Source organism: Vitis vinifera, chromosome 5, assembly GCF_030704535.1.
Source record: "Vitis vinifera cultivar Pinot Noir 40024 chromosome 5, ASM3070453v1".
In the NCBI taxonomy this organism is placed as follows: domain Eukaryota; kingdom Viridiplantae; phylum Streptophyta; class Magnoliopsida; order Vitales; family Vitaceae; genus Vitis; species Vitis vinifera.
This window is the reverse complement of record NC_081809.1, coordinates 19,320,411-19,464,589: the sequence shown is the minus strand read 5'-3', so window position 1 is coordinate 19,464,589 and position 144,179 is coordinate 19,320,411. Positions and strand designations below refer to the sequence as shown.

Genomic DNA, 144,179 nt, shown 5'->3' with positions numbered 1-144,179 from the left:
GATTCCGAGACCCACATTTCAAAATGGATGGTCCATAATTTCATTTAGAAACCCATAACAAAGTGATTGGGGGTCGATCCCCACTTCGAAAAGCATTTTTGGACCCGTGGTACATCATTCACAAAATTTGGTACATCCTTCACAAAATTTGGTATATCCTTCATTAAATTTGGTACATCCGATCCGACAGATTCCGAGACCCCCATTTCAACATGGATGGTCTGTAATTTCTTTAAGAAACCCATAACAAAGCTATTGGGGGTCGATCCCCACTTCGGAACGCATTTTCGGACCCTTGGTACATCCTTCACAAAATTTGGTACATCTGATCCTAGTGATTCCGGGACCCTCTTCTGACCGTGGATGAGCCACTATTTCATTTAAAAACCCATAACAAAGTGATTTGGGGCCGATCCCCGCTTCGGAAAGCATTTTTGGGCCCTTGGTACATCATTCACAAAATTTGGTACATCCTTCACAAAATTTGGTACATCGTTCATTAAATTTCATACATCCGATCCGACAGATTCCGAGACCCCCATTTCAACATGGATGGTCCATAATTTCTTTAGGAAACCCATAACAATGTGATTGGGGGTCGATCCCCACTTTGGAACGCATTTTCGGACCCTTGGTACATCCTTCACAAAATTTGATATATCCGATCCTAGTGATTCCGGGACCCTCTTCTGACCCTTGATGAGCCTCTTTTTCATTTAAAAACCCAAAACAAAGTGATTTGGGGCCAATCCCCCCTTCGGAAAGCATTTTTGGACCCCTGATACATCATTCACAAAATTTGGTACATCCTTCACAAAATTTGGTACATCCTTCATTAAATTTGGTACATCCGATTCGACAGATTCCGAGACCCCCATTTCAACATGGATGATCCATAATTTCATTTAGAAACCCATAACAAAGTGATTGGGGGTCGATCCCCACTTCGAAAAGCATTTTTGGACCCTTGGTACATCCTTCAGAAAATTTGGTACATCCTTCACAAAATTTGGTACATCCTTCATTAAATTTGGTACATCCGATCCGACAGATTCCGAGACCCCCATTTCAACATGGATGGTCCATAATTTCTTTAGAAACCCATAACAAAGTGATTGGGGGTCGATCCCCACTTCGGTACGCATTTTCGGACCATTGGTACATCCTTCACAAAATTTGGTACATCCTTCATTAAATTTGGTACATCTGACCCTAGTGATTCCGGTACTGATTACTACCAAAAAGTGCTATTTTGTAGACCTAATTATAATGGTTTTAAGCACCTTTGAGTAGTAATCATATTCATTTAACCCAATTAATTCATTAAGGTCCTTAGTAATTGGTTTTAACCATTTTGTGGCAAGTTTACATGTTTTTATCAGCTTATGAATCAATTCAAGCATGCCAAATGATTGAGGAGAGTTATTTGGAATCCATGGCAAAGCAATGAAGAGCTCAAATTCATGAAGAAACTAAGCTTTGGAGCCTCATAGTCCTTTGCCTTAGTCGTTCAAAGTATGCAAGGAAAGAGCACTGGAGAGAGGAAAAACAGAGTGAAGAAAACAGAGGACAGCAGCTGCAGTCTTCTTGTGCACTTTTGGAGCACTTCCCGAAGTCCATTTTCTACATCCTATATACCATTTCAAAGCTCAGGAAGTCAAGAATCCAACGCTTCAAACCGTGTACAATTTGGAGCTGAAATGAGGAAGTTATAGCCTTTGGAAGATGACTGCTCCAAGCTGAAGGAAGGATTCAGCAAAGTGTTGCGAAATTAGCCTTTTGTTGCGAGAATTTCGCAGCCTTTTTGCACAGTGCTTTGGATTTCCCTTGAAGTTTCACGCCGCGATGGAAGCCAAACACCACAAGATGAAAGCCAACTTCGCAGCGGTGCGAGTTCAGCTTGTTGATGCGAAAATATTTCGCAACCCTCTTGAGTGTCTGCGAAATCTCGCAGACACCATTTTTCACCTGCGAAATGTTCCTGGAGCTTCTCGATATTTGCCACCGACTCTTTTGGATATTTTTCTTCAGATATTTTTGTATAAATTTCCATTTTCTCCTTGTATTCAGCCACTCATGTAATTCCTTAACTAGGAAGTATCCAAGGAAGGCTAAATTACCTTCCTATATAAACTCTCAGATCATGTAATCCATCAATCAATATATAGAATATACAGAGCCTTGCTCTGTTTTTCCTTCTCTTTCATTTTTCATTTCTTTTTATTTCTAGCCAACCAAACTTTGAGGATTTTTCCTCAAAGGATGAGAGGCTAAGCTTTTTGTCTCTTGGAGTGAGGAAAGCCGGGTAAGTTTCCACATGCATAATTTGGAAGTTTTGTTGTTTTAGTTTTTAATGAAGAGAAAGTGTAACCCGTTAGTGATTTCTATGTTTTTAGTTAACTTAAAACACCTTAGAGTCATCTGGGCCAACACTTGGTAAGGCAAGTGATTTCCAACCATGGAAATGCACTAGTTTACCCCTTGTGAGCCTTTGGGAGGTGACTTAAAGGTAGGATTTTTTAGAATAGCCAACACTTGGTAAGCTTTTGGACTCCAAGGAGACATCCATTAGTTATCTCTTGCGAGCTTTTGACGGGAAGTCCAAGGTTAAAGATCATCTTGAATGGCAAGTGCTAGGTGAGAGGTATGAGCCATTGCAAGATGCATCAGTGAGAGGGATTTAGTGTTTGAACCCATTAATGGGAAGCATCTGTACAACACCGGTTAGAGAATTAACTATATGTTAATTCTCTAATGCGAGGAAAAGAAACAAGTGACCGGAACTCCCTTTTTGTATGAGGAATCTGAGCCTAGTGATCTGAACTCCAAGAAACATCTTTTCTTTATAAGTAAAATCAGTTACTATTTTTGGTTAGTTTAAAACCAAACCTTTTTCATTCAAACATCTCTATGTTTTCTTTTAAAGCTAACCTTGAAATGAAAAGGCACCAATTCAACTTTGAATTAACATCATTTGTGAAGTGAAAACTCATCCCAGTGAACGATCCTAGAGCCACTATGCTATAGTAGCTTTGTCTTTGCTACCCTAGTATATGGTGTAATAGGTTATAAATTTTGTTGATTAATCCCTCAATCAAGGAGCACCAGCTGGACACAAATCAGCTGAGACACCAATTGGGCACGAATCAGGTACCCCCTTAGTGCCATGGATGGACCATAATTTAATTTGGCAACCCATAAGTGATTTATTTCAAAATTTAAAAAATACTTTTATTAAAACATATTTTATTACATTTTAAATAAAAAGTAAATTGATTTATATCAAATATTTGATTTGAGATATGATTTCTAAAAATATATTACAAATATGTGGTGACAATTTTTCAATTAAAATTCATGTATTTAAATAATTAAAATTATTAATCATTTATCTAATCAAATTAATTTTAAGTTATAAAATATTAGGACTTCATCATTTTTTTTGTAGCAAATTCTGAGTACAACTATTTTTGTAATATTTAAAAATACAAAATTTTGAAATTAAATAAAATTAAACGGGTAAATAAAAAAAGTAGTTAAAAAAATAAAGATAATGTAAAATAGAATGATAATATAATTTTGAAATAAAGTATTAGGTAATGACAACGTTTTTTTTGTAGGAATGAGCATGAAGGAAAACTATGGCCACCGCCTTCATGTCATACACATCCCCAATGGTATTATAAACTTTGGAATCTTATGTTATATGCAATACACAAAATAAGGGCCCACCCTTTATTTCACAGGCATGCCTATGTGTCGAAGATGCCATGTGCAGTAGCCAAATTAGGGGCAGACCTTTCATATGACATGCATGCAAGTGGGTGAAAACCTAATCGTAGTTATTATTTGTGCACTATCAAAAAGATAAGCATGCCCTTGTGCAGGTGGCATGCCTTCATAGTGACTTTATCTTACTTGTTGATTGGACAGTGTGGTCATGGGAGGCAGACCCAACACATGAAGGGTTGGCCCTACACATTCACATTGAAATAAAATGTATGGATAATTGATTCATATGTGTTAAAGCCTAAAATATAGAGTCAATACATACTAAGATTGGAAAATAGGCAAAATGTCATTCAGACATTCAAAATAACTTAAACCAACCTCATAACTAGCATCACATTTACACATAAATATTGCATAGAGTGTTGACAATTGGTGCAAGAGAGTATAAAGTTTACTGATGATTAATGAAAGCATGCATATTGATAAGCATTGGAAAGCGTTAAAGTAAAAGGAGTTAAGAAGTTGTTTGAGAACGAGATTTTATAAACTTATTACAAAATCCATGAAAATGTTGTGCGCACACATACGCATTCGATTGTAAGACGGATAGAAAGTAAGGTTACTCCTCTTCATTAGTCGGTGCATCTTCGTCTTCTTCATCTCCACCATCATCATCACCATCTTCCTCGTCATCTGTCTGTGATGGCGTAGGAGGTAGAGCATCAGGGTGCAATGCTTTCCATGCTGCAATGGAACGATCGCATTGTTGACGCACAATCTTCAATTGATTGTTCATTGATTTGCACATTGGGTAAATATCCCCAAGCTGAGAACTTTTAGTTGACCTACGCGACGAAGAGGATGATGTTTGTTTGTCTATCGACATTTTCATGCGCATAGGTTGCATGCGCGGGATTGACTCATAAGGTAGTGTCTTGAAATCCAACCCTGCATTTTGTAAAAGCAAGCAAACAGTTGAACCATATGGTAATGCACGTGTGCTCACATTACTACGCCGTGCCTCTATCATGTTATGGCAAATAAGTGCGGGCAAATTAATTTTACTGCGACGTGCCATGTGAAACAGAATATGCAGAACATATAGTGTAAGCTCATTAAGATGACCCTTCTTATTCAAGACAGTATGAAACAATATCAGACTTAGAATCCTGTATTTTGGAAGTAGAGATCTATGTTCAACGCTTGTACCCAACTGAAAACAATGGCCGCATAATTCCTTTGTTATTGTGTCTGACATTGCCTTGATATCAATCTCTGGAATACAAAAGTTAATAGCTTTCTTGGGTGTTTCCAAAGAGAAGGTGCGTCCAATAAGGGATGGGGAAACCCGCACAGCAACTCCCTTGAATGAAGTGTGAAATGAATATTTCTCCTCGTCAACATTTCTGATATTGTTGTAGAATGCTCGCACAGGAGTTGGATAACATTCTTGCGTTAGCTGTATAAATGGTCTCAATTTGTAAAAATCTAGTAACTCAGCAACGCCATGTTCTTCAAACCCAGCAATTAGTATGACACGCTCAATGGCAATTGGTCGTTTTGCTATGAGCTTATCACATTCGTGCTCATCAGGTGGGTGGCGAGGCATGAAAGGGTCATGTTGGACTTCCTCAGGTACAGTTGACGTTGAGCCATGTCTAACCTTCTTTTTAGGCGGCATGATGTTTGGTCCTTGTAATGGCACTACATATTGTTAAAAATTCAGTGATGGAAGTTAGAGATGAAAAGTTTCAATTCATTGCATCCAAGCCAACCACAAATAGCTTAAAAAGGAATTCAAGCAACTCCCAAAAGAGTGGTTGCCACAACCAAGAGAAAATATGTGCAGAAAACAATGAAAAACAAACCTTATTGTTGTTGTTATTGTAGCAAATTGTTGACGATTATGCCAGTGAAAATCTTACAGTGAAATGGTAGAGTAGCTAAAATGGAGGAATGGGTGGGTGGAAGAGGGAGGTTGTGATGTGCAACGTGTATAGTAGAAAATGAGGTGTAAATGGGAATGAATATGAGTTGTTGAGGATGTGATGTCAACCAAACTGAGTAAATGGTTGAAGTTGGAATGGAGGTCCGCCTATGCACGAGATGTGGCTAGTACATACATGCATTTAATGTTCCATAATGAGTGCATAGTTACAAGTCACTAAAATTGGATGGGATGAAACAACGTGAATGAAGTCTTCTACAAGCCTACAATTGGAGACTATCATTATGTGGAGTGAATGTGAAGTTATTATGTGGTAGGTGCATCATAAATATTGGTAATATGAAGTCTTCTACAAGCCTACAATTGAAGACTATCATTATGTGGAGTGAATGTGAAGTTATTATGTGGTAGGTGCATCATAAATATTGGTAATATGTTGACCTCTAGTTATTAAATGTCCACTGTGGTACAATCAAATCAAATGCAACAAAAGTTTTTCAAGTTTTTGTTCTCGTTGACATAAAATGGCCAAATATTTATCGAATAAGTGTAATGTAGTTGATACAAGTATGAATAAATATAATATTTATTAAATTTTTATAAGAAAAGTAGCATTAATTGATTTAATATATTTAAGAGATTTATTTTTAAATTAAAAAATACGTATATTAAAACATATTTTATGACATTCTAAATACTTTAAAAAATGTATCATTAAATTATTAAAAATGCTAAAAAAAACTTTCACAATTGACAAAAAATGCGCATGGACTCCAATTTTTTCCCACAAAAACAGTAGTAGAAGTTTATTTAATTCAATTTGGAAAAAAATGACCCATATCATTAAAAATAATTATTTTTAAAAATCATCCGTAAATATAAAATTCTATGACTTTATTAATCTGATAGCTACACATAGAAGCTAATCACCTTGCTAAACAAAGATTTATTACCAGTATGATATTTTCCATCATGCCAAACGCTGCACGAGTATGCAATTTCGTTTTGTAAATGCTTATTGATTCGACTCATGGTAGCTTAGCTTTAAAGGCGTATCAACAAAATTTATACCTTAAATACTATTACTAAAGTAGCCAAGCTACTATAGCATAGTGGTTCTAGGATCGTTCACTGGGAAGGGTTTTCGCAAACACTAGTGATATTCAAATTAGGAAAATAGGTGATTTTCTTATGGATGTTAGCTTTAAAAGAAGATGTAAATGTTTTAGAAAGATTTAAACTAATCTAAGCTAACATTAAAGACTAAAATGAAAGGGTGTAAAAACAAGTTTCTCAAAGATAGGATAGCTATGCTCTGGCTCTTATGCAAATTGGAAATCTCATGATAGGCTCCTCGAGTTGGGGTTGCAACTATGGTGATGCTTGCTTCCCGAACCGGTATGGATTTAGCAAATCAAGTTTTAATCCTTTAAAATGGCAAAACAGATGGTAGTGAATTTCATCAATGGTTATTCACCTTAGACTTCCTTTGAATGGCTCGTAAGAGATAACTAATGGTCTAAAGCCAAAAGCTTACCAAATATTGGCAACTCAAAGTCATTCCAGGTGATAAACTCACCTTTCAATGACCATTGAAATTGGTTCTAACGAATTAATGCAAAACTTGGAATTGAAAACCTCACCTTCCAATAGCTCGTAGGAGATAACTAATGGATAGAAATCCAAAAGCTTATCAAGTATTGGCCGTTGGAAGTTGTCCAAAGGAAATAAAAACCAAACTTTGCATTAATGAACCATTAATGAAAAACGACTACCTTACCTTCCAAGTGCGAGAAATTTCCATGGGATTGCATCCAAGCCATCACATAACATCCATACTTTGAGAAACTAAAAGTTTTAGCCAATCATCCTTTGAGGAAAAGCCCTCAGAGGCTGTTTAGCTTCCAAGAAAATAAAATAGTAAAGAGACAAGAGAGACGAGAGAGCTCTGTATATATTTTAAGTGTCAAAACGTCACCTATGTTATATATTCCAAGAGGTGATTTCCACCCCTTATATAGTCTTTACAAAAGCAAAAGCTTGTGATTGGTTAGTTACAAGGATAAGAAAGGAAATTACATCAAAAAATACAAAGGAAAATATCTAAAGTGGAGTCGGCAAAAACAGAGGAAAATTCGCACCACGCATGGGTTATGCGAATTTTGAAGGTGTTATGCGAATTTCGCAAAACACCTTGTGTCGTGCGAAATTTTCGCACAACCTGGAGCAGTTGGCTTCCAAAGGCCATATCTTCCTCATTTCAGCTCCAAATCGTACACGGTTTGAAGCTTTGGATTCTTGACTTCCAGAGCTTTGAAATGGTATATAGCATGTAAAAAATGGACTTCAGGAAGTGCTCTAAAAGTGCGAAAGAAAACTACAGCTGCTGTCCTCTTTGCTTCTCTTCACTTTGCTTGCTTTTCCTCTTTGCTTCTCTTTCCTTGCATACTTTGAACGACTTTGGAAAAGGGCTATGGAGCTCCAAAGCTTGGTTCTTCATGAATTTGAGCTTCCAAAAGCTTTGCCATAACTTGTCCAAGTAGCTCCTCCATCATTTGGCATGCTTGAATTGATTCATAAGCTGATAAAAACATGTAAACTTGCCACAAAATGGTTAAAACCAATTACTAAGGACCTTAATGAATTAATTGGGTTAAATGAATATGATTACTACTCAAAGGTGCTTAAAACCATTATAATTAGGTCTACAAAATAGCACTTTTTGGTAGTAATCACTTATATCATCCACAATCATTTAAACCTCCATAAATGATCAATAACTATTTGTATTTCATGGCATTGGCAGAATTGAACCTTTTGGGAATACAAGAAATAATGTTGATGGGACAAAATTAGAACTTCTAACAAAGTACATAAATTGGAAAGGTAAGACAAATTGAGAAACCAAGAAAGAACCACTAGATTTAGCACACATTTAGGGTTCCATTATGAACTTTCATCATGAAACATTTCCTAGAATCAATAGCTAACTATAGTCCCCAATGCAACCCAATTGGCATCTTTTGCAATAGAAATACTGGTGGTTGATGAGCCCAATCACAGAACTTCATGAGCTTTCCCATAATACCTGTTTATAAACGGTGCCTGAAAGGCATTCCAAACAACAATAATTACTATTTAAAGATTAATGAGTCATACTTATTTCCTGAAAAAAAATGTAGAGAGGGCACAAATAAGATAATGCAATTAGCATTCATTAACAAGTGTCTGCTCTAATAGAAGAGGCCAAATTCATTGATATGCTACAACCAATCAACTATTTTTTGTACTTATTCACAGAATGGATGGCAAAACATACCCTCAATAAACCATGGCCAAGTGAAAACAAGGTGACTAAACAGAAAAAACTCAACTTAATTAGCTAAGTAAAAGTCAAACCATTTAGAAATAGTGTCATATTGATCCATTTGGATACCAAGGAAAAAAAATGGCCACATAATGACAAAGCTTTTGGGCGATCAGTTAGTTGATATTAAAAATAGCAGACATGTTATGTTAGCATGGAACAGATAAATAAATTAAACATATATTCCATCAAGAGATTATTTTTTGACTATTTATGTAGGGAACGACTTATAGCAATACACCATGATCTTGAATATCGCATTAAGGCCAGCTTCAAAATGCACAAGATTCATAGGCTATCAATAGTCTCATATGGAGAAACAAAAATAGTGGTGTCGAAGATATTCTGTTCTTTCAATAGAAGAAATGTTCAAAATTGTACCTTAACATTTTAGAGTTTTTGTCAATGAAGAATAATCGGAACAAACTCTAACAAATTCTATCTTATGCTCTCTCTAGCTTTTAACATGACTGTCCATATTAGATTGTGTTGATTGGTTGGGCTCTTGATGATTATAGAGAGGTGTTTTTGTTAATCTCTCAATCTAATTGCCTTTATGTCTTATTTCTAAACTTCTTGTGTACATTTGTGCACCTTCTTTTAATTAGGTGGTGTTAATAATATTATCTTTTGCAAAAGAAAAAATAAATTGTACCTTAACATTTGATATGCCAGGATTATCATCGGTCTGGACTGAGTAGAACTTGTTAAACTTCATGTTTTCAAATGCTGCTTTAGTCTATTAACTCATTTCTGCAAGGCCTTTTTCTAGGCTTCTCTAGCCTACAAGAAAAGGAATTGACAAGTACTCAACATATTTGAAATTTATGTGCAAGACCAAAACTATTGTAACGATTGGTATCTGTTATAAAATACCTGTCTATTGGCTTTTTTTGCCTCTCGGACATTGTCTTTGACAAAATTATGAGCAACCAAAACAATTTAAGTTCATGGTATGGTTAATTACATGCAAGAGCAATCAATTACATGCATATCATCAATTACAGATCACCTTAAATGCATCCTTTTGATCTGCATCAAATTCATTCTCCTCAATTAGCTTATCAGTGACCTCCTAAAGATAAGAGAAGTACAGTTAACCACAAGATGTAAATAAAACATAATAAAAACCTATAAAGCTTATGAGTAATGAAGGAACTTATTCTTTTAGAGGGTTCCTTCCACAACACTCCCCTAGGAAATATTAAAGCAGGAACAAGTCGTCCTTTGTCTTATTAAATGTCTAACCATCAAAAATCACTCTAAACTAAGTTTAGTATCAATTGATTTATAGATGCGAGACAGCTAAACCCACAATAAGATGGTAACAAGGATTCTTTCAGCTAAACAGAAAATACAGCCATTTGACTAAATTGGTTTACAGGGTTGTTGAATTATCTAATAATTAGCTCATGATTATACATAAACATAGAAAATTGGGGATAAGTTTAAGCAACCAGACCATGTCATTACAATATTATCAACTGATTTAAACAGGTTATATGGAATAGCACAAACGATTTATGGAAGCATTAAGAAATTGTCAATAATATAACCTTAAAAAATAAAAATGTCATTTACTAGAGTTTTATATATATAGGGAGGAGATAGCACCTAACCTGGTAGTCAAATGAACCATGCATGCATTGGAAGTAGTCTTGATAACTTATCCCTTCTATTGTACCATAAAAAAGACATGACATAGCCTCAAAATCTATTATTCACTATCAATGACCAAGTTGAAGTTTAAATTTGAATGTATAGTTAAAAAATTGAATGAAATAAAACCAAAGAAATTAATTGTGAAGGTTACCCAATACTATTCTGCATCGTTGGTTGACCAAATATTGGCTGTAACCATTTCACCAATTTCGTTTTCGCTATCAAGAACCATATGAGTTGCAAATTTCAATCTTTCAAGGCTCATGCGTTCCTACACATTAAACTTATGTTAGACCCTACATCTCGGTAACATTTAACATGTACATTTGAAAATAAAACCATAACATCATATTTAACAACTTACAGAATTAATGGTTCTATTAAGACCACTTCCATCCCAATGTTGCATATAGAGAATAGCATACATCCCAGTATGACATTTGCAATAACAAGTATGATTTGTGACATGTTATTAACATAGGACCCAATTAGGATTGAAAATGAATACATGAAAAAAAAAATATGTAACTAACAATTTTGGATCGCCATCGATATCTGCATACTGTGGATGTAAATTATTTATATTCACATCATTCCGTTTGAAGGAATTTTTTAATAACTGCGACATAAATCCAACTACTTTGAAAGCTTCATTAACAAAGTGAACACGTTGAATGCTATTATATGATGAAAGTAGATCCACCCTTTTAGCCTCCAAATTGATTACCATGATGACCCATTCATTAAATTGGAATAAGGGGATATAAAACTACAAAACAGACAATCATCATAACAACAATGAAGGCTTAAATATTTGAAATATAAATTCAAAATTATTAAAAAATTGTCATCAATCTATGTAATCAATACAATAGTCAAGCATTACCTGGTTGCAAAATTCAAGATTAACACAATAGCTACCTAATCTTTTCTTGAGTGTTGATTTTGAGGTAGACTTGCTCATTGAACCACATATTTCTTGTAAAAAGTTGTTGAGAGCATAGTAACAATGTATGACTAAAGCTATACATGCATCTTATATTAGGGACAAGATTTGGTGTACTCGAGGAAAAAACCTCACCCCAAAGTATGGATTAAAAAAGTGTCTGCAATAAGGATTCTCTTCTTTTGCATTCATGTATCGGCAAAACATGGAAATCACCTACATAATGCCTCTTCATTAGTTAAAATGATCAATGGAAAGATGAAGGTATTTTTTTCTTATTTATCATAAACCTTACCGGAATATCAATGAAGCTCTCCCCTACTAAGCATTAAAATTGTTCCCGTGTCACGCCATAGCCACCATATGCACAAAGCATCTCACTATTAATCACATGAAACACAAGACGTGAGTAATTTTTTTTGTTTTCTAGATAAATCCATAATCATAGTCTTTTAAGAACAATACTTGTTAAACGTGTGATTTGGGACTAACCTTGGATCTTTTGACTCATCAAATACATAGTCGGCAACATGTGTCTCTTCCTCCGTCAACCTTTTATATTTTGATACACATAATTGTACAAAAGGTGACTTACACGCAGCTGCTCGTTGCCTATGACGACGTACTTTCATTTTTACTCTTTGTGGTCGTATTTCTTCTGAGGCTTGTGGTGCTACATCCACATTGTTGTTCATGCACGATTGCACTAACACCAACATATTGTGTGGCCCAGGGTGAAGGGGATCCTCGTTTGAAAAGAACACACCATCTTCTATGTTGGGTCTTTCTGACACCCCTTCATTTGTACATCCAACGTCATCTTCAAAAGATCTTCTTTGACCACCAGAATGAACAGGTGAATGTTGTGGATTATTTTTATAAAATGGTGCACCACTTTCATTAACATGTTCATGAAAATTTGACGGTTGGCCTTCATCTGTGCGATAATGTGAAGAGGTGAAACGAGTCCTCAACACTTTCACGTCACGGTTGTATGATGCAATAAGACTATTAAGATGACTTTGTGCATCGGTGATTTGACGTTGTGTTGCCTCCATGCGAGCACAAATAACCTAAGTCAAACATAATGAAGGACCATTAAATGACATATATTTAAACTAAGCCTTAATATAAGTTACTATTCATAGTCATTAGGTATGAAGGATTACATCAAAGTCTTCATTCTCATCTGGGTCAACTGGGTCATCAACTGTAGGAGCCTTATTTTTTTCTGTTTCATCTTGCTCCGCCGATGTGCTAACCAACTATCATTGCAAAACATGTAAATTGTCATCCCAATAATCTAATTACAATGGTAATCAACTATCTTAATATAACTAAAAGCTAATTATACCTCAACTTTGCCAAATCCTCCAAGCATTTCTAACTCCAACTTGATGCGTTGCTTGACCAAAAAATCATTCCATGCAGCAATGCGAGGAGTGGTAAGTTCCACATACATGGCTGGAAAATTAGATATTGAAAAGTAGAATATCTGTTGCATTATATAAGACATAATTAGTGGTAACATCATGGCCAACATAGTGTATAACCATTATTGAATATCTAATACATGGACATATACTTATAAATAAGACAAAAAGTTACCTGTAGAAACATCAAACACCCTTTAATCCAAACACTTTCCTTCCTCCTATGTTCATGTATAGCTTGAATCAAAAATTCTAAGACATTCTCCCCAATTTATGTTCCCAAGTAACTGCTCTCGGGGTGTATACCATAACGAGTGACTACCTTCCAAACGAGAAGTGGGTGCCAATAAGGTTGCACAAGCGAAAATCAAGAAGACCCGCTTAAATTCCTCCATATCATCGATGCCAACCATCATTGACTCTATATCTTGCAAACTCGGCATTTGACTAGCTTTAACACTTCCCTTCTCAACAATTAACTTTCTTCCACTATGTGGAATGCCCATCGTCATCCCAACATCATGACATGTCAAAGAAACCTTCTTACCCCCAAATAACTCGAGTTGGGAATAAGCAATGTTTGTGTTTTTTATCAACCAAAAACATAAATCTAAATTAACCTCCTTACAACCTAATTGCAATAGCCCACCAAAACCAAGTTCTCGTATTACATCCTTCTTCACTTCTGAGAGCAAATGGATTCCAGAGAGGAATCTACGGCTAGAACAACGACACCGTATGTTCATATTATCACTGCATTAAACAACTATAATTCATTAATAAATTAATCAAATGTTAAAGACATGTGAACGTGAATATAGTGTTCCTATATACATTCATCATAATTATTACACAAATATAACATATATTAACAAAGAAATGGGAAACATTTTGTTACATCATGTAAATGATAATCATTGAGATCGGTTTCCTCTAGCCTTTCAATAATATGGTTATCAATAAGGGTGAAATTGTTATATATAGGGTCACCCACTATGATACCCACTGCAAAAAAAAAAAAAAAAAAACAGACAATGTGCATTTTAGTGGGTCAGCCAATAAAAACAAATGGTACGCCTCAAAGTTACATACTCATCTAACCATATCAATATAGTTTAGGGAAAAGTGGGATTTGATTCACTAATAAGAAAATATATGATAAAAAGAATCCCAAATATTTTAAATTAGTATTATCTTCATCTATTTAAAAATAATTTGAAATACATGCAATGAGTTATCCAATTATTCCAAAAAATGTCATTTTATTTTTTATGTTATTCAAATCAATTGAAAACTACACTCCTCCATATAAATGTTTCCTTATTATTTTAGATTTTTTTATTATTATTTTATTATTTAAGATTTTTTTTCCTCTAGAAACAAACACCTTATAGGATTCTTATTTTAGTTTTCTAAAAGTTTAGGAAATATTGTCAAACAAATCATATTTAATCATAATTACGAATTCAAAAAGTAATAAGATTTTTTATTAAATAATAAAGAATAAACTCGTAATATATAATTCTTTTAATATTATAACAAATTTATTATTAAAAAACTTTAATAACAAATTTTATTCATTATTATATTAAACAATTATTAATATTATATAATAAATAGAAATTTATTATTGGTTTATTTATTATCAAGAATATGAATCTATTTTTAACTTATTAATACTATAATAAATTCTGTTTTTTTTTTCAAATTATTACTTTATAATGTTTCTAGAGAAAAAAAATTCCCAAATAATAAAATAATAAAATAATAAAATAATAAAGTAATAATAATAATAATAATAATAATAATAATAATAATAATAATAATAATAATTTAAGATTATTGACAACTACACTCCTCCATATAAATGTTTCCTTATTATTTTAGATTTTTATTTTATTTTATTATTTTATTATTTAAGATTTTTTTTCCTCTAGAAACAAACACCTTATAAGATTCTTATTTTAGTTTTCTAAAAGTTTAGGAAATATTGTCAAACAAATCATATTTAATCATAATTACGAATTCAAAAAGTAATAAGATTTTTTATTAAATAATAAAGAATAAACTTCGTAATATATAATTATTTTAATATTATAACAAATTTATTATTGAAAAACTCTAATAACAAATTTTATTCATTATTATATTAAACAATTATTAATATTATATAATAAATAGAAATTTATTATTGGTTTATTTATTATCAAGAATACGAATCTATTTTTAACTTATTAATACTATAATAAATTCTGTTTTTTTTTTTCAAATTATTACTTTATAATGTTTTTAGAGAAAAAAAATTCCCAAATAATAAAATAATAAAATAATAAAGTAATAATAATAATAATAATAATAATAATTTAAGATTATTGACAACTACACTCCTCCATATAAATGTTTCCTTATTATTTTAGATTTTTATTTTATTTTATTATTTTATTATTTAAGATTTTGTTTCCTCTAGAAACAAACACCTTATAGGATTCTTATTTTAGTTTTCTAAAAGTTTAGGAAATATTGTCAAACAAATCATATTTAATCATAATTACGAATTCAAAAAGTAATAAGATTTTTTATTAAATAATAAAGAATAAACTCGTAATATATAATTCTTTTAATATTATAACAAATTTATTATTAAAAAACTTTAATAACAAATTTTATTCATTATTATATTAAACAATTATTAATATTATATAATAAATAGAAATTTATTATTGGTTTATTTATTATCAAGAATATGAATCTATTTTTAACTTATTAATACTATAATAAATTCTGTTTTTTTTTTCAAATTATTACTTTATAATGTTTCTAGAGAAAAAAAATTCCCAAATAATAAAATAATAAAATAATAAAATAATAAAGTAATAATAATAATAATAATAATAATAATAATAATAATAATAATAATAATTTAAGATTATTGACAACTACACTCCTCCATATAAATGTTTCCTTATTATTTTAGATTTTTATTTTATTTTATTATTTTATTATTTAAGATTTTTTTTCCTCTAGAAACAAACACCTTATAAGATTCTTATTTTAGTTTTCTAAAAGTTTAGGAAATATTGTCAAACAAATCATATTTAATCATAATTACAAATTCAAAAAGTAATAAGATTGTTTATTAAATAATAAAGAATAAACTTCGTAATATATAATTCTTTTAATATTATAACAAATTTATTATTGAAAAACACTAATAACAAATTTTATTCATTATTAAATTAAACAATTATTAATATTATATAATAAATAGAAATTTATTATTGGTTTATTTATTATCAAGAATACGAATCTATTTTTAACTTATTAATACTATAATAAATTCTGTATTTTTTTTCTTCAAATTCTTACTTTATAATGTTTCTAGAGAAAAAAAATTCCCAAATAATAAAATAATAAAATAATAAAGTAATAATAATAATAATAATAATAATAATAATAATAATTTAAGATTATTGACAACTACACTCCTCCATATAAATGTTTCCTTATTATTTTAGATTTTTATTTTATTTTATTATTTTATTATTTAAGATTTTTTTTCCTCTAGAAACAAACACCTTATAGGATTCTTATTTTAGTTTTCTAAAAGTTTAGGAAATATTGTCAAACAAATCATATTTAATCATAATTACGAATTCAAAAAGTAATAAGATTGTTTATTAAATAATAAAGAATAAAATTCGTAATATATAATTATTTTAATATTATAACAAATTTATTATTGAAAAACTCTAATAACAAATTTTATTCATTATTATATTAAACAATTATTAATATTATATAATAAATAGAAATTTATTATTGGTTTATTTATTATCAAGAATACGAATCTATTTTTAACTTATTAATACTATAATAAATTCTGTATTTTTTTTTTCAAATTCTTACTTTATAATGTTTCTAGAGAAAAAAAATTCCCAAATAATAAAATAATAAAATAATAAAGTAATAATAATAATAAAATATCTAAAAAGAATGGAAATATTTATACAATGGATTCTAATTGTCAATGGATTAGGATGACATGACAAGTAAAGGGCTATTTTTGGGAATAATTAAATCATAAATTAAAAAGTGCATGCATTTTAAATTATTTTTAAATAAATGAAGATAATATTGGAATTTTCTTTGTCAACCAATCAGTTTTGAGAAAAAATGTTCTTGTAACGGATAAGCTCCAAGAGGTTAGTTTTTGTATATATATATATATATATATATATATATAATGTATATATATAACAGTTCATGTAAATTTTGATTTTTTTGTAAATTAAAATATAATATTTTTTTATATTGATAAATAAAAGTCATATTGTTTTAAACTACTTTATTCAACAAACAACAAGATCGGTGGCCCCAACATTGATATGGTTACAAAAATAGCTATAAAAGAAAATATGACATCAAAATCCAATTCAATAAAAATCATAGTCCTCAAACCTCTGTTTCATTAAAAGGTACATAATCCTACAATTCACTTCATATGACTCATGAAGTTAGCGCCATCAAGATGAATTGTCATAATTGAAACAAATCTACATAAACAAATAGAGACCATTTCACATTTTAAACTACAATATCCATCAAACAACAACAAGACCAATGTTTACAAAATTAATGAAGTTACAAAACTACTGAAAGAAAAGAGTAACCTACCATTTAAAAATTTTCTACATTTGTATTAAAAATATATGGTAACAAAATTTTCTATTAACATTAATTTATTTAAATAATTAATATTATTAATAATTTATCTTATCAAATTAATTTTAATTTATAAAATATTACTGATAAAAACTGAAATTTTGATTTAACCAAAATAAAGATGGATAATTAATTATTTATAATTAATAATTAATAATTTTGATTTATAATATTGTTCTTGTGATTTGTTTCCTTTTTATTTCTATACTATATCTAAAAAACAAACATGCTCGTTGCCATTCGTTGAGGCATTATGGGAAGGTGAAGGACCCAACGGTGGAGAATTTGTTGCCGGAGATTGATTTTGAGCACACTGTTGGGAGGAGATTGGTTTCAACCTCTGGAACTCGGTCTGTGGTTCTAATGGTGGTTGATGCTTCAGATTTTGATGGGTCCGGCCACCACGCGTGAGGCATCAAGAAACCCCTTTGTTGAATTCTTCTCCAGGCAAGCATCATGCCTTATTTTCCTCTGCCACTCTCAATCCTCGCAGGTGCTAATCTAATCATGTTATTAATATTTATTTTCAACCCCAATTTGCTTCCCAAGAAAATCCATCCCTCATTCGATTTCCGGGAAAATTCATCCTCGTTTAATTTCCGAGAGAAATCCATCAAAACTCCCAAGGAAAACCAAAAAAAAAAAATGCTTTTATTTTGTTGCTCCCCGTGTTTTCTGGATCTGTTCTAAGGTTTTATTTGTTTTTGTGCCATTGGATTTAAATTCTACAAACCCTAAATCCACGATTTTTGAGCCACGCTGAAAACCACAACCTTTGCCCTCAAATTGTGGATCTGTGTGCGTGTGTGGCGGGTTGGATTTAAATTCTACAAACCCTAAATCCATGATTTTTTTGCCACGCTGAAAACCACAACCTTTGCCCTCAAATTGTGGATCTGTGTGCGTGTGTGATATTTTTAAAAAATTACCCAATTTTCTGTCAAAGATCTCAACAAGCATTAATACCAACCCAAATTAACTCATAAATCCATTACATTTGTACCTGGGAAAGCTCCTCTCAGCTCGGACCACTTCTCTCTATTTTCACTGCAAGCTTCCCTCGCGAATTGTGGCTGTGAAAGAAAGTGAAAAAATATGGGTTTTTGGAGTTAGGGTTTGGTTCAGGAGAGAAGAAGGGATTTGGGGGGTTTGGTTGAAAGAGAGAAGAAGGGATTTAGGGTTTTGATTCAACACAGAAGAAATGATTTCGGGTAAATCTCACTATTATATTTTAGTAAATATTTTTTAAAAAATATTGCCACATGGAGTGTCTACATGTCATATGAGCCATGTCACTGGCTTAAGTGGAACATGACTTTGCTGAGTAATTGATTATGTCAAAGTGTATGAGGGTATTTTTGGAAGGCTCCTCAATATCACTATTACAGTGTATGAAAGGTGATTTATTTTTCACAAAATCCATTGAATTTGAAAAGTAAAAAGTTAAGTTTCCAAAAGGCAAAATTTTGCCCCTTGGTGTATGGTTACATAAATTCCCCTAAAATAAAGTGGGTAAAGTAAGTAACGGACTTTGACAATTAATTTAATGAATTTTTTTGGTTCCCTTAAAAACTTTTTCTGTTAAAAAATGAAAAACTTCACTAAATTTGAATTAAAAATTCCATATAGTTTTTAAAATGACCACAACCTATAATTTGCATAGACTAAGGGCAAGGAGATATTTTATACCCATACTTTAATGACGCTTCTCTGAAGCGCCAAGTTATAGAATTAACATTATCACACTTTGAATATGCACCATTATATACCCAATAATACCTAAATAAGCCTTATCAAACGATGATGCTTCTAATAAGCATCATGGATTGAAAAATACTACACTAAACAATGATGCTTTTATTGGGTTTTTCCTCATATGGAAGGCCCAAATTAAGAGCCCAAAATTTAAGCTCTCTTAGGCCTTTATATAAAAGGGTTAAAAGAAAAATCCTTCTTCTTCTTCTTCTTCCAATTTTTTTTTGCAGCCACTAGAGATAGAAGAAAAAAATATTAGAAGGAGAAAAGAGAGAGAGAAGGGGAAAACCACCATTTTTTGAAACTAGAGAGAAAAAAACTCAATTTTTCTTCACTGTCCAGATTTCATCAAAGGTTTGATCCCGCTTCATCTGTGGGCCAATCGACTTGATATTTGAAGGAGAGGTTCGTGACTCATTGATCTTCAATCTGAACGGTAAAGATCGGATTTGGAGTTCCGTACGGTCTTCTTTCAGTCCGAGAATAGAGCCTCTGTTTTAGTGAGTTTTCTATCCGAACAGTTTTGATCATGAGCTTCGATCAAGTTTAATCCGTGGTTCGATTGAGTTGATTTTTGGTAAGCACGTTTAGAACTTGTTGATCTTCATTCTGAACGGTGAAAATTGGATTTGGAGTTCGAAACAGTTATATTTCAGTCTGAGAACAATGATTGTGTTTGGTGAGATTTCTCCATTGTCTTTTATGCAAAGTTGTTGAAATTGCCAAGATTAATTTGTTTTGAGATATGACTGATGTATGCCTCTAGTTTTATCTAGAGAGAATTGTGTAACCCATTGATTATATCAGTGGAGTTTTTAAGTGGCCTAAGGGTCCCGTGGTTTTTACTTCTCACATTAGAGAAGGTTTTCCACGCTAAAAATTGTTAGTGTTCATATATTTGTTGATTGGGTGAATTATTATTGCTCTATTTGATTGATTCCTATTAGGTTCTCACAAGAAGGGATAAAACCTGGTTGCGCATTGTTTGTGTTTATTCCATCAAAGTGGTATCAGAGCATTGGTTTAAGATAATTTGTGCCTTGTGTAGAACAATGAAAACTAATACAAGTAGAATGATTACTCTGAATGGCTCCAATTATCATGTTTGGAAAGGAAAGATGGAAGACTTATTGTATGTGAAGGATTATTATTTTCTTGTGTTTGCTTCTGGAAAGCCAAAAAATAAAACTGATGCAGAATGAAATTTACTTCATCGGCAGGCTTGTGGTTATATCAAACAGTGGGTAGATGATAATGTTCTCAATCATGTTAGTGAAGAGAAACATGCATGGAGTTTATGGAACAAACTCGAACAGTTATATGCTAAAAAGACTGGTAACAATAAATTATTTCTGATCAAGAATATGATTAGCTTGAAGTATTAAGATGGAACTCCTATGACAGATCACTTGAATACATTCCAAGGTATTATTAATCAGTTGGCTGGAATGAATATCAAGTTTTAGGAAGAGGTGCAAGGGTTGTGGCTTCTTAGTACATTGACGAACTCGTAGGAGACATTTAGAACTTCTTTGTCTAACTCAGCTCTAGATGGTACTATGAATATAGATTTGGTTAAGAGTTGTGTTCTGAATGAAGAGATGAAAAGAAAGTCATAGGGTTCCCCTTCACAGTCAGATGTCCTAGTTACTGAAAAAATGGGGAGGAGTAAGAGTAGAGGTTCAAAGAACAAAGATAGAAGCAAAAGCAAGACTAACAAGTTTGCCAATGTTGAGTGTCACTATTTCCTTTTGAAAGGGCATATAATAAAGTATTGTCGCCAATTGAAGAGAGATATGAAACAAGGGAAAGTGAAGAACAAGAAGAATGATAATGGTGGTGAAGATGATCGAGTTACCACTACTACTTCAGATTTCCTTATTGTTTATGATAGTGATGTTGTTAATTTTGCTTGCTAGGAGACTAGTTGGGTGATTGATAGCGGTGCCTCAATCCATGCTACACCTCGGAAAGATTTCTTTACATCTTACATATTCGGTGATTTGGAAGTGTTAGAGTGGGTAATGATGGCTCAGCTAAAGCCCTTGGTATGGGAGATGTGCGTTTGAGACTAGTAATGATACTATGTTGATTTTGAAGAATGTCAAACATATTTCGGATATCCGCATGAATTTAATCTCTATAGGTAAGCTTGATGATAAAGGGTTTTACAACACCTTTCGTGATAGTCAGTGAAAGCTCACTAGAGGTTCTATAGTGGTAGCAAAAGGAAAGAAGTGTTCCTCATTGTATTTGATGTAGGCAAGGGTAATTGATTCCAGTATCAATGCAGTGGATGATGATAGCATAGTTGAGCTTTGGCACAACAGACTCAGTCACATGAGTGAGAAGGGCTTGATGATTTTGGCTAAGAAGAATCTTCTTTCTGGTATGAAGAAAGGATCTTTGAAAAGGTGTGCTCATTGCTTAGTAGGAAAGTAGACCAGAGTTGCATTCAAAACACACCACCATACAAGGAAGTCAGGTATGCTTGATTTAGTGTATTCTGATGTGTGTGGTCCTATGAAAACAAAAACACTTAGTGGATCTCTATATTTTGTGACTTTTATAGATGATCATTCAAGAAATATTTGGGTGTATGCCTTGAAAACAAAAGACCAAGTATTAGAGGTGTTTAAGCAGTTTCATGCTCTTGTTGAGAGACAATCTGGTGAAAAATTGAAATGCATCTGGACTGATAATGAGGGTGAGTATTCTAGTCCTTTTGATGAGTATTGTAGACAACATGGTATTCGACATCAAAAGACACCTCCTAAGACTCCTCAGTTGAATGGGTTGGCTAAGAGAATGAATAAGACACTGGTTGAAAGGGTGAGATGTTTACTTTCGCAGTCACAGTTTCCAAGATCCTTTTGGGGTGAGGCTTTGAATACTGTTATACATGTTCTTAATCTTACACTATGTGTTCCTTTAGAATTTGATGTTCCGGATAGAATTTGGTCAGATAATGAAATCTCTTATGATCACTTGCGTGTCTTTGGATGCAAGACTTTTGTGCACATTCCGAAAGATGAGAGGTCTAAGCTTGATGCTAAGACAAGACCTTGTGTATTCATTGGCTATGGTCAGGATGAGCATGGTTACAAGTTTTATGATCCGGTGCAGAAAAAGCTTGTAAGAAGCCGAGATGCTATGTTTATGGAAATCATACCATACAAGACATTGAGATGACTGATGCAACAGAGTTTCAGTATAGTGATAATCTGATTGACTTAGATCCAGTTCCTTTGACACATCTTCCTACATAGGTTGAAGATGAAACACATGAGGACCAACCTAACATTGGTGGTGTTGAAACTCCCACACAGGTTGAGATGGATAATGATGTTCATGAGCAGTCACCAGTAGCAGAGGCTCCACCAGATATTCCACTCAGGAGGTCTACTAGAGACCGACATCCTCCCACATGGTATTCTGTTGATGATTATGTATTACTAACTGATGGGGGAGAACCTAAAATTTATGAGGAAGCCATGGGAGATGAAAATAAGATGAAGTGGGTTGATACTATGCAAGATGAGATGAAGTCATTGCATGAGAATCGTTCTTTTGAGCTTGTCAAGTTGCCAAAGGGAAAAAGAGCTTTGAAGAACAAGTAGGTTTATAGAGTGAAGCAAGAAGAACACACTTCACAACCACGTTACAAAGCTAGATTGGTTGTCAAAGGATTCAGTCAAAAGAAAGATATTGATTTTGATAAGATTTTTTCTCCTGTTGTTAAGATGTCATCTATTCATGTAGTTTTGGGCTTGACAACTAGTCTTGATTTGGAGATTGAGCAAATGGATGTTAATACTGCATTTCTCCATGGTGATTTAGACAAAGAAATTTATATGGAACAACTAGAGGGTTTCACAATAAAAGGAAAAGAGGATTATGTGTGTAAGTTGAAGAAAAGTCTTTATGGCTTGAAGCAGGCACCGAGGCAGTGGTATAAGAAGTTTGAATCAGTTATGGGGAAGCAAGGCTACCGAAAAACTTCTTCTGACCATAGCGTATTTGTGCAGAAATTCTCTGATGATGATTTTGTTATATTGTTGCTCTATGTTGATGATATTTTGATTTGATAGAAATGTTTCAAGAATTGATAAGTTGAAGAAGCAATTAAGCAAATCCTTTTCCATGAAGGATTTGGGGTCAGCAAAGAAAATTCTAGGTATTAGAATTGAGCGAGATAGAGTATCCAAGAAGCTGTATATGTCACAGGAGCAATATATTGAAAAGGTGCTTGAAAGATTAAACATGAGCAAAGCTAAAGTAGTTAGTTCTCTTCTAGCTAGTCACTTTAAGCTAAGCAGCAGACATAGCCCTTTTACAGATAAGGAGAAGGAAGACATGAGAAGAGTTCCATATGCCTCAATAGTAAGAAGTTTGATATATGCCATGGTATGTACTAGACCAGACATAGCTTATGCCATTGGTGTTGTTAGCTGCTTTCTATCTAATCCAAGAAGACTACATTGGGAGGCAATTAAGTGGATTATGAGATCTTTGCTAGACACTTCCAAGTTGAAACTCACTTTTGGAAGTAGGAAACTAATACTTGTTGGAATCAACCTTCATGGTATGACCTCCAAATATAGGTGCCCCAACTTTTGGTCAATTTTTGAAGTATTGGGAATTCCAATTGCACTTACATTTGATAAGTACTTTGTATAAAACTCGATGTTTTCCTTTGCAATATAGCATTTGGCAATGCAACCTTTGGGTTGTTTACTGTTTCGTACATAGCCTTTTAACACTTTCTTGAACCTTTCAAATGGGTACATCTACCTAAGGTAAACCAGTCCACAAAGTCTCACCTCTTTTATAAGATGCACCATAAGATGTACCATGATATCAAAGAATGAAGGTGGGAAATACTTTTCAAACAAGCACAATGTCGCCACAACCTCATTTTGTAACTCATCTAATGTAGACCTCAACCACTTTATTACAGAGAGCATTGAAAAAGGAACTCAATCTACAGATGGCATTCCTCACAAGCTTTGGAAAAATAGTTTGTAATGAAACTGCCAATAACTGTTGCATTAATGTATGATAGTCATGGGATTTCAAGCCATAAAGCTTCAAGTCTTCCATTAACACAATGTTTCGAAGGTTAGAGCAATATCCAGAAGGAACCTTCAATTGTGAAAGAGTTTGGAAAAATACCTTCCTTTCCATTTTGGAAAGTGTATAACATGTAGGAGGGAGATATGTTCTCTTTGATTCAAACCTTGGTGCCAATTCACTTCTTAAGCCCATGTCTACGAGATCTAAACGATAGTTGAGTTCATCCTTTGTCTTACCTGGAATGTTGAGTAAGATACTAATGATGTTTTCACAAACATTTTTCTCAATATGCATTACATCCAAATTATGACGAACATGAAGATATTTTCAATACTCATGATCAAAGAATATGAACTTCTTCTTCCAACAATTTGCATTGATAACTTTGGATTTACCACGATTAACTTTTTTTTCCTCCATGAATTACAAATGAAATTAATTTTCCTGAGAATTTCCTTTCCACTTAATATTTGTGGAGGTGACCTAAACTCTTGTTCACCATCGAATGTTTTTTTTTTTTGTTTCCTAAATGGATGGTTGCATGGAAGAAATTGTCTATGTCCTGTATATGAGTTATTTTTTTACATGTTTCAATCTATGAGAATATGTTTCTTCCCTGTATATTGGACAACCAAAATATCCTTTAACTGTGCACTCAGACAAGTTTCCATATACAGAGAAGTCACTGATTGTCCATAATGGAACAAATCTTAATGTAAAGAACTCTCGTTGATGTTCATTGTAAGCTTGGACTCCGACCTCTCATAATGTTTTAAGATCTTCTATCAACGATGTTAAATAGATGTTAAGGTCATTACTAGGTTTTCGTGGACCTAAAATTAACAAAGATAACATCATAAATTTTATCTTCATGCACAACCATGGAGGAAGGTTATAAATTATCATGAGAATAGACCAAAAACTATGTTTGCTACTTAATGAACTGTGAGGATTTATGTCATCTGCTGAGATGACAAGTCTTAGGTTTCTAGGTTCTAAGGAAAACTCGGGCCGTCTATGGTCAACTAGCTTCCATGATGGTGAGTCTGATGGATGACACATTTTCCCATCAAAATCTCTTTCTTTGGCATGCCATATGAGGTATTTTGCGATTTTTGATGATTGAAACATTCTTCTAAATCTTGGAACTGGAGGAAAATACCACATTACTTTTGCAAGAACTCCCTTCCTCTTTTTAGTTTCTGTCATGTTTGTCTTCCACCTTGAAGTTCCACAAGAAGGACATGAGGATGCATCTTTCAACTCATTCCTATAAAGTATACAATCATTAGGACATGCATGTATTTTCTCATATTCAATTCCCAATGTATTCAATGTCTTTTTTTGCTTCATACATAGACAAAGGCAACTCATTATTTACAAGCAACATATTTCCAAGCATTTCTAAAAGCTTTGAAAAGCTTTTAGCAAACTGCCCAAAGCATGCTTTTAGGTTGTACAATTCAATCAATGTAGACAATTTTGTAAAAATTCTACAACTAGGATATAAAGGTTTTTTTACATCTTTCAATAATATTTGAAATGATTCTAGGTCATTTTTACAATCCTCCTGTGCAACTTGAACCATTTCTATTGTATTATGCACATCATCAAATTAAACTCTATCATAATGTTTTGCTCTTGTAGTTGGTGGTCCAATTGGAGTTGCCTCTCCATGCCAATACCATGTATTATGGTAACTTTGATCAATTTCGTGGAAAAACATATGCTCTCTAATCTTTTGAGGAGTATGGAATATCATATTACCACACTATAAGTATGGACATTTAATGGAGTTTTTATTTTCAGAATTTTGTATTGCAAATGTGATAAAATGTGATAAAATGTTCTACCCCATCCTTGTACTCCTTCGATCTTCTATCCTTTGAAATCTATGAACGATCCATTTTTTAATAACAAACTTCCAATAGTGATCAAACTTCAAATTGAAGAAAATATCAACATTTTCTATGTCATTCATTTAGCAACCTCTCTTTCCTCTGTTCAAAGAATAATCAGGAATCAATTTAATACAACATTTGCTTAAGATGCTAGATTTAAGAGAAAAAGTGTGAGCATTAATGTCCTAACCATTTTGAATTGTGTACATAGATTTACACTATTGGAATAACACGCTAATTATTGACAATTTTAAAAAGTGCTAAGGAAAAAAAAGGTCATTGTATATATTATATATAGTAGTGATTAAGAAGCTATAAATGTTATTGACCTTGAATACTTGCATTAAAGAGGATGTACAATCTCAATTAAACAAGTGCATATTAATATTATTAACATGTACAATTCAAGTTGTGTTGCATTTTTTTTATGGCATTTAACATCTCCAACTTTGTAAATTAGGGAATGGTTCCTATCCCATATAAGAATACATAATCTCTATGAGTCAACTGCCAATATGCTCAATTTAATTTAAAAAGATTTCAGCAACATTTCCTTATGATTCTCCAAGTACACAAAATGGATAAGGCATAATATGTAACCTTGTCCAAGTATGTACCCAAAGAACAAGAAGAAAGAGTACCAAAATTTATTTAAAATGAATTAAGAATAAGCAATTAATTTCATTGATATTATGTTTTCCTACACTGTCCAGTCAAACAATTCAAACATCATTTGTAGAGAAAAAATCTTTATCACATGGTAGACAATTTAAAAGTTGTCAACGTGAAACTAGTATAGATAAAACCATTTTCACCTTTTGACAACTAAAATGTCTTTACTATGTAATAACAAAAACTTTTGTTTGACAATGATACTTGAACGGGAACTCTAAGGTTGTATGCAAGCATAGTTGATTAAAATTAAAACACAATTACTTACTAAAATATTACAACAAAACAACATAACTCTCATTCTATTACGTTTATCTTAAATATATAACATTTAACATGGAGACCCAAAAACCTTTTCACAACTTAGAGAGAAACATCTTCTACAAAAAGGTCCACACCAAATTTAATCAAATTAATCTAAATTGGCAATTTTAAATAAACATCAAGTAATTATCCTTCAAAACAAATAATAAGACAATCAAAATTTTACAACTAATTTTTTTGTCCAAATTTTAGCCTATAATGGTATTTTGTGAACTAAATAATTTTAACTTGTCTCTATGCAGTGCTTTTATATTTGGTGTTTTTTAGAAGAATTGACAAGCATTATAGGGATAATATATGGTTTAACATATATTTTTTTTCATTTAAAATAAAAATTATGAAAACATTAAGTATTAAGATGACAATATTTTTGGTTTGATTACAATTTTAATCTCTTTATTATAAAACTAATATAATATACATCTAAATAATGTGTAAAGAAATTCTAGATGCCTATGTAAATAAATAAATAGTGCATCCTAATGAAAAAACTGAGAATTAATTTCATATTTTGGAACATTCTATACAATCAATGATATGAATAAATTAGATTAAACAATATAATCAATTAAATCAATTAACATTTCATCACTTAAAATTAATACATGCAAACCTAGGTGTTAGTGTGTGAAGCATGACTCGCTTTGTAAACCATATATCATAATATAGGAGCACACGGTAATGAATAGGGAACATGGTTTTCATAATTTTAAAAAATTAATACATAAATTTTGAAATTATAATTTTAACCTTTTAAATATCTAAACTAAGTAATCATCATAATAGGAAATTTATCCCAAATACCCTTTTGAACCAAATATCCTAAAATTGTTTTTAGGTTATAATTAAATTTTGTGTTATCAATTTTAATTTAATTTTTACTATTTTCTGTTTTCAAATGGTTTGGTAAATCATTTTAATATATTTATAATCAATCAAGTAAATTAATTTAATATAAAATATATTTATTTAAAATAATTTTTAGTTTAATAAATAAAATATTCATATTATACTTTTACGATCATATTTTATCCATATAAATAATATTCACCCATGATAATATTTATATTTCTTTTATATCATATTTCCTACAAGATCTCATATTTGATTTTATTTCATGTCATTTTGAACCTTTTAAAAAGTTCTTAAGAAAACTTTGAAACATAGAATTGGTTTATTCCCTTTTTCGTTTTTCTGTTATTTTTATATAAAATAAAAATAGAGAAAATACCCATATTTGAACAATATACCTATAAATTTGGAATTCTTTTATGAAAAAATCAATTAAAATGAATGAGATAATATTTCTATTTTCATCCTTGAACTATTTAATCGAAAAGATAAGGATTAAAAAATTGTAGAAGGCATTTTTTTCTTCTTATTTTTAAAAGATAAAGATCATTGTTTTGAATTTTGTGTTTCAATATACCTTAACCAAATAACCGTTTCTTTATTAAATATTCATTTTATTTTATTTTTATCAAATTGATAATATTAATATACGACAATAATAAATGATTAAGAAGAAAATAGTAATAAAAGCAACAGAGAAAATGATGACGAATAGAATGAAGAAAGAAGAAATCTTTTGCCTGGACAATGCCACATCAAAGCAAAATGAGACCAAGGGAGGAAGTGCTCTGGAGGCTTCAAGCCTTGAATGGATGCCAACAAGGCGTAGTGGAGCCATCCCCTTGACTCACGCCTGAGCAAAGCCTGAGCCATGGTAACAAATATCTTTGAATAAAGAATATTTTTCTTACATACCCCAATTATTGTTATATCTAATTGACACCATAGTACGTGCTAATATGCCTAAAAAACTTGTTAGATGCAAAGAAGCTTGTCCAACATAAATACCATCGGGATTGTACTTCATCATAAGCTTTACCCTTCTACTCTAGTTCTTGATAATCATAGACTTTTGAGTTATCCCTCTACACCTCCTTTTTGTAGGTGGTTTTTCTCCTTGCTCTAGATCCCTACTTGTAATAAAAATAGTTATAAAGTTTAAAAGTAAGTTTATAAAATATCCATAAATCCATACAAAATTTGTATGAAATATCTAACTAAAATTTTAAGTATCAAAACTTCAATTGAGCTATATAGAACACAATATTGAAAATAGATCTGTCAATGTTTTTTTGAAGCCAATCTGACATTAACTAAAATTGAAACCATACCAATTATCTAATAGTATAGACAAATGAACCAATAAGCATAAGGTTTACCTTCTAGAAAACTATACTAGCATATCAATTCACCACATAAAAAATGAACAACAACTACTTAGACAAATACATGTTGCAATAAAAACTAAAATGCATTTTGAAATAAAATAAAATTTTGATCACATCATTATAACAAGCCTTCAATTCATTTACATATAAGATTTGTTCTTAACCCAAATCCCCTCACCATCACGTCACATACAAATTGCATCAAAGTCTTCCATAGCATCAAATGATTCAACTTGTGGCAAAGAAAAAATGACTGGATGGTGTTCAATAGAGTTGTCCATGAGATCATCACCCTCGTCCCTTTCCAAGAAGTCTTGTTGAGAAGTTGATAAAACAATTGACCATCTTGGATCAAGTTCATCTTGTACGTATAAAACTTGCTTAGCCTAAGAAGCTAAAATGAAAAGATTTGATTTATGAGCCATTTTGTTGAAGTCAGCTAAGGTTAACCTAAGATCATCAACTCTAATTCTGTTCTTATTATCAACCCAATCACAATTGAAGATTGGAATCCTAAACATGGTAAAATCAAGGTTCCAAATCTCAGTAATAACCCCATAGAAACAAACCTCACCAAATACTGGATTTTTATCCTTGGCACTAGCAATTTGCATTGTTGTTGCTACAATATTGACTCCACTGTTTTGGGTAGCTCGTAAATCATCATGCCCCTTGGTATGGTAGTGGCACCCATAATGACACAACCTTGATACTTAAACACATAATGGCTAGGACCATGAGCTATCCATTTAAGGGTTTTAGATTAGGTTCTTCATTACTAATGGCAACTTCAACTTGTATAGATAAGTTATAGTTATTATTAACATAGATAACCATGAGTGTAAAGAATACGATAAATTTTACTACCACTCTAGTACCTTATGTCGCAACCAATAAGTAAAAGTACGCATAGGCTCATCTTGTAGCCATTTTTGTCTTTTAGCTTGACATGGATATTTCATTTTCAACCATTTCATGTGATCTTTATGAAGTCATGTATAATAATTTTATAGTTAGTATCCTATATTTATTATAAGTATGATAAACAAAGAAACAAAAGTGTGTCCCACTTACTTGACATAAGGTTGGATGATTGTTGTATTCTCCAACACATAATGATGTGCTTGTAACCATAAATTGGAATCAACCTTCATGGTATGACCTCCAAATATAGGTGCCCCAACTTTTGGTCAATTTTTGAAGTATTGGGAATTCCAATTGCACTTACATTTGATAAGTACTTTGTATAAAACTCGATGCTTTCCTTTGCAATATAACATTTAGCAATGCAACCTTTGGGTTGTTTACGATTTCGTACATAGCCTTTTAACACTTTCTTAAACCTTTCAAATGGGTACATCTACCTAAGGTAAATCGGTCCACAAAGGCTCACCTCTTTTACAAGATGCACCGTAAAAGATGTACCAAGATATCAAAGAATGAAGGTGGGAAATACTTTTCAAACAAGCACAATGTCACCACAACCTCATTTTGTAACTCATCTAATGTAGACCTCAACCACTTTTACTATAGAGAGCATTGAAAAATGAACTCAATCTACAAATGCCATTCCTCACATGCTTTGGAAAAATAGTTTGTAATGAAACTGTCAATAACTATTACATTAATGTATGATAGTCATGGGATTTCAAGCCATAAAGCTTCAAGTCTTCCATTGACACAATGCTTCGAAGGTTAGAGCAATATCCAGAAGGAACCTTCAATTGTGAAAGAGTTTGGCAAAATACCTTCCTTTCCATTTTGGAAAGTGTATAACATGTAGGAGGGAGATATGTTCTCTTTGATTCAAACCTTGGTGCCAATTCACTTCTTAAGCCCATGTCTACGAGATTTAAATGATAGTTGAGTTCATCCTTTGTCTTACCTGGAATGTTGTGTAAGATACTAATGATGCTTTCACAAACATTTTTCTCAATATGCATTACATTCAAATTATGATGAACATGAAGATATTTTCAATACTCAAGATCAAAGAATATGAACTTCTTCTTCCAACAATTTGCATTGATAACTTTGGATTTACCACGATTAACTTTTTTTTCCTCCATGAATTACAAATGAAATTAATTTTCTTGAGAATTTCCTTTCCACTTAATATTTGTGGAGGTGGCTTAAACTCTTATTCACCATTGAATGTTTTTTTTTTCCCTAAATGGATGGTTACATGGAAGAAACCATCTATGTCCTGTATATGAGTTATTTTTTTCCCTGTTTCAATCTACGAGAATATGTTTATTTATTGCATATTGAATAACCAAAATATCCTTTAACTGTGCACCCAAACAAGTTTTCATATACAGGAAAGTCACTGATTGTCCATAATAGAACAACTCTTAATGTAAAGAACTCTTGTTGATGTGCATCATAAGCTTGGACTCTGATCTCCCACAATGTTTTAAGATCTTCTATCAACGATGCTAAATAGATGTAAATGTCATTCCCAAGTTTTCGTGGACTTGAAATTAACAAATATAACATCATAAATTTTTTCTTCATGCACAACCATGGAGGAAAGTTATAAATTATCATGAGAATAGGCCAACAGCTATGTTTGCTACTTAATGAACTGTGAGGATTTCTACCATCTGCTGAGATGACAAGTCTCAGGTTTCTAGGTTCTGAGGAAAACTCAGGCCATCTATGGTCAACTAGCTTCCATGATGGTGAGTCTAATGGATGACGCATTTTCCCATCAAAATCTCTTTCTTTGGCATGCCATATGAGCTTTTTTGTGATTTTTGATGATTGAAACATTCTTCTAAATCTTGGAACTGAAGGAAAATACCACATTACTTTTGCAGGAACTCCCTTCCTCTTTTTAGTTCTTGTCCTATTTGTCTTCCACCTTGAAGTTCCACGAGTATGACATGAGGATGCATCTTTCAACTCATTCCTATAAAGTATACAATCATTGGGACATGCATGTATTTTCTCATATTCCATTCCCAATGCATTCAATGTCTTTTTTGCTTCATACATAGACAAAGGCAACTCATTATTTACAAGCAACATATTTCCAAGCATTTCTAAAAGCTCTGAAAAGCTTTTATCAAACTACCCAAAGCGTGCTTTTATTTTTATAATTTAATCAATGTAGACAATTTTGTAAAGTTTCTACAACTAGGATATAAAGGTTTTCTACATCTTTCAATAACCATTTCTATTGTATTATGCACATCATCAAATTGAACTCTATCATAATATTTTGCTCTTATAGTTGGTGGTCCAATTGGAGTTGCCTCTCCATGCCAATACCATGTATGGTAACTTTGATCAATTCCATGGAAAAACATATGCTTTCTAATCTTTTGAGGAGTATGGAATATCATATTACCACATTGTAAGTATGGACATTTAATGGAGTTTTTATTTACAGAATTTTGTATTGTAAATGTGATAAAATGTTCAACCCCATCCTTATACTTCTTCGATCTTCTATCCTTTGAAATCTATGAACGATCCATTTTTTAATAACAAACTTCCAATAGTGATCAAACTTCAAATTGAAGAAAATATCAATATTTTCTATATCATTCATTTAGCAACCTTTCTTTCCTCTGTTCAAAGAATAATCAAGAATCAATTTAATACAACATTTGATTAAAAGGCTAGATTTAAGAGAAAAAGGGGTGAGCATTAATGTCCTAACCATTTTGAATTTTGTATATAGATTTACACTATTGGAATAACACACTAATTATTGACAATTTTAAAAAGTGCCAAGGAAAAAAAAGGTCATTGTATATGTTATACATAGTAGTGATTAAGAAGCTATAAATGTTATTGACCTTGAATACTTGCATTAAAGATGATGTACAACCTCAATTAAACAAGTGCATATTAATATTATTGACATATACAATTCAAGTTGTGTTGCATTTTTTATGGCATTTAACATCTCCAACTTCGTAAATTAGGGAGTGGTTCCTATCCCATATAAGAATACATAATCTTTATGTGTCAACTGCCAATGTGCTCAATTTAATTTTAAAAAAAAAAAAAAAAATGGCAGCATTTCCCTATGGTTCTCCAAGTACACAAAATGAACAAGACATAATATGTGACCTTGTCCAAGTATGTACCCAGAGAACAAGAAGAAAGAGTACCAAAATTTCTTTAAAATGAATTAAGAATAAGCAATTAACTTCATAGCTATTATGTTTTCCTACACTATCCAATCAAACAATTCAAACATCATTTGTAGAGAAAAGATCTTTATCACATGGTAGACAATTTAAAAGTTGTCATCGTGAAACTAGTATAGATAAAACCATTTTCACCTTTTGACAACTAAAATGTCTTTACTATCTAATAACAAAAATTTGTCTCACAATGATACTTGAACGAGAACTCTAAGATTGCATGCAAGCATAGTTGATTAAAATTAAAACACAATTACTTACTAAAATATTACAAAAAAAAAAAACATAACTCTCATTCTATCATGTTTATCTTAAATATATAACATTTAACATGGAGACCTAAAAACCTTTTCGCAACTTAGAGAGAAACATCTTTTACAAAAAGGTCTACACCAAATCTAATCAAATTAATCTAAATTGACAATTTTAAATATACATCAAGTAATTATCCTACAAAACAAATAATAAGGCAATCAAAATTTTATAATTAATTTTTTGGTCCAAATTTTAGCCTATAATGGTATTTTGTGAACTATATAATTTTAACTTGTCTCTATGTAGTGCTTTTATATTTGGTGTTTTTGAGAAGAATTCACAAGCATTATAGGGATAATATATGGCTTAACATACATTTTTTTTTCATTTAAAATAAAAATTATGAAAACATTAAGTATTAAGATGGCAATATTTTTGGTTTGATTAAAATTTTAATCTCTTTATTATAAAACTAATATAATATACATCTAAATAATATGTAAAGAAATTCTAGATGCCTATGTAAAAAAATAAATAGTGCATCCTAATGGAAAAACTAAGAATTAATTTCATATTTTGGAACATTCTATATAGTCAATGATACAAATAAATTAGATTAAACAATATATTCAATTAACATTTCATCACTTAAAATTAACACATGCAAACCCTACGTGTTAGTGTGTAAAGCATGACTCGCTTTGTAAACCATATATCATAATATAGGAGCACACGGTAATGAACAGGGAACATGGTTTTCATAATCTTAAGAAATTAATAAATAAATTTTGAAATTATAATTTTAACCTTTTAAATATCTAAACTAAGCAATCATCGTAATAGGAAATTTATCCTAAATACCCCTTTGAACCAAATATCCTAAAATTGTTTTTAGGTTATAATTAAATTTTTGTGTTATCAATTTTTATTTAATTTTTACTATTTTCTATTTTCAAATGGTTTGGTAAATTAGTTTAATATATTTATAATCAATCAAGTAAATTAATTTAATATAAAGTATATTTATGTAAAATAATTTTTAGTTTAATAAATAAAAATTTATATTATACTTTTACGGTAATATTTTATCCATATAAATAATATTCACCCATCATAATATTTGTATTCCTTTTATATCATATTACCTACAAGATCTCATATTTGATTTTATTTCCTGTCATTTTTAACCTTTTAAAAAATTCTTAAGAAAATTTTGAAACATAGAATTGGTTTATTCCCTTTTTCGTTTTTCTGTTATTTTTATATAAAATAAAAATAGAGAAAATACCCATATTTGAAAAATATACCTATATATTTGGAATTCTTTTATAAAAAAATCAATTAAAATGAATGAGATAATATTTCTATTTTCATCCTTGAACTATTTAATCGAAAAGGTAAGGATTAAAAAATTGTAGAAGACATTTTTTTCTTCTTATTTTTAAAAGATAAAGATCATTGTTTTGAATTTACTGTTTCAATATACCTTAACCAAAAAACCGTTTCTTTATTAAATGTTCATTTTATTTTTTTATCAAATTGATAATAGTAATATACGACAATAATAAATGATTAAGAAGAAAATAGTAATAAAAGCAATAGAGAAAATAATGACGAATAGAACGAAGAAAGCATAAATCTTTTTCCTGGACAATGCAACGTCAAAGCAAAATGAGACCAAGGGAGGAAGTGCTCTGGAGGCTTCAAGCCTTGAATGGATGCCAACAATGCGTAGTGGAGCCATCCCCTGACTCACGCCTGAGCAAAGCCTGAGCCATGGTAACAAATATCTTTGAATAAAGAATATTTTTCTAACATACCCCAATTATGTACTAAAGTAGACAGCTGAGAGTTACTACTTGTAAGCAAGAATAGCCTGATCATCTTCATTGAGGAGCATTCATAAACACTACTACTGTTTTAAAAGTGGATTTATGCAAATTTAATACAGAATTCCTCCAACAATCACCCAAGAAGACTTGATCTTTACTTAATTAACAAGTCCAAATAGAGATATTTGGGCTTAGGTAGAGATATGATCTACTGGACCTATATATAAGATGAAATTGAATCGTGACATTTATTAGTTTATGTCATTTTATACGCAATGTTGTCGTTTTCATAGCATAACTATATTTTGTTTTCCTAAAGATCTTTTAGGCATATCTCATAATGTTATAGAATCTGGGTTATAAAATTAACTAATTGATAAAATTGTTCACAATTATTTTTAGTATTGTGACGTTGATTTAATAAAATTCCACTTAGTAGTTTTATATCCCTTAATAGCCATGCCTCATAGTTTTAATATGAAATATTTTTGTTTCCATGGCTAATCTCACCTTGTATATTTGAAAGCCCTGTTATTCTTGGAGAAATGTTAATTAAAAACTCGAGTTTGCTCTATTTTAGTCATCAACAAACCCTATCTAGTGGTAGCAATAAATTTACCCTGATTAACAATATAAAAAAAGGCATAATATAAAGGAAGATGTGATGTTGTAAAGATTTGACCCCAAGAAACCATGAAAAATGAAACTATTGCAATTTAAATATTAAAACTAAGCAGAGACGAGAGCTAAATAGTGGTATAAACCTAGATAGTGCAATAGGTGAAGAAATAGCATAGGATCAAATTTGTATGCAAGTTTTTGTCTTTAAACATGCAATTGTTTGAAGCATGAGAAATTCTCAATATTTAATTTCCATTACATTTTATTAATCATTTCCTTTTATGGACAAAGATTTTGGATGTATATATTAGTGAAAGTGAGGACTCAAGCATGCTATCTGATCAAAGAATTTCCAATGATTTTTTTTTTCTAGCTCCCAAATTTTTGCACTAGTCTCCTTTTCCAATAAGTCACATGGAAAATTTTAAGACTATCCACCTCAAAAGCATTAGCATTAGCAAAAAAAGCAATTTAAACTTTTAGTTGTGTATGGAAAGTATGGGTGTGTATTTCATTTTCAGTAAGAAAAAATAGCAGTATGTACATAAATTACCTATGACTGAGGATCAAAGCAAAGATGAAAACTGTGATCTGGAAAGCTAATGACTATATCCAGCTTCAGTGGCTCTTGTATAAATTGTCATAACAATGAGATGTTTTACTAGAAATATCTCCAATCTGCCTCTTAGCAATGCTGGAAATGCAAGATACTTAAGAAGAAGACATTAACTAGATCAACATCTTATCTTAAAACTTCGATTTAAGAAAAGAGTGCTATCTTTGGGTACTTAGGAATTCAGGGGAAGCTACTAAAACTTACTTTTGCATGATGTTTAGATGATAGTAACATGAACATCTATGGCCATGCTACTTCATGGATGATTGTATTAACAGAGCAATTCCCGTGTCAAAATTCCTTTAGTTATCACACCTTGATTCACTTCCAAGGCCCCAGTAATAAAAAAATAAAAGGTTTCAAGAACCCACATATTTGATGATGAAGTCTTCTGTTTCAATTGACTTTAAAGCCACAAAACCAATAACATTTTGGTGACATTAGCTTCTTCATTATTGGAGCTATTCAATAGCAAATAACCCCCTACCCCACCAGCCAACCACCCTAAAAAATACCTCATGTTTTGGTCTTAAACACCCCATACAAATATAACAATTTGACTTGGAGAATTCCATAGAATATTTAGTATGGGAACTACTCTGAAGATTGACCTGTCTTGGCAAGAGCTCCATATGCAGAACCTACAGGCATAATCTACCCCAACTCCTACCCAAAATTTTCGATTAAAACATATAGGGTTTTACTTCGTTTAAAGATATAAATCAAATTCATAGGAATCGTTTTGGTTGGTAACACATTTTTATTTAATAAACCCTAAAAAAGTTATATTAAAGGTGATAAAAAAATTAATATAATTTTTAATGAAATTAAGAAAAACCAAGAAAAAATCAGGACTTTACCTTGAATCACTAAGTGGATGGAGACAATGGAATGTCTTGCGGTCCCAAGTTGTTTCTTCTCAAAACAGTTGGAGTTATTTTTCTCGTTTATTTGGAGAAAATAGGCTTTGGCCAAATGGAAAATGAAAGAAAAAAATTAGGGTTTAGATTAAAAGAAAAAACCCCACCAAAATCTATGCATGTGCAAAACTTACTCTTCTAATTAGTGGACTTCCCACTTCAACTGGTCTTTCAATCTCGACTACATTGATGTAATACTTCTATTGTTGAAATGAAAACCTGTAAATCTCATCTCACTTTTGGTTACTTCACAAAGGAGAAGGCCAAACACAACTCTGACAACTGACCACTAGTACATCCTAGGCAAGTGAAGACTTAGGGTTTTGGATGCTCTGAATGTGAGATTTGAAGGTATGTGAAGGAAAATCATGTTTTGGCGGGTGAGGAAATCGTGTGGAGGGAGTGGAAATTTTAGGCATGTTTTAGATAAATATATATACTAGGTAGGATAATGACACTCTTTAGAAACATCAAGAATGCAAAAATGTTATATATCCAATGACACTTAAAATAAGCACCAACATTTTTTAATTTATACATATCAACGACACTTGCAGATGTGTCATAGTAAACAAGCGCCAATGTTTGGGCATAAAAAATAAATAATGACATTTTTTTAAAAGTGCTAAGGAAGGAAGTGTCATTGTTCTTGTTTTTTGTAGTAGTGATGGTATGGTGGAATGATTTTCTCTCATCTGTGGGCGTACACATGTTTGACCTAACCATATTAAAATCTCTTATATCTTTATGTGGATTATTTTATTTTTGTGTAATTGAACTAGTATTGTTTGCATCAAAGCTTTTGCTAGTTCAACATATAATTTGTGGTGTATGTTAGAATTGTGTTGAAAGTGTAAGTCCTATTCTCCTATTTACAAAAGGCATAAACTTTTGCACTCTAAACATTTCATGGCCAGCCTGATTTTATGCATGTATTCAAAACCAAATGGTGAATGAACACTTGAGTAGTATTGGAGACGGAAAAGAAGAGAAGTAATATTGGATAAAAGGGACAAAGTTGAATGGGGATCTATTTCTCCAACACTACTACTCTTACATCACACAAATTCCTTTTTTTTGCATTGAATCTGGTTGAAGAGTTCACTACCAATTTTTGAACTCTAAGAATAATATGTAAGTAGTGCAGGCAAACACAGGAATCTTGAAAGACAGATAAAAATCAAATAACAGTCAAAATAAAATGTAAGTTTAACAACATGAGATACAATGGAGATCCGTATCAAACTCCTCGAAGCTTCTGGGTCTCCATATTCTGCAGAGAAGTCTCGTCTGCAACTTTGTACAAGTCAACAGCCAAACTTCATTTCCAAATTGATGAGTGTCCAAAATGTGACCGACAAATACGTTATTAAAAGGGAAAAACAAAGGACAGAAAAAGAAAGAGAGGAGAAAATCTATGCTTGATCTTTGGCACTGAATTACTGGTTTTACTTCCAGTCAATCCATTCAGATATCTTCTCAACGCACAAGAAGGGATTGAAAAAATCCCAGCTCCAATTTTCCAAAAAACAGCTTAGTCCACTAGTCAGTCAAGAACCATGACGACTTGCAACACCCCAGTCTTCTTTGTTTTACAGAAGCTCTCAATTTTATAAGTGCAGACAGACCAGAATCTCACTCAGCTCAGCTTCACAAATTCAAGTCAGCAATCACTCAAATGCATTAAACTAATTTTTATGCTCTTCTCCTATTGAGAGAAATAGGCATTCACTTTGAAGAGACAACGCAAGTTTGTGTCAGTAGGTTATATGTGTACCCTGATAAGCAAATCCCCTCTACTGATGGAGATGCCAAGCTCTAGCTTGAGATTACAGTGGTGGTTTTTCCTTGTCAACCTCATCATTTGTATTAGTTTGCTTCGGTTGGAATCTCTTTCCAGCACGCCCACTTTTGGAAATGAAACTGATAAGCTTGCATTGCTCACCATCAAGCATTATCTGGTTGATGTTCCAAATGGAGTTCTGAGTTCCTGGAATGACTCTGCATTTCTGCCAGTGGCATGGGGTTACATTCAGTCGCTGACATCAGAGGGTCACAACGAGGGTCAAAGCTTAGGTGGTTCCTTACCACCTATTGGGAACTGAACATTCCAAAGAGAGTTGGTGTTGTCCAACAATCACTTGCACGGTACTATACCCAGTGACATTGGTCTTTTACGATGGATGCAGCATCTCAATCTGAGCACAAATTCCCTCCAAGGTGAGATTCCGGTTGAAGTGCTTGAAATATTTATATTTGGATGTAAATAACCTGTCTGGTATGATTTCTCCCTCACTCTATAATAGGTCATCTGCCATTGAATTTTTTGTATCTGGCAACATTCTGTCTGGAAATTTTACTCCAAACATGAGGTTTAATTTTCCTCAACTCCGCAAGTTTGGCATAGCAGGGTATCAGTTTACTGGAATAATTCCAGATACACTATCCAATATTTCAGGACTTGAACTTTTGGATCTAAGTAACAATTATCTAACTGGCCAAGTCCCTGATAGCTTAGGAGTGCTCAAGGATCTGTATTGGTTGAACCTTGAATTCAATAAATTAGGAAGGGGCATGTCAGGCGATTTAAATTTTCCATATTCTTTGCCAAATGTCAGCAGTTTAAGACTTATCAATCCACATGCCAATAATTTCCGGGGCGTGTTACTCATCTCCATTGTTAATCGATCAACCCAACTGCAGAAGCTTATCATAGGGGGCAACAAAATATCTGGAAGCATCCCAAAAGAGATTGGGAACCTGATCAGCTTAACTGTTTTCAGTGCAATGCGGAATAATCTTACTGTGTCATTCCCATTTCAATTGGCAAGCTTCAGAATTTAAGAGTATTCGACTTAAATTGGAACAGGCTATCAGGTCTGCTCCCATCCACCGTCGGCAACTCAAGTCAACTATACTACCTTGACATGGGCTACAACAATTTGGAAGGGAACATTCCTACTCACAGGAACTGCCAAAATATGGAAATTCTTTTCCTCGATCACAATAAGTTGAGTGGTAGTGTACCTGAAAATGTCACTTGTCATTTCAATCAGTTGAGATCACTCTACCTACAGCAAAACACATTCACCGGTTCTCTCCCAACAGATGTTGGTCAACTGAAAAACCTAAATCAGCTGCTTGTTTCTGACAACAACTTGTCAGGCAAAATCCCCAGGGAACTTGGCAGCTGTTCGATATTTGAGTACCTCGACATGGCAAAAAACTCTTTCCAGGGAAACATCCCTCTGTCATTTAGCTCATTGAGAGGTATTCGGTTCCTAGACCTTTCATGCAACATCTTGCCTGGAACGATTCCCAAAGAACTACATCTTCTTGGTTTGTTGAGTTTAAATCTGCCTTATAACTACCTTGAAGGTGAGCTTCCAAGTGGAGGAGTTTTTAAAAATGTGAGTGGGATTTTAATCACTGGGAACAAGAAGCTTTGTGGGGGGAATCCCTCAACTTCAGCTGCCAGCATGCTGTGATGTAGAGTCAGCAAAGCATGGCAAAGGGAAGCATCTTTCAACCAAAATTGTTATAGCCATAAGCATTACTGGTGTTTCTTGCTTGGCTTTCATAGTGGCTTCAGTTCTCCTCTATGGGAGAAAAACGGCTGTAATGAAGCCTTCTTCCACCTTTTTAAGATATGGATACTTGAGGGTTTCTTACAAAGAGCTCCTCAAAGCAGCTAGTGGATTTGCTTCTTCCAACTTGATTGGCATGGGAAGTTTTGGTTCCATATACAAAGGAATTCTAATTCGAGGTGAAAGACCTGTTGCAGTGAAGGTACTGAACCTTCAACACCGTGGAGCTACCAAGAGTTTCATGGCTAAGTGCAAGGTCCTCAGGAATATTCAGCTTCGGAATCTCCTTGGATTCATAACTTCATGTTCAAGTGTGGACAACAAAGTTTGTGATTTTAAGGCTCTAGTATTTGAGTTCATGCCTAATGGGAACCTAGATAGCTGGCTGTATCATGAATCTAGAAATTTAAGCTTCAGACAAAGATTGGATATCGTAATTGATGTGGCTAATGCTCTGGATTATCTTCATCACCAATGCCAGACGCCAATTGTTCATGGTGATCTAAGGCCAAGCAATGTTCTTCTTGATGATGACATGGCTGCCCATGTTGGGGACTTCGGGTTAGCCAACCTCCTTCCTGAAGCTAACGAGATTCTGAGTAGTGGTCTGTAGGTTTTCATTGAAACAGAGTGTGGAAACTCTTTGGAAGCAATAGAACGTTGAGGAATCTGAAGTTCTTAATTTTATTAAGCTTCAAACCACTTATTTATACAACTAGCTTAAAACAGAAAAACATAAAAATAGCAACAAACCTGCTACCTATAGATAATTCCTAAAGAATAGAAACAACCAACAAACTTCCTAAGAAATAGGTAAATCTTCCACATGACTAACTTATTTGACTACTTCCACTTCAATCTACTCAGCTCCATGTCAGCAGCTCCTATGACATGTCATTCAACACTCCTCCTTGTCTTTGGAGCTGCAAACTCCAAGCCTTTGCCTTAAGAACTCATATCTAGCTTTGGGAAGTGGTTTGGTTAAGATATCAGCATTCTGACTTTCTGTTTTACAGTAGACCAACTGAATTTCTCCCTCCTTCTGTACCTCTCTTAGGAAATAGAGTTTCAACTTGAAATGTTTTGTTTTTCCATGGAACACCGGATTATTTGCAATTGAAATTGCAGCTTGGTTATCTACGAGTATTTGTGTGCTTTCATTTTGCTCCATAAGCAAGTCAGCCATTAATTTCCTAATCCAGAGAGCCTGATTCACAGCAGCGGCAGCAGCTACATATTCTGCTTCTGCTGTAGATTGAGCTATGACTTCTTGCTTTTTGGAACACCATGAAAAAATAGCAGAACCAAAGCTGAAACAATAACCTAAAGTACTTCTCATGTCATCAACACAACCTGCCCAATCACTATCTGAATAACCATGGAGAGTAAAGTTTTTAACTTGACAAAACCTCAGACCATAGTTAATTGTACCCTTGACATATCTAACAATTCTTTTTGCTGCTTGAAAGTGAATTTCACTAGCACAATGCATGTACCTTGAGAGTAAACTTACAACATTCATAATATCTGGTCTAGTTGCCGTTAGGTACATCAAGCACCCAATAATGGTCCTGTAAAGCCTTTCGTCAGCTTTTGCAGCTCCATTTTTTTTGCAAAACTTCTCATTTTGATTCATTGGAGTTGCACTTGGATTGCACTCTTCCATCTTGAACTTTTTCAGGATTTCCTTGGCATATTTCTGTTGACATATGAAGATCTCATTCTGCTTTTGTTGTACCTCCATGCCAAGAAAGAATGTCATCCTCCCAAGATCAGTCATCTCAAAAACATCCTTCATTTCCTTTTTGAAATTGCCAATTTGCTTCATACTGCTTCCTGTCACAAGTAGATCATCAACATATAAAGATACCACAAGTGTTTCATCACAAACCTTCTTGAAGTATAGAGTAAATTCACTTAGGCTTTTTGTAAAGCCTAACCCTAACAAATGTGAATCAATCCTACTGTACCATGCCCTTGGTGCCTATTTTAAACCATACAAGGCCTTTTTCAGCAAATATACTTTATCCTCCATTCCTTTAACAATAAAACCTTCAAGCTGCTCCACAAAAATTTCTTCCTCCAAGTATCCATTCAAGAAGGCTGATTTGACATCCATCTGATGTATATTCCAGCCCTTTTGAGCAGCAAGAGCCAGGAACATTCTTATAGTGTCCAATCTAGCAACTGGGGCAAAAGTCTCAGAGAAATCCACCCCCAAACATCTGAGCATATCCTTTGACAACCAGTCTTGCCTTGTGTTTGTTTATAGAACCATCAGAATTGAGTTTGGTTCTATAAACCCACTTGACTCCAATTGCCCTTTTATGTCTTGGTTTGTCCACTAGCTCCCAAGTCTGGTTTTTTTCAATCATTTTAAGCTCCTCCTTCATTGCATCCATCCATTTTTTATCCGTTGCAGCTTCTTCATACCTTGCAGGCTCTATTATAGCAATATTGCACCTCTGATAGATGTCAGAGAGTGATCTGGTTCCCCTGACAGGTTCATCATCAATATTGGCATTCTCCTCCTGAAACTCAAGCTTCTTATCATTCTCCCAACTTCAAATTCGAAGAATTTGACATCTCTACTAACTATGACTTTGTTGTTTTTTGGAAGATAGATTCTATAGGCCTTTGATATTGAGTTATAACCTATAAAGATCCTAGCTTCTGCTTTCTTATCCAATTTGTCTCTCTTAACATGTGGAATATAAGAGAAACAAAGACAACCAAATGTTTTTAAATTTTGCAGCCTTGGTTTATAGCCATACCATGCTTCAAATGGAGTCTTTTGTTGCAAAGCTTTTGTTGGCAGTCTATTTAGCAGAAAGACTGATGTATGTGCAGCCTCAGCCCAGAATTTCTTTGGCAGCCCTTTCTCATGCAGCAAACACCTTGTCATTTCCATAAGTGTTCTATTTTTCCTCTCAACGACTCCATTCTGTTGAGGGGTATAAGGTGTTGTAAGCTGGTGCTCAATGCCTGCATCCTCACAAAATTTGTTAAATTTCTCCGAGGTGTATTCAGTTCCATTATCAAACCTGATCACTTGCATTTTACATTTACTTTGATTTTCAGCCCAAGCTTTAAACTTCCAAAAGATGTCAGCAACCTCAGATTTAAATTTCATGAAATAAATCCAGCACATTCTTGTGTGATCATCAATGAAAGCAATATAGAACTTACTGCCATTCAGTGATGGTGTTCTCTGAGGTCCTCCCACATTAGTGTGTACTAACTGCAACTTCTGAGTAGCTCTCCAGGCCTTGTTTTGTGGGAAAGGAAGTCTTGCTTGTTTCCCGTACTGACATGCTACATAGGTAGGAGGCTTCACCTCTAATTCAGGCAAGCCTTCTCCAAGATCGTTCTTCTTCATAAAGAGAAGGGCGCTATGATGAAAGTGCCCCAAACGCCTATGCCAAAGCATTGTATTGCTTTCTTCTTTGTGAATTGCAGCCTGCTCTTCTTGCATCAAATCCAAGGCAAAGCCTTTGCCTTTCATTTGAACTATAAATACCTCTCTGCCTTGTGCATCAGCAATCATGCACCGATTGTCCTCAAACATCACCTTATAGCCTTTTTCCAGCAGCTGACCGACACTCAATAGATTTTGATTAATCTCAAGAACATATAAGACATTAGAAATTAATTTCAAACCTGTGTGGCCTTCAATTGCCACTGTTCCTTTGGCCTTACTGCAAGATATGCTCCATTTCCAATTCTAACTTTGGAAGTAACAGTTTTGTCAAGTTCCTTAAAGAGCCCTTGATCATAAGTCATATGGTTTGTACAACCACTGTCTATAAGCCAAGTTTCTGGGGAGCTACTAGTGGCAAAGCATGATACCACAAATAGTTGCTCATCTGGAAGTTCTTCCACAGCAACCTTGACTTCTCCTTGCTGCTGTTGAGATTTGCAAATCCTTTCCACATGCCTTAGATGACCACACTTGTGACATCTTACATCCGGCCTCTACCAACACCTTTTTTGTGGATGATTGGATTTTTTACAGTAAGGACATGGTGGAAACTTTTGAGTGTTGTTGTTGCTGTTATTGTTGCTTTGCATCTCTTTTTTGTACTGAGATATGGCTTGAAATGCACCCTCCACAGATCCTTCTTGTCTCATAAGCCTCCTTTGTTCTTGAGCCTGTAATGCATTCAACAACTCTGCCAAGGTGATACTTGACACATCTTTTGAGTTTTCTAGAGATGATATTGTAGTCTCAAACTTTTCAGGAACTGTTATAAAAATTTTCTGAACCATTCTAGAATCAAAAAAGTCAGTACCAAGAAGTCTTACTTTGTTAACAATACTAAGAAGTCTGTCTGAGTAATCCTTGATTGTTTCTGATTCTTTCATCCTTTGCATCTCAAATTCTCTAATCAAGTTCAGCACTTGCATACCTTTGACTCGTTCATTTCCTTCATATTCCTTCTTCAAGAAGTTCCATATTTCATTTGTTGTCTTCAGTGTCATGATTCTGGTGAAAATTGTAGATGAGACAGCTGCAGCTCAAGAGAACCACATAATGCGATGCTCTAAGGGTTTCAAAGAAAGACACGAGGCTTGGGAGAGGTTGAGTTCAAGATTAGCTAAGGTAGTACATAGGGTTCCTTAAGGAAGTACCTAAAGGGAGGAATATATTAATTATTCATATATAGCTTCCCCTCCCTAGACGAAGGAAACAAAATCTTTTGCACTTTGTTTTGATATGTAATTGCCTTTCTAACAATTGGGTAAATCATTTGACCTAATAAATGTTTAGATCATTGTATTAGTAAATAAGTCCGTAGGTGAAACAACTACATTAATTCCTTTTTTGAAAAGGCCTTTGAGAAGCCAAAAACTATTTTTAAATTGAATAAGAGCTTAACTAATTTTTTTAAAAAGAGTTAAAAGCTACATAATATGAAATCTAGGAAAACGTTAATTTGTCGTAGAAGCTTTATTTTAGCTTATATGGGAAACTATTTTATGTTATAAGATCAATATTGCCCTTTGAGAATTATAGCTTCTTCCTTGAGCTAAAGGCAAAAACAAAAACCTATCCGAGTAGGAGAACAAAGTACAAAACTTGATTCTTACCAGGAAAGCATAAATTGAAAATCACCAATTATCCCAACATCCAACTCAATAAATTAAAACACCTCAAAATCAAAATGTCAAAAATATATCAATTTTCTTCTATTGAAACATAAAACAAACTGAATGCTTGAAACAACATCAACCATCCATTAATTTGATTTTTGGTCAATCACCCATTTCTTTCTTTTTTAAAAATAAGAAGACCACACATTTAGGTAGAATCGCTCTCTGCTACAACGTAGGCAATGCCTACATAAGAACTAAATCCTACCCACAAAATGTCTCCTCAAAAAACTATAATTAAAAAAAATGAAATAAACAAGGGAGACATCAGTTATATATATATAAACAAGGGAGACCAGTTCAATTGCAAGAAATCAAAGAACAAAAGGTTCACAAACTTGAAAGCTACCTTTGAAATTCTTGAAAAAAGTAACAGATTACTGTACCACGACATTGATTAACCCAATGAAAGAATTTAACTCCACAAAAAGATATTTACGCAAATGAGGTTAGGCTTTTAAGGATTTGGGTTTTCAGGATGAAGAGAAAGACGAGGCAGAGGCCAAGGTTTCAAAAATTTAGGGTTCTAGGAGGGACAAAAGCAAATGGAGTTTTAGGTTTCCGTTGACAGAGTTGGTGTCGAGGTGAAAAACGTTAGATCTTTTTATTTTTTATTTTTTGGGCTTTTAAGGTTTTTTGGGTATTCAGATGTGGAGGCTGAGCTGGACGAATGGGAGGGCATTTTGGGAATGAAAGCACACTTCAGTACAGAGTGCATGGAATTGCCAATATTTTCGGCATTAGCACAGATTTCTTGATTTTCCCAAAGTTGGGGGTTGAAAAATCCTAACATTGTGAACCCTTGTTTTATAGGTAGAGCATAAGGTGTGTCCATTGTGACACTGTAAAGAAGTCAACTTGGTAAAAACCACGACACAATTTTTATGCCTTAAAAGCAAATATAAACAATTAAAAAGAGAGTCGAAAACTCATTTTTGATCTATTTCTGAACCATACCAGGCAGTAGATACCAGACTTTGCAATCAAACATCTTATTTGATGCGAAGGGACAAGCCAATGACCAAACAAATAGAGGAGAAAACAAAGTGTCGAGGAAAAGATGCCACAGAAATCAAAAGAAAGTGAAAAAGTGTGAGTCACTTGAATTTCTTAAATAGCTAAAAACAGGTGGCTTACCTATTATGGCTCTTCATGATGATTTATTCTTTTGGTGAGATTCTAGGTTGTGATAAGCATACATGGCAAAAGAAAAAAAAATGTTTTAAGAACACATGGAACAATGATTAATCATCTTTCCGTGGAAGAAAAAACATCTAGCTGGAATACGTTGACAATGGAAAGGAAGCAATCAAAAGGAAGAACAACCATTCAACAGTTCCACCCGAAAAATCCAATGCAAGGTATAGCAAAATATAACAATCACAAAGGAAACAAATTATTATGTGATCTACCAGTAAGTAACAGAGACCAGAGAACATGGGAGTACACTATTGAAGAGCCGCTTGGAACACTAGTCTACTCATAATAAGTAGAAATAGTGAAATAGTTCCAATTAAGTTATAAGATGGTTCAAAACCTCATAAAACTAGATAAGAACTTCCAGTTATCTTCTAATTTTAGCAGAAACTAGAGAAATTAGTCTTCCAACTATAAATAACTGTGAAAACCCTTAAGATTTCAGATAATCAATAGAAGGAATCCCAGATAGAGATGGTGTTAAAATATGTCAACAAGTCTAATTATAAGAATATTCACATACTCCAACATAACTTGTCAAGCATATGATACTCATAAACTGTTTTAATTTCATACTATAAATGATAATAAAAAAAAATGCACTAGCATCTCTCTCTTAACTTCATAAAGCTGCAGATAACAATAGGAAAATTAAAGATGTTTGAATTAAATTTATAGGAGCAACAGCCTAACAGGAGAACGTATAATTCTTAAAGAATGGATTAAAGATCAGTCTTGTGTGTAACAATATCCTTTGTTTCTGAAGCTCTGGATGGATGGGGCAAAGTGCTTTCAAGATTATCCACTGTGATGTTATTTGATACAATCAAGGCAGGAAGACCAGCAGAATTGTTTATAATAAGTTTTGGTATCATACTATCATGGAGTTTCTTCTAGAAACAATTCAACATAATTCTTCTTAACACATTACAATATAGGAGTTTAAAAGGTTCTCCCCATCATGAAACTAATCACTTCAAATTGACAACCAATTCGAATCAGCTCCAATATCAAAATAAGCAATCCACAAAAAACCCAAGTGCCATTCCATCCATATACCAAAATAAACCTTCAAATCCATTTGAAGAAATCATTTCATCCAAAACCCACTTGTAAAAACACATTAAACTCAACAAAAAAAACATACCAAAAAATAATCCATCAACCCCAAAAACCCCAAATCAATTTCCCTTGTTGATTGATTGATTGCAATAGTATTACACAGGCTTATCATTTTGTCGCCCTAGAAAATGAAATGCCCAAGTTCTCAATTGAGTGGAGATTTCAAAACATTGAAAAACCTAATACCCCAAATTCTAATATTTTTTGTTCCTTCTCCCACAATTCTCATCAACCAAACGGAGAATGACGAACGTATCAAATTCTCTATTGATGGGAGATTTCAATTTTCTTGCTTCCCAAACAATGCCCAAAACTCCAAAATTTCCCTTTTTCCCATACTTTCCTACCAATCAAACAGACAATAACCAATCCAAGAAACCACCTAAAGAGGAGAAGAAATGCACACATATACACACTCACTTGGTGGATTGGTGGGTACATGTAATTGGTGCACACGGGGCACTCAAGCAATTCATGAACGCTAGTCGCCGGAGCAGTCGCCGAAGGAACGACGCCTTTTTGAAGAGGCTTCGACGAGAACTGATGAACCACATGATTGTGATTGAGATTGTGATGATGGTAATGAAGGTGGTAGATCTCCTCTTCTTCCATGTCATCCGATGATGATACACACTCGATATTATCCAAGTCCATTAACACACGACCAGAACCAAACAGCTCCTAAAAAGGAGGTTCTTTTCTTCCTTCTTCTCTCTATCTGTTTTTGTATCGAGTTTCCCCAAATTTGAAAGCTTATCGGGTCGGTTTTACAAATTTGATAACTTTGAAGAACCCGGGCGGGGGGGGGGGGGGGGGGGGTCTATTGACAAGGATGCATTATAAACAGTATATAGTGCGTAAAAAGGAAATAATTTTTTGAAATAGTGGACATATCTTGGGTTATACAAACTTGGGGTTTGAAAATAATATTATTGGGAAATGGGCCTCCCAAAACACAACTTTCCCTTTTAAGAATCCAAATTTTTAGTTCAAATTCCACTACAAATTCGATGTAAAAATAAAAGACTGTAGAGTATGGTTTTAACTTTCCTTGCTTGCGACTCTTCTTTTTCAATATGGATAAGCCCAGAGCGGGTTCTCTCCCCTCTTAGAAAAGAGTTCATCCAAAGATCCGAGAGCCCTCATCTACACGTGTGCATTATCTTCTCTTTTAGACCCCTTCCTCGGATTGCCAAAGGGAACAAGACCTTGAAGAAACACAGAATAAACGAAATGACTATTTTTTTTGTGAGCCATGAGGTTATTCTTCTAACCATGCCCGAAATCGTACCTCTCCAATTTTGAAAATATTCCAATATAAAGGAGAGGAAAAAGCAAGAGCAGAGGATGCAAGTGAGGAATGAAAGGGCAGAGGAATGTGGTAAAACAGCGTACAAGCCGGTTGTGAAAGCGATGGCCATTGCTCCCATGCCAATCATGGTCAAAATAAAGGCCGAAACCAAGTGCTTTGCAAGGAACTCCTCCCCATTACGCATGGTCATAAAAAAGTGAAGAAATACAGCGCATAGTGAGGAGACCATGGCTATGGTATCCGTCACAACAAATGCTCTGAAAGCTGCTTTCTTTGATAAAATTGCCTTGCCATCATCACCATTGTAACCACCGGGCAAAGTGAAACCCGCAGCATAAGTTACTGTTGTTATAAGCGCGGAAACTATCAAATGGGTAGACCTTGTTTTTGTAATTCAGAGGTACGTTTCTCCTTGTCCTCTTTGCTTTCTTTCTCTTTCTTCAATTTCTTAATTATTTCCTGAAATTGATGAATCAATTTTTGTCACATTCAGTCACTCATTGCTGGGTAAACAAGAAGTCATTGAAAATCTGATACAAATGATAAATGCGTCTAACTTAAATACAGTAGCAAATCAAGCTTCTTTATTCCAAAAGATTGAGGTTAATGGAGTTATTTGTTTGCTCTAAACCTTCTTAATAAAAATAGTATGATGAATACCAATTTGCTTAAATTTCAACACCAATATAAATTATTAAATAAATCCAATGAATTTATCTTATTTCCAAACATATTTAAGAGTAACAAAACATAGCATATTTCAAAGAAAATATATCTTTTCGTTCAAATGAACTCAAACATATAACTGAAGTGATGTGGAAGCCTTACATTTTTCCCAAAAATGTTCTCCTCGATCCCGTCGTTAACTGTCAAGTATTTCACTAATTTCTTAGTTTCCCTCTCCCAAAACCAAGATCTAGTTTCAGGCATAACCATCTCGAAGGCACCTTGGATCACATCCTGAAATTGAATAAAAGGAACATTTCAATTTAATTCAATTGATGAATCCATTTTTTTCACATTCAGTCACTCATTGCTGGGTAAACAAGCCATTGAAAATCTGATACGTACAAGTGAGAAATGCATCCGACTTAACCAACCTTTAATTAAATACATCCAATCAAGCTTATTTATTCCAAGAGATCTGGGGTTAATCGACTTACTTGTTTGTTCTAAAACTTCTTAATAAAAGCATGATGAGTGCCAATTTATTTAAATTTGAACATCAGCATATTCAATAAATCCAATAAATTTAGAGACAATGGGGGTTAAAAAAAATTGAAGGAAGACAAAATAAAATTTTATCAACTCTTTATCCTATTCATCTTCTACTACTTTAAAATGTGATAAAAAATAATTAAAATGTGGAAAAGAAAAAATAATAATTCTTGATGTTATGTTTGGTTCTTGAGAAATCTTAAGACTTTTTTGCTCATAGAAAATGATAAAAGAAAAGAACAAAAAAGTGAAAACAAATAATAAGGCTATGCTTATTTCCAAAAAATATAAGGGAAAATTTAAAGAGAAGAAAAATATAAATAGATAAGCATAGCCTTAATGTTTTTCATGAGCCAAATGTAGTCCGAGAAGAATCCATGAAAATTTAAAAAATAAAACTGGAAAAAATAAAATATTTTCCCTAGAAAAAAGTGGAAAAAGTTTGGAAAACGTGCATTTCGCAACGGTTTAATCTTTTGTTTTCTAAACATTTTTATGAACGATAAAATAAGAGAAAATCTTATAAATTGTTCTTATCTTTTTATTTTTGTATCTTTCTATTTTTCCTTTCCTCAAATTAATCTTAAACTACATTTGATTTTAGAAAGTACAGGAAAAAAATATTAAGAGAAGTTGTTATTTTTTTTTTTTTTCACATTTGGATACAAGTGAAAAAATGATAAGAAAATATATAAAAATAAAAATTATACTATAAAAAGGACTAGCTATTCACCAGTTCTAGGTAGTTTCATAACAAAATATCAAACATTCACGTATAATTGAAGTGATGTGAGACTTCACCTTTTTCTTGGAACTGTCCTTCTTGGCCCTCGAAATTATGTCGTAAGCTGTCAAGTTTTTGCTATTATACGCCTTCTTATCCACATTCCAATCGAATAAGAACCGAAAATCTGAAATTTGATAAGAAGAGAGCAAGTGGATGGGTGTGTTTCCTTGACCATCTTTCTCATTTACAAGTCCTCTGGCTCTTAACCATTCATTTTGAAAGTAATCACTAGGCTTATAATCATGGTCTCCCTTTTTCATCAGGGAAAAGTGAAAAACATTATGGCCGTCGTTATCGACTTGCTCGCAACAATCTGGATAGTGAGATAGGAGCTCCTCTATTATGTTTTTATGATGGTGGAAAGATGCAATATGAAGGGCAGTCTTGTTACCATCATTGATCCCAAGATATGCTACACTCTTATCTGAATTCTCTAGCAGTTGCCTCACAATTGTTGGATGACAATTTCTCTCTGCAGCACAGTGAAGTGGAGACCACCCTTTCTCATCCACTTCCTTAGTTAGAGCTGGATTCCATTTCAATATCGCGTCGGTCATTTCTGACAAATGGATAAATGAAAAAAGAGAGTAAAAAAGAAAGTTCAGAAAAATGAAAGAAAATAAATAAAGTCAAATCAACCATGGCAGTTTCCCTTTTAGTCTAAATATGTGAAAATAACATAATCATTGTATTAAACCCTCCGTATTATGAGCATACTACCTTGGTCATTGCAGAGTACAGCAGCATGCAAGGCCGTTCTACCCATGAAGCCACTGTAGGCTGGTGAAGTGCGAGTTTTGTGACTTTTGTCTAGGATAATTTGCACTATTCTGGTAAATCCTCTCTCAGCAGCCATGTAAAGAGGAGTCCCACCAGAAACATTAGCACCATAAGTATACTCAGGGTCTTTCTCAATCAATAACTTCACCAAAGAATATTGGCCATATCGCACTGCCTCATGCAAGGCTGTGTCTTTCTCCTTATTTGTCATCCTCAACATCAACTTATCTGCTTCAAGCCCAGTTTCAATATCTGTGGCAGCGTCTAAAAGAGCTTTCACAACATCCAAATGCCCTTCCCTTGCTGCAAGGTGAAGCGGAATGTCCCCTTTCAGATTAGGGTGTAGCAGTAGAGATGAAGATGAAGGCAACCTAAGGATCAAATTCACAGACTCCAGTTGACCGAACTGGGCAGCGATGTGGAGTATTGTGTTATGCTTTGGGGTTAAATGGACTAGTAAGTCATGATCTGAAATTTTTTCGAGGACTTCAATGTTCCCCTTTGCTGCCGCCTTGTACACGTCCGCATCCATGCCCGTGATGACAGTGTGGCTGCCATCTCCATTTGCAGCTTGGTTGGAGGTCTGGGCTGGGCTAGGATCTTGAGCTACAACCTGATTGGAATTAGAATCCATGTCAAGATTCTGAAATTCTTCACTGAGGTTCGAAGCACCCAGCTGATCCATTAAGTGTTTATGGGTTGGAAGTGAAGTGATCGACTCCACTCATCACGTTTATGGCTTGGAAGGTGGTCCCCCTTCGCTGCAAATGAAGTTGTGTGGTGGAGACGTCCTTGCTCTCAACCACAATATTGATTCCATAATGAGGCCAATGTTTGTGTTAATAGCAGCATAAACAAAATTTAATTTAATAAAGAATGTAAAAGCAAAAACTTCATCTCTTATATTTTTGTTTAATAAATTTATTGAACTCTTAATAAAACATATTAAACTTCAATGTCGAAATTTTTAAAAATAAAAAATACAATTGCATTCCAATGTTTGCTATTAAAAATCATATGAGATTTTTTTTCTCATGTTTAGTATTATTTACAAATTATTTGACAATTTATAATTTAGTATCCATTTGAATACATTTTCTTATTTTTTATTTTTAAAAATAAAAAATAATAATAAATTCTATATAAAAACTATAAGCTTGGTTAAAAATTAATAAATTATTTTTTTATATTATTTTAAACTTATTTTATTTATTTATTTTTATATATAAAAATCAAATAATTTAAAAATATATAAATTTCTGAATAATTTTAATTATATTTTCTATAATAAAATCACTTTCTTCCACATTATTTTTTCTTTATTTAACATTTTCAAACCACCAAATATAGGGCTTGTTTGGTTGCTGTTTTTGAAAACTGTTCTGGAAAACAGTTTTTGAGAACAATTTTTAAGAACAGTTTTTGGTGTTTTTTAAAAAAAAAATTATGTTTGGGAACTGAATTTTGAAAAACAGTTTTTGTTCTCAAAAACAAAAAAACATGTTTGGTTGAGTTAATAAAAAAAAAATTTAGAACAAATAAAATAAAAAACACGTTTGAAAGATTTTTTTTTTTCTAATTAATAAAATATTTTCTTCAAGTAATTTTATATTATAAATTTATAATAATTTTTAGATATATAATTCATTTAAATTAAAAAAATTATTTATTTTATTAATTTAAAAATAAAAATATTTTTTATATTTTTTTAAAATAAATCAAACATAATAAAATCATTTTTATTAATATTTTTTTATTTAATCTTTAACTTTATTAAAAATTATAGCATTTTCTATTAAATTGAGATAAAATTGTTCTCATGATTTGTTTTTTTTTTTTTATCTCTACTAAATATAAAATTCAAAATGCCACCCTTCTCTGATCGGGCATCAAAAAGCCCTTTTCTGAAGTTGCCCTCCAGCCGAGAGAATCCCTAAAAGGCCCTATTTTCCTCTGCCACTCTCAATCCTCGCAGGTACTAATCTAATCATGTTATTATTATTTTTTTTTTTTTTGCAACCCCCGTTTGATTCCCAAGAAAATCCATCCCCCATTCGATTTCCAAGAAAATTCATCCTCGTTTGATTTCCGAGAAAATCCAAGCAAAAACCCTGCAACCCCCGTTTGATTCCCAAGAAAATCCATCCCTCATTCGATTTCCGGGAAAATTCATCCTCGTTTGATTTCCGAGAAAATCCAAGCAAAAACCCCAAGGAAAACCAAAAAAATGGATTTTCTGGATCCGTTTTAGGGTCTCTTTGCTATTGTGCCATTGGATTTAAATTTCACGAACCTTGAATCAAAACTGAGAAACGGGAAAAATCAAGAAGAGGTGACGCGACTGTGCTGGAGAAGAGATGAAAACGGGAAGAAAAAAAAAACACGGAGAACAGATGATTTTTTTTTTGTTTAATTTTGTTCTGTAAACAGTAAAAAAACGGGGAAAACAACGTTTTATTGTTCTCTAAACAGTGTCATTTTGAGAACACGGGGAACAACAAAAACAAAAACAACTCTCTCAACCAAACGAGTTTTTGGTGTTTTTTGTTTTCAAGAACAGAAAACAGTTCTTGAAAACACTAAACAAACAGGCCCATAGACTTTAATTTCTATGTTTTTCTTTTATATTAATAGAATGTCATTGAAAAGTCCTTGATATATTTTGCCAGCTCATGTACGACAACTGTGGAAAGGACGGACTGTAAAGAAAGAATACGTTGATTACTTGTGTGTTGGAGAGGAGGCGCTCAATTTTTATTTTTTTTATTTTTTCCTTGAGTTGGTGAGTGATAACTGGTGTAAAGAAAGAGAACGAAGAGGCAGGGGAATATTTCCAGAAAAGCTTCATATCATTGTAGTATGGTTTAGTACTCTGATTTGTCCATGTATATATATATATATAGTTTTGATGGCGGTAAAATATTATGTTTCAAACATACATACAACACACTGTTTCCTACTTATCCTACGCACACAGCAGCTTCTTTGAACTTTCTTGAAGTGTTATTCACGTGATTATCCTCTATAATGTTCTCTATTGTATAGTGGAATGATTCTCTTATCCATAGATGTGAGATTGGTTGGCCGAATCACATTAAAACCTCATGCACATTTGTATTGATTATTTTATCTTTATATTCTTGAATGAATTTTGTTTGCATGAAAGTTTCACTAGCACAACAAATTGGTATTAGAGATCCAAGTTGAAGACTTTTAGAAGAGCAAAATATTACAGAGCACATAAGACGAAGACAAAAGAAATTTCAGATAATGGTTGACAATTTTTAACTATAGTGACTGACTCATTGTTTCATCATTTAGTGATGAATGATAGTTGTTGTTATCCCTTCTTCTTTAATAATTGATGATGTTATCTCCACTCCTTCAATAATTGATGATGTTATCTCTACTTCTTGCTCTCGTTCAATAATTGATGATGTTATCTCCACTCCAATAATTAGTGATGCTATTTTCACTCCTTTCAATATATTATAACTAACTAATAACATCAATACCTGTGGACCCGCATTTTTCACGTGCGTCCCCACTCGATCGGCGAGACTCGCTTTTTAGTTGTAAAAAATTATTTAGTTTTGGAAAAGTTGGAGTCGCCACTTATTTTATTTTTATTTTAAAGGGAAAATAAAATGAGAAAGAAAAACCTTAAAATGTGACTCCATAATTTTTGGAAAAAAACATGTCTTTGAAAAAACCCGAGTCTAGGTCCGGGGATCAGGTTACTTATTGGGAAGGTACCTCTAGGAGGTAGCACCCCTCTAAGCCCTTTTAAGGTCTCTACTGACTAAGTTGAGGGAAACGTGACAATTAAATGGTTGATCATGGATACCTAAGTAAGCAAGGTGATTTCAAAAATAGCATGCCAAACAAGATCAAATCACAATAAAGGAGAGTTAAGATGCGTACCTGAACCACTTCTTAAGCGCTATCAAAAGGACATAGAAGATTAGTTTGAAAATGTGATACAACATTTGTTTTATCTAAGCAAATCAAGCATCTATCTGAACACCTAAGAATCACATCATGTATGGATCTAATCACCAATAGCATACGTGCCCACATAATTCTCGAAAATAAGTGAGGAAGAGCATACCTGGGTAGCAAGCTAGTACTCCTTTATGGGAAACAAAATTAGCCAAATAACATATCCAAAATAATCTCATATATACCACAAAATGAAGCACCATCAATCGAATGTCAAACAAAAAATATTTGAGGAAATATCATGAATGTCGGGCCCCCCTCCAAAGCCCTAATTAATTTTGTATGAGTTGATTCTATAAATTCCATTATTTGGAATCATGAATTTTGCTCATGCTTGTTGAAAAATCGAGAAAAACCATGAAAATTAGTTGAAAATGATGAAAACGCATGCCGGAAGGGAAAATGGCAGCAAATAGTATGTTAAAATATGGGTTTTAGTGACTAGAAGGACTCTAAAGATGGATTTTTCAAAGCTGGAAATGCTTGGTCGTAAAAGAATTCAAAAATTCAATTTAAAATAATAAATTTTCAATCAAAGAAGCAAGGAGAGGAGGAGGTGTGTGTAGCAAGATAGCCATGCTGGAAGTAGAGTCCGGGAGTATGAAGGTGCTAGTGATTGAGCTGTTGATACTTGAATGAAAAGACCTTTATAGATTGCTGATATGACTGGAGGAGAACTAACAGTATTCATTTTAGTGTCCATGCTCACTGGGTTTGGGGTGTATAATTTCATCAGCAAAGACATTCCAACCCGACTCTGGCTTTTCAAGATCACAATTTGCATTGCTAGCAGGAAATTGTAGTGAAGCAATTAAGGCTTGATTCTAGATCTGATTCCCTTACTGCCACTCATTCTTCTCTTCTCTAAGTTCAGTTAGAGGGAATTTGCATTCAATAGTCTTTAAAACTGGAACTAGAAATCCCTGACTTCCAACTATCTCCTCAGAAGGTTTGAAATTGACATGTCCATCAACTGTTGGATTCCCGTCATCCGAGTACATCAACTCACATCTAACAGCCACTAGAAACTACAGAAGTATCAGTGTTTCCAGACGGGTCTTCCCTGAAGATACCATGCAAAACATATATCCTTTCAACTTCGGTTTCTATGCCTTTGCCATAACGCAAACTGAACTGTCACTTAGCTTTAGCCGGAAGAACTGGAATTCTGGACCTTCGCGATTTGGATGGCAAATCAGCTATTGCAGAATGATTGGCGAGTAGCAAATGTAAACAATTTCGGGTACTTTGATAGCAACCCTCATTGATAACCGAGAGAAGTATGCTAAATGCTGAATTTAGTGGATGAGTTGATGATGATTTTAGTAAAGGGTGCGTTCAAAATGAGGATGTGAAGAGTGGTTGGGCGAGTATGCTGATGTGGGACAAACTGGAATGCAAAAATGGGACACGCTGTGTGCGAGCACATACAAAGTCCACTACCTTCTGAATAATGCCAACTTGTCATCTTTATAGAATGCATTGTTCAGCATCTTAACTCTCTCTCCATATCAAATATGTTGGCCAAATTTTTATAAAGTTCTCTCCATAGTCCACGCATTGGCAAATCAAGAGTCTGACCTACATCCTCTGACTTCAAGAGCGCTTCGCTGTGACCAATCTTCAGACCAAGATCAGCTTCTTTGGTGATCTTTGTACCAAGTGAGGAACTTCTAGGATATACCGGATTATAGTAGCAGCGACATCGTCAAACCCAGAAAAGGGACTACTTGTTGGCAAAGGTGGAAGCATGGGCAGTCCTCCTTCATCAAGAAAATTAAAAAGGATGGAATGAGTTCTGGTAAGAATAGAATGCAACTGCAGGATAGCATGCATTGTTCCGGATGTGAGTCGGTTCTTGATACCAAAACAAGCAATCTCAATAGGTCACTTCTGCTCATGCATATCTATATTTTCATCATCTGCTGAATCTTCATTCCCGCTATTTTCAATCCATGAATCTGTTGAAATAAAGTATCTGTGTAGATTGTCATCATCAAGAATGTTCTCATTCTCTTCCAAAAGAGCCATAATGATGGCTTCAGCATTATTAACAGCATGTGCAGCAACAAGAAACTGGACAAAGCTATCACCATTTATGTCGAAGTCGTTTTCCATCAGTGGCCTAATCTGCACCCTGTTTTCTATTACTGCTTTCTCCATTGAATTTATGGGCTTGCATCTTTAAGTTGTGAACTGATGTATTTGGTACAGTTTAGGCATGCTCATTCTCCAAGCATAACAGACGATAATCTGATAGTTATGTATCTATAAATAGCTTGATAAATGGTTTGCCTCTATTGGGAAAGGAATCAATAAAGCTATCTTTGAGAAGTAATGAAACCCTGTCATTGTTTGATTGTACTGATTGTATGAGATCTCAATCTTGAGCAGAATGACTTCAGGTAGCACTTCATCACACGCAAAAATTAGGCAGCAGCTTCAACACCAAACAAGATGCAGTTCTCTTAGCTTGTGATAATATGTAAACACCTGCACTTCATTCAACTTATATACAGGATGCCTTTTAGCAATTGAATTATGACATGCCAATTTAACATGTAGTGGACCTAGTTCAAAAAAACAAGCTCTTTATGTCGAGGAAGGAATTCTTGAGAATCTGGAACATAACTGTGAGTAATCTTGGAAACAATTGGACAATCTGTAGGTTCTTCACTTGCTCTCATCGCTAAGTTACCCCATTCATTCTGATACCTGGACTTGCTACCTCTGATTTACTTGGAGATCATCAACAAGAGGACAATCAAGGTAAAGTGAGCCCACTGATTCTTATTCATGTTGGTTAGATGCTAACTTGCTGATGTGTTCTGTCAAACTAAGCGAGCCAACTGGTGTGTTCTGTTGAATTGAGAAACACTATATTTACCCCCAAATTTAAATCTTTTAACCTGAATTCAGAATCAGCAGCGTCATTAGAGTCACTGGCAGTGGCAAGCCTCTATTCTTGCCCAATTCTATCAACAATTTCTCATTTCTTGAAACTTGCATTTCCGAGAAGAGGATTGTCTTTTGCATTCTGAACATTCCATTAACTGCTTGAAGCTGGTAAAGGATTAGGAGGAGTGGACATTTGAACTTTTATTACAGCTTTGCTATTTAAATTTGAAGAACTAATTGGTTTGCACTGTGTCTCAACAGCACTGCTGTTGGATTTGACTTGCTTCGATTTACTATAAGTAGTAAAATCGTTCTCAAAATCCACCAACCCAATGGACTCTGGGGAGAAAGGTTCAGCCTGATGCATGCTATTAGCATTGGAAGTTGTCCCGATCATAGCAAGATCAATCAAACTTTTACCTAGCTGACTTATCTTCATTTCAATCATAGTATCTTCGAGGAGCAAACTGTTATTGAACTACATGTCGCACACGTCCAATAGTAGGAATAATCGGCGCTTGTCTGAGAGCTTCACAAAAGCAATGTGTGTTTCATCAACGTTCGGATCAGATATTGGAGTTTCCTGTAAACTGGCGGAACTGTTGGAGACTTTGGCATCATAAATTGCAGCAAGACTGAAATCCTGAATTGCACCTCTAGGTGTTCTAGAAAACTTAGTCATGTCTGCCTCCTATGTTCTCTTCTGATAAATCTGTTCTTTCCAAATGCTTTAAGAGGTTGAAATCAATACAAACTGCAGAAGCATCATGGTCGTCGATGTATTCAAATTCTATATTCTTCAAGGAATCACAAGTGGGCACAGTTTCGTCTAAAGGAGCCAAACCATCTGATCAACTTGGGGAAATATCCATGGTTCTAAGGATGGAAAGGATGCTAACTATGCTATTTGAAGCAGAAGACTGGTAATGTAACTAGGAATGCAACCTCAGGTGCCCTCAACTTTCTTCTTATAATCAAGGATGATGAGTTTATTGCATATGAACCCACAAGGCGAGCTTTGCCACTTGGAAATTTCTGTTATATGCTTCACTCACTGATGTCTTTTGGACTAGAGGTCTATTGGCCACATGGATGCTTTTGCTCAATGCCTCATTCGCAGATGGTTTTAGAGCCTAAGGTCTATTTGCTGCCTGAGCACTACTTCTATCCATTGAGACACTTGATGCCGCTCCCAAAAGGTCTCGCAGAGAATATTCATTCAAATCAATATCACCATTGTGCATGGCCTAACTATACACGGCAGCATCTCCATTGCAAATGACCAGGTTGTCGGAGTCAGCATCCCCATTTCTGATGAGCCGACTATAGGTTCCGGGGTTGCCATTATTTTTTTCAAATATATTAAGCTCAATGGAATTGAAATGCCTCTCTGGTTCAGTCAGCTGATTTGTCAGATCCTGGTTTATTTTTAATACATTTCGTCGCTTCAGTTCTAGTTCAGAAGTCAACTTCTACCGACTCTAGAGGTACGAATATTCTGCTGTCAGTGGCTTGCCTATCAATTCCTTGCATGTATGCTTTCCTTGCCAAAAACTTGCACTGTCTCATCAAGCAGATGATGAATCTCCCCATGCTATTGATCAATTATGGTCCACCACGTTCAGCAGTTTTTCAGAAAGGGTGCCTGTGTCTATGCCTTGCTCTAATTCTATAACTGAACTTCTTTGGAATATGGTGCAGGCATCCCTGAAACCACTTGCCCTTTTTATACATTGCAAAAGTGTATCCAGTTCTTTAGCCATCTCTTTACCGTTGTCGAATTGTCTTGATAAATGCGATTCAGAGTTCAGTTGTCCTTGTAAGGGGAGAGTTCTGTAATTCTCCTTGAGAGGATAAGACTTATAATTAGGAGACTTGGCTGGAAACTGCATTGACAATTGTGTACCTAGAGTCGAAGATATTGGTTCGACATTCTCTACCACCATTGAACCTCTCTGTCATCTGCTCTGACTGACGGAACTTCTCTTGGACATGCTAATTCATGCGACAAGTTGCCTGATACGCAGGCTTGCCTTGCAATTGAGAATGTCATTGACCATGCTGCATTAGTTCTGGTTGTTCTCCAATAGATAGGCCACCATTGAACCTCTCTGTCCCCTGCTCTGACTGACGGAACTTCTCTTGGACATGCTGATTCATGCGACAAGTTGCCTGATATGCAGGCTTGCCTTGTGATTGAGAATGTCATTGACCATGCTGCATTGGTTCTCCTTCGTAATCCTTTGGAACTAAGTTCAGGATTCTGCATGTTGTACTTCTTAATGGAACTTGAAGATACCTCATCTTCATCTTGAAATACAGCATCAGGTAAAATATTTATTTATTAATATAGGCCAAACACTGTGGAGTCAGGTCTATGTCCACTTTGACCATCTCCGGAAACAATTCGATTGCAATCTCTGGACGTCCTATATGCAAATAACCAGATATTAATAAATTCCGAGTGACCACGTCCGATGGGGCATTTCATCGAATAGCCGTTGAGCACTTGAAGCGACACCATATTTACCATACATATCCATAGGAACACAACAAATAGACATCTGAATCAAAACCCGCCTTGATTATGGTGGAATGAAGCTAAACTTGCACAAAGATAGATCCAGATTTTACATTCAAGGAGATCATTTTGTTGAGAATGTGAGCGGTAGGCGCAGACCCATGTTGCTGCAAATGACCCTTATCCAGAGCACAACTCAACAGTGTCGTCTTGTCTATGTGCAATCAAATTAGTGAGTCTTATTGTGGCTGAGATGTCAGCACTCAAATATGCGAAACCTGTGGCAACATGGCCTGAGAACTGCTTGAAGTATTTCAACGGAACAGGATTGATTAAATTCCCATTCAATTTGCCCTTTGTTCATGAAATTGGTTAACACCTTCAGCCTTGGATTACTCTCTTTTATAGCATAGACAGATGACATGGCTACAGAAGCATCATGTGTGTGTTCATTGTAGGGACCCCTCCCCCTGATAACATGTGGCGCGCTTCGCTATTCGGAGCAACTCCATCCGGATTCCCCAAAGAGGGACACGTGGCACGCTCCCCTATCCGGACTCCCTCAGGGAGAAGCACACGTCACTCGCGAATGTCACGCTCGAACGATAACATATCATATCCGGATCACTGACTGAAGTGAGCAAGTCTTGCTACATCATTCCGACAGCCTGCCACAGCCCACGTTCTGCCGCCTGCAGAGCGAAAAGACAGGAATGATGGCAAGTCGCCCCTCACGATCTCTGACAGCCGTCTATAGGGTGATGATGACTCTGCCACCACCTAGAGGCATCATGACGAGCCAAAAAGTCTTCCTATCATTAAAGAGGGAGGTAGAGCTTCTGACACTATATATAAGGACCTTCACACAAGGAGGAAGGTAAGCTTGCTATACCTAGAAAAAGGCTAACTGCTTAATCTCTCTAGACATGGTTGACAAAACCATCGGAGGGTGTGTCTGGACACCTTGTCCGGACATCTTTTGCAGGGACAACTGAACTAGAAATCTATCTTGGTTGAAAGCGTGCGTCCACTTGGAAGCTACGTGGATCATCGGGACGCAAGGCCTCAACATTGGCACCGCCTGTGTGAAAATCGCTGATTCAGTCGCTGGCAAAGATGTCCACACCTTCCAGAAGCCGCTCGTCTGCTAGGGGAGAAGAAGATAATACCGAATGGCGCCAAGCCATCGAGAGAAGACAGTTGGCAAGCGAGCGACAAATGCAGGCTCTCCTCCAGGAGACAGCGAGATTGAGAGAAGAAAACGTTGTGTTGCGCATCCAGGCTTCATCGATGGAGCCTCCTCGTGGTTAGCGCTCAAGAGGCCAGGTAGCAAACTCAAGGCCTGACCTAGAGTCAATATACCCTGGGACAACAGGAGCCATCCCTGAAACATGCAACGTTAGGCCACAAGAGCGACACACGCCCATGCACCAAACTCCCCAGGAGGAAAGCTCGAACTCTACTCGTCTCTCGTCAAAGAGACAACGCGAAAAAAGACCCCAGTTTTCGGGCGCAATGCGCGCGAGACTAGGCCCACAGGAGCCTGGGAGGCCAAGGCCGCCAGTAGCCACAACCTGGGGAGCGCACCCTGACCCTATGGTCACCTCTTTGGTGCAGAACGTTCCCCCGCACCAAGCGATACGACAAGCTGGGAGAAACCTCCCAAACGAGCCACCCAGTGGCTCCATCAGCAAAAGGCTGGACGACATACTCTCCACGCCTTTTTGCTCTCATATTATTCATTACGACCCCCTAAGGGGATTTCTCGTGCCTAAATTCTCCACGTACGATGGGTCCAGCGACCCCTTCGACCATATCATGCATTATCGACAACTCATGACTCTCGATATAGGAAACGACGCGCTGCTATGCAAAGTATTCCCCGCCAACCTACAAGGGCAGACCCTCTCATGGTTTCACCGCCTACCTCCCAACTCTGTTGATAATTTCAGGGACCTGTCGGAAGCTTTTGTGGGACAATACTTATGCTCCGCTCGGCAAAAACAGAACATCAGCACTCTGCAAAACATAAAAATGCAGGAGAACGAGTCGTTGAGGGAATTCGTGAAGCGGTTTGGTCAGGCCGTGTTACAAGTAGAAGCTTACAGCATAGATGATGTCCTACATATCTTCAAGCGAAGCATCTGTCCAGGCACCCCATTCTTTGAATCGCTGGCTAAGAAGCCTCCTACGACGATGGACGACTTGTTCCGGCGCGCGAGCAAATACTCAATGCTCGAAGATGACGTGCGAGCAGCCACTCAGCAAATCTTGGTTGCTGGACAGGCATCCAGAAGTGGTGCGGAAAGAAGTGCCAAAATTCCAGACCGGCCAAGGCCGTCAAGTCAAAGGCAGGAAGAACAAAGCCGTCCGAAACAGCCGCCCCTTACACCCTTTTCCATATCCTATGAGAAGCTTCTCCCTATGATCCAAGACATGTCCGACTTCAGGTGGCCCGAACCCCTCAGAACGGACCCATCCAAAAGGGATCATAGTAAAAAATGCGCCTACCATAAGGAGCATGGTCACACAACGGAGATGTGCAGGAGCCTCCATTATTTGGTCGAGAAACTCATAAAAGCGGGACATTTGAAGCAATACCTCCGCTCGGATGCCAGAGGTAGGGACGCTTCCCAAGATCACAACTCTGGAACCCCCAGGGTTCCAGCCGCCCCCAAAGCCATTATAAACTATATCAACGGAGGCCCATTGGACGAGGAATACGACTCCAAACGAAAGAAACAAAGGTTGTTGCGGGCAGCATCGGTGCGTGAGCGAGTCAACTCCATACGGCCTGGGATAACTGGGGGGGGGGGGGGGGGGGGGGCCTCGCCCCATAGATGGGACAATCATTTTCCCACCAGTAGACCCCACACGGATATTGCAGTCGCACCGCGACGCCCTCATCCTGTCCCTAGAGATAGGAGACTTCGACGTGAGATGCATCCTAGATGACCCGGGCAGCTCGACCGATCTTGTACAAGCATCGGTCATTAGCCACATGGGGCGCAATCTAACAGGCCTCGAAAACCCTGGGCGAATTTTGTCCGGATTCAACGGAGTGTCAACTACCTCATTGGGAGATATTGTACTGCCGGTCCAAGCTGGCCTAGTCACTCTCAACGTACAATTTTCGATGGTACAAGATTTATCACCCTTCAATGTCATCTTGGGGCTCACATGGCTGCACTACATGAAAGTCATCCCCTCTACGTATCATCAAATGGTAAGCTTTCTTACCAAGGATGGACAAATTGACCTATACGGCAGCCAGTTAGCCGCTCGCCAGTGCTACCAGATAGCACGAGAGGTAGGAACCAGTCAGGAGGATAAACCCCTCCCTAAGTCCACCCACGCGCTGGACCAATAACAATTACTGAGTCCGGCGGACAAAGATCCCCCGGCAGCGGATCCCCTGCGGACAATCCAAATTTCGGAGGAAGATACTCACTTTACATATATCAGTTCCCTTTTGACGCTTGAAGAGACCCGGAACATCCAAGACGCCCTCCGACAAAGCCATGACGTTTTCGCCTGGGCGTATTCTGATATGAAGGGAATTCACCCCTCCATCGTCTCTCATAAGCTTAACGTTTTGCCAACAACAAGGCTCGTCAAACAGAGGGTTAGACGTTTTCACCCGGACAGGCAAAAGATTATCAGGGAAGAGATTGAAAAGTTGCTAGAAGCCGGATTCATTAGAGAAGTGGAGTATTCGGACTGGTTGGCAAATATAGTGGTGGTACCCAAAAAGGAAGGCAAATGGCGGGTGTGCGTCAATTACACCAACCTCAATAATGCATGCCCAAAAGACAGTTTCCCTCTGCCACGGATAGACCAAATTGTGGACTCCACTGCTGGGCAAAGGATGCTCTCCTTCTTGGACGCCTTCTCCGGATACCACCAAATCCTCATGTCCCCGGCTGATGAAGAGAAGACAACCTTCATAACGCCACACGGTCTTTATTGCTACAAAGTCATGCCGTTCGGACTCAAAAACGCTGGCGCCACTTATCAGAGACTGATGACGAAGATCTTCAAGCCTCTGGTCAGCCGCACAGTGGAGGTATACATTGACGATATCGTGGTTAAAAGCAAAACCCGAGAGGAACATGTCCTCCACTTGCAAGAGGTCTTCCACCTCTTAAAGAAGTATGACATGAAGTTGAATCCTTCTAAATGCGCCTTTGGCGTAAGTGTTGGCAAATTCCTGGGATTTATGGTCAACCAAAGGGGGATAGAGGTTAGCCCGGATCAAGTTAAGGTAGTCATGGAAACGCCACCCCCCAAGAGCAAAAAGGAATTACAGCACCTCACAGGCAAGCTCGTCGCGCTAGGACGCTTATAACCCGCTTCACTGATGAGTTGCGACACTTCTTCTTGGCAATACGAAAAGTTGGAGCGAGCGGATGGACGGACAGCTGTCAGAGCGCTTTCGAAAAAATTAAACATTGCCTCATGCAACCACCCATTCTAAGCAGTCCCCTCTCTAGAGAAAAATTGTATATGTACCTGGCTATATCGGAGTGGGCAATCAGTGCTGTTCTGTTTCGCTGCCCCTCGCCCAAGGAACAAAAACCTATTTACTACGTCAGTAGAGCGTTGGCGGACGTAGAAACAAGGTATTCAAAGATGGAGCTAACGGCCTTGGCTCTTCGAAGTGCCGCTCAGAAGCTCCGCCCTTACTTCCAAGCCCACCCGGTGGTCGTGCTAACTGACCAGCCCCTTCGCAACATCCTGCACAAGCCGGACTTAACCAGACGAATGCTTCAATGGGCCATAGAGTTGAGCGAATATGGAATCGAGTTCCAACCCAGGTTGTCCATGAAAGGCCAAGTGATGACTGACTTTGTGCTGGAATACTTCCGAAGGCCTATCCAGCGTAAGGAACCAAGTGAAAAAGAGTGGTGGACTTTGCGCGTTGATGGAGCCTCCCGGTCATCAGGATCCAAAGTAGGGCTCCTGCTGCAATCCCCAATAGGAGAACATCTGGAGCAAGCCATCCGACTGGGGTTCCCCACCTCTAACAATGAAGCGGAGTATGAGGCCATCCTATCCGGATTGGACCTCGCCCTAGCTCTATCCGTCTCCAGGCTCCGGGTCTATAGTGATTCTCAACTCGTGGTAAGGCACGTCCAGAAAGAATACTAAGCTAAGGATGCGCGCATGGCGCGATACCTGACTAAAGTAAGGGACACCTTACAACAGTTCACCGAATGGACGATCGAAAAAAGAAAACGAACTGAAAATGGACGTGCCGACGCCCTAGCAGGCATAGTTGCTTCACTCCCTATCAAAGAAGCCATATTATTGCCTATACATGTGCAAGTCAACCCTTCCGTCGCGGAAACCTCCACTTGCAATACCATTGAGGCAAACCAAGCAGACGACCAAGAGTGGACGGAAGACATTATAAGGTACCTCCAAACAAGCACTCTGCCCGAAGAGCCCAAGCAAGACACAAGATCCGGGTCCAAGCCGCCCGTTTCACCTTGATCAGGGGGCACTTGTACAAGCGGTCCTTTACAGGCCCCTATCTCAAGTGCTTAAACCACTCAGAGGCCCTGTATGTATTAGCTGAGTTGCATGAGGGGGTATGTGGGAACCATTCCGGAGGTCGATCTCTGGCGCACAAGGCCCATTCGCAAGGGTATTACTGGCCCACGATGAAAAAGGATGCGGCAGCCTATGTCAAAAAATGTGACAAGTGTCAAAGGCATGCCCCCATACCACATATGCCGTCAGAGACGTTGAAACCAATTTCAGGCCCCTGACCCTTCGCACAGTGGGGCATGGACATAGTAGGACCCCTACCAGCCGCAGCTGCCCAGAAAAAATTCCTGCTCGTCGCCATAGATTACTTTAGTAAATGGGTGGAAGCTGAAACATACGCTAGCATCAAAGACAAAGATGTCACCAAGTTCGTATGGAAAAACATCATCTACCGCTTTGGAATCCCCCAAACCATTATAGCCAACAACGGTCTACAGTTTGATAGCATCGCTTTCCGGAATTTCTGTTCGGAACTAAACATCCGGAATTCATACTCCACACCGCATTATCCTCAAAGCAATGGACAAGCAGAGACCACAAACAAGACCCTAATAACTGCCTTAAAAAAAAGGCTTGAGCAAGCCAAAGGGAAGTGGGTAGAGGAGCTACCCGGCGTCCTGTGGGCTTATCGAACCACACCCGGACGGCCGATAGGAAACACTCCTTTTGCCCTCGCATATGGTATGGACGCAATCATTCCTACAGAAATAGGGCTACCCACTATCCGGACCGAGGCAGGATGGCAGGATGATGCAAATGCGGAATTGGGAAGAAATTTGGACTGGGCAGACGAAGTAAGAGAGACCGCATCCATCCGGATGGCCGACTATCAACAAAGGGCAGCCGCTCACTACAATCGCAAGGCAAGGCCCAGGAGTTTCAAAAGTGGAACGCTAGTTCTTAGAAAGGTTTTCGAAAACACTGCTGAGACAGGAGCAGGAAAGTTTCAAGCCAATTGGGAAGGCCCCTATATAGTGTCCAAGACAAGTGAAAGTGGAGCCTATCATCTACAGAAGCTAGACGGAACCCCATTGCTCCGACCATGGAATGTATCCAATCTAAAGTAGTATTACCAATGAAAGAAAGATAGAAGTACAATGTGAATGAGTATGTTTTATTAATACTTGTGAAATTGTATACAAGAAGGTTCTCCGGACTACTAATACAGAGAGAAATGGCAGTAAAAGTTACAAAAAGAAAAGCTCTCATTGAGAGGGCTTGCGGCGCAACTTTTCTTCCTCGCCCGGGGGAATCGAAGGGACGTCCCGTTTGATACCATGCTTCTTCATGCAGCAACGGTAGCCAAAGAGATACATCTGTCTACCTGCTTCTGGTATTCCGTCTTGAGTTCCTCCTTTTGCGCAGCAAACTCAGCTTCCAACTCTTCTTTTTGTGCTGATAAATGCAACTGCAAGTCCTCTTTCTATTTTTTCTCAATTGACACCTTTATCCGGAGTTGTCTCACCTCCCCCCTCAGCTGGGTCGTCTCGTTCTCCGCCTCGTGCAGGCGAGCTTCTGTAGCTTCCTCCCATCTCTTTGCCTCTGCTAGCACTATCCGGAAAGCCTCGTTGTCGTCCTGAGACCTCTTCAAAGCTTCGGCACTCTCTTCAGAGGCTCTCTGGGCAGCGGATAAGCTGGCTTCGGCCTGCTCCAATCTCGAGGGCAATTCTTCTTCACCACTCATGCGCTGGGAGACAAAAGCCTTCATGTGGTCGGAAATCCACAGCAGGTCTAAAAAAAGATCGCGTTGTTGAACCATGCCGCGAATACAGCTCACCAGCTGCAGAAAAACCCACAATAAGAAGTTCAATTACAAGCCATGTGACAAACACACCAGTATGGCAAGAAAAATCAAGAGGAGTAGCTATACCATTTCTGCCGCCTCAAACATTTTCACTGAAGGCAGAGCAACATCTGAGCCAGGTGGAATCCGTTTCAACAACTCTTCCAACTCCACATAGCTGAAAGGGCTAGCGAAGGTGCAAGCCGCATCATCAACTGAACTCCCTCCTGACAAGGCGTTATGGTGTGGTTCCTCCCCTGGATTCGGGTCCCCATCATTCACGGCCGACTGGATCTCTTCGGGCGAACCCTCATCCGGGACTAGCACCAGGTCGGTTGGGTTCTCTTTCGCCATCTCCGTCTCACTCTCCTCCGGATGATCCTCCTGGGTGGATGAGCAGCTGACTTCGATGGTTTTCAGAAGACGATCCTGAAGCCGCCCGCTGATGCCGAACTTTAAATCAATGGCCGGACGAGACCTCCCCGCAGCTAGCCCCTTCACCGATACAAGTGCAAGGGAACTCGACTCACAAGGGGGCAAACCCTGCCTTTCAGCCCCCATTTCTTCCATTGGAGGCACCGTAGGAGGCAACATTTCAGCGCAAAAGGGCCCGACTACATCCGCGTCCGGATGGGGAGAGCTGGGCTGATACACTGAGGTTGCTTCCTCACCTAGAAGAGCCAGTCGTTCAGCCGCTGGCATTGAAGGCCCCGATCCATTTTGACCAGGGACACGTACAGAATCGCTTGAAGCAGAGGGCAAGTCGGAGGGAGCTGGAGATCTTATTACTATTCCCTTTATGGGAGCTGGAGATTTTATTACTACTCCCTTTGTGGGAGCTGGAGATTTTTTACTATTCCCTTTGTGGGAACCTTCTTCTTCTTTCCTACTAGGGCGTTAGCGGGAGGTAAGGCACGGAGCGTTTATCACCAGGGGCCCTCCGCAAAGTTCCCTCTTGTCTTCTTTCCTCCCGTTCGCTGAGAAGAGCTTTGCATGCCTGGGCGTCTGCCTTTCGCACCTCCGTGTAGAACGGGATATCTTTGAGAACGAAATGCTCCCTAGGCACTACCTTTTTTGGCAACTTCCTAGGGAGAATATTGGTGACGTACGCCTAGGGCTCCCGGACAACGGCCAATAAGTTTCGCGCAGTAAGCAGCATCTGATGATGTCTCTCAGCTGCAGTAATCTCAAACAGCTTGTTCAATCGGTCGAAGGACGATTTTTCCACCAACTCGACCACGCGACCCCTCTTGTCCGTATCTGCATTATCAGCAACCAAAGATGTTAGTCATCTGATAACCCCAAAATAAGAAGAGCAACAGACGAACGCCGAACAAACCCCACAAACTACCTTACCCGGAAGCACCAGCGAACGGTTTGGGGAAAACGGTCTCCGGATGCTCTAGTAGACCAACCCAGACACCCTAGACTAATACATGCCCCTTGGCTCCTCCCTTCGTCGAATCCGGAAGATCAGTCACCAATTGGAGAGAAGGTAGGCGGGCAGCCAGACTGAAGACGTCATTTTCCCCTTCTTGATGGAGTAGATGAAAAGAACCTCCAGCAGTGAAAGGTCCAAGTTGAACAGCATGCTCAAAATGCTGCACCCCATGCCATCAGTACCCGGACCATGTTGGGATGGATGTAGGCCGGGGGGATCTGGGTGAAGTGGAGAAATTCTTTGAACAACGATGGGAGGGGGAACCAGAGCCCAGCATTGAATTGCTCCTTGGTGAAGAAGATAGCGTTGTCCGCAGATTTCTCAATTGACATGACCTCTCCGTCCATAAGTTGAACGGACACGCCATTCGGGATGCAGAAGCGTTCGCAGAACTTCCTCACGTTCAGCTTGTCCACGGATTTTTCCGCATGGACCTTTCTGGATGCATCTTTGCCGCTCTGCCCTGCCGCGCTAGACGAAGCAGCGTCCTTGTTCGTAGACATTTTTTAGAGTGGGGCTGAAGCGGAACCTGCATGGTAGGATGCCAACAGTAAAAAAATAAGGACCCGACCCCACAACCCTAACGGCAAAAATGCCCAGAAAACCTAACATAACCAGCATCTCCATCCTAACCCTTGACTCTACCCCAAAGAAAGATCGGCAACCCACAAAAGGTGCAGGGGGGCAACAGAAACCCTAACGCACCCAAAACACAACAGAATCCCTCGAAAAAGCCCTAAAAACCGACATCGACCCCCAGTAGCAAGTACCTTGCCCAACAAGCCAGAAACAACCGCAAAACAAACACAATGAGGAGAAGGCAGGGATAGAGAACGTACCGAGCGTAAACTAGGAAAATGGAGATGAAGTCCGCGATGCAGTCACCGTCACGACACGAGTATTGCTAGCAAAAACCCTAGAACCTCACTCACAGACGAAGGTATGCAGAAGGTTGCAGAGAAAGCACTACCAGCAAAAAATGCAGAAGAAAAAAATGCAAGAGTGAGGGGCTCAATCTGCTATTTATAGCGAGACAGCCCCTCAGTATCCCAAACGTCCAGCCGCGCCGTTGCTGAAAAGACACGCTGCCTGGGAAATCCCAGAGACGACGGCTCGTCATAAATACCCTGTTTCCTCTTCGCCTCCGCGCACCACGTGGCCCAATGAGTGCAAAAAGTAACATAAGTTTCAAAAACAATCATTTTTAACTCGCCCATTCTGCCCGGGCAAAATCGGCAGGCTAAAAGGGGGGCATTGTAGGGACCCCTCCCCCTGATAACACGTGGCGCGCTTCGCTATCCGGAGCAACTCCATCCGGATTCCCCAAAGAGGGACACGTGGCGCGCTCCCCTATCCGGACTCCCTCAGGGAGAAGCACACGTCACTCGCGAATGTCACGCCCGGACGATAACATATCCTATCCGGATCATTGACTGAAGTGAGCAAGTCTTGCTACATCATTCCGACAGCCTGCCACAGCCCACGTTCCGCCGTCTGCAGAGCGAAAGGACAGGAATGATGGCAAGTCGCCCCTCACGATCTCTGACAGCCGTCTATAGGGTGATGATGACTCTGCCACCACCTAAAGGCATCATGACGAGCCAAAAAGTCTTCCCATCATTAAAGAGGGAGGCAGAGCTTCTGACACTATATATAAGGACCTTCACACAAGGAGGAAGGTAAGCTTGCTATACCTAGAAAAAGGCCAACTGCTTAATCTCTCTAGACATGGCTGACAAGACCATCGGAGGGTGTGTCCGGACACCTTGTCCGGACATCTTTTGTAGGGACAACTGAACCAGAAATCTATCTTGGTTCAAAGCGTGCGTCCACTTGGCAGCTACGTGGATCATCGGGACGCAAGGCCTCAACATTGGCGCCGTCTGTGGGAAAATCGCTGATTCAGTCACAAAGACGCAAAGAAAGGGTGAACCAGAAAAATATCAATTAACATAAACAGCTCCATTTCTCATATTAATCCATGGGCTGGACAGGGGAAACAATAAAGAATTGGATTTAAACATAAACAGAGTATTGACCAAATTCAAGCACAGGGTCATATATTTCAGCAGACACCAACGACATTAAAGGAACAAAAACAAAACAGGGCAAACAAGTAAGCAAACAATCTCAACAAAGAAATTTGTGGCCCTTTCCGTCCACACCAATCAACAATATATTGAATATTCAGAAATGACCAATTGGAGAAATCGAGTATGAATAAGAACACCAAAAGTAACCAGAAACATACTTGGGCAGTCTTGCTTCCAATCGCTCCCTCTTTCTGCTCTTCTCTGCGCTTTTCTTCAAGATCTCTCTAAAGAAAACCCCCAAAGACAATCTCCGAATCTTCCCCAAAAAATCCTCATTTTCAACATCCTTTTGCACGTATATATATCAACCCCCCCAAAGACCTAAATCTGTTCCAAAACCAAATAAGGAAAATCCCCCTTTCCTTTTTGTTCTTTTCTTCCTTTTTTAAATCTACTTTCCTTCTTTTAACACTTTAAATTTCCTTTCCATCCTCCGTTCAGCCGTGATCTGCTTTCCTTTCTTTAAGGATATAAATCTCCTTTCCATGTTGCATAGAATATCCCCACATGTATGCAGCCGTGTACATCAAGGATCTCATCCGATGTGTGCATTCGAATCTCATGCCAAAATAAAATAAGAATTAAAATTAGTAAAGGTCATGAAATTGAAAATTAAAACTAATTTAAAATTATGCAATTAAAAACATTATGTCTATCATAGGTACACAAAAATAATTAAGACATCAGTTTACACAATTAGTCATTAATCTCATGCAATATTCTATAAAATAAATAAATAAAAACAAATAACTAACCAAATAATAATAAATAAATAAGTAAATAAATAAATAAAATAAATAGATAAATAAATAAATAAGAAATCAAGTACATGCAAGCATTAAAAATGCAAATCATGCAAATTATGTAAGTCATATAGGAATTACCTAAAAGGTAACTGTAGACCCTCAATTTTGTCCCTCGACACTGGCATTTATCCTTCGGGTGTCACATCCACCCATCGTTCGCATATGGCACCACTAGGGCCCTTTTTGGGCTTAGTCGGTGTCCGAGCCTCGTGTGGGTTTGTCTGTGGTCCATTGTGGTGCATATGTGGTTCATTTTGGAGGGTCACCATGGCCATTTTCCTAGTCGTTCACATCACGCTATAGGAAGGAAGTGGGGTCATCCCGATGTTTTAGCTTAGTTGGAGTTTATAGGGGCATGTTGAGGTTCGGAGCACTCGGGCTTGTTTTGATCGTATCTCCCTCATCCAAACTTGAAATCAAGAACCGTTTCTTTTTATGGATTCCTTATTCTTCTAGGAACATTCTGTAAAATTTTCAAATTTTTTTTGCAACCAGTCGGCTGGTTGGCAGCCGGTTTAGCCGGTTTATCGAGTCAGCCGGTGTAGAACACTGATTTTTGGTAATTGTTTTGATCATATCTCCCTCTTCTGAACTCGAAATCACACACCATTTTTTTCATGGATTCCTTACTCTTCTAGGAACATTCTGTCAAATTTTCAAAATTTTTTGCCATCGGTTCAACCGGTTGGCATCCGATTCGGCCGGTTCAGCTGGTTCATTGAGTCAGCTGAGGTAAAACACTAATTCTAGTAATTTTGAGGCCCAAATCCTACATGGCTCAAGCCCATAAGCTCCAGATTGGTTTTGGGCAATGTTGTGGGTCCATTTTGGGCCTTGGTTTGGGTTCCTTGCAGCCCACCACGAATCCATATGGATTCTTGGTGGTGAAGCAAGCTGAAAATTGAAGGGAGTGAGTTGGCCTCGTAAGTTTAAGAGAAATAATGGGGGGTGTGGTTTCCATGCTGATGGAGGGGATTTCGGTACTGAAGGGGAAGGAACCCAGGAGGCTCAAATGCTAAGAGGGGTATGAGTATAAAAGGTGAGAGGATAGGAGAGCAAAGAACCTTTTGGCATTTTTGAGAGGGGAAATTTTGCTGGTGAGAAAAACAAAAGGTCAGTAGCATCTTCTGAGTTGAGAGTGTAGACCCTCAATTTTGTCCCTTTAGCACATGTCTTTAAAATTCGTTTTCAATGCTCCACAATAGTTCCTTGGTGGCCCATGGCTACTCATACCACTTACCTTTTTCTGAGTCACCTCGGAGATTTTGGTTGAGGGATTATTTGATCCCTTATTGTGACCCTTGGTAGCCCTAATTTAGACTTAGGTTTTTCATTCATTTTTAGGATAGCTTTTAGATACACTTGGCCTTTAGGCACCGCTCTAGGCCCACTTAGGCACACTTGGCCCATTAGGCACTTTTAGACTCACTTTTTGTATGACTTACACGGTTGCATGACTCGTGGAGCCCAGTTTTTGTTAATTTGTTTATTTTTATTTCTTAGTTTTAGTTTTATGATTATCAATCACTCTTATTTTTATTTGTTTTCTTCCTCTTTATATTATCTTTCTTAACTTGATTATTCATTATGTTTTTTTTTATTATTATCCTCTAGTTTGTTTACTTATTTAGTTACTCATTCAATTATTTACTTTCAAAAATTTCATGTTTTTGCAAGGAAACTTACTATTGGAGTTTAAGGAAGGTGGGACTCTCCTTGGAAGGTTTTGGAGAGGAATTTGAAATTGGGAAGACTACTTTTGAATTGGAAGATTTTAAGAAAAGGGATAAGGAGAAAAAATGAGAGAAAATAGGAGATTTCACCTTTTTAGGGAGATTTAGGTTTTAGGGAAGGGCAGATATATATACGTGAGAGAGGAAGGAAAAGGGGGGTTTTTTTTTTCGATTGAGGGAGGAGATTCTTTTGGGGGCAGCATGCATCGAAAGATTTCAGAGGGAAGAAGGAAGAAGGAGTGACTGGGCAAAAAAGGATTTGTATATGGGAAATTGTCTTCAGAGGTAAGAGGGAAGATAGCCGGAAGCCAAGCCATTGCAGCCAAGACTGCCCAGAATTTAAAATCCATTGGGTCTGGAGGAGAGGCACAGAGGAGAGGGGACTTTCAGCATGCATTAAGAACGAAGTGGAATTAGAAAAGAGAAGCAATCTCTGCTTCTTCAGAAAAGTTCTAAGGTAAACTCCATGTGAATCTTGCTGATTTCTCATATATTGTTACGGATATTGTTTCATTCCCTACTTTTTTTTTTTTTATCATTTGAATTCAATGAGACTCTATTTTATGGTATATTATTTCAAGATTTGGTTGCCCAGATTCTCTTTATTCCTCCCACCAACCTAATCTCGTGGACCGAAATATGAAACACGACTTTCTCTAGATCATTCTATTTTCATCCTTTATGCTTTCTTTTCTTGGTTGCCTTCTTTGTTCTTGTGTGTAGTTTCAAGGGAGACGCGCATCACTAATTAATCACGTTAGAGAGGAGCTTTTGAATACTGCTGAAACCTGGGACTTAGAACCCAAATTCGGAAGCGGCAAGCTGGCTTGATGACTCTAATGAGAATTTTGTTTCATGGGAAAAATGACTTGATAGCGATTGAATATGGATTGATAGGGAATGGATACTTCAATGCGTCCTATAGTGGATTACAAGTTTGGTTCCCTTTAGGGAAGGCATGTCCAAGACAGGGGAGGGCAAAGTTTTGTGTTCGTGACATCCTAGGAGCAGTCAGGATGGCTAAGACCTTGTCAATGGATCTCAGTTGTTGTTCTGAACAATCTGAATTCAAGCCTGTCGAATTTAAGCAGTGCTTTTGAGAGTTATGGGACTGCGGAATAACTACAGCTGATCCAGCTTATTTCACGACCTTTTACTCTAGCGTCAACCTGAATCCAAGGCTTCCTCCACCTCTCATTTAATGGGAGAATCAATGCCTGTTCCCTATCCACTTACAAAGAGGAGTCTGATGACGATAGGCCATCCCGGAAAACCTCAGATGATTGGCCAGAAAGCAGCAGTGCAGTTATGCCTAGACAGAGGACAGTTTCTTCAGCGGATTGTCATAAAAGTTCAGTTGATCTGATACAAGAGGACTTCCCCTGCACCTCATCACCTATATATAATTAGTTTCCTTCCTCAAGCTATGCAGCGATGGATGAACTATTTAATCGCATTACCTCTACATAAAGATCTCTCAGGGAATGAACCACTCTTATAATGACACGGAAAAACTTCCCCATGCACTCTCCAAGTTCCCTTCAGTTGAGGTACAATCTATGATGCAGTCTCCTAGGCTCACCCCTCCTCTGTATGCAACAGCAGCAACGTATATCACTTCAGGAAGTCCATTTTATCCTAATTTGCAGACAATGATGGATCCTCATCCGCAATTGTTAGTCTAATATCAAAGGAGAAGCCTATTATCCTTAGTCATGCAGGAATTGAAGATTGCATTGGCCTTCCCCCAAAGCTGCAATTCCCCCTTTCATCACGGAACTTGAATTTGGATGGACTCTCAAATTTGGCTTTTTCTCTGTTTATACCTTTTAAAGGTCACTCGGTACATTGTTACATCTAAGTCCCTTTGAGTTGGAAGATTCTGTGGGAGCATTAAGATGCATTTTTTTAACCCTTTGTTCGATTATGTCCGTATTTCTCTATTACAAACTTTGAGCAAGCATTTGGAATGTCTATCAGATGAAGGTTCCTAATTTGCTCCCATTTGTTTGAGGTGTCTTAATTGAGGTTTGCTGGATTCAGCACGTGGCCAATTTTCATGGCTGATTTCCTACTGATTTATGGTTCAGGTTTGAAACCTGGTTTTGATTTTAGTTGATTGAAGTTATTTGACAATGACCACTGCAAACAACCTGTGGCTGTAAAGTTTGAGATACTTCGGTGTTTGTGTGATAATGTGATTGCAGTGGAAGTGCTAAGATCAGAGCTCAGTAGAAGATCATTGGCAGCTGAGCCTGATAAGGAATTCAATCAGAATGTTAACATTGAGATTTGCAAGAAAAGGAAGGTCTGCTGTTAAAACAGAATGGATATCACAAGACCCGTCACTGAGACATTTGGATTTATCATTTGTTGGTGAATCAATCATGTATCCAGAAATAAACTTACTTATAGATGAACTATATCATAAGGCAGATTCGTACCCTTTTTGTGACAAGAGCGCAGTTTCCTGAAAAGGTCAGAGAACTACAATCTGTTGCTCGGTGTTACATTAGCATAGATGCTACAACAAAGGACAACTAGAAGGCAATTTCCCAAGACCTAATGCCTCATTTCTGAAACCTGCAAGTGGAGATGAAGTATTATCCAAAGAATCTAAATGATGATATGGTGCTTCATTAAAATCTGTCTAGAGAATTCAAACAGATCAATGTAGAGCTATCTTTAAAGTCATTCGTGAAATCCAAAGGACAAAGCGCGGCAAAAGATGCTACTGCTCGCGATCTCGAACGCAAAGCAAAGATTGTGGTATCCATTGATCCCGAGAATATTGGATCTTCTAAAGAGAGTTTATGGTTGTTCCGACAGATAATTTTCTTTCATCAAAACTGCTGGTTAAAATTTTAAACGAACACCCCCGAGAGTTCAATGAGATGTGCCCTTACCCGTCTCGGAGCCATGAACGAAAGCCCCCATGCTATTCAGCAAATGTTTCTCGAATGTCATAGTCCTCTTTGATCCAGCATTCAGCTTTGAGTGATCCTCTTCATAGGAAAGAAAAAGGGAAGTGACAATTCAGCTTCTTTTGGTATGAATGAAGATGAGGATTCTAGTATTCAGATGATATTCTCGGATAATGACCATCCGGAATTTGACTATGATGTTTTATCATGTTCTCATAATGGTTTGAATGAAGATTGTGATATCCAAACAAAGAGTAGTTTGCAAACAGAATCCATTTGCCTTCTACAAAGCTCGGGAAAAATTGTGTTGAATAATTTAAGGGCGGAGGATAATATTGATGAGTTTCTAACAGAAGCAAGCTCATCACCTTCAGCATGGAGTAAGGTATCTCAGAATGTGCTGCGGACTGTGATGCGTACATGCTGTGAAGCATACAAGCAGACAGATGTTCTCCAGTTTCATTGCAAGCATGATCTGGATCGAATATGGACACATGTGCAATCTTGAATGCTGATATGCAGCAGCATCTATTATGCCATTAGCCAAATTTTGTAATTTTTGTGGTCCTATTAATATTTCGTATTGTATTCAGGATGATAGAGTGCTTGATGCTCCCGGTGACGCATTGACAGAATGGTTATACCAAGACAGTTAGAAGTGGGCTTCTTCCGGTTAAAAGGAAGAGTGAGGCAATGAGCAGCAGTATCTATACTGCTAATAAACCTCTAGTTCAAAAGACACGAGCCAACGAAGCACAGAGTATAAATTTCCAAGTGGCAAAGCTCGCCTTGAGGGTTTATATGCAATAAACTCATCATACTTGATTCTAAGAAGAAAGTTGAAAGCACCTGAGGCTGCACTCCTAGTTACACTATCAGTCTTCTGCTTCAAATATCATAGTTAGCATCCATTCCAATCCTTAGAACCATGGATATTTCCCCGAGTTGATTGGAAGGTCTGGTTCCTTTAAACAAAACCATATCCGCTAGTGATTTTATGAAGAGTCCAGAATTTGAATACGTTGACGATCATGTTGCTCTTGTAGTTTGTTTCTTTGAGATGAAGAAGGGCCCTAATTTCAACCTTGGGAAGCATTTGAAGAGAACCAGATTTATCAAGAGATGACATAGGAGGCAAACATGACTAAGTTCTCTGGAACACTTAGAAGTGTAAGTCAGAATTTCAGCCTTGCTGCAATATATGATGCCGAAATTGCCAACAATTCCGCCAACCTACAGAAAATTCCAATGTTTGATTTGAATGCTGATGAAAAACACATTGCTTTTGCGAAGTTCTCAGAGAAGCACCGATTATTCCATCTATTGTACGTGTGCGACATGAAGTCCAACGACAGATTTGCTCCTCGAAGATGCCATGATTGAAATGAGGATGATGATGCTTTGGCTAGTGGGAACATTAAATCATTAGTTCTAAAGAAATCAACTAGGTAAAAGCCTGAACCTTCCTTCCCAGAGTCCATTGGGTTGGTGGATTTTGAAAACGATTTTACTACTTATAGTAAGTCGAAGCAAGTCAAATCCAGCAGTAGTGATGTTGGGACACAATGCAAATCAATTAGTTCCTTGAATTTAAACGGCAAAGCTGCAATCAAATATCCACTCTTCCTAATCCTTTACCAGCACCAAGCAGTTAATGGAATGACCAGAACGCAAAAGATAACCCTCTCCCAAGAAATGCAAGTCTCAAGAAATGAGGAACTGCCGACAGAATTGGGTAAGAATCGGGGCTTGCCACTGCCAGTAACTCTAATGACGCTACTGATTCTGGATTCAGGTTAAAAGATTTAAATTTGAGAGTAAACATACTGTTACTCAGTTCAACAGAACACATCAACAAGCTTGCTTAGTTCAACGGAACATACCAGCAGAGGTGGCAGGTCCAGGTATCAGATGGAATGGGGTAACTTAGCAATGAGAACAAGTGAAGAATCTACAGATTGCCCAAATGTTTCCAAGATTACTCACAGATACGTTCCAGATTCTCAAGGATCCCTTCAACACTGTCGAGCTTGTCAAGAAGTAGGAGAGACTGCAGTAACTTCAAACCTTTGCACATAATGAACATCTACAATTTGTCAGAACTGAGATGACTCCCTAGAACTTGCAAAATTTATACTCTCAAATGCAGTAGGAACAGAAAGTTGTACCCTCAGATCTGAAATTGAACCTCAAAGATCGAAACAGGTGATGATGTCCAAACATGACTAAAAAAAAATAAAGCAAGGAAGTTAAAGAATTCTAATACAAAATTACAGCTGGAGAATTCTGATTTGCAAGTTTTGTTCTGAGGTAGAAGAAATAAAGAAACTAAACCATAGTTTGAGACACGGAAAATGGAGTTTTGTCAAAGAAATTGGGCAACTTCAAGCAGATCAATGTGTTGACGTGAAAAGACTTAGACAACTCCCTGCACCATAAACTTGAGGAGGAAGTCAGGCTGCCAACAGATGAATATGAAGGTACAGAAAGGCTTGAGGAAAAGGAAATCGCCTTCATTTTCGACCAGGACCTATGATCACCCTCCAAAGCTGAAACCAATTGGGGAATTGATGCCAAAACTCTTGGAAGTAAATCTGAATGTAGGGGGATTTCAAGGAATCAGAAAAGGCCTGAGAATGCAGTGATGTAAGGTACTTGAAAGCATGCAAGAGAGTAAAAAAGGGGAATTTAAAGAGAATAACAGCAGCACCTGCAATCACCAGCAATGCAAACTTAGCTGTACTCCCAAGCTCCAGTTCATCATTTCTACCTTGCTACACACACCCTCTCCTCTATTTACTTCTGTGATTGGGAACTTACTGTTTTAAATTGAATTTTTGAACCATTGTTCAACTAAACATTCCCAGCTTTGAAAAATCGATCTTAGGAGCATCTAGGTGTAAAATCCCAGTTTTAACATGCTATTTGCTGCCATTTTCCTCCGAGCATGCACTTTCACTATTTTATTTCATTTTCAACTGTTTTCATGATTTTCTCGATTTTCTCAAGCATGAATAAAACTTCATAATTCCAAATCATGGAATCTATGGAATCAACTCATGCGAAATTAATTAGGGCTTTGGTGGGGGCCCGACATTCATGATATTATCTTCAATATTATTTGCTTGATATCTGATTGATTTTTTATTCTTCTCGATGAAATACTTGAATTCGCTTTATATTTATTGTTGAGATATCCTTGTTTCCCATAGACGTGTGGATGCTCGCTAAATCAGGTACGCTCTTCCCACCCTACAACTCTGAAATTCTATGAATGTGTACGTTATCATGAGCCATGACCATGTTTGATGCCACATTTGATTGTGTTGATGCTTGTTTGATCATCTTTGATAAAATACATGTAATGTGTCATATTTCCAAACTAATCTCCTAAGTTTTATGATAGCGCTTGAGAAGCCGTTCAGGTACGCACTTCGACTCTCTCTTATAGTTGGTTTTCTTATTAGGCATGCAATATTTGAAATCACCTAGCCTACTTAGGTGTCCATAATTAACTGATTAATGGTCACACTTCCCTTAACTTTGTCAGTAGAGACCTTTAGAGGGCTTAGAGGGGTGTTACCTTTTAAAGGTACCTTCCCAATAGGTAACCTGATCCCCGGACTTAGACACGGGTTTTTCAAAGACATGCTTTTTCCAAAAATTATGGAGTCACTTTTTTTAAGGTTTTTCTTTCTTGTTTTATTTTCCCTTTAAAATAAAAATAAAATAAGTGGCGACTCCGACTTTTCTAAAAATTAATTTTTCACAAATAAAAAGCGAGTCTCGCCGATCGAGTGGGGGCGCACGTGAAAAATACGGGTCCACAGAGAGCGTGGGGGAAAGCTTCAGCACTGTGGTTTTTTTGAAGAGGAGAGTGACAGCATCTCAGTTTTGGAAGTCATCATCGGCATACACGGATCATATTTGGTGGAGATTCTGAGGTAAGCATGCTGAATTTTCTTTACTTACAGTTTATCTTCCTCGTCTTCATGTGCTTTTTCTCCTTCCTCATCATCTTTTCTTCCCTTTGATATGAAGATTGTATTGCTTGGGTGTGGATAATAAAGGCCACACATGATTGTTGTTGATTGGTTATGAATGGTTTAGGATCTTTCTGATCGAATTTGGGATTTTTTATCAACCGGCTAAACTGGTTCAGCACAATAGCTGGCTGCCTCTGTTAGCCATGAGGAACACCTACCTTTCTTTGTATGGTTCTCACTCATTCGGGCTCGGAATTGAGAACCGTTTCTTTTGTTTGCTTCCTTAATCACTTAGGAACTTTCTGACTGAATTTGGGATTTTTTATCAACCAGCTGAACCTGTTGGAAACCGGTTCAGCACCATAGCTGGCAGCCTCTGTCAGCCATAAGGAACACCTGCCTTTCTTTGTCTGGTTCTCACTCATCTGGGCTCGGAATTGAGAATCGTTTCTTTTGTTTGCTTCCTTAATCACTTAGGAACTTTTTGACCGAATTTAGGATTTTTTATCAACCAGATGGACTAGTTGGAAACCGGTTCAACCGGTTCAGCACCATGGCTGGCTGACTCTATCAGTCATGAGGAGCACCTGATCGGGCTTTGTTTGGTTCTCACTCATCCAGGCTCGGAATTGAGAACCGTTTCTTTTGTTTGCTTCCTTAATCACTTAGGAACTTTCTGACTAAATTTGGTATTTTTTATCAACCGGTTCAGCACCATAGCTGGAAGCCTCTATCAGCCATGAGGAACACCTGCCTTTCTTTGTTTGGTTCTCACTCATCCGAGCTCGGAATTGAGAACCGTTTCTTTTGTTTGCTTCCTTAATCACTTAGGAACTTTTTGACTGAATTTGGGATTTTTTATCAACCGGATGGACCAGTTGGAAACCGGTTCAACCGGTTCAGCACCATGGCTGGCTGACTCTATCAGTCATGAGGAGCACCTGATCGGTCTTTGTTTGGTTCTCACTCATCCAGGCTCGGAATTGAGAACCGTTTCTTTTGTTTGAATCCTCACTCATTTAGGAGTTTTCTAGAAAAATTTGGGAATTCTTCTCAATAGGTTTTACTAGTTGAGAACTAGTTCAACCTGTTCTGCTGGAGGACTTTAGGTAACCCTCGATTTTGGCATTTTTCGAGCCCTTATCCATTGGGGCTCAAACCCATTTGCTATAGGGTACTTGTGAGCCATCTTGAAGGTTTAAGTCAGTGTTTGATTTCAGTTAGTATGGGCAATTTTGAAGTTATGGGTGGTGTGGTCTAGATGAGTCTAGTTCGATTTGTATGACATTTGGGGAGTCCCTTACCTCATTTCAACCAACTATCTTCCTTTTTGGCACAAGCTTGGATGCTTGATTTTGAATACATGTTGCGTGATTGACTCACCCTCTGCTGTAGCACATGGCTAGGGACTACAAGTACGCATCGTTGGTTTTGATTGTTGAATCATATGCATGCATGGTGCTTAATCTTGAATGTTTGTTATGTGTTTATCAACCTTTTATGCAGCGCTTGGCTAGGGACCACAGGTACGCACCCATTATTTTGGTTGGTTGAATTCATATGCATGCCAAATACCAACTAGGATTGTGTGATTCATGACATCTATTTAGCCTAGGGTTTCATCTTTGACCCATATGCTCCCACATACCCAATTCATTAGTAGAGACCGAGTTCCGGGCCTAGAGGGGTGCTACCTCGCATGAGGTACCTTCCCAATGGGTAACTTGATCCCTGGACCCAGAATCTAGTTTTCGCAGACCGTTTTTTCCATACTGGGGTCATTAGGGGTTTTTGTTCTTACTTAATTTTCCCCATTTTAAAAACAAAAATAAAAAGTAAGTGGCGACTCCAAACGACACCGTTCCTCACCGAGGGCGGGTTTTTCAAAACTGGAAAACTCAACTTTTTCATTATTTCTTTTCATTTTAAAAGCGATGTCGCGCCGGTCCGATGGATCAGGTGAGGGTCCACAGTAACACAGGTGGGTCAGATGCCTAAGTGAATCTAAAGTGAGCTTGTGTGGGCTAGAAGGTGCCTAGGTGGGTCTAAGCGGGTCAAGGTGAATCTAAGCGGACCTAGGGTGGTGCTTAAAGGACCAAGTGCATCTAAAAAACTATCCTAAAAATGAATGAAAAGCCTAATTCTAAATTAGGGCTGCCAAAGGTCACAATAAGGGGTTAGATAATCCTTCAACCAAAGTCTCCGAAGTGGCTCAAAAAAGGTAAGTAGTATGAGTAACAATGGGCCACCAAGGAACTACTGTAAGTATCGAACCAGTATCTAATAGGACATGTGCTAGGATGACAAAATTGAAGGTCTACAATACCTTAGTTGTGTTTTCATATTCATCTCAGACTTCTTTGGACTTTGTTGCCTTCGAAATTTGAGGAAAAATACTTTCTGCAATTGCTTGTTGAATAAAAAATAAAACAATGTCTCAACATCTTTCTTTCACACATTTCTAATAGCATATGTTAGAATCTCCTCTTCTATACAATCCTTATTCACAAACTCCCACAAATGTTCAGAGATAAAAAAAAGTCCATATCTTTGAGCTTTAAATGTCATATCCGCTTCCTTTAAAAAATGGTATCATAAGCTGGATTGGATAACCATTCAATGAACTTGACTATGATGCCAAACAATAATCCAAAAAAGACGCAATCTTAACAATCGTAAGAAAGAAAAAGGTTAAAAAAGCGTTCTCTGCAATAGTAAGGAAGAAAGAAGTTAAAAAATAACAAAACACTTCGAAAAATCTTTGGGATAAAAGAAAGAAGTCTGAAATTTTATTCTTTAGATTTATCGTGAAATAAAGCGCCTCATTGATATGGCTTGCAAGGTGGCCCGCTTCACAGTAAAGTTGTACGTATGGCCTCTTCTTTATTTATTATTTCTTTTAATTTCTGTGTTTTTTCTGTCATATTAATAGAATATCATGGAAAATTCCCTGGTATATTTTGCTAGGCCCACATCCTAGAACTGTGGAAAGGCCGGATAACAACGTTGAATCAAATATGATGGAAGACGTTGGTTAGTTGTGTGGTGGAGAGGAGGCGCTCAAGTCTTCTCCTTTGTCTCTTATTTATTTTTTACTTGTGTCTTTCCTTTATATTAATTGAGTGGTCAGGAAAATGTTATTCATATTCACAACTGTATCCATTGACACTCAGGTCAGATAAATCAGTTCAATACTCTATGCACATTTATAATATAATTCTAATTCCAATACAAAATCAATGTAAAAATAAAAGAAAGTAGAATATAGTTTGATTCTCCTACTTTCAACTTTCCCTGCTTTGGACTCTTGTTTTTCAATATCAGCAAGCGTAGAGCCGGTTCTCTTTGCCCTCTTATAAAAGAGCTCGTCCAAAGATCCGAGAGCCCGAGTCTACACATCTGCATTTTCTTTTCTTATATAACCCCATCCTCAGCTTGCCAAACCGACCTTAAACAAAAACAAAGAGGCTATTCTTTCTTTTTCTTGAGCGAAGAGGTTATTTTGTCTACCATGTCCGAAATCGTACCTCTCCAAAATTGACAATATTCAACAACAAAGGAGAGGAAAAAGCAAGAACAGAGGATGCAACTGAGAAATGAAAGGCCCGAGGAATGCGGTAAAACAACGTACAAGCCGGTTGCGAAAGCGATCGCCATTGCTCCCATCCCAACCATGGTGAAAATAAAAGCCCAAAGCAAGTGCTTCTCAAGGAACTCATCATCTTTGCGCATGGTCATAAAAAAGTGAAGAAATACGGCGCATAGTGAAGACACCATGGCTATGGTATCCGTCACAACAAATGCTCCGAAAGCTGCTTTCTTTGATAAAATTGCCTTGCCATCATCTTCTTTGTAACCACCGGGCAAGGTGAAACCCGCAGCAAAAGTTACTGTTGTTATAAGCGCGGAAACTATCAAATGGGTTTCACCTTGTTTTCGTAATTCAGAGGTGTATTTCTCCTTGTACTCTTTGCTTTCTGTCTCTTTCTTCAATTTCTTCATTGACTTCTCCATAGCCATAGATGTATTACCGGGCATAGCCCACTCGAACTGCTCTTGGATCTGATTCGGAAATTGGATGAGAGGAACATTTAAATTTAATTCAATTGATCAATCCATTTTTTTCACATGCACTCATTGCTGGTGAAAATCTGATATAAGTGAAAAATGCGTGTAACTAAAATACATCGAATCAAGTTATTTGTTTGTTCTAAACCTTTTTAATAAAAATAATATGTTTGAGTGCAAATTTATTTAAATTTCAACATCAATATAAATTATTAAATAAATCCATTAAATTCATTTTTTAACTCATAAATAAGTTTTGGAATAGATGTTTTGCAATTATCTCTTGACAGTAAGATAAACAAGAGTCTTACTAATAATGGTGAATTCTGGTGCTGGGTCTTATGCCCAACGTGAACCGATAGGCTATGGATGAAAGGATGGTATGTTTAGGTTCAAGGAAACCAATCATATGGTTAAAAGTAACAAAACATTGCGTATTTCAATGAAAATATTTTCGTTCAAATGAGCACATGCAGTTTGAGAAGCACGATATAACGAGCATTTTTCACTACACGGTAACAAGGTGATGAGGGAGCCTTACCCTTTTCGCTGAAACGTTCTCCTTGGCCCTCAAAGTCATGTCGTAAGCTGTCAATTTTTCATTGTTGTATGCCTTCTTATCCACTTGATGCCTCCATAAGAGCCCAACATCACGAATTTGGTAACAAGAGAGTAGGTGGAGAGGTGTGTTTCCTTGAGCATCTTTCTCATTTACAAGTCCTCTAGTTCTTAACCATTTGTTTCTAAAATAACTATGAATGTAATAATCATCATCTCCCTTTTTCATCATGGCAAAGTGAAAAGCATTATTGCCCTTGTCATCGACCTGCTCCCGACAACCAGGAGAGTGAGATACGATCTCCTCTACTATTTTAGTATGATGGTGGAAAGATGCAATATGAAGGGCAGTCTTGTTCCCATCTTTAATCGTAAGGTAGGCTACACTCTTATCTATATTTAGTAATTCACCCACTATTGTTGGATCACAACCTCTCTCTGCACCACAGTGAAGTGGAGACCACCCATTCTCATCTACTTGTTTGGTGAGATCTGACTTCCATCCCAGTATCATCTTTGTTATTTCTGATACAGATAAAGGAAAAAAGTCTGAGAAAATTAAGGAAATGAACAAAATAAATAAATGCACTTTCCTTTTGAGTCTACACTTGTAACAAAAATCATTATATTAAATCTTGGGTATTGTGAAGCATACTACCTTGGTTATTGCATATTACAGCAGCGTGCAAGGCCGTTCTACCCATTAAGCCATTGTAAGATGGTGAAGTACTATTGTCTATGATTATTTTCACCACGTCCCTATATCCTCTCTCCGCAGCCATGTAAAGAGGAGTCGTACCTGAATCATTAGCACCATAGCTAAAATCAGGGTCCTCCTCAATTAGTAACTTCACTACATCAGAATGCCAATATCGCACTGCCTCATGCAAGGCTGTGTCTTTCCCCTTGTTTGTCATCCTTAACATAACCTTTTCTGAACTGGTCTTAGTTTCAATATCCAAGGGAAGTTGTTTTGCAGTATTTATAAGAGCTTCGACTACCTCTAAATGTCCTTCCCTTGCTGCAAGGTGAAGCGGAGTGTCCCCATTCATATTAGGGCGTTGCAGTAGAGATGAACATGAAGGCAACTCAAGGATCCATTTCACACAATCTGTTTGACCAAATTCGCTTGCGATATGGAGTATTGTATTATGCTTTGGGCTTAATTGGACTTCAAATTCAGACTCCGGAATTTCCTCCAAGATTTTAATGTCCCCCATTGCTGCCGCCTCATACACAATGTCTACCATGGTTTTGATGTTAGTTTGGCTACCATCTCCATCTTGAGTTGCAACCTGATTCGAATTAGAACCCAAGTTAAGATTCATCAATTCTGCACCATGGTGGAAATGCAATGAAGAAAATAAAGAACAAAAGTAGAAGAAAAAAAAATCAAACATGAGACAATAATTTTGCTTAATATTTTTTTTTCTTTGAAACTAAGCATAGCTTAAGTGTTTGTTAAGCCCTTTAGTCCTCTCAAACGGTGGTGAATTGAACTAAAATGAAGTCAATATAAGTGATCTATTATGTCAATATATTGTAAAGGATAATGCAAAAAAGATGTTTTCCCAAAAGAGAGAAGTTAAAAAATAATAAAGCAATTAGAGTTTAGAGTGAAAGGAAAGAAGTATAATTGAGTTGATCTGAAATATATTCATCATATTTCCATTAAATAGGCAATCAAACTCAAATAAACTCCTAAATAAATTATCCACCAAGTCACTAAAACAAGGCCTATATGAAGTCACAACCCTTTTTAGAATAACACATCGGACTCTTACCTTAATTTGAACAAATCTAAGACTCCAATATATCATAACAAACCAATAACACAAATACCTTAGTTGTTCTTTGATATTCTATTTGTAAAGCATCCCAAGCTTCTTTGGACTTTGTTGCCTTTGAAATTTGAGGAAAAATATTTTCTGCAATTGCTTGTTGAATAAGAAACAATGCTTTAGCATCTTTCTTTCGTACATCTCTAATAGCATTTTTTGAAATCTCCTCTTCTATATAACCCATATCCACAAGCTCCCACAAATCTTCAGAGATAAAAAGAGTCCTCATCTTTGAACTCCAAATATCATATCCACTTCCTTGAAAACATGGTATGATAGATTGAATTGGGATAACCATCTGATCAACTTGACTATAATACCAGACGTTAAACCAAAAAGGATGTGTTCTCTGCAATCTGCAATCGTAAGGAAGAAAGAAGTTAAAAGAAGGTTCTCTGCATTTGTAACGAAGAAAGAAGTTAAAAAAATAACAGAGCACTTCAAAAAACCTTTGGGATGGAAGAATGAAGTCTGAAATTTTATTCTTTAGATCATTTGTTATGAAATAAAGTGCCTCATTGGTATAGCTTTCAAGGTGGTCCCTTCACAGCAAAGTTGTACGTCTGGTCTCTTCTTTATTTATTATTTATTTTTTTGTCATATTCATAAAATATCATGGAAAATCCCCTGACATTGAATTTTCATTACAAAATTCCATATAATTTTTAAAATGACCGCAACCTACGATTCATACATAACAGAGGGGTTTAATTTATTTTGTATTTAATTAACTGCGTTATGGCCCTCATGTGAGCTGCAATAGTGACATTTTGTGTGTCAAATGTTGAATGTTCTCTAAAAATAATTCACTTTCTTCTCTTATATACATCTCTTGTTGTCTATTTAATAGAAGGAAATTATAGGGTATTAATTCAATACCTATTCGATATTGTAATTTTGATTATTAAAAATATGCGATGAAATCTAAATTATTACATAAGAATACAAATAAATGAAGTTAAGATTTAAAAGAATGAGGTTAAGGCATAAAAAAAATGATACAAATTCGATTCAAAGCAATAAGACCGAATTATATACAAGATAGGTTATGATTAGTTAATAACATTTTTTGTTAAAATATTTAAAATTTATAAATAAAAAAATATTGTTTTATATTGTTAAATAATCATAAAAGCATTTTATTTGTATTAAATAATACTATATATTAATGTTATTTTATGTTATGATATATACATTTTTCACTTCCTTTTTTTAGGAAATAAAAATTTAATTTCTTTAAATGATTTTTTTTTTTTTAAATGAGTGATATACAAAAATTGAAAAAAAATTGATAGGAATAAATTTCCTTGATGCTTGTGATGACATCCATGCAATCCAGATTCATATGTCCTTTCCTGTGTTTTTCTTTAATATTTTTTCATTTCTTTTACGGGAAAGAAAAAAAATTCTGTGTTTTTCCTTTACATTAATTGAATGGTTATAGAAAATCCCCTTTTTTGTTTTGGTAGCCCATGTATAAGAACTGTGTAAAGGACGGATAAGCATCAAATATGTCGGAAGACGATTAGTTCGTGGTGCAGAGGCTGTGTTGGCTCAAGTATTTTCTCTTCTCTCTTCTTTAAAGTTTTATAAAGTTATTTTCTATTTTTATGTGTCTTTTCCCTTTTCTATTTTCTCTCTTCTTTCTGCTATCATTGTTTTCCCAAAAGCTCGAACGGAAAATACAAGGCAAAAAAATAAAAATAAAAATAAAAAACAAACGAAAAAAAGGAAAAGAAAGGGAAAAAAAATGAAAGAAAATTTATTTTTATATATTATTTCAAACTCATTTTTATTTAACCTTTTCATATAAATATTAAATAATTAAAAAATGGACAAGTTTGTAATTAATTTTAATTATAGTTGTTTTTATTTAATATTTTCCATAACATAATCAAATATGATAAAATAATTTCTTTAGTATTTTTTTTTCTTTAATATTTTCTAGGAATCAAATATAATGTTGGAAATAGTTCTAAATTTTTATAAGGTGGATAGAAATGTAAAGAAAAAGAGAAAATACCAAGTGGAGTAAGGAGGCTCGTAGTTTAAGGTGATAGATATAAGGGATGGAGAAACATGAGATATTTGAGGAACCAAATAGTTATATTTGGTTATATCTTTTGCAATATTCTCTTTGGTGTAATAAAAATATTTTCTCTCATTTATAGATATAGACATGTTTGGTCAAATCATGTTAAAACCTCATGTACCTTTTGTGTGGTTTGTTTTATTTTTGTATTCTTCCTTTAATATGTTTGCATTAATGTTTTTGTTAACACAACAAGTAGTATCATAACCCAAGATGAAGATCTCTATAAGAGTTAAAGGAAATAAAGCACACAAGAGGATTGTAGAAATAATTTTAGTTGAAGGTGAAGTTGATTGTTTTTTCGTGGGGATATGATACAAAAAAGTTTGTCATATGGAGATGAAAGATTAACTTAATAAAATTTGATATAAAGTAAAGATTATTGGAAAGTATCTCAAATTCCTAATTAGTAAACATTTCTTTTTTTGTAAAGATATTGTATAAAATGTTTTCTAAGTTGATATGTTATTATAATATTAGATTTTTTTTTTTATAGAATAAGGAAAATTGTTAAAGACATCTTTATATATATTTTAGGTCATAAGAAAAAAGTTATGAAATGCAACAGGACTTATGGAAACTATACGAGATGGATAGAGATGTGAAGAAGAATCATAGGATATAATGGAAAGATTTTCTCCCACAGATAGGCATATTTGATCGAACCACGTTAAAACCTTATATACCTTTTGTGTGGTTTGTTTTTTTATTTTTGTATTCTTCCTTTAATATGTTTGTATTAATGCATCCATGCCAACACAACACATAACCTACATCATATTCTTTTAAAAGAAAATGCAATAATAATAATAATAATAAACCTAGGAAAATTCTAACAAATAATATCTAAAAAATATTTATGTTGGTTTTAAAATAACTTGAAAAAAATTATAAAGAATAAGTCAATAACTAATTAGTATATAGCTCCATCATTATACTCATGTAAATAATATATATTAATTACATAAATTATGGAAATTAAGTAATATAAGTTTTAACATCTAATTTTTTAGATTTTTTTATTCCCTTTAAAACTTTTTCTATATAGGAATGAAAAACTTCATTGAATTTGAATTACAAAATTCCATATAGTATTTTAAAATCATTGTAACCTATTATTCATATATAATAATGTGGATCAATTTAATTTTTTTATTAATTGCATTTTGTGGCCTTCCACTACAATAATAACACTTTTATGTATAAAAAATTTGAACATTACCTAAATAAAGATTGAAAATTCTTGTATATCAATTTAATACCTCCCAAATTTGTTACCTTGGTCATTGGGGATGGCAAGTTACCCACATCCCAACCCTATTATGTCCGTCTCTATATATTCTCATCTTTGTCAATAAATAAATAAACAAACACATTGGGATGGGCTGAGTATAAGAATTTTCCATAACCACCCGTTTAACCTTTTTTATTTTATTTTTTAAAATTTTTAACTTTTAAAATTTTAAATCATATTTAAAATAAATAAAATTTATAATTTTTTTATGAAAAGTAATATTTTATATACATTACATAATTAATAAATGAATTTATATATATATAATATTATATATAACTCGAATGAAGTGGGATAAAGTTAAATTTGAACATGTTTAGGTCTTTAAAAAAATTTCTTAAATTTATCTTAAACTTATTTATATTTATCTCAAATTTGTCTTATTATGAATGGGATGGAATAGATATTCGAAAAAAATCTGCTCCACCATTCCTATTCAACCATTAAAAATGTGTAAGAAATCTAAACGATACAAATAAATGGTATCTAAATACAAAAGAAAGACAAGGATACAAAACAATAAAATGCAAATTGGATTCATAGTGAGAATTAAGATCAAATTGTACACGTGACACCTTATGATAAGTCCCTTTTTTCAATAAGTAACGATTTGATATTGTAACGGCCCCAATAATTCTATCATATCGTTATCAATAATAGAATGTAACATGGCTTAAAATGTTTCTTTTTCAATCCAATGAATGATGAATGATTTCTTTCCTAGAATATAGCATCTATGGGATATGTTAAAAGCATTTGAAATTGGCACGTGAATCAGTACTGGTCGACAAGTTCTAACCATTTATTGTGTCATTGTGGATGAGAGGTGTGCTATGGAAGTGTGAGTTAATGGCCGACAATTTTTAACTCATTGTTTCATCCTTTAGTGATCAATGATAGCTGGTGGTATCTCCACTCCTTCAATAATTGGTGATGTTATGTCAGCTTTTTACTCTCGTTCAATAATTGATGATGTTATCTCCACTCCAATAATTGGTGATGTTATTTTCACTCCTTTCAATATATTATAACTAACCAATAGCATAAATACGTTAGTTGTGTTTTCATATTCATCTCAAGCTTCTTTGGACTTTGTTACCTTTGAAATTTGAGGAAAAATACTTTATGCAATTGCTTGTTGAATAAAAAACAAAACAATCTCTCAACATCTTTCTTTCACACATTTCTAATAGCATATGTTAGAATCTCCTCTTCTATATAATCCTTATTCATAAGCTCTCCCAAATCTTCAAAGATAAAAGGAGTCCTCATCTTTGAGCTTTAAATGACATATCCGCTTCCTTGAAAAAATGGTATCATAAGCTGGATTGGGATAACCATTCAATTAACTTGATTATGATACTAGACAATATTCCAAAAAGGACGCATTCTTGACAATCATAAAGAAGAAAAAGGTTAAAAAAACGTTCTCTGCAATACTAAGGAAGAAAGAAGTTAAAAAATAACAAAACACTTCAAAAAACCTTTGGGATAAAAGAAAGAAGTCTGAAATTTTATTCTTTAGATTTATCGTGAAATAAAGCGCCTCATTGATATGGATTGCAAGGTGGCCCGCTTCACAGCAAAGTTCTCTTTTTTATTTATTATTTCTTTTAATTTCTATGTTTTTTCTGTCATATTAATAGAATATCAAGAAAAATTCCCTAATATATTTTGTCAGCCCATGTCCTAGAACTGTGGAAAGGCCGGATGATGGAAGACTTTGATTAGTTGTGTGGTGGAGAGGAGGCGCTCTAGTCTTCTCCTTTGTCTCTTATTTATTTTTTACTTGTGTCTTTCCTTTATATTAATTGAGTGGTCAGGAAAATGTTTTGCCCAAAGTGGAATATTTTAGAGTAATATAAAAATAAATAAATTAATAAAGAGTATAAAAGCATAGACTTTATAATTTTTGCTTAATAAATTTATATTTACACTTGATAAGAATTTATATTTTAGTAAGTTTATCATCCATTTAATTAAACTTCACTTATTTTGAGAAATCCAATAATTTTATCATCCACTTGACATTTAGTTTTGTTCATTTTTTTATTCCCTTAAAACCCTTTTCCATATAGTAATGAAAAACTTCATTGAATTTTCATTACAGGGTTGCATATAATTTTTAAAGTGACCATAATAGAGTAGATCAATTTAATTAACTGCATTATGGCCTTAGTGTGAGCTGCAAGAATGACATTTTTGTGTGTCAAAATCTTGAATATTTTCTAAAAATGATTCACCTTTTAATCTTATATATTGTGTCTTATTATCTATTTAATAAAAGGGAATTACAGGATATCAATTTAATGCCTACCAAATTTGTAATCTCGGTCATTAAAAATATGCAATGAAATTTGGATTTTTAAATAAAAATATGAAATAAATAAAATAAAATAAAATAAAATAAGCAAAAGAATGAGATCATGATATAAAGAAATATGACATAAATTGTATTTATATATATACACATGACACATTATAATTAGTTTCCTTTTTGATACATGATGGACCCTAATCTTTCCATCATTTTGCATTTAATAAAGGTTATGTCATTTAAAATGTCTCTTTTTCTTATTTAAGGAATGACCTTTTTCTTGAATATAATTTATTGGATTAATTCTTAAAGAGTATTTGAAATTGGTTGAATTAGTGGCCTACATGGGTTAGGTATTTATCGTGGGTGGTAGGTGCATGGTGTATAAAGTTTGGATATTTAATGCATATGAGTTGTTTGATGAAAGGATGGTGGGATCTTGGAATTATTTGGCCTCCTTTGAAGATGGCATCTAAACATTTCTTAAATCAGTTTAACAAATGTCACTTTCTATTCTACATTTTTTCATTTCATATCAAAAAGAGTATTCATCACTTGGTTAAATACAAATAATAATAATAATAATGATTAAATAATTTTTATATTCACACCTTTATTCAAGAGTTCAAATTCAACCATATATTTTAGAGTCCAAATTTTGAGCTTGATATGGTAATTATTCAATATCATATCATTTTCCTTCATAATTTTAAGAATTTAGATTCAATTGAATTCATTTTTTAAATAATAAGAATATTTTTTATTCCTAAAAAGTATTAAAGAAAGGATCAAATCATATCAAGGAATGTGGTTTATTTATTTATTTAAATACCAAAGAGAAAGATTAGGAAAAATGATAATGGATTTTATTTTCTATTTTCATCCTTCATATTTTTTCCCTTTTAATTTAATGTTCTATTTTATACTTTTTCAATTTCATTCCTTTTCTTCAAATTAAGATAAAAGGCCATATTTTTCTTAAAATTCATTTAGTTAAATTTTTGTTTTTGTTTTAGATTTTTAACATCTAAAAATGTCTAAGCTACCAAATCAATACGTGGCTATTGAAGTTCAAATCCAAGCCACTAAAAGTTTATGATAAAATTTTAACCATTGAATAAGAATGCGAACAATAATAAGACCAAGGTACAAGTAGTAAAACATATGAGGTATAAAGTGAAAGAATTTGGGTATAAAGTAATAGAACCTAAATTACATTTGATTGGTGGGTTAACAACATTGAATAAAATAAGCTAAGTTTGATTGGTTGAATAGGATTAAATAAAACATAAATACCTTCATGTCTCTTGATATTATATCCAATAAAAATGGTATCTTAAGATATTATATCTAAGTGAAAAAATTATGTGTATATATATATAACAGAACATTTTATAACATTTCAACATCAATATTTTTTTAAATAAAAATATATTGCATTCCTATTAAAAAATGAAATCTTTCTCATTTTTAGGCTATGTATGGTTCCTGGAAAATGATAAGGAAAGGAAAAAAAATGTAGAGGAAAATGGATTTCTTTAGTTTGGATGACATGGAAAATATGATGGAAAATATTAAAGAAAATATTGTAATATTTTCCCTATTATTTTCCTTAAAAAATAATGAGGAAAATAAGAGAAAAAGAGAAGGGGAAAGGAGGGGGGGGGGGGGGGGGGGGGGGGGGGAAATTTTATCAGGCTCTTGTTCACCGAGGCTTCACCTCTAACTTCCTCTTCATCGGTGGCTATGGCTTCTCACCATCGTCGACCCTTTCAATGGCCACCACTATCACTCCGACCACCTTCCAGTGCCGAAAACCCACCCTTTTCAGGAACCCGAGTTCCCATGGATGAAATGAATTCTTCAAATCCAGTGAATGTATTCGGATCCATGTCTTCAGATCAGGTATGAATTGAACTCCAATCCACCTCATCCTTTGAAAACCCGAAACCCAATGTAATCGCTCTCTCTTAGGTTCTCTGTCTGGGTTTCTATGTTGCTTTCTTAAATTTCGCCATAATTTTTCTAAACTTTCCTGGCTTGTTGCTTTCTGGATTTGGTCTGATTTTTACCCTTGATGTTCTGCTATTGTTTACTAGCTGATGGTTTTTTCATAATTTGGTTGGGTTGAATGGGTCTGCAGTTGTGTATTGCATATATGTATATTGTTGTTGCCTCTGAGTGCTTGGTTATTGTTTTATATCATTGTTGGTGGCATCAATTTTTGGACGGTTTAACATTGGATTGTTAGAAGTATCAGTTTCTACTCTCTTAATTAGAAATGTTACCATAAAAACAAAATTAAGATGTTTGTTGCATTACAGACCCAGTAGATTAAATAATAAAACAAACTGAAAATAGTCAATAAATTTGGTAGTATCAGTTTCTAAGCTCTCTGTGTAGAGCAAAATGGCATGGATAGCAAGGAGAGGGACATTGATTAGGTGTCTATTCGAAGGATATGAGATGAACCTTATGGAGCCTTTCTGGTATCTAGGGATAAACCTGTCCTGTCTTTTGGTTTGTGGGGGGCTTGAAGGTGGGATATGCTATAATTGGGGTTGTGTTTTCAAATGGGAATTGGGCTTGAAGGTGGGATAGCTTGATTGGAACTCCCTGTGTAGAACAAAATGGCATGGATAGCAAGGAGAGGGACATTGATTAGGTGTCTATTCGAAGGATATGAGATGAACCTTATGGATTGATGAGATGCTTTACTTGTATATTCCCATGTGGTAGCATTCCAACATAGAGGTCTCCAGGGTTCAATCATATATTTTTTTTTTTATCACTTTTTGTATTTTTGGGGAGGATCTTAATCCTTCTCATGTATTTCTTGTCACATTTAATACATTTTTATTTCTATTAAAAAAGAAAAAACCTTATTTTAAAATTTTTTGAAGCTTTTAACATTCTGCTACTTTGCTACCAGGTTAAGTCAACTCAGTCAACCATGCAAAACTAATTCAGCAGACATGGCCATCAAATTGGATAGACTGCCAGTCCAATTCTAATAACTAGGAATAACATAATAAGTTGCCATTGATTAATAACAGGGAAACCTCAACAATGAGTAACATGTAAGAAGCATTATCAAATAAAGAGATGGTAGGTGCTCCAATGGAACTTGGAATTCATTGGTAGAGTTTATTAGACAAGGAGCAAATAAGATGAACTTCACAGAGTAATCCATAAGGTTTTCTGTGGTCAATGAAAAATTCCTGAATCAAGAATTCCATGAATTCAAAAAACTTAGATGAAATGCAGAGTTGGTAACCTGTTCTTTATGTCCCTTCCTCCAGTTGGGAGAGCAAATGGCTGCAAGACTTGAGGGAGGGCAACATCCTTGTGCGGAATAAATCCAACATCATAACTTGGTGAACACACAACTCGAATTGAGTTTTTTACAAGTAGTGGAACTCCTTCAGTTGCCCTCACGCCAATATCATGGCAAGTAAAAAAAAAAAAGTGATCAGCACCCAGGGTCCTATTCCAATAAGGATACTTGGACATCAAGCTCTGCACATAATTCTGAACAATAATAGTCATATTTTCATATGATGTACCCTGTAAAACAGTTGCATCACACAGATTAGAAAGAGATAAGAACACCACTAAAGAGGGAAAATTCATCAACTTGAAACCAGAAACTTTAAGTTATGCATGCTAGAATTTCCATATATATGGTTCATGCTCCCTTGTTTTCAGAAAAGCAAACAAGTTGAAGGCAACTTATTCAAAAGCTTGCATGTCACTTGATACACAAATTCAATATGCATTTGAACTAAAATAGTGTATCAAAGGAACCTCAATGATGATCCCATTTGTTGCATTTGAACTAAAATAGAGATTCATTTGAACTAAAATAGTGTATGGGTTTTCCATTTCTTTTTACCTAATTTACTTTTCTATTATTTGTGCAGGCAAAGCGAGTTCATCCTGATAAAAATCCGAGTGACCCTTTGGCAGCTGAAGGATTTCAGGTAAGTTCATTTCTTTCTCATTCATTCATCATCTTCTTCTTAATACTCTACTCTCCTTCATTCATCCCAAAACCAAGTGGAAGACCAAGTATTCTTAAGTAATCATGCAAATTTTAGACTGAATAATGAACTTAGAAAGAGTTTCATTTTGTTATCATGTTTTAAACTAGACATTTCAACTCTAGTAAGGTCTGTTTTACCATTTCAAGAAGTGGTAACTTGTCATTAATTTAACTATCATAAATAGTCATAATCAATCTTAGATTAAGTTAATTTAACTATCATATTTCAAGACTAAATAATGACTTTACTAAATCATTCCTCTTACTTTGCTATCATGTAGACTTATAATGAAGAGTGGCAAAGACTTAGAAGATGAGCTGCAACTTGTGTAGCTATGTATGCTGCATATGCGGCAATTCTTGTTTCAGTATATCATCGCTCAAACTATTTGGAGAGATCAATCTCTAATGAAGGAGATTATGAACGACATGCTTTGATGGAAAGACTTACACTAATGGATAATGAAGATTGTTATAATCAACTACGTATGGGAAAGAATGCATTCGCAAGACTAGTAAACATTCTTCGGGGAACAGGTCGTCTTAGAAATAGTGCACATAGTAATGTAGAAGAACAAGTTGCCAAATTCCTTCATATTGTTGGTCATAATTTAAGGAATAGAACTATGAAATTTTATTTCAAGCTTTCTAGTGAAACTGTTAGTCGTCACTTTCATCAAGTTCTTAGAGCTATAATATCTTTAGATGATGTCTTCTTAAAGCAGCCTAATGGATTAAAGTGCCCTCAAGAAATCAAGGACAATACCAAATTTTGGCCTTACTTTAAGGTAAACTTACTTATCTAATAAACATCATTAGAATATTATTTATATTTCAAAATAAATTAATAATTTTGTTTCTTTATAGGATTGCATAGGGGCGATTGATGGGTCCCATTTTCGTGTAAAAGTGTCAAATGATGTTGTACAAAGGTATCGAGGGCGAAAGTACTATCCAACACAAAATGTTTTAGCAGCATGTTCCTTTGACTTGAAGTTCACATATGTTTTACCTGGTTGGGAAGGATCTGCGTCAGACTCGAGAATCCTAGATAATGCATTAATGAGAGATTTTGATAAATTGATTGTTCCACAAGGTGATTATTGGTGATTAGATAATAATTTATTAGCTCAAGTGACTGTTACTAATAACAAAGATCCTTTGTCTATGCTTCTTAGGTAAATATTATTTGGCTGATGCAGATTTTCAGCTAAAAATTGGATTTCTTACCCCATATAGAAACACTCGTTACCATTTAAAAGAGTATAGTGTTCATCAACCAGAAAATGCTCGAGAGGTTTTCAACCTTCGACACTCATCCTTGAGAAATGCAATTGAAAGGGCATTTGGTGTTTTGAAGAAAAGGTTTCCAATAATAGCTAGTGGGACGGAGCCACATTACCCTGTTGACACACAATCTGATATTATACTAGCTTGTTGTATCCTCCATAACTATCTCATGGGTGTTGATCCAAATGAAAGATTAATAGCAGAGGTCGATAGAGAGCTTTTCAGCGAAGAAGCGGAGTTTGAATCAATGGTCTTGAGTTTAGCTGAAAAATGCAAGGAATGAGAAATCTTAAGGGAGAAAATAGCCATGGATATGTGGAAAGATTACAATAGAAACCGTTGATGAGTCATTTTTTTTTTTATGGTTCTTTTCTTATATAGTTTTTTTTGTTTCATATTAAGTACGATGATTGTATTTAGAACTATAACTCCTCTAGTTAAAATCACACTTTGAATGAGTTACAATGAAGTTATTATTATATCTCCTCCTCTTGACTTTTCATTTTAAACATATATATCTATATATATATATATATATATATATATTATTTCAGATGGAACATAGTGAAGGCTTTGAAGTACACAAAAGTGTAAGTGAAAAAAGAAACTTGACTTGGATTGATGAAATGGACAACTTTTTGGTTGATCGATTAATGGAGCAAATGTATAAAGGGCAAAAGATAGGAGGAGTCTTCACCAAGACAACTTATACAACAGTTGCGCGAGAAATTGGGGAAAATTTTGAATTGAGTTGTAACTCTGAGCACATAAAAAATAGAATGAAAACTAAAAAAAAAAAAAAACTTTTATACTGCTCAAGAAGTTTTACAAAATGGTAGTGGATTTGGTTTCAATGAATCAACTCAAATGATCGAAGCTACCACAAAAGTATGGACTACTTACACTAAGGTGAGTTAATTATTATTTTTGAGTTATTAGAAATAAAAATTTTGCATGTAATGTAGAGCTATAAATTTCTAATAGACATTATCACAATTGAACTTGAGTTTTGTTAATATTTGTTTTTTCTGATGTTAAAAGGCACACCCAGGAGCATCTCAGCTCAGATACAAACCTATTAGAAATTATGATAAGTTGTCCATTCTTCTTGGAAAAGATCGAGCAACAGGAAGTCTTGCTGTAGGTGCAAAAGAAAGACAACTTCGTTGGGCCCAGGAACAAAATTTGGATGGCACAAATCCATTAGGATCATCACAACATGGGATCAGAGATGAAACATTTTCTTATGTTGAAAATGAAGCAACAACTGAGACATCTTTCTCATCTGCAGATGCATCTGTTTCTGCACCAAAGTCAAACAAGGAAACAAAAAAGCGAAAAGAAAAATATGCTGACATTGTAAGTGAAAAATTAAGGTCAATTAGAGTTGGAATGGATGCAGTTGTTGCGGCTTTTGATAGAAGCAACCCTCAAAATTATACAGAAGAGCAATTGTTTGAAGAGATTGCTAAGATTGGAGGCATGAGTGATGTATCTCATATGAAAGCATATCAAGCTCTTACTAGTGATGTGAGTGCAGCTCGAGCCTTCCTTGCTTGTCCAATTGATAGACGTAAGCTTTGGTTGTCAGTTAAATTTGGACCTACTCTTTTTGATGCCTAATTTGAGAAGGAGATTATTTTTATTTTTAGTTTTACTTTTGTTTTGGGGCTATACGTGAAGTTTTGATATCAAAACTCAAGGATGATAGTTGACTATTAGAAATTGATCTATTATATTTTTAGAATTATGAAGACTTCTTTTATTCATTTGCTATAAGGGCTTCTTTTTATTTGTTTGTTATGGAGACTTCTTTTTATTCCTTTGTTATGGAATTTTTTTTTTATTCATCTATCTTTTCAACATGTTATTCAATTATTCCTTTGTTTCGTTAGCTGAAAATTTGAGGAAATTATGCATTTTTTTTGTTTAGACCAGCTTGTTGTTTCTTGAGTTTTCAATAATTTACAAATTAAATTTCAAATTCTGGACTTCTTTCATTGATTTCTCTTATTATCTACGTTTTTGCAGCTACCGAACAGAGCACAGAGTTCAGTTTGATTGCCTCAGGTGGTTAAGGTGATATTTTTTGCATAGATAGCATAATGGGGTTGTGGAGTGGCACTCTGTACAGTTGGCTAATTTCAGTGGCTAGCTGCTGTTAGAAGTTGTGTAAACCAACTTAAGGATAATCAAATCTGCAACTACTTTTACCTTAGTTTTGATACCCGTTTTTACATTTTTATCTAGTCCTTTTTGCTCATGTATCTCTACATTGATCATAGCATATATGTATGAATTCTGCATGTTTCATTGCAGATAAATGAGTGGTTATTCAGAGGGCAGTGCACTGTAATGGCAGCCTCCATATCATCTTAGTTCATTCAAAACATTAAGCAGTTTATTATAACATCCTTTCTAGTGCAGGATTACCAGCTAAAGAGAAGAGTTCTTGATACTGATATATGTAGTACAGCTCTGATAGGAGTTGTTCTAAACCTTCAAGGTTTAAATGAAGGTGGCTTCCTAATCTTAGTTGCTTGCTCAAAGCTATATGCAATCTCGATCATATTGTCACTAGTTTTATGGGACATCCCGGGTTGGTGTGAAAGGTTAACAAATGCTACCACCCTGAAACAAAATATTATTTATTGTAATTTTTCTCTTCATTTTTTAAGTGATACACCGGGTGATAGTATGACAATTGAAATGAATCACAATAAATTATTCAAATAACAAAAATAATTACATTGTTTGAATTAATATTTATTTTTATTAATAAAAATAATTAAATATTTTATATTGAAATTATAAATATTTTCTTTAAAAAAAAAAATCTACATACCAATATACAATTTGCACGTATACACAAAAAAACCATTAAAACATTCATAGATAAGGATGAAAATATTGGTTTTTAACACGCTAGGTATGAAAATTTGTTAATATTTTTTTTTCTTAAATTTATTAATCCAAATAGTTTAACTATAGATGGAGAATGAACAATACAGATAGTGGTATGTATCACTGAATACAGTTAAAGGGAGGGTTGAATGAGACTGATATTTTTCTACCAATCTACTCCAAGAGTTCAATTTTTGTTTTCCTAAAAAAGTTATATTATTCAACAAATTGATAACCATCTAAAACAAATTGTTGATTTTATTTTCCTTCCATTTTTCATTTACTTTTTTTTTCGTGGTTAACCAAACAAAAGAAAATGAATTCTTTTTTTTTTCCCTTGAATTTTCCATGGATAACTAAACAAGTGAAAAAATTTATATTCATTTCCTTAGCTTTTTCTTTCTTTCCATTTTTCCTCCTAATTTTCTTTCTCTCGCATTTTCTGAGAACCAAACATAGCCTTACCTTTTAAGGTTTGGGAAAGTGTAAGGTGCCCAATTTATACCTATTGAAGTTCAAATATGAGTTGTTAAAAGTTTATGTTAGAAGTTCAAATAAGACTAAATTTCCATGATGCTTGCATGTGATGACAGTTTGGCTGCCATCACCCTTTACGGCCTGGTTGGAATTAGAATCCAAGTTAAGATTCAACAATTTGATCCATGAAGTGAAGTTGGGTGATATACTAATTAACTTATTGTAAAGTGGTGATGGGGAGGTGCATATGTCCTTTCTTTGTCTCATCTACTAACTTCTATCATGATGTTTTTCTTTTTCAAAAGAAATTTAAATTAATAAAAAATATGAAAGCAAAAACATCATCATGATAATTTTTGTTTAGTAAATTTATATTTATTATTAATAAATTTTGTATTTAAGTCATTTATTATTGATGTAATTAAGTTATATTAATTTTTAAAAATTACATAATTGTTTTTAAAAATATTAATACTAAATTAGAAATTATTATTTAAAAAGCTAAATTTTTTCATCTGAAGAATAGTTGTCATTGCTCCCTATCTAGGGTATGGTATTTATTGGATATTTTATAACATTTTAAAGTGCCTCAAAAATTAGTGGTCTATAATTATAGGTAAAAAGTGTTTAGTGGGTAAAGGTTAGATATTCAATGTTTATCAATGGTTTAATGTCGAGAAGGCAATAACATTCTTGACATGCCTTTGAGGATGATATTCAAACATTTCTTAAATTAACTTCCTAAATAGCTCATTACATCATGCCAAAAATCATTTTTTAATATCATTCAATGACAAGTCGTCTTAGTTGAAAAAAGTTGAAATAAATCCTTCATTTGTATCTTAATTCTATCTCTTTATTTATAAATCTAAATTCTTACATGAATCCCTCTTTTTTTTTACTATGTAAGCACCAAGATTTTCATACTTTTATTTAATAATTCAAATTTTATTGTAAATGACTCAAATTTTGACTTCGATATGGTTTGCATTTGGTATATTAGAATTTTCTTTTACAAATTTAAAAATTTATGGGTATATCCCATGTATAAGAAATTTGAAACTAATAATGGTGAAGTGTATTTATATCAAATCTATGAGGAGTCTCAATGAAATTAACCTTATTTTTATTTATACTTTTTATTTTATTATTATTATGTGATTTTGGTTCACTAGAAAAGGTCAATATTTTATGGTATGCATTTTTTGAATGGGTGTTTGGTTGAGTAGAAAAGGTCAGTGTTCTATTATATATTTCTAAAAGGGACAAACATGTAAATGTAACTCGTTAAGATATGTTTAAATGTTGAAAAGTATTATGATAAATTTTATGTTTAATTAATTTATTATAAAAAAAAATAAGTAGGAAAATTAAATATGATAGCATACGTTGATTAATTGTGTGGTGGAGAGGAGGCTCTCACTTTTTTCTTTTTTTTCTTGAGTGGTCGGGAAAAAGTTGGGGAGTGATAATTGCTGTAAAGAAAGAGAACGAAGAGGCTGGGGATTATTTCCAGAAAAGCTTCATATCATATCATTGTAGTATGCTTTAGTACTCTGATTTGTCCATGTATATATATACAGTTTAGATGGCTGTAAAATATTACGTTTCAAACATACATACAACACACTGTTTCCTACTTATCCTACGCACACAGCACCTTCTTTAAACTTTCTGTCCTACGCACACAGCATCTTTTTTGAACTTTCTTGCAATGTTATTCACGTGATTTGAAATGTCGTGAATAAAAGGTTGTTGTTGCCTCCAATAAAAGGTTGTGTGGTTCGGAATGTCACTTTTTCTTATCCAATGAATGGCTGTTGCCTCCAATAAAAGGTTGTGTGGTTCGGAATGTCACTTTTTCTTATCCAATGAATGGCTTTTTCTATAATATAATTTATTGGATTGATTTTTAAAGCATTTTAGGTTTTTATTGTGGGTTTTAGGTATTTATTGCGTGCGGTAGGTAACATTTAATGCTTATGAATTATTGGATGAAAGGATGGTGGGATCTTGGAATTACTTGGCCTCCTTTGAAAATGACATCTAAACATTTAGTAAATTAATTTAATAAATATCAATTCTATTCTACATTATTTCACGTCACATCAAAAAATGGTAATCATCACATTTTTAAATAAAAATAATAATATTGATTAAATTGTTTTATAGTTTCATTTCAATTTTTTTTAAACCTTATTCAAAAGTTCAAACTTAATCATATGTTTTAAGAATCCAAATTTTTAGCTTGATATAATACCTATCCAATATCATACTATTTTTCTTTATAAATTTAAGAATTTAGACTCAATTGAATTCATTTTTCAAATAATAAGAATATATTTCATTTCTAAAAAATATTAAAGAAATAATAAAATAATATTAAAGAATGTGATTTCCTTATTTAAATACCAAATAAAAAGTTGAGGAAATAAAAAAAGTGACATCTTTTTTTATTTAGTCAAAAATTTTATTTTTCTTTTACCTTTTAAGGTTTGGAAAAGCGTAAGGTGCCAAATTTATACCTATTGAAGTTAAAAGTTTATGATAAAATTTTAAAATTAAGGTATTAAAATATTTTTTTAATATCTTAATTTTTTAAATATAGTTTTTAAAAACCATTGGCCTTTTAATTGCAACGTTTTAAAAGTTTTTATATAAAAAGCTACCACCCATTTTCTGTTTTCGAAAATAGTCAATATGAAATATTTAAGTAAGTAAATTTTTTATTTCTTGGTTATTAAAATTTATAAATAAAAAACATTGTATTTTGTTGTTAAATATATAAAAGCATTTTATTTATATTAAATCATGCTAGACGCTAATATCATTTTTATGTTATGTTATAATCAAATTTTAATTCTTTTTTTTTAAAACTAAAATTTTAATTTCTTTAATTAAAATTTTTCTTTTAAAAATGAGTAACATAAAAAAAAAAATTTAAATAAGACTAAATTTCCATGATGCTTGCATGTGACGACACTTTTGGCTGTCATCTCCATTTGCTGGTTGGGATTAGAATCCAAGTTAAGACTTTACAATTTGATTCATCGTTTATAAACTTATTCCTTATTTAGAATATTTATAAAAATATTTTTAATAATTTTTTAAGAAAATAATTAAATAATGAGGTTTTAATAATTTTTTTTTTAAAGAAAAGTTCCCATGTAACCCAAGGCAAAAGGGCCCCACCACCAGAATGGTACAAGTGTCAATATTCCCTATTTAATTGTCAGAAAACCACACCCCCAGATGAATTAAAGGAGGACAAAAAAGTGGAAATTCGAGTATTTTCATGAGGCAGCAGTTAAGCTAGAAAGATGATGGGGTATTGAATATGTTGAAATAGAAGCATAGGTGAATGGCAGATAGGGACATTAGGGTGAGGCTTTTCCTTTGTTTTGGCTATAGGCTTTCAGATAAATAATGGAGAATCCACCCATCCATCCGACGTACCCGCGCGTGCAGGTGTGGATGTGACCAGCTGGTCGTAATCCGAATTAGATTTCGCTGTCTTGATTCTCCTGCTTAATCCGTATGCCGCCCATGATTTGCAAATCTCCAGATCCAGCGTGATTAAAACGTGGATATTTCAATTATTTTCCCATACCCATTTCCATTTCCTCACTAATCATAATATAAATGTTTAAAATAAATAATCGTATGCCAAAATCAAAATCAATTTGCGTACAACTTACGTTAATATTAATTTCCGTATGTATCCAATTAAAAAAAAAAAAAAAAAAAAAACGAGTCCCTAAAATTTGGCTTTGGGTGAAAGTGAAACTAACCCAAAAAAAAATCGAACTCGTCATCGAGTGAGAACGCATCGTACAAAATAAGAGGTCCACAAAATAATAATAACAATGACTAAATTGTTTTATAGTTTCATTTCATTTTTTTATATTATATATGATTTTTTTTTTGTTGACAACTTTATTCAAAAGTTCAAACTTTCTTAAATTAACTTCCTAAATAGCTCATTACATCATGCCAAAAATCATTTTTCGATATCATTCAATAAAAATCCGTCTTGTGGTTGAAAAAAGTTGAAATGAATCCTTCATTTGTATCTTAATTCTATCTCTTTATTTATAAATCTAAATTCTTACATGAATCCCTCTTTTTTTTTTTTTTTAACTATATATGCACCAAGATTTTTCATACTTTTATTTAACAATTCAAATTTTATTGTAAATGACTCAAAATTTGACTTCGATATGGTTTGCATTTGGTATATTAGAATTTTCTTTTACAAATTTAAAAATTTATGGGTATATCCCATTTATAAGAAATTTGAAACTAATAATGGTGAAGTGTATTTATACCAAATTTATGAGGAGTCTCAATGAAATTAATCTTATTTTTATTTATACTTCTTTATTTTATTATTATTATGTGATTTTGGTTCACTAGAAAAGGTCAATATTTTATGGTATGCATTTTTTGAATGGGTGTTTGGTTGAGTAGAAAAGGTCAGTGTTCTATTATATATTTCTAAAAGGACAAACATATAAATGTAACTAGTTAAGATATGTTTAAATGTTGAAAAGTATTATGATAAATTTTATGTTTAATTAATTTATTATAAAAAAAATAAGTAAGAAATTAAATATGATAACATGCGTTGATTAATTGTGTGGTGGAGAGGAGGCGCTCACTTTTTTCTTTTTTTTCTTGAGTGGTCGGGAAAAAGTTGGTGAGTGATAATTGCTGTAAAGAAAGAGAACGAAGAGGCAGGGAAATATTTCCAGAAAAGCTTCATATCATATCATTGTAGTATGCTTTAGTACTCTGATTTGTCCATGTATATATATACAGTTTTGATAGCTGTAAAATATTATGTTTCAAACATACATACAACACACTGTTTCCTACTTATCCTACGCACACAACACCTTCTTTAAACTTTCTTGTAGTGTTATTCACGTGATTGTCCTACGCACACAGCACCTTTTTTTAATTTTCTTGCAATGTTATTCACGTGATTGTCTGTCCTACGCACATAGCCTTTTTGGAGCCGTGTGGGGAAAGCGTTTGGCCCCCACCCGCATTGCTTTCCACTATCCCACATGACCCTTTTTGTCCTTTATTAGCCCACGTTTTCCATTAGACATCAGCCCGCCCTCCCCTCCCCCTTCTGGAACCGCCGACGCCGCCCTACTTCGTTCCAGGTTCAGTTTATCTCCTCCAACAACTTCTCGTGATAATCACCAACTACTCTACGCGTGACACACACACTGGCAGGTGTGTGAAGTCGGAGGACAAAATCGTCTCGTGATAAAATGGGGAAGCTGATCTCGCTTTCAGAATTTACACCGGGAACAATACAAAGCAAATAGAATCCAGACTGGGCCCACCTTATCCTGGATGACGTGGACCATACGATTGGAGGTTGCACACTTTTGTTTATCATTGCCACCAATGGGCGGGCGGTGTGGAATATATAATATTATAATAGGCTAATCAAACCTCACAAATACCCCCCCAAAAAAAAAAAAGTACGGAAATCATAAGAAATATTAGCATATAATTATAATTAAAATATAGTTTTCCTTGAAAAATATCAATTCTATGTGCTTATGGATGGTGGGATCTTGGAAGTACTTGGCCTCCTTTAAAGATGACATCTAAACATTTAATAAATATCAATTCTATTCTACATTATTTCACGTCACATCAAAAAATGGTAATCATCACATTGTTAAATAAAAATAATAATCATGATTAAATTGTGTGGTTTGTTTTTTATTTTTGTATTCTTTCTTTAATATGTTCATATTAATGCATCCACCAACACAACACATGACCTACATCATATTCTTTTAAAAGAAAATGCAATAATAATAATAATAATAATAATAATAATAATTAAACCTATGAAAATTCTAACAAATAATATCTAAAAAATATTTATGTTGGCTTTAAAATAACTTGAAAAAAAATTATAAAGAATAATTCAATAACTAATTGGTATATGGTTCCATCATTATACTCATGTAAATAATATATATTAATAACATAAATTATGGAAATTAAGTAATATAAGTTTTAACATCTAATTTTTCTGATTTTTTTTATTCCCTTTAAAACTTTTTCTATATAAGAATGAAAAACTTCATTGAATTTGAATTACAAAATTCCATATAGTATTTTAAAATCATTGTAACCTATTATTCATATATAATAATGTGGATCAATTTAATTTTTTTTATTAATTGCATTTTGTGGCCTTCCACTACAATAATAACACTTTTATGTATAAAAAATGTGAACATTACCTAAATAAAGATTGAAAATTCTTGTGTATCAATTTAATACCTCCCAAATTTGTTACCTTGGTCATTGGGGATGGCAAGTTACCCACATCCCAACCCTATTCTATCCGTTTATATATATTCTCATCCTTGTCAATAAATAAATAAACAAACAAAATTCGGACGGGTTGAGTATAAGAATTTTCCATCTCCACCTGTTTAACCTTTTTTTATTGTATTTTTTAAAATTTTTAATTTTTAAAATTTTAAATTATATTGAAAATAAATAAAATTTATAAATATTTATAATTTATTTTTATGAAAAGTAATATTTTATATACATTACAAAATAAATGAAAAAAAATAATTTTTTATATAATATTATATGTAACTCAAATGAAGGGGGATAAAGTTAAATTTGAACATGTTTAGGTCTTAAATTTGTCTTAAACTCATTTATATTTATCTCAAATTTGTCTTATTAGGAACAAGATGTAATAGATATTCGAAAAAAAATCTGCTCCACCATTCTTATTCAACCATTAAAAATGTGTAAGAAATCTAAATGATACAAATAAATGGTATCTAAATAAAAAAAAAGACAAAGATAGAAAACAATAAAATGCAAATTAGATTCATAGTGAGAATTAAGATAATAAGATCAAATTGTACACACGTGACACCTTATGATTAGCCCCTTTTTTCAATAAGTAACGATTTGATATTGTAACGGGCCCAATCATTCTATCATATCGTTATCAATAATAGAATGTAACATGGCTTAAAATGTTTCTTTTTCAATCTAATGAATGATAAATGATTTCTTCCTAGAATATAACATCTATGGATATGTTAAAAGCCTTTGAAATTGGCGCGTGAATCAGTGGCCGACAAGTTCTAACCATTTATTGTGTCATTGTGGATGAGGGGTGTGCTATGGAAGTGTGAGTTAATGGCCGACAATATTTAAGTCATTGTTTCATCCTTTAGCAATCAATGATAGCTGGTGGTATCTCCACCCCTTCAATAATTGGTGATGTTATGTCAGCTTCTTACTCTCGTTCAATAATTGATGATGTTATATTCCAATAGTTGGTGATGTTATTTCACTCCTTTTAATATATTATAACTAACCAATAATATTCATCTCAGGCTTCTTTGGACTTTGTTACCTTTGAAATTTGAGGAAAAATACTTTTTGCAATTGCTTGTTAAATAAAAAACAAAACAATGTCTCAACATCTTTGTTTCACACATTTCTAATAGCATATGTTAGAATCTCCTCTTCTATATAATCCTTATTCACAAGCTCTCCCAAATCTTCAAAGATAAAAAAATTCCTCATTTTTTTAGCTTTAAATGTCATATCCATTTCCTTGAAAAAATGGTATCATAAGCTGGATTGGGATAATCATTCAATTAACTTGACTATGATACCAGACAATAATCCAAAAAAGATATATTCTTGACAATCGTAAAAAAGAAAAAGATTAAAAATGCATTCTCTATATTAGTAAGGAAGAAAGAAGTTAAAAAATAACAAAACACTTTAAAAAATATTTGGGATAAAAGAAAGAAGTCTGAAATTTGATTCTTTATATTTTTCTTGAAATAAAGCGCCTCATTGGTACCCTTCACAGCAAAGTTCTCTTTTTTATTTATTATTTCTTTTAATTTCTATGTTTTTTCTGTCATATTAATAGAATTCCCTAATATATTTTGTCAGCCCATGTCCTAGAACTGTGGAAAGGCCGGATGACAACGTTAGAATCAAATATGATGGAAGACTTTGATTAGTTGTATGGTGGAGAGGAGGGGCTCAAGTCTTCTCTTTTGTCTCTTATTTATTTTTTACTTGTGTCTTTCCTTTCTATTAATTGAGTGGTCAGGAAAATGTTTTGCCCAAAGTGGAATATTTTAGAGTAATATAAATAATAAAGAGTATAAAAGCATAGACTTTATAATTTTTGCTTAATAAATTTATATTTACACTTGATAAGAATTTATATTTTAGTAAGTTTATCATCCATTTAATTAATCTTCATTTATTTTAAGAAATCCAATAATTTTATCATCCACTTGACATTTAATTTTGTTCATTTTTTAATTCCCTTAAAACCCTTTTCCATATAGTAATGAAAAACTTCATTGAAATTTCATTACAGGGCTGCATAGAGTAGATCAATTTAATTAACTGCATTATGGCCTTAGTGTGAGCTGCAATAATGACATTTTTTTGTGTCAAAATTTTGAATATTTTCTAAAAATGATTCACCTTTTAATCTTATATATTATTTATTATCTATTTAATAAAAGGGAATTATAGGATATTAATTTAATGCCTACCAAATTTGTAATCTCGATCATTGAAAATATACAATGAAATCTGGATTTTTAGATAAGAATACGAAATAAATAAAATAAAAAGGCAAAAGAATGAGATTAAGATATAAAAAAATATGATATAAATTGTGCACAAAGCAAGAAAGAACAAATTATATATACTCATGACACATCATAATCCTTATCCTTTTTGATACATGGTGGACCCTAATCTTTCCATCATGTATTTAAATACCAAAAAGAAAGATTAGGAAAAATGATAATGGATTTTATTTTCCTATTTTCATCCTTCATATTTTTTCCCTTTTAATTTAATGTTCTATTTTATTTTATTTTCAATTTCATTCTTTTTCTTCAAATTAAGATAAAAGACCATACTTTTCTTAAAATTCATTTAGTTAAAATTTTTGTTTTTCTTTTAGATTTTTAACATCTAAAAATGTCTAAGCTACCAAATCAATACGTGCCTATTGAAGTTCAAATCTAAGCCACTAAAAATTTATGATAAAATTTGAACCATTGAATAAGAATGCATACAATAATAAGATCAAGGTACAAGTAGTAAAACATATATGAGGTATAAAGTTAAAGAATTTGGGTATAAAAGTAATAGAACCTAAATTACATACATGGCACAACATGATTAGTTCCATTTTACCAACCCATGTGCAAGATCGGTGTAAAATACGTAGGATACATTTGATTGGTGGGTTAACAACATTGAATAAAATAAGCTAAGTTTGATTGGTTGAATAGGAATAAATAAATCATATATACCCTCATGTCTCTTGGATATTCTATCCAATAAAAATGGTATCTTAAGATATTATATCTAAGTGAAAAAATTATATATATATATATAACATAACGTTTTATTACATTTCACCATCAATATTTTTTAAGATAAAAATATATTACATTCCTATTAAAAAAAATGAAATCTTTCTCATTTTCAGTGTTATTTGAAAATCATTTTGATAATTTACAATTTCATGTCCATTTGAATATACGTCTTGGTATTGTTTTAACAAAACATAAAAATAGTGGTAAAAATCTTATATAAAAAAGTTGAAATTCACATACACAGTATAAATTCAAATTGTATTTTTTAAATAGTACTTTAAAAAATTTAAATTTTGAAATACCTTAAAATTTTTAAATAGTTTTCAAAGACCATTAGCTACATTTTAATGTAAGGCTCTAAAAAAATTTATTGTATTTTATATAATAAGTTACTACCAGTTATTTTTAAAAAAATAGAAAATATGAAATGTATAAACTAAGTTTAATTTTTTATTTCTTTATTAATAACATTTGTAGTTAAAATATTTAAAATGTATAAATAAAAAATATTACATTATATTGTTGAATATATAAAAGCATTCTATTTATATTAAATAATACTATATATTAATATTATTTGATGTTATGTTATACACATTTTCAATGCTATTTTTTTTGGTAACTAAAAATTAAATTTTTTTTAATCAAAATTTATTGTTTTAAAAATAGAAAATACGAAATGTATAAACTAAGTTTAATTTTTTATTTCTTTGTTAAAAACAATTTTAGTTAAAACATTAAAAATTTATAAATAAAAAATATTACATTATATTGTTGAATATATAAAAGCATTCTATTTGTATTAAATAATACTATATATTAATAATATTTTATGTTCTATTATACACATTTTCAATGCTATTTTTTTGGTAACTAAAAATTAAAATTTTTTTAATCAAAATTTATTGTTTTAAAAATGAGTAATATAAAAAAAGCAAAAAAATGATAAGAAAATTTTCCTTGATGCTGGTGATGACATTCATGTACAATGGCATCTATGCTAATGATGACATTTTGACTGCCATCTCCATTTGCAGCCTGGTTGAAATTAGAATCCAATTTTCTTTAATTTTTTTTTGTTTATTTTTATTTTAAAAAGAAGTCAGTGTTTTTCCTTTTAATTAATTGAATAGTTATGGAAACCTTCTTTTCTGTTCTGGCAGCACATGTATAAGAACTGCATAAAGACCGGAAGATGCTGATGAGTTTTATGGTGGAGAGTATGCAGTAGCCCAGGTCTTTTCTCTTATCTCCCTTCTTTAGTTAAGTGGTTATAGAAAATGCTTTGCCCAGACCCAAATATTTAGTCAGTTGAGAGGCCAATGTTAGTGTAAGAACAACATAAACAAAATTTAAACAATAAAGAAAGTAAAAGCAAAAAATTCTTTATTTTTGTTGAATGAAACTGTCACGTGAATTAGTGAGTAACAAGTTTTAACTATTTATTTTGTTATTGTGGGTGAGTGGATGAGAGGTGTTTGGTGGAAGTGTGAATGAGTGGAGGACAACTTTTAACTAAAGTGTTGGTTGAATTAGTGGCTCGCTCATTATTGTGTGTGGTGGATAAGATGGAAAAGATAATGTAAAATATTTATAATATAAGAATACAGGTTTTCACTGCACTTATATCAATTTCATCCTTTTATGATTGATGGTTTTATTTCCCTCATTATATTGTTGTGTGTGGTGGATAATTTAAAATATTTATATTACAAGAATAAAAGTTTCATCTTTTTCATGATTGGTGGTGTTATCTCCATTATTGGGTCCGGACTCCTTTTTCATGACTGGTGGTGTTATCTCCATTATTGGGTCCTGACTCCTTTAATGATTGATAATGTTATCCCCATTCCATTGAGAATTATTTATTTCCTCTTTCATATGGATTTTTCTTCATGCTCATTTAACATCTCATCCATTTTTTTTGGTTATTAAATCAAATTTTATCAATATTCTTCATCAGTAGTATTTTGACAATTTCTCAAAGGGTTAGATGAGATAAATAAAAAGTTTAGAGATGCTCTTTTATTGATACAAATCACATTTTTTCCAAAAATTTTATTTTGATTTAAGAATATAAAGCACTTACATTCAAATGAAAAATTAAAAGATTATTTTTAGAATATTTTTCTCAAAGATAATTTATGTTTAGCAAAATAATATTTCAAATTAAGAAATTTTAGCTTTTTGAAAAATACCATTATTAAAAATTATTAAATACTAATGATCTCTTTTTGCATTGTCTTCATGGTAAGTATACCCTCATTTTTTTTCTTTTCTTTTTTATTGAATCCCTACAAAATAATTCAAATAACTTTTGATACTCATATTTTCTTGGTTCTAGAGAGTTAGCATTTCTCTCATTTGGAATCTGACATCATTAAGAGTATTTTCTTAAAGCATGCGTACCACTAATGTGACCTCATTTTCCATACAAATTACAAATAATGGTTAGAAGTGAAGAACTAGATGTTGTCCCTTTGATATTGCACGGCTTTTTTGGCAGTAAGCATGCCAATTTTGGTTGGAATGATGGCTTCCATCCCATAAGTAAGGGCGAAAGGAGTGGCTTCGGTTGTCCATCTAGATGTTGTTCGATAAGTCCATAAAACTTTGGGCAATTCGTCTACCCATTTTTCTTTTGCTCATTCCAACCTTTTCTTCAATGCATTTAACAAGGTTTTGTTTGTGGCCTCTACTTGTCCGTTGCTTTGCAGATAGCAGGGTGTTGAGTACAAATTCTTGATGTTTAGATCTAAGCAAAATATTCGAAAGATGGCACTGTCAAACTAGGGCCCATTATCCATGGCGATTGCTCGTGGAATTCCAAATCTGCAGACAATGTTTTTCCGGCATCAATGCAAGGAAATTTTTAGGGTTTATGGTAACCTAAAGAGGAATTGAAGTTAATCTTACTCAAGTGAAAGTCATCCTTGAAACACCCGCTCCAAAAAGTAAAAAGGAATTGAAACGCCTCATAGGTTGTCTCGCAGCTTTAGGTCATTTCATAGCTCGTTTCATAGATAAGTCGCGACCTTTCTTCCTCACACTTAAGGTGGCAAGAACATTTGGTTAGATAGATAAGTATAGGTAGGCATTTAAGGCAGTCACGCGCTACCTCACTGAACCACCCATTCTAAGCAGCCCCAAGTTCGATAAAGAACTCTACATGTATTTGGCTATATCCAATTGCGCTATCAATGCCATCCCATTTCGGCATATATGAGATAAGGAGTAGAGACCCATATATTATGTGAGCAAAGCAATGGTGGACGTTGAAACATGGTATTCCCAAGTAGAGCATACTGCTCTAGCACTAAAGAGTGCCACTTGAAAGCTCCTCCCATACTTCCAGGCTCATCAAGTGACCGTACTTACAAACCGGCTGCTCTAAGTCACATTGCATAAGTCGGACCTATTCGGACGGATGTTGCAATGGGCAATCTAGTTGAGTGAGTATGGGATCAAGTATCAATCGCGATTATCCTGAAAATGGCAAGTTATGACCAACTTTATAGTTGAACTCCCTCAAAAACAAACATGTGCGATCGATCACCTTGGAAAGCAATGGTGGATACTTCATGTAGATAGAGTGTCCCCAGGGTGTCTGGATCCAGAGTAAGTCTCGTCCTACAGTCACCAACGGGGAAACTAATAGAGCAAGTTATCCATCTCAATTTCTCGACTTCCAACAATGAGGCTGAATATAAAGTTGTGCTAGCTGAGCTAGATCTCTTCCTAATGTTAACCACAACCAAGTTGGCAATCAGGAGCGACTCTCAACTAATTGTTGGGCAGACTCAACGAGAGTACAAAACAAAGAATGAACATATGACCCGATACCTCACCATGGTGGAAAAACACTTGAAAAAACTAGACAAGTGGATCATCAGACGAGTGCCATGAGATGAGAACGAAAAGATCGATGCACTAGCCAGGATAGCTGCCACTCTCCCCATAAATGGGACGATAATGTTGCCCATCTACCTCAAAGTCGTGCTTTCAATCACTCTCAGGTTAGTATACAATATTGGCCAAATAGACTCAAGATGGATGTTCAACATCATAAAATACCTCCAAACAGGAGATGTACTAGAAGACGAGAATCAAGCACACAAACTCTGCATACAAGTAGCACGTTTCACTTTAATTAATGATCAACTTTATAAACGATCATTTGAAGGCCCATACCTAACGTGTTTGAGCAAGCCAGAGGCCAAGTATGTCCTAGCCAAACTCCATAAGGGCGTATGTGGCAATCACCCAAGCGGATGAACTTTAGCTCACTAAGCCTACACGCAAGGATACTATTAGCCCACCATGAAGCAGGACACTAAAAGCTATGTCAGAAGATGCAATCGGTGTCAACGACACGCTCCCATTTCCCGTGTACCTTCGAAAGCCCTCAACCCAATCATAAGTCCTTGGTCGTTTGTGCAATGGGGGATGGACATAGTTGGCCCTTTGCCCATTGGAGCAACACAAAAGAAGTTTTTGTTCATTACAACCAACTACTTCAGCAGTGGGTGAAAGGAGAAGCCTATGTCAGTATCAAAGACAAAGATGTGTCTAAGTTCGTTTGGAAAAACATTGTCTACAGATTTGGAATTCCACGAGCAATCGCCACGACCCAGTTTGACAGTGCCATCTTTCGAATATTTTGCTTAGATCTAAACATCAAGAATTTGTACTCAACACCCCGCTATCTGCAAAGCAACAGACTAGTAGAGGCCACAAACAAAACCCCGTTGAATGCATTGAAGAAAATGTTGGAATGAGCAAAAGGAAAATGGTTAGACGAATTGCCCAAAGTTTTATGGACTTATCGAACAACATCTAGATGGCCAACCGAAGCCACTCATTTCGCCCTAACTTATGGGATGGAAGTCATCATTCCAACCAAAATTAGCATGCTTACTGCCAAAAAATCCGTGCAAGATCAAAGAGACAACATCTAGTTCTTCACTTCTAACCATTATTTGTAATTTGTATGGAAAATAAGTCACATTAGTGGTACATATGCTTTAAGAAAATATTCTTAATGATGTCGGATTCCAAAGGAGAGAAATGTTAACTCTCTAGAACCAAGAAAATATGAGTATCAAAAGTTATTTGAATTATTTTGTAGGGATTCGATAAAAGAAAAAGAAAAAAAAAAAAAAGGTATACTTACCATGAAGACAATGCAAAAAGAGATCATTAGTATTTAATAATTTTTAATAATGGTATTTTTCAAAAAGCTAAAATTTCTTATTATCGACTTTTCCCGCTTTTGTGAGGTGGCTCACCATTTGATGGTATGTAGAAGGAATATTTTCATTTTATGAAGCCATGCACGCCCCATAATGGCATTGTATGGAGACAAATCGTTGACCACTAAGAATCGTACGCTCATTATGACAAGGTCGGCTTGGAGGAGCAACACAACATCGCCTAGGGAAGTTGTTATAACTCTATTAAATCTGGACAGTAGACGTCTTAGATTTTCTAAGGCAGATGGCAAGTGGCCTATTTGCCTATAGGTTGACATTTGCAAGAAATCAATTGAACTGCCTAGATCAACTAGGATTCTCCGCAAATCAAATCCACCTACCCCCAGTGTTAGGATCAAGGTGTCTTCATGCTATTGCAACACCCGATTGACATCTATTGGAGAGAAAGTGATTGTGTCGTCAACTGGATGCACACTTCCTTCAGTGAATGTGTGTTGGATAGAGTTAATTCGTTCTCTTACAGAAGCCGCATAGAGCAACTTCCGCCTTTGCTGCCTAGAGTTATGCTTGTCATCTATCGGACTTCCGTGTATATAGTTAATGACAACTATGAGACCTATCAGAGATGCAGGGGCTTGGACGACTGCCTTTGGTGTCGTCTCGCTTTGCCCGTTGGTTGTGCGAACATATTACTTAAGGTGCTTGGCCTTGATGAGTTTTTCCACCAAGTAATGCAGACACTTGCATTGTTCAGTGGTGTGTTCATGATCCTAATGGTAGGAGCACCTTCTGTTCCAATCCTGTCTAGCTAGATCTATATTAATTGGCTTTGGCCATTTGAAGTTAGATAGGTCACGGATATGCGAAAAGAGTCTCTCATAGGAGATGCTTAGGGGAGAGAGTCTCACTTGTTGTTGCTGCCGATCATCTTACCTCTTTTTACCTTGTCTCGATTGGTTCAAGGGCTTAGAACTCTTCGCCTTATCATTATTGGTTGAATGATTAGTGAATAAGACCTGTTGAGAGGCTACTCGGACATCATCTTCGAGCATATAATACTTGTCTGCCTGCCTGAATAGGTCATCCATTGTTATGGGCGACTTCTTCGCGAGGGACTCAAAAAATGGTGTGTTCGGGTTGATGTTTCGCTTAAAGATCTACAGGATGACATCCATACTACAAGATTCAACTTGAAGCATTGCTTGCCCGAATCGCTTCATGAAATAGCCTAGCGTTTCATTTTCTTGCAACTTGATATTCTATAGGGTGCTTATGTTATGCTTTTGGTGAGCAGAACATAGGTAGTGGCCTACAAAGGCTTCAAAGACGTCTCAGAAAATGTTCACAGAATTATGCAGGAGACGGTGGAACTAGGAGAGAGCTTGGCCATGTAGGCTAGCTGGAAAGACCTTGCATGTTAGTGCATCATTCCCTATGTCGAGGGTCATAAGTTGCCTGAAGTGCATGATATGGTCAAACGGGTTGCTCGTTCCATCATACATTATGAACTTTGGCATTACGAACCCTCTAAGCGGCTTGTAGGTAATGATATGGGGGTCAAATGGTGTTGAGAACATTTCATCCAATCTGTCGGCTGATAGAGTCGGGCAGGGCCCGTGTCGCTAGTGTTTCCGCCTACTACTGCCTTAGTGATTGAAAGAGCCATCCGAATGTGGCTATTGCACTTGGCTGACCTAAACATGCCCTTAAGGTCTCTGACATACGCGGTTGCCCCTCTATGCATGGTGCTTGGGGTGCCAGTCAGGCTCACATGCGTCAGATAAATGTACCCCTCTGCCACTCCTCTTTTTCCTTGATACTCAAGTGGAGCTGGTGCCTTCGTCCAATCTGTTTGATAAGCTAGCGAAGGCTCCTCCTTGGGTTGTCTCGAGTAGCTACCAGATGAGAACTCTATGCCCCCGAGGAAAGATGCCTCAACAGTTCGTCTTGAGGTTGTTTTTCGGCTTTGAGTGTGCCGACTTTGAGAGGGGCCCACTGTTGACATTTAAGCTCGTAACTCTTCATTCTCTTCTCTTAATCATTCCGTTTGGGGGAGTAGAGTCTACATCCGTGCTCATTTTCTCATTGGCGTTTCTCCATCATTTCACACCAAACAAAATAGTCTTTTTCACCCATAGCTAATGATTGGTTTTTGGAGGATGTTGACATCCTTAGAATTTTCCCACATACAACGCCAATGTTGGTGTCATGCCAAATCGATACAGGTTCGTTTAGTTTCAGTGGAATCAGACGAACTTCTTCCCTGCACAAAAGGATGTCCAGACAGGTGATCCGGGCATGCCTTTCTGAAGCTTAAGTCAAAATCTAGCAAAAGTAAATCCAACTTTTTTGAATGACTATGTGCGTGCGTACCTTTTTTATGCTCTTGGAGGGGTTTTTATAGAACATTTGGCACAATCATCACAACGTTGATTGTGCATTCATGCCTTTCTTACGCTGATGATTATTGGAATGGTGGATACTATGCCTTAATAAGGTAGTCAACACCATCATCTTAGCGCAGATTGGGCAATCATACCAAACAAGAGTTACTGATTGGTGCCATTTGTTGGCTATTGTGCAAGAATCTAGAACTATATTGTTGATTATGCATTTACGTTTGTCAATGTCACTAATTGTGTGCAACGCCTGATTGACATTGATTTTTGGATGTAAATATTATCTAGATTGTCACTCAAGCATTGGGTGTGATTAATCATCTATCCAATGTCTGGAATTTTTGCCTGGGTTGGTTTATCCATCTGGAAGTCCCCAGTCGGCTTGGTCTGTCCATTCTGTTTAACATTAGGGAATAAGGAAATTTGTATTTCCTTTTGCGCCAGATGAAACTTGTCTTGGTCCAGATAGATTGCTCATAAATGGATTATCTACTTAACTTGGAAAGCTAAAGGGTCTTGAGGTTGGGAAGGAAACGTGAAACAAAACTTCCCACAAGTTCAACAAACAAACTTAATAAAAAAAAAAAAAAACCCAAAACCTAGAAACGAATATGCAAAATTAAAACAACCCATCCCATAATCCCAACATACAATTTTTTTCCCTTTAATTTTCTTGTTATCCAATCAAATCCCATCAATTTTTAATATGCGATTCTAAAAAAGGAAGCTTTAAATATCAACACTAGAAGTGTGTCTAGGGTTTGCAGTGGTGTGTCTAGAAGGTGATGTCTCCTATTGCGATGAAGCTTGTGGGTTGTAGAAGAATAGCTTGATGGTAACATCATTAGAGAGCTTCAACAGTACACATGATAGCATCATTGGGAGGTTCAGAGAATGGAGAGTAAGAGAAGCACTGGAAAACTAGGGTTTCAAAGAGACATTTATACACATGACTTTTTAAGGAATGTGTAATGTGATATATGGTGTAATTAAAATTTTTAATGATATTTTATTTTTATATTTAATATATTAAATTTAATCATAAAGATAAATATAAATATTTTAAATTTTATTAGATATAACATGTATAATATTTAAATTTGAAGATATTTAAGATAAAAAATTATAATATTTAATTTTATCTATATGTTTATGTATTTTATTATTTCAAAATTGTAAAATCATTATATTAATTTCAAACATATGATATAACTATTATAAAAATAAACATGAATGTGAATATTTTATATTTATTTAATGGTTTTACATGATAAAAAATTGAAAAAAAAAACATTATAGTTAGGAATGGCAATGGGGCGGGTTAGGGACGGGTCGCCCTCATCCCAACCCCGCCCCGTTTATTCAAAACAATTCCCATCCTATCTTATTTAAAAAATTAAACGAGGTGGGGCGGGGTGGGGCGAGGCGGGGCATGTATGATAAATTTCCTACCCGTCCCGCCCCGTTTAACTTTGAATTTTTTTTAAAAAAATTTACTTTTAAAATTTTATATTACATTAAAATAAATATATTTTATAAATAATTAAATAATTATATTTTTTATAACTTATTTTATTAAAAATATTTTTTTATTATCTGTATATTAAAAATAGTAAAATAAAAATTAAATTAAATTAATTTTGAAATTAAAATTAAATTAAATTTTATATATAATCGGGGCGGGTGAGGTGGGATAGGGCAATACCTGAACCCACCTTGGGTTTTTAAAAAAAAAATCCCAAACCTGTCCAAAATTCGTTTACAAAAATTGAACCCCGTCCTATTAGGGGCGGGGTGGGTATCCAAAAAAGCCCACCCCATTGCCATCCCTAATTATAGTATTATACAGAAATATTGACTAATGATATACATTACTCAATGGTTTAGCTCTTACTTTTCCACCACCCTCCTAGCACAATTAGGCGCCCAAGTAGTCATGGTAATCTCTATTCAAGTGTTAGAAAATCGTTTGTCAAACCAGCTTTGATTAATGGACATAGTATATACTAATATCATCTTGGGTTTTTGTTTTTGTTTTTTAGTTTTTTTTTTCATGAGTTTAAACTCTTAAATAAACTCTAATATTTACATGCATATTTATTTTTATAATGTTAAATATGAAAAGAATATAATGATTTTTAAAAATTATAAAATAATCAGATTTCTTACTATCTTTTAAATTTTTTAAAATATTATTTGAATTTTTTTGATAAATTTTTAATAAAATCTAAGACTTTTACGTCAATGTTATTAGTATTTTTGTTTCATTTAATTAATCAAATGAAAAAGCTTATAATTATTAAAATTCAAGCCAGCTAATTTGTTAATTATCCAAATGTTACTACAAAACTTTTAATAAAAAGAAGTTTATTTAAAAGAAATAACAAAGTTGTCAAAATTAATTCATAAGAATTTCTTGCCCATAATTATCAAAGCTCATAACTATTTAAATTAAAAAATTTGGTGGGTGGATTTAAGTAATCATGTGACGTATGTCAATTATGCATTAGGTAGATGGAGATATGAAATAAGTTAAGTTGTCCACTTAGAACTACTCTAGACCATGTGGTTCCTAATAGAAAGTAGAAACACTAGGTGAAGACTCCAAAGCATTTCAATTGTCCACTTTATATTATATACGTGAAGGCTCCAAATTGATCAGTGAACATGTTCACTTTAAACTATTCTAAATACCATGTGGCCTCGTAGAGAACATGTACATTTATTGTTCATTAGGTGAATACTTTAAGTTAATTATCTTACCATTCCAAATCAATCAACTTATCTACCCAGGACTGAAGCCGCATGTGACCATGATAGAAAATATGGTTGTTATCTTGTTTTTCCTCACCATCCAGAAGTACAGCTTTGACTGCGCCCAGTTTCTTAGGATCAGGTCACATGGGTACTATTAATGCATAAACAAATGCGAATTATTATTAAAGATGTCGAAGGAATACAATATCATACAATGTGGCTCCACATGCCCACATCCATTGATATTCCAACTTTAGATGAAATATATAGTATGCTTGTGTGGGTTATTCCTTTTTTTTTCTTTTTTTCTTTTTTCCAATGGGTGTTTGGTTGACTTGAAAAGGTCATTATTTTATTGGATATTAAAAAAAAACGAATGCGGAAGATATTAAAAAATGAAAAAAAAATTAAGAAAAATGATTTTATCATTTTTAAATTCTTGTCAAATTATAAATTTAAATATAATTAAAATGAATTAAAGTTAAGTATATATTTTAAAATTATTTAATCTTTATATAAATAAAGAAAAAAATGAAATGATTTTAAAAAAACATGTGAAAGTAATTTTTTATTTTTTATTTTTCACTTTTCTTCTCTCTTATATTTTATTTTTCTCTCTATTTTTTCCTTTGTATATTTTTTTTTAAAAGTTTCCTGAAACAAAACTCAATCTTATAAAATAGCTATAAAAATAAAAGAAAAAGAAATTAGGCAAATTGAAAAACTTCACATATATCAAAATTCAAGCTAATTTGGATTTCCTTTGAGCACGAGGAGAAAAGGTTATTGTTAGAGTGAGGCATCTCTCTCTCTCTCTCTCTCTCTTTCTGTATGTTTTGAAGAAGTGGGAAAAAACACCATGCATGCAAGGGGTGATAAATATAAAACGTTGTGTTTAATTGATGTGATGGATTAATGTATTATTAATGCATTATATATCTATTTCATGATGGATGTTAGACGTTTGATTCAATCAACCTCCTCTCATGTAAAATCGGAATCTAATAAGATACGAGGATGCATGGGGTGGCCAGGCATTCAATATATGTTTATATAATATTAATTTGACCGTTGTATATGGAAATTTATAATGAATTAAGCGGGTGTGGGTTATTGATGATGCATTGGAGGTGTGAAAAAACACCATGCATGCAAGTGGTAATTAATATAATTGTATTATATATATATATATATATATATATATATATATATATATATATATATATATATATATATATATATATATATATATAATATTTTCACCGATAAGTGTGATGAGTTTATATATACAAAATTTTATAGTTATTATTAATATTTTAAGAACCAAAAATTATGGGATCAGAGCCATGGTTAAATCATGGCCCAATCTTGATATCAACATGACATTATGAATATAAATTTTATATATTATTAAAATTAAAACTAATTATAAAAAGTTACTAAAAGTTTTTTAAGATATTTTATCTTTTATATTTAATATAAAATATTAAATTATAATAGGAATAAAATGTAAATTTATTAGTATTTAAAAAAAAAATTATATATTGAAACAAATTTTATTATTTTGTTCATATTTCAAAGGTTATATATATATATATATATTTGTTCTAAATTTTTTCTTTTCTACATAAATAATAATAATATATCATATTAGTATATAGTATTTTATTTACTATACTTTATATTATAATGTGATGAGTAGTGATATTTTATTAATTAAAAGCAATAGCCTAGTGGTCATTACGAGACCCCACGATCGTCTGAAGACTATCCTGTGGCTGTCCAAATGTTAGTTGTACAAAGGGACGTTCGGACAACACCCTAATTTATTGCACACGTAATAAATACACGAAACCATTGTACAAATATTAAACCCTAGCTTTAAGTTGTGAACGTCTAACTTTAAGTTGCGAACCATTATTCGCATACCGATTACTGGCAATTAAGACATTAATGAAGCACGAAACACATTGGCAGCTTCATCGCTATAGAAAGGCCATCATATATTCGAAATAGGTATGAAAATAGTCTCAAACTAAATTTCTGCTCGTTTTTTCCAAAAACTGACTTAAGTTTCGAATGAGCATGCCAGAACACCCATCCAAACACTTTTTTTGTTGGAACACTTGCCAGTCGGATTGAAGAGGCCAACCGAAGGAGAAATTTATTGGTTGTGCATCAGTAATTGGCGTCATCTGTGGGAATTGAACTAAAAGCCTCTAATTAAGAATGGATAACACACCTCCTAGAATGCATCCTTATTCAACAATTATAGATGATAGGTTCAGTGCGTGGTAAGCCGAAATGGAGAAAAGACAGGAAGAGTATGAGCAGCGCATGCAATCCTTGCTTTAGCATGCAGAGCAACTGAAGTAGGAAAATGAGAATTGCAGGCACAGGTGGTCGTAGAACACTATGCTAGACAGAGAAGCCATCACACACCCAACTAGATGTGTTGAGTAAGGGGAGCACTATTACTAATCTACTTTTAGGGTTTATGAAAATTGATGGACATAGCATATACTAATATCATCTTGGGTTTTTGTTTTTGTTTTTTAGTTTTTTTTCATGAGTTTAAACTCTTAAATAAACTCTAATATTTACATGCATATTTATTTTTATAATGTTAAATATGAAAAGAATATAATGATTTTTAAAAATTATAAAATAATCAGATTTCTTACTATCTTTTAAATTTTTTAAAATATTATTTGAATTTTTTTGATAAATTTTTAATAAAATCTAAGACTTTTACGTCAATGTTATTAGTATTTTTGTTTCATTTAATTAATCAAATGAAAAAGCTTATAATTATTAAAATTCAAGCCAGCTAATTTGTTAATTATCCAAATGTTACTACAAAACTTTTAATAAAAAGAAGTGTATTTAAAAGAAATAACAAAGTTGTCAAAATTAATTCATAAGAATTTCTTGCCCATAATTATCAAAGCTCATAACTATTTAAATTAAAAAATTTGGTGGGTGGATTTAAGTAATCATGTGACGTATGTCAATTATGCATTAGGTAGATGGAGATATGAAATAAGTTAAGTTGTCCACTTAGAACTACTCTAGACCATGTGGTTCCTAATAGAAAGTAGAAACACTAGGTGAAGACTCCAAAGCATTTCAATTGTCCACTTTATATTATATACGTGAAGGCTCCAAATTGATCAGTGAACATGTTCACTTTAAACTATTCTAAATACCATGTGGCCTCGTAGAGAACATGGACATTTATTGTTCATTAGGTGAATACTTTAAGTTAATTATCTTACCATTCCAAATCAATCAACTTATCTACCCAGGACTAAAGCCCCATGTGACCATGATAGAAAATATGGTTGTTATCTTGTTTTTCCTCACCATCCAGAAGTACAGCTTTGACTGCGCCCACTTTCTTAGGATCAGGTCACATGGGTACCATTAATGCATAAACAAATGCGAATTATTATTAAAGATGTCGAAGGAATACAATATCATACAATGTGGCTCCACATGCCCACATCCATTGGTATTCCAACTTTAGATGAAATGTTTAGTATGCTTGTGTGGGTTATTCTTTTTTTTTTCTTTTTTCTTTTTTTCCAATGGGTGTTTGGTTGACTTGAAAAGGTCATTATTTTATTGGATATTTAAAAAAAACGCATGCGGAAGATACTAAAAAATGAAAAAAAAAATTAAGAAAAATGATTTTATCATTTTTAAATTATTGTCAAATTATAAATTTAAATATAAGTAAAATGAATTAAAGTTAAGTATATATTTTAAAATTATTTAATCTTTATATAAATAAAGAAAAAAATGAAATGATTTTAAAAAAGCATTGTGGACCCCGCATTTCGGCTCATGCGTTTCCCACTCGTTGGCGAACTCGATTTTTATTTGAAAAATTGATTTTATTCATTGTTTAAAAAACGACTTGGAGTCGCCACTTATTTTTGTTTTATTCTTAAAGGGTAAACAAAATAAGAAAGAAAAACCCTAAATGTGACTCCTTATTTTGAAAAAGGTGGTCTGTGAAAAACCGGATTGGGTTCGGAGGTCAGGTTACTTATCGGGAAGGTATGGTAAAGACCGTAACACCCCTCTAAGTCCCTAAAGTTGGGTCTCTACTAATAAAATGAAGCTGATATGACAATTGATGCGTAAATCAATGAATACACAGAGTGATCATGCACATATAGGAATCAGAATATGCATACAGAATGATCAAAACAAAAATGAGCGCGTACCTGGACCTCCAGTCACGAATGCGCTATCATGAAACAGGATTAGTGAACAATAGATATGTAATATAGCTCATGCATATCAGAGCGTAAAGCGAAAATCAAGCAAAATACATTAAGTACAACAGTTGACAATCGAAAAGGATCAAACATAGGGCCCCCACCAAAGCCCCAATCATTGTTCATGAATTAATCTTACAAATTCTGTGTTTTACAATTATGAAGAATTCATTATTGCTTATGTAAAATTAAGAAAATCATAAGATTATTTAGGAACTGAAATAGGATTAAAACTATTCGAGTGAAAACTGGATTCTTGGAGTTTATTTGAAAATTGGAGTATTTGGAATTAAATTTAAAAGGTTAGAGCTCCGGTAATTAAATTGAAATTTGTTGAAGAAAATGGGAAACGAACTTTAGGAAATGGAACTGCGAGAATATAGACTTTGAAAGTTGAATTTGTAATAATAATAATAAAAAATGAACTTTAAGAAATTGAACTGCGAGAATACAGATTTTGAAAATTGAATTAATAATAATGATGATAATAGGAAATGAACTTTAGGAAATCAAACTGCGAGAATATGGCTTTTGAAAGTTGAATTAATAATAATAATAATAATAATAATAATAATAATAATAATTAGATTTTGAAAGTTGAATTAATAATAATAATAATAATAAGATTTTGGAAGTTTGAATTAATAATAATAATAAGATTTTGAAAGTTGAATTAGCAATAATAATAATAACAAGATTTTGAAAGTTTGAATTAATAATAATAATAATAATAAGATTTTGAAAGTTTGAATTAATGATAATAATAATAATAATAATAAGATTTTGAAAGTTTGAATTAATGTTAATAATAATGATAATAATAATAATAATAATAATAATAGTAACAATAATATTAATAATAATAATAATAATAATAATAAATAATAACAACAATGACAATAATAATAATAATAATAATAATAATAATAATAATAGTAATAACTACAACAATAATAGTAATAGTAATAATAATAATAATAATAATAATAGGCTTTGAAAAGGGGTTAAAAGTTGGAAATGGGCCTTGGGCTTTGAAAAGGGGTTAAGGGTTGGAAATGGGCTTAGGAGGCTTTTAAAAGGGGTTAAAGGGTTTAGGATCTGGGCCTTTAGGGATGGATCTTGGGCTTTGAAAGGGGCTTAGCTTATAATTAATAATAATAATAATAATAATAATAATAATAATATCCGTTAATAATAATAATAATAATAATAACAATGATAATCCGTTAATAATAATAGTAATAATATCCGTTAATAATAATAATAATAATAATAATAGGAATTAAAATAATAATTAAAATAATAATAAGGGTCAATTTTAAAAAGTGTATGGGCTGATTTTAAAATGTGTATGGGCCAATCTACCGTCAAGCTTGGACTTGGGCTTCACTCAAGCCCATGTCCACTAGCAAAAATCACCTCAACCCTCAAGCCCATTAACAACCATAGGCTTTTCCCATACAGGTGCTGCCATCCGCCGTTCCTCTGGTCGCCGCTGGCGAGGTTCCAGTGGGGACATGCGCTTACACTCTCCGTCGGAGCGAAGTTTGGCGGAGGCCGGAAATATTCTGACACCATCGTCGGAGGCGATCTCATTGCTGCGCGCACCATGCTCCTTCAAGATTCCGGCCAGCCTGTGCTGGAACTTGTCATCTCCAAGCTTCCCAATGAACATCGATCCTCCACCAGGTTTTTTTCACGGCGATGGTTGCGTTCGCGGGAGAACCTCCAGCACCGCCTTTGACGCCGTCAACGAGAGCAGTGGCGAGAGAGAAGAAAGAAAAACAGAAAAAAAAAAACAAAGAGAGAAATGGACTAGCGAGAATGGGAATGACGAGATGGGAGCAGGGGAGAGGATGACAAAGAAATCAGAACAACAAGGTTCCTAAACAACAAACACCCGAGCATCTAGTGAAGGCCAAAAAATCCTCTGATGAACGTAGGAAGAATGATATAATAATGAAAATGAGTCGAAAATGAACAGTGCTCATACCTGAAAGATGTCTTCTCCCTCTTTCTGTTGGAAATCAAGCCAGCATCCTCTGTTTACTTCCCTAATTAGTGTAATGTACAACCTTTATTATAATTGATTTAGGAGTAATTCTAGCAAGGTAGTTTATTCACTTTCCATGCAAGAGTAGTTTATTCACTTTCCATGTAAGAGTAGTTTATTTACTTTCCATGTAAGAGTAGTTTATTTAATTCCCATGTAAGAGTTTATTCACTTTCCATGTAAGGGAAATTCCATTCCGGAATTGTCTCATATCCGTAGGCTATTTATTTATGCTTTCATTCATTGTAAAGTAAGGTATCACAGAATAATAAAAAAAAAAATTCCTTCATATTTTTCTTCAAATTCTTCATGGTATTAGAGCAGGTTTAATCCTGTCTCATCGTCTTCATCTTTAATGGAAGAATCATGGGAGTAAAACCCCTACCTAGCCTCAGAGAGGCATTCTCTGAAGTCCGTCGCGAAGAAAGTCGGAAAAATCTCATGATGGGATCCCATCAACAACTGAATATGGCAGAAAGCTCGGCTCTTAAGACTCAATTCGCTTCTTTTGACAACCGTCAAAAAATTAAAGGAGGTAGACCTTGGTGTGATCATTGCAGAAAGCCGGGACACTCAAGAGAAACTTGCTGGAAGATTCATGGAAAGCCAGTAGATTGGAAGCCACGTCAACCACTTGAGAAAGAAGGACGAGGCAATCATGTGGCTACCGATGATGTACAATCGCCACAACCTGAAGCTAGCCCTTTTAATAAGGAGCAAATGGAGATGCTTCAGAAACTACTGTCTCCTCTTTTGTCAGTACAGTCACAAACTGGCTCATCTTCCAACCAGGTCATTGGTTCCGGAACCTTGGCTCACAAAGGTAATTTTTTGAGTGCCTTCACTGCTGGTAAGAAACGTAAAAAACCTTGGATAGTGGACTCAGGAGCATCTGATCATATGACGGGAGATGCGACAATTTTTGATACATATAGCTCATGTCCAAATAATTTAACAATCCGAATAGCAGATGGTTCACTATCAAAGGTTGCCGGAACAGGTTCAGTTGTGCTATCAAGGGATCTTACTCTCAACTCTGTTCTCCTTGTTCCTAACTTGGACTGTAATCTATTGTCAATTAGTAAACTCACTAAGGAAAAGAGGTGTATTACTAATTTTTCCTCCACTCACTGTGAATTTCAGGATTTGGATTCGGGGAAAACGATTGGCAATGCTGAGGAATGCTCTGGACTCTACATCCTTAAGGAGCGCCACGATCCACAAGAACAACCTCAAATGACAGTTGGTAGTAATTCTTTTTCGGTTTCATGTCAAAATAATGATAGTGCAATTAGGTTGTGGCACTATCGCTTAGGTCATCCAAATGTTATGTATCTCAAGCATTTATTTCCTTCATTATTTAATAAAAATCCACAATCCTTTGAGTGTGAAATCTGTCAATTATCAAAGCAAGTCCGGTCTCATTTTCCCATTCAACCCTATAAAGAGTCTAGTCCATTCTCAATGATTCATAGCGATATCTGGGGTCCGTCAAGAATAAAAAATGTAACTGGTACTAGGTGGTTTGTCTCATTCATAGATGATCACACTAGATTAACTTGGGTATTCCTCATGAAAGAAAAATCTGAAACGAGTCAAATTTTCAAAAATTTTAAAAATATGATTCAGACCCAATTCCAGTCAAAAATACAAATTCTAAAGTCTGATAATGCTAGGGATTATTTCAACTCCATTCTAGGAGAATTTCTAGCACAAGAAGGGATAGTTCACTTAAGTTCATGTGTTGATACCCCACAACAAAACGGAATCGCTGAAAGGAAAAATAGGCATTTGTTAGAGGTGGCTAGATCACTAATGTTCTCCATGAATGTTCCAAAATTATTCTGGGGGCAAGCTGTCCTTACGGCAGCCTACCTCATCAATAGGATGCCGTCTAGGGTACTAAAATTCCAAACACCTTGTCAAACACTCCTAAAATCCTTTCCGACTACTCGTCTCATCTCCACCGTCCCACCCAAAATTTTCGGGTGCTCTGTCTTTGTTCATATCAATCAACAACATAGAAGTAAACTTGATCCTAGGTCACTCAAGTGCATCTTTCTTGGGTATTCTTCAAATAAAAAAGGGTATAAGTGTTACTCTCCGGTCACAAGAAAATTCTACAATTCAATGGATGTCACCTTTTTTGAAACCTAGCCTTACTATCCCAAAAACGATATTCAGGGGGAGAATTCAACTCAGGAATATCAATTTTGGGATCTTGAGTCATTCAGTGAGTCACCCATCACCACTGAAAATCACATTCCTCCAGAGTCATTTAATCAACCCGAGTCCATTGTTGACTTGTGGGATTAGGAGCACATCCAAGAGGAAACGGAGGAAAGAGCACTTTCTCAACAAACCCATGAGGCAGAACCGGGTCCTAATCCAAGCAAACTTCCAGGTAACAACGCTCCTGATGGTACTGTTGATTCCGAGTTAGAAAATGATATTCTTAATATGCCCATAGCTTGGAAGAAAGGAGTTAGATCATGCACTCAGCATCCCATTGGAAATTTTATTTCTTATGATAAGCTATCACCTACGTTTCGTGCATTCACTTCTAGCATCATAGAGATACAAGTTCCTCAGAATATTCAGGAAGCTTTCAAGTATCCTAAGTGGAAGGCGGCAGTCGATGAGGAAGTTCGGGCACTAGAAAAGAATGGTACGTGGGAAATTACTGACCTCCCAAGAGGTAAGAAACCAGTTGGGTGTAAGTGGATTTTCACAGTAAAGTACAAGGTAGATGGTAATGTGGACAGGTATAAGGCTCGGTTGGTCGCCAAAGGATTCACCCAATCCTATGGCATTGACTATCAAGAAACTTTTGCTCCAGTTGCCAAGCTCAATACTGTTCGTGTACTTTTATCCTTGGTAGCTAATCTCGATTGGTCGCTTCACCAACTTGATGTGAAGAATGCATTCCTCAATGGTGACTTAGAGGAAGAAGTTTACATGGACATTCCTGCTGGACTTGAGACGACATCAAATTTCAACAAGGTTTGCAGACTCCGAAAATCCTTGTATGGTCTCAAACAATCTCCCAGGGCCTGGTTTGAACGGTTCACTAAGGTAGTGAAAGGGTACGGATTCGTTCAATGTCAATCCGATCACACATTATTTGTGAAACACTTCCCAGAAGGGAAACTGGCAATTATCATTGTATATGTGGACGACATAATTTTGACAGGTGATCATGAAGAGAAAATTGACTTACTTAAAAAATTACTGACAAAGGAATTTGAGATCAAGGATCTTGGAAACCTCAAGTACTTTCTCGGAATGGAGATTGCTAGGTCAAAGAAAGGTATAGCAGTCTCACAACGCAAATACGTTCTGGACTTATTGAATGAAACAGGAATGCTAGGATGCAAGCCGGCAGAAACACCTATGGATACAACTGTCAAACTGGAAGAAAGTGATGGAAGTGCGCCAGTTGATAAAGGAAGATATCAACGTCTTGTGGGGAAACTCATCTATCTTTCTCATACAAGGCCAGACATCGGCTTCTCCGTTAGTGTGGTAAGTCAATTCATGAATAATCCAACCGAAAAACACATGACTGTTGTGATCAGAATATTGAGATACCTCAAGATGACACCGGGAAAGGGTCTCTTTTTTCAAAGAACAACAAAGAAAGAGATTGAAATTTTTTCAGATGCAGATTGGGCAGGTTCAGTGACTGATCGGAGATCAACTTCAGGCTATTGTTCATTTGTCTAGGGGAACTTGGTTACATGGCGAAGCAAGAAACAGTCAGTGGTAGCCCGTAGCAGTGCTGAGGCAGAATTTCGTGCTATGGCACAAGGTATCTGCGAGGGAATTTGGTTGAACAGGCTGTTAGAGGAATTACGGGTTCCATTGAAGCATCCCATGGTGTTATACTGCGACAATCAAGCTGCCATCAGTATCGCTAAGAATCCGGTTCATCATGATCGAACCAAGCACGTGGAGATAGATCGACACTTTATCAAGGAAAAGATTGAAGAAGGAGTTTTCAAAGTCAGCTACACTCCGACAAACTGTCAAACGGCTGACATTCTCACAAAAGCTCTTGCTCGAGTTAACTTCGAAGATCTGACAGAAAAACTTGGAATGATCAACATCTACAACGCGGCTTGAGGGGGAGTGTTGGAAATCAAGCCAGCATCCTCTGTTTACTTCCCTAATTAGTGTAATGTACAACCTTTATTATAATTGATTTAGGAGTAATTCTAGCAAGGTAGTTTATTCACTTTCCATGCAAGAGTAGTTTATTCACTTTCCATGTAAGAGTAGTTTATTTACTTTCCATGTAAGAGTAGTTTATTTAATTCCCATGTAAGAGTTTATTCACTTTCCATGTAAGGGAAATTCCATTCCGGAATTGTCTCATATCCGTAGGCTATTTATTTATGCTTTCATTCATTGTAAAGTAAGGTATCACAGAATAAAAAAAAAAAAAATTCCTTCATATTTTTCTTCAAATTCTTCACTTTCTTTTGCCTCCTGCTCTCTGGAACGCTCCCCTCAAAAAAATCTCCACCTCCTGAATCCTTCCTTTTCCGCCCCCCCTGGCAGCCTCTTCTCTCTGCCCTCTTTCCTTTCCCGCCTCTTTTTCTCTTCTCAGCCCTCACCGACTCTCTGTCCCCCATTGTCCCATCTGGCCGCCCCATCAGCTTAATTTTGGGGTGGTCAGAAGAAAAAAAATAATAAAATAACCCCTTAAAGGGGGTCTATAAGCATGTGAAAGTAATTTTTTATTTTTTATTTTTCACTTTTCTCCTCTCTTATATTTTATTTTTCTTTTTATTTTTTCCTTTATATTTTTTTTTAAAGTTTCTTGAAACAAAACTCAATCTTATAAAATAGCTATAAAAATAAAAGAAAAAGAAATTAGGCAAATTGAAAAACTTCACATATATCAAAATTCAAGCTAATTTGGATTTCCTTTGAGCATGAGGAGAAAAGGTTATTGTTAGAGTGAGGCATCTCTCTCTCTCTCTCTCTGTGGAAAAAACACCATGCATGCAAGGGGTGATAAATATAAAACGTTATGTTTAATTGATGTGATGGATTAATGTATTATTAATACATTATATATCTATTTCATGATGGATGTTAGACGTTTGATTCAATCAACCTCCTCTCATGTAAAATCGGAATCTAATAAGATACGAGGATGCATGGGGTGGCCAGGCATTCAATGTATGTTTATATAATATTAATTTGACCGTTGTATATGGAAATTTATAATGAATTAAGTGGGTGTATGTTATTGATGATGCATTGGAGGTGTGAAAAAACACTATGCATGCAAGTGGTAATTAATATAATTGTATTATATATATATATATATATATATATATATATATATATATATAATATTTTCACCGATAAGTGCGATGAGTTTATATATACAAAATTTTATAGTTATTATTAATGTTTTAAGAACCAAAAATTATGGGATCAGAGCCATGGTTAAATCATGGCCCAATCTTGATATCAACATGACATTATGAATATAAATTTTATATATTATTAAAATTAAAACTAATTATAAAAAGTTACTAAAAGTTTTTTAAGATATTTTATCTTTTATATTTAATATAAAATATTAAATTATAATAGGAATAAAATGTAAATTTATTAGTATTTAAAAAAAATTATATATTGAAACAAATTTTATTATTTTGTTCATATTTCAAACGTTTTATATATATATATATATATATATATATATATATATATATATATATATATATATATATATATATATATATATATATATATATATATATTTGTTCTAAATTTTTTCTTTTCTACATAAATAATAATAATATATCATATTAGTATATAGTATTTTATTTACCATACTTTATACTATAATGTGATGAGTAGTGATATTTTATTAATTAAAAGCAATAGCCTAGTGGTCATTACGAGACCCCACGATCGTCTGAAGACTATCCTGTGGCTGTCCAAATGTTAGTTGTACAAAGGGACGTTCGGACAACACCCTAATTTATTGCACACGTAATACATACACGAAACCGTTGTACAAATATTAAACCCTAGCTTTAAGTTGCGAATGTCTAACTTTAAGTTGCGAACCGTTATTCGCATACCGATTACTGGCAATTAAGACATTAATGAAGCACGAAACACATTGGCAGCTTCATCGCTATAGAAAGGCCATCATATATTCGAAATAGGTATGAAAATAGTCTCAAACTAAATTTCTGCTCGCTTTTTCCAAAAACTGACTTAAGTTTCGTGTTGATATATGGCACAAGAACAGGGCAGAAATTTATGACAGCAAAAAAAAAACAAATTTTTTTTCAGTAAAGAAAAACTTGGTATCTGGAAGTATATTTTTATTCATTGCATTGCTCTTTATATAGAGCTGAAACATAACAGAAAGTCAAGAGAATTTGCTAATTTCTAGCCATGTCTAACCAATTCCTAATATCAAGCCAAAACAAAATATATATATATATATCCAGAAAATATTCCTAAAGACTTGGTCTATTGACCAATTATTCAGCAACTTTTTGTTTGTCCATAACTGTAGCAACTAAAGGCACGTTTCCAACACTCCTCCTTGCCTTAGTAGCTGCAAAGGCCTATTTTACCTCTTAAGGTTTCAAATCTAGCTTTTGGTAGAGCCTTGGTTAACACATCTGCAATTTGATCCTCAGTCTTGCAATAAAGCAGTTTAACTTCACCATCCTTTTGTTCTTCTCTTAAGTGATACAACTTGATCTTGAAATGCTTAGTCTTGCCATGAAAAACAGAATCATTTGAAATTGCAATTGCAGCTTGGTTATCTACATGAATCTGTGTTGGCTCATTTTGCTTCATGTGTAGATCTGCAAGTATTTTTCTGATCCAAATTGCTTGATTTACAGTAGCATTGGCTGCTACATATTCTGCCTCTGCTGTACTTTGAGCTATCACATCTTGCTTCTTTGAGGACCATGAAAAAATTCCGGATCCAAAGTTGAAACAAAATCCTGTTGTACTTCTCATGTCATCAATAGAACCTGCCCAATCACTATCAGAATAACCATGAAGTTTAAAATTCTGACAGTAAGAATATTTAATGCCATAATTTGTTGTGCCCTTGATATATCTTACAATCCTTTTGGCAGCTTGAAAATGCACTTCACTGGCACAATGCATGAATCTTGAAAGCAAGCTTACTGAAAACATTATGTCTGGTCTGGTGGCTGTAAGATACATCAAGCAACCAATTAGACTCCTATATTGGCTTTCATCCACTTTTTCTGTTCCATCATCTTTGCTAAATTTCTCCTTTTGATTCATTGGTGTGCTGGTCCTTTTGCAATCATCCATGTGAAATTTGTTAAGAATTTCCTTTGCATACTTCTTTTGGCTTATGAAGACTCCACCATGATCTTGCTTCACCTCCATACCCAGAAAATAGGACATCAAGCCAAGGTCTGTCATCTCAAATACTTTGAGCATTTCAGCTTTAAACTCTTTTACCAGTTTCTCATTGCTACCTGTTACAAGCAGATCATCAACATAAACAGAAACTACAATTAAGTTAGCATCTGTTCCTTTTACATATAATGTAGCTTCACTTGGACTTTTAACAAATCCAAGACTTTGAAGATGTTCATCAATCCTACTGTACCAGGCCCTGGGAGCCTGTTTAAGACCATATAAGGCCTTCTTCAACAAGTAGACCTTCTCCTCCTGTCCCTTGACTTGGAATCCCTCGGGCTGCTCTACATAAATTTCCTCTTGAAGATAACCATTTAAAAAAGCAGATTTTACATCCAACTGGTAAGTTTTCCATCCCTTTTGTGCTGTCAAAGCAAGCAACATTCTGATTGTATCCAAGCGTGCTACTGGAGCAAAAGTTTCTGAGAAATCCACTCCAAACACTTGACTATACCCCTTCACAACTAATCTGGCTTTGTATTTATTTACAGAACCATCTGCATTAAGTTTGGTTCTATAAACCCATTTGACTCCAATGACCTTTCTGTGTTGAGGTCTGTCCACCAACTCCCAGGTGTCATTCTTTTCAATCATTCTAAGCTCCTCTTTCATTGCTTCAATCCACTTGTCATCCTTCTCTGCCTCTTCAAATTCTGCAGGCTCAAAAACAGCAACATTGTTTCTTTCATAAACATCAGATAAGGACCTTATACCTCTAACTGGGACATCATCTATGTCTTCATCAAAATATTGTGGAACCTTTGGCAGTTGCATCTTTATTGACTCCTCCCAGTTCCATTGTCTATCCTCCATGAACTTGACATTTCTACTTACAAGAATTTTTCCATTTTGTGGTTGGAAAATTTTGTAAGCCTTGGAAGAGTTGCTATATCCAATGAAAACTCCTGGTTCTGCCTTCTTATCAAGTTTGTCTCTTTTCACCTGTGGCACATAAGAAAAACAGAGACAACCAAAAGTTCTTAAATTCTTCAAATCTGGTTTATAACCAAACCAGGCTTCAAATGGAGTTTTTTTCTGCAAAACTCTAGTTGGCAGCCTATTCAGCAAAAAAACTACAGTGTTTGCAGCCTCTGCCCACAATTTTTTTGGCAACTCCTTCTCATGTAGCATACACCTTGTCATCTCCATAATACTTCGATTTTTTCTCTCACTTACTCCATTCTGTTGTGAAGTGTAAGGTGTTGTGAGTTGGTGCTCTATACCGGCTTCTTCACAGAATTTATCAAAAATTTCATTTGTGTATTCTTTCCCATTATCTGACCTTATCTTCTGCATCCTGCAACTGCTTTGATTCTCCACCCATGCTTTATATTTCCAAAATACATTAGCAACCTCAGATTTGGATTTGAGGAAATAAATCCAACAAAATCTGGTATAATCATCAATAAATGCAATGTAGTACTTACTACCATTTAAAGATGGTGTTTTCTGAGGTCCTCCAACATCTGTGTGTACCAGTTGCAGCTTGTGCATTGCTCTCCATGCTGTTTGAGGGAAGGGTCTTCTAGTTTGCTTGCCATATTGACAAGCCACACAATCAGCTAGCTTGTCTTCCAACAATGGCACACCTTTCACCAAATTCTGTTTCTGCATATATAGAAGTCCAACATGGTGGAAATGCCCAAGCCTTCTGTGCCATAATTCTGCATTGCTTACAGTGCTTGAAAATGCTATTTGCTCATCCTCCATTAGATTTAGAGCAAAGCCTTTTGCTCTCATTTTCACTTTGAATACATCTCTACCTTTCGCGTCTTTGATCATGCACCATTTGTCTTCAAATATGACTTTGAAACCTTTTTCAATCAGCTGCCCAACACTAAGCAAGTTTTGATCAATGTCAGGCACATATAGAACATCAGTAATATACTTCAAACCTGTTAAGCTTTCTATAGCCACAGTTCCTTTACCCTTAACTGAAATAAATTCACCATTTCCAATTTTTACTTTGGAGATGATAGTTTTATCAAGCTCCTTAAAGAGCTCTTGGTCATTGGTCATGTGGTTTGTGCAGCCACTATCAATCAACCAGGAATCGCTAGAACTGTTACTTGTTGTGAAGCATGTTGCAACAAAAAGTTGCTCTTCTTGATGTTGCTCAGTAGAAGCTTTTGCCTCTTCATGTTGTTGTGACTTGCAAATCCGCTCCATGTGTCCAATCTGACCACATTTCCTACACTTGACATCAGGCCTCCACCAACACTTTCTTTGTGGGTGATTTGTCTTTTTGCAGTGTGGGCAAGGTGGATAAGTTCCATCCTTGTTTTTGTTGTTGTTGTCAGTCTTGTTGTTCTTCTTCTTATTGTTGTTTTTCTTGTCTTTGTCTCCTCCTGAATTTTCTGCCTTTGCTTGAAGCGCACCCTCCATCGATTCTTCTTTTCTTATCATTCTCCTTTGCTCTTGTGCCTGCAATGCATTCACCAATTCTGCCAAGGATATGCTTGACAAATCCTTAGATTCTTCTAATGAAGAAATTTTAGACTCATACTTTTCAGGCAGAGTTACAAGAATTTTTTGCACAATTCGTTCATCAGAGAAGTCCTTACCAAGCAACCTCACCTTGTTTACTATGCCCAGCAACTTGTCAGAGTAGTCTTTGATGTTTTCTGTCTCCTTCATTTTCAGCATTTCAAACTCCCTGATCAAGTTGAGTACTTTCATATTTTTGGTTCTTTCATTGCCTTGGTATTCCTTTTTGAGGTAGTCCCAAATATCTTTTGCTGACTCCAGGTTCATGATTCTTGTAAATATAGTGCTTGAAACAGTAGAGAATAAGTAGGCTTTAGCTTTGGACTTCCTGGTCTTCCTCTCTTTGTGGCTCTTAAGCTGAGCCATCGTAGGGTTCGCCGGCAATGGGGGAACATCATAGTCTTCCTCTATAGCTTCCCAAAGATCTAATGCTTCAAGATGGACTGTCATTCTAACAGCCCAGGCTTGATAGTTATCACCATCAAAAATTGGTGGTGCAACATGGGAGAAAGTTGTTTCAGTTTCCATTTCTGGATTCACTCAACTCACAGATCCCTCAAGAAGAAGAGCTCTGATACCAGATTGTTGATATATGGCACAAGAACAGGGCAGAAATTTATGACAGCAAAAAAAAAACAAATTTTTTTCAGTAAAGAAAAACTTGGTATCTGGAAGTATATTTTTATTCATTGCATTGCTCTTTATATAGAGCTGAAACATAACAGAAAGTCAAGAGAATTTGCTAATTTCTAGCCATGTCTAACCAATTCCTAATATCAAGCCAAAACAAAATATATATATATATATATATCCAGAAAATATTCCTAAAGACTTGGTCTATTGACCAATTATTCAGCAACTTTTTGTTTGTCCATAACTGTAGCAACTAAAGGCACGTTTCCAACATTTCGAATGAGCATGCCCAGAACACCCATCCAAACACTTTTTTTGTTGGAACAATTGCCAGTCGGATTGAAGAGGCCAACCGAAGGAGAAATTTATTGGTTGTGCATCAGTAATTGGCGTCATCTGTGGGAATTGAACTAAAAGCCTCTAATTAAGAATGGATAACACACCTCCTAGAACGCATCCTTATTCAACAATTATGGATGATAGGTTCAGTGCGTGGTAAGCCGAAATGGAAAAAAGACAGGAAGAGTATGAGCAGCGCATGCAATCCTTGCTTCAGCATGCAGAGCAACTGAAGTAGGAAAATGAGAATTGCGGGCACAGGTGGTCGTAGAACACTATGCTAGATAGAGAAGCCATCACACACCCAACTAGATGGCCTCAAAGCGAGTGTAAAGCAGAACGACGAGAGTTCCCTCACCTAACAGAGAACCATCATTACAAGCAGACAATGAATTGTTTGCTAACAGTTCCCCAAATTTGTCAGCACTGCGGGGGTTCAGAATAAAGCTCTCAATCGGGAAAGTTAGGCAAATGAAGCTACAAGTTCTATTAAGGGAAAGCATAAACGAGGTTCAGAGTGGGGGCCACATATGTCGGGTGCCCTGAAAACCTGGTTTAGTCATCCCCAAGAAGACAATTCACCAAGCCATTGACCACAATGTGTAAATCTTGAGCTCTAACCGCGTGAAGCATTGCCTAAGGCTCCCCTGGACACAGTAAGTAGATGGTTGGACGATATGTTGTCCACGTCGTTTAGCTCGTACATAGTCAGTTACAAACTGCACAAAGGATTCATGGTTCCAAAGTTTATATGATGGATCTAGCGTCGATCACTTAATTCATTTTGGGCAAATGATGACCCTAGATATAGGCAATGATTTGTTTCAATGAAATGTCTTTCAAGCTAACTTTCATGGGTCAGCCTTGTCATGGTTTCATTGGCTCCCAAAAATTTGGCTAACTCATTCAGAGATGTCTCGGAGGCATTTGTGGCACACTACTTGTGCTCCAGAAGTAGAACATAAGCGCTTTGCATAACATTAAAATGCTGAAAAATGAGTCATTGTGGGATTTCATGAAGCGGTTCGGGCAAGTGGTATTGCAGGTGGAGTCTTATAGCATGGACGCCCTACTATAATTTTTTTAAAAAGGTATAAGTCTAGGTACCCTTCCTTCGAATCCCTCACAAAGAAATCACCTACCACAATGGATGACCTATTTTGGAGGATAGATAAGTATACATGCTCAAAGATGATGTTTAGGCAACATCCTAACAAATTCTTGTTACAAACTAGACGACGAAAAATAACAAGCTAGGGGGTTTAAAACCATCTGACAATTGATCTAGGCAAAGAAATTAAAGATCCTCCTAATAAGGGTAGTAAAGACGGGAACTATCCTAGTTCACCCCTTTGATCATCTCATATGAGTGAATTTTATCTTTTATCCAAGAGCTTCTAAAATTCAGATGGCTAAAGCCCATCAAGGTAGATCCGACCAAAAGGGATTAGAGATAGCAATACTCTTATCACAAAGAGCATGGTCATACTAAAAAAGAATGCTAATACTTGCATTACATGGTGGAAAAGCTAGTGAAAGCCCAACACTTGAAGCAGTGTGTCTGACAAGATGGGAGGATAGTGAAGTACCAAGAGAAGCGTCAAACAAAATCCTGACTTCTCCCATTGAACCACACTCTATGATACATTATATCCATAAGGGGTCATCGAGTGACATGTACCAGTCCAAGTGACACAAGAAAAGGCTGATTAGGACCACCACCATAAGAGAATGGGTGATCAATATGGTTTAGTGTGCAAAGAATTGTAGTTGACTTAAGTAGCTCGCTGATCTTTTATATAAGCCAGCTTACAAGCAAATAGGCCATCGCCTGCAACACTAGAAAGCCTCAGTTGTATCTTATCCAAATTTAATGGGGCTACCATTATATCCTTAGGAGATGTCATGCTCTCTGTCGAAGTTGGGCCTGTCACTTTATGTGTAAGGATTTTTGTGGTAGAAGATCTAACACCCTAAAATGCCATGCTCAAGCGAGCATGATTGCACAAGATGAAGGTCATCCCGTCTACCTACCATCAAATGATTAGTTACTTGACAGAGAAGGGTTAGGTGGACCTACACATAAGACAATTAGCTTCCCGACAGTGCTATTGGATAACTGTGGAAGCAGGGTAAGGCACCTCGTTGGTAGACGAACCTGAGTCATTAGAAGCCCAAGCTAGATAGCAATTATAGAACCAGGTACCAAAGCAGGTGGAGGAATGGACCCATTAGCTACAAACCTACTCAAACATTTGAGTCTCTTTGAGAACTAAGAACAAATAGCATATGTTAGTATTTTATTGACTTATGAAGAATGAAACTGTTTGAGGCAAGTACTGAGAATGAATAAAAACTTATTTGCATGGAAACATTCAAATATGCTTGGTATAGATCCAGTAGTAGCCTCACATAAGGTGAATGTAATTCTAATAGCATGCCTAATACGATAGAAAGTTCGATATTTTCACTCAAATTGGTAAAATGTCATACAGATGAAGATAAGCAACCTACTAAAGGCCGAATTTATTAGAGAAATGGAGTACCCTAACTAGTTAGCTAAACTAGTGTTGGTACCTAAAAAATATAGGAAATTGAGAGTATGTGTGGAGTACATGAATTTAAATGAAGTTTGCCCAAATGATAGCTTCTCATTGCCACAAGTAAATCAATTAGTTGATGCAATAGTCGGGCATGGAATGTTCTCGTTTCCTAATGCCTTCTCCAAATACCATCAAATACTTATGCATCCACCAGACTTAGAGAAAATCACCTTCATCATCCCATAGGGCTTATACCATTATAATGAGATGCATTTGGCTTGAAAAATGTGAGGGCCACATATCAACATCTAGTGACCAAAATTTTCCATCCGTTGCTAAGCAAGACAATGGAAGTCTATATCGATGATATGTTGATCAAGAGCCTAGCCCGACTAAATCATTTGTAGCATTTGGAATAAGCATTTAGGTTGTTGTAAAAATATGGAATGAAGTTGAACCCCCTTAAATGTGCATTTAGGGTAAGTGTACGAAAGTTCCTCAGATTCATGGTAAATCAAAGGGGAATAGAAGCGAGCCCTACACAAATCAAGGCAATATTGGAGTTTCCTACTTTAGCTTGTAAGAAAGAGATACAACAAC

The 144,179-nt window shown here is 34.9% G+C and overlaps 8 protein-coding genes and 1 long non-coding RNA gene across 10 annotated transcripts; 5 read left to right on the top strand and 4 right to left on the bottom strand.

Annotated features, from left to right (window-relative positions):
- Window positions 1-8,685: 8,685 nt before the first annotated feature.
- LOC109122572 (uncharacterized) lies at window positions 8,686-11,149 on the bottom strand. Its single transcript, XR_002030053.2, has 5 exons — window positions 11,074-11,149; window positions 10,861-10,980; window positions 9,924-10,122; window positions 9,703-9,830; window positions 8,686-8,785 (listed from the first exon to the last, which is right to left on the bottom strand). It is a non-coding gene; the product is annotated as an uncharacterized LOC109122572 (long non-coding RNA).
- A 958-nt stretch (window positions 11,150-12,107) lies between these two features.
- Window positions 12,108-13,802, bottom strand: LOC104881629 (uncharacterized). The gene is made up of 4 exons (XM_059737093.1): window positions 13,264-13,802; window positions 13,010-13,150; window positions 12,825-12,920; window positions 12,108-12,728 (listed from the first exon to the last, which is right to left on the bottom strand). The coding sequence occupies exons 1-4, from the start codon at window positions 13,273-13,275 to the stop codon at window positions 12,108-12,110; spliced, it is 870 nt and encodes a 289-aa protein (XP_059593076.1). The 5' UTR covers window positions 13,276-13,802.
- A 26,562-nt stretch (window positions 13,803-40,364) lies between these two features.
- Window positions 40,365-41,029, top strand: LOC132253841 (putative receptor-like protein kinase At3g47110). The gene is made up of 2 exons (XM_059737092.1): window positions 40,365-40,405; window positions 40,492-41,029. Exons 1-2 carry the CDS (start codon window positions 40,365-40,367, stop codon window positions 41,027-41,029), a joined length of 579 nt encoding a protein of 192 aa, XP_059593075.1.
- Window positions 41,030-41,623: 594 nt separating this feature from the next.
- Window positions 41,624-43,987, top strand: LOC109122564 (probable LRR receptor-like serine/threonine-protein kinase At3g47570). The gene has a single exon (XM_019219777.2). It carries the CDS (start codon window positions 41,807-41,809, stop codon window positions 42,383-42,385), a length of 579 nt encoding a protein of 192 aa, XP_019075322.1. The 5' UTR covers window positions 41,624-41,806; the 3' UTR covers window positions 42,386-43,987.
- Window positions 43,988-51,268: 7,281 nt separating this feature from the next.
- LOC109122695 (uncharacterized) lies at window positions 51,269-54,226 on the bottom strand. Its single transcript, XM_019220280.2, has 3 exons — window positions 53,283-54,226; window positions 52,577-53,121; window positions 51,269-51,517 (listed from the first exon to the last, which is right to left on the bottom strand). Exons 1-3 carry the CDS (start codon window positions 54,025-54,027, stop codon window positions 51,341-51,343), a joined length of 1,467 nt encoding a protein of 488 aa, XP_019075825.2. The 5' UTR covers window positions 54,028-54,226; the 3' UTR covers window positions 51,269-51,340.
- A 13,703-nt stretch (window positions 54,227-67,929) lies between these two features.
- Window positions 67,930-68,259, top strand: LOC104879380 (uncharacterized). The gene has a single exon (XM_010652061.1). The coding sequence runs from the start codon at window positions 67,930-67,932 to the stop codon at window positions 68,257-68,259; it is 330 nt and encodes a 109-aa protein (XP_010650363.1).
- Window positions 68,260-86,217: 17,958 nt separating this feature from the next.
- On the bottom strand, window positions 86,218-90,031 carry LOC104879355 (ankyrin repeat-containing protein At5g02620). 2 transcript variants are annotated; one of them, XM_059737012.1, is made up of 4 exons: window positions 89,551-90,031; window positions 88,367-89,003; window positions 87,692-88,233; window positions 86,218-87,144 (listed from the first exon to the last, which is right to left on the bottom strand). In XM_059737012.1, the coding sequence occupies exons 1-4, from the start codon at window positions 89,845-89,847 to the stop codon at window positions 86,551-86,553; spliced, it is 2,070 nt and encodes a 689-aa protein (XP_059592995.1). In that variant the 5' UTR covers window positions 89,848-90,031; the 3' UTR covers window positions 86,218-86,550. The 2 variants fall into 2 exon arrangements, with proteins under 2 accessions (XP_059592995.1, XP_059592996.1); XM_059737013.1 differs by having other exon boundaries at window positions 88,508-89,003.
- Window positions 90,032-96,998: 6,967 nt separating this feature from the next.
- LOC100253062 (uncharacterized) lies at window positions 96,999-100,870 on the top strand. Its single transcript, XM_059737091.1, has 4 exons — window positions 96,999-97,157; window positions 99,176-99,235; window positions 100,165-100,393; window positions 100,500-100,870. The coding sequence occupies exons 1-4, from the start codon at window positions 96,999-97,001 to the stop codon at window positions 100,868-100,870; spliced, it is 819 nt and encodes a 272-aa protein (XP_059593074.1).
- Window positions 100,871-101,137: 267 nt separating this feature from the next.
- On the top strand, window positions 101,138-102,210 carry LOC132253840 (uncharacterized). Its single transcript, XM_059737089.1, has 2 exons — window positions 101,138-101,496; window positions 101,629-102,210. The coding sequence occupies exons 1-2, from the start codon at window positions 101,455-101,457 to the stop codon at window positions 102,208-102,210; spliced, it is 624 nt and encodes a 207-aa protein (XP_059593072.1). The 5' UTR covers window positions 101,138-101,454.
- The last annotated feature ends 41,969 nt before the right edge of the window (window positions 102,211-144,179 follow it).

Coding starts and splice junctions, on each gene's coding strand:
- LOC104881629 (XM_059737093.1), bottom strand. Junction 12,921..13,009: donor GAGGATTTGGCAAAGTTGAG/GTATAATTAGCT, acceptor TTGCAATGATAG/TTGGTTAGCACATCGGCGGA. Junction 12,729..12,824: donor ATGAGAATGAAGACTTTGAT/GTAATCCTTCAT, acceptor TGTTTGACTTAG/GTTATTTGTGCTCGCATGGA.
- LOC132253841 (XM_059737092.1), top strand. CDS start 40,365: ATGGATGCAGCATCTCAATCTGAGCACAAATTCCCTCCAAG. Junction 40,406..40,491: donor GAGCACAAATTCCCTCCAAG/GTGAGATTCCGG, acceptor ACTCTATAATAG/GTCATCTGCCATTGAATTTT.
- LOC109122564 (XM_019219777.2), top strand. CDS start 41,807: ATGAAGCCTTCTTCCACCTTTTTAAGATATGGATACTTGAGGGTTTCT.
- LOC109122695 (XM_019220280.2), bottom strand. CDS start 54,027: ATGGATCAGCTGGGTGCTTCGAACCTCAGTGAAGAATTTCAGAATCTT. Junction 53,122..53,282: donor TGTACTCTGCAATGACCAAG/GTAGTATGCTCA, acceptor TCCATTTGTCAG/AAATGACCGACGCGATATTG. Junction 51,518..52,576: donor AGGACAGTTCCAAGAAAAAG/GTGAAGTCTCAC, acceptor ATTCAATTTCAG/GATGTGATCCAAGGTGCCTT.
- LOC104879380 (XM_010652061.1), top strand. CDS start 67,930: ATGGCGCGATACCTGACTAAAGTAAGGGACACCTTACAACAGTTCACC.
- LOC104879355 (XM_059737012.1), bottom strand. CDS start 89,847: ATGGTTATCCCAATTCAATCTATCATACCATGTTTTCAAGGAAGTGGA. Junction 88,234..88,366: donor TGTAATATGCAATAACCAAG/GTAGTATGCTTC, acceptor TATCTGTATCAG/AAATAACAAAGATGATACTG. Junction 87,145..87,691: donor AGAACGTTTCAGCGAAAAGG/GTAAGGCTCCCT, acceptor TTTCCGAATCAG/ATCCAAGAGCAGTTCGAGTG.
- LOC100253062 (XM_059737091.1), top strand. CDS start 96,999: ATGGCTTCTCACCATCGTCGACCCTTTCAATGGCCACCACTATCACTC. Junction 97,158..99,175: donor GATCCATGTCTTCAGATCAG/GTATGAATTGAA, acceptor TTATTTGTGCAG/GCAAAGCGAGTTCATCCTGA. Junction 100,394..100,499: donor TAAATTGATTGTTCCACAAG/GTGATTATTGGT, acceptor TGGCTGATGCAG/ATTTTCAGCTAAAAATTGGA.
- LOC132253840 (XM_059737089.1), top strand. CDS start 101,455: ATGATCGAAGCTACCACAAAAGTATGGACTACTTACACTAAG. Junction 101,497..101,628: donor TATGGACTACTTACACTAAG/GTGAGTTAATTA, acceptor TGATGTTAAAAG/GCACACCCAGGAGCATCTCA.